This window comes from Xyrauchen texanus, chromosome 41, assembly GCF_025860055.1.
Source record: "Xyrauchen texanus isolate HMW12.3.18 chromosome 41, RBS_HiC_50CHRs, whole genome shotgun sequence".
Taxonomy (NCBI): Eukaryota; Metazoa; Chordata; class Actinopteri; order Cypriniformes; family Catostomidae; genus Xyrauchen; species Xyrauchen texanus.
The window spans coordinates 20,037,818-20,181,996 of NC_068316.1; the positions used below are offsets into that span (position 1 = coordinate 20,037,818).

At 40.5% G+C, this 144,179-nt stretch overlaps 3 protein-coding genes across 8 annotated transcripts in view; 1 reads left to right on the top strand and 2 right to left on the bottom strand.

Annotated features, from left to right (window-relative positions):
- Positions 1-21,777: 21,777 nt before the first annotated feature.
- On the bottom strand, positions 21,778-34,860 carry LOC127633994 (somatomedin-B and thrombospondin type-1 domain-containing protein-like). Of its 2 annotated transcripts, none has more exons than XM_052113374.1 (5): positions 34,251-34,860; positions 33,188-33,382; positions 31,963-32,038; positions 31,455-31,631; positions 21,778-22,795 (listed from the first exon to the last, which is right to left on the bottom strand). In XM_052113374.1, exons 1-5 carry the CDS (start codon positions 34,474-34,476, stop codon positions 22,678-22,680), a joined length of 792 nt encoding a protein of 263 aa, XP_051969334.1. In that variant the 5' UTR covers positions 34,477-34,860; the 3' UTR covers positions 21,778-22,677. The 2 variants fall into 2 exon arrangements, with proteins under 2 accessions (XP_051969334.1, XP_051969335.1); XM_052113375.1 differs by lacking the exon at positions 21,778-22,795 and adding an exon at positions 26,416-27,747.
- Positions 34,861-59,059: 24,199 nt separating this feature from the next.
- On the top strand, positions 59,060-74,563 carry LOC127633993 (retinol dehydrogenase 10-A). The gene is made up of 6 exons (XM_052113373.1): positions 59,060-59,909; positions 60,734-60,969; positions 69,722-69,820; positions 71,983-72,128; positions 72,480-72,611; positions 73,081-74,563. Exons 1-6 carry the CDS (start codon positions 59,621-59,623, stop codon positions 73,202-73,204), a joined length of 1,026 nt encoding a protein of 341 aa, XP_051969333.1. The 5' UTR covers positions 59,060-59,620; the 3' UTR covers positions 73,205-74,563.
- A 23,434-nt stretch (positions 74,564-97,997) lies between these two features.
- The window catches only part of LOC127633992 (double-stranded RNA-binding protein Staufen homolog 2), a 158,432-nt gene continuing 112,250 nt past the window's right edge, over positions 97,998-144,179 (bottom strand). For 2 of the 5 annotated variants that reach the window (XM_052113371.1, XM_052113370.1), the window contains exons 14-15: positions 109,839-109,927; positions 97,998-99,105 (exon numbers count right to left, since the gene is read on the bottom strand). In XM_052113371.1, coding sequence (XP_051969331.1) covers positions 99,012-99,105; positions 109,839-109,927 — 183 coding nt within the window. In that variant the 3' untranslated portion in view covers positions 97,998-99,011. Of the gene's footprint in view, positions 99,106-109,820; positions 109,928-144,179 lie in introns of all 5 variants that reach the window. The other 3 variants (XM_052113369.1, XM_052113368.1, XM_052113372.1) reach the window with 2 other exon arrangements.

The following is a 144,179-nucleotide window of genomic DNA, read 5'->3' on the forward strand; positions in this document are numbered from 1 at the left end:
TTTGATACCAATCTGTCCTTTGAAAATCTAATTACCAATGTTTGTAGAACAGCATTCTTTCACCTAAGAAATATTGCTATATTACGGCACATCTGTTGCTGATGCCAAAAAACTAATTAATGCGTTCATGACCTCAAGACTAGATTATTGTGATGCATTACTGGGAGGATGTCCAGCAAGATCAATAACTTCAACTGGTTCAAAATGCAGCAGCCAGAGTGCTGACGAGAACCAAGAAATATGATCATATTTGGCCCATTTTATCATTATTACATTGGCTACCTGTTAAATTTCGTATTAGTTTTAAAATTCTGTTAACTACATACAAAGCTTTGAATGGTCTAGCTCCACAGTACCATCTAGCATGCTATATTCCATCACGTTCATTACGATCGCAAAATTCTGGCCTGTTAATAGTTCCTAGAATATCAAAATCCACAAAAGAATCCTTTTCATATTTGGCTCCTAAAATATGGAATAGTCTCCCTAACACTGTTCGAGATGCAGACACACTCCCTCAGTTTTGATCTATTTAGCCAGGCATACACCTAATTTATTCTTCAAAACACAAATAGGCTGCTTTAGTTTGGTCTGCAGAAACCAGAAACCAGAAACATTGATCATGATCTTTAACTCTGCAATAAATTGAATGGCATCTATGCTTACATCATTTTATTTGTTTCCCTGTCTCTACCTTGGAACTCCTATCCTGAGGTCACCAGAACCAGCTGAATTCAGCTCCATTCCTGCTTCGTGTTGGACTCCACTGCAACGTGTCTCTGAGTGATGATGACTACATGCAGCTGGTGCCAGCCATAGATCACTTCAGTCTATTATGATGGACTTCAGAGGATGAAATGTTGCCAACTCCAACCATAAGACATGGTATACTTCATATGCCATTGTCTGAACCTTGGACGGACCACACCGAACCTCACCTAAATAACAGGTGACGTTGAACTGCGATGAACCTAACTGATCTCTGCCTGCATCACCTCGGCCTATTGATGGACTGCACTCTTGAAATGGAATACATAGATTATCAATTGCCAACAAAACCCTTCATCAGTCAATTAACAAGGACAATTGCATCTATGTGAGCTTCTGCAGTTAATATAGGATGGACTTCAAAGGCATTAATAATTCATCTTACAGTTCATACAAAATCTTTGTTGAAACACTGTCCCTTAACACTTACGTAGTTTAATCATTTTAAAACCATGACTTGCACTATACATAAATAATATTGGCATTATATTCATGATTATAGCCAGAGGGGAACTGGCCCCCACAGTTAGTCTGATTTCTCCCAAGGTTATTTTTCTCCCATTAACCAACATCTTATTGAGTTTTATGTTCCTTGCCACAGTTGCCTTCGGCTTGCTCACTGGGTTTATAAATACAATTATTATTTAATTACTTATTTTTAAACACAATTCAAAATCGTATTTTCTCTAATTACACAATGATGACTAATCGACATTATAGACATTAGAGTTTTATCTTCTGTTATGCATTATTTTCTTTAAAGCTGTTTTGAAACGATGTGTGTTTGTAAAAGGCACTATACAAATAAAATTGACTTGACTTGTGTTTGGAAGATTTAAAGGCAGAAAATGTGAAGCTTATAATTTTATAAAACATTATATATTAATTATTTTGTTAAAACTCATGTATTATTTGAGTTTTAAAGTTTTAAATTGTAATTTTACAGTCATTTTAGGGTTTGTTGACATTACATCAACATGGCAATTAATTTGTTAAATTGGCTAACTTTACACAGAAAAGGTTAGTAAGTGATTTTTTTCACTCTAAAATCATGTTAACACGCATATTGTTTGTGTCACCTGGCTGTACTTTGAAACAGTATTTTAATGTTTACAGATTGACCCCATTCAATTCCATTGTCTTCTTAACCTTTATTTAACTAGGAAAATCACATTGAGGTTGAAACCTCTTTTACAAGTGGGACCTAGTCAAGACAGGGTCAGATAGCAGGATTAAACAGATAACAAGCAACAAGGAACCAAACGCAACATCATCATTAGACAACAGCAAACACAGAAAAAACAAGTCACCACGACACAATGTTATACAACACCGCAACACAGCATAACAACACAAACATATAGGTATTTCATAATACCCTACATGGTACTGTTCGCATAAATAACTATATTTGATCATAGGTTTAGTAAGGAGTTAAGTGGTGATAGAATTAGCAAAGCAGCTGCAATTAGCAGTAACCACCTCCTTTATTCTATGTTTAAAATCATATAGAGAGATGAGGGATTGTAGTTTGAGTTTAGTCTGTACATCATTCCAAGACCAAGGGCCGTAATGGAACAAGCTTAGCTTTCCAGCCTCTGTTCTAATAGCAGGCACTTTGAACTGTAGCCAGTTCTGTGACCTGAGATTATGACAATTACGGTACCCGCAGTGGCTTGGGTCAGCGAGTTCCTCCACTGAACTGCGACCCACGAGGGCTAGGGAGGAATCGACCAGTGTCCCAAACCTGAGATCTCCTGGGAACGAAGGCGCACTGTTTCCCCTGGTTAGGGGGAAGGGCGCTAGGTGCAAGCGATTCACCCGGTCAGATCGTGGGCGTGCCACCGAGTTCTACGGGCTCGGTACCTGAGAAAATACGGGACGATACTGACTCAACTCGGAGATTGTAGAATCTCGCAAAAGTGTTAGGTGTTGCCCAGCCCGCTGCTCTACAAATGTCTGCTAGGGGGGACGCAACACTCCTGGTGGAGTGAGCTCGGACCTGCACGGCCTGGGTGTGATAAGCCAGGGAAATGGCGTCGACAACCCAGTGGGCGAGTCTCTGCTTGGAGACAGCTTTCCCTTTCTGCTGTCCCCCAAAGCAGATGAAGAGCTGCTCAGAGCGTCTGGTGCTCTGTGTGCGGTCCAGATAAATACGTAAAGCACGTACTGGACACAGCAGTGAAAGGGCTGGGTCTGCCTCCTCCCGGGCAGCGCTTGCAGGTTCACCACCTGATCCCTGAAGGGCGTGGTAGGAACCTTGGGCACATAGCCCGGTCGCGGTCTTAGGATCATGAAAGTATCTGCCGGACCGAACTCCAGGCAAGCGTCGCTAACAGAGAACGCATGCAGGTCCCCGACCCTCTTGATGGAAGCGAGCACGATCAGCAGGGGAGTCTTGAGAGAGAGGGCCCTGAGTCCTGCTAAGTCAAGCAGCTCGAAGGGGGGTCTCTGGAGTCCCGTAAGGACAACTGAGAGATCCCAGGAGGGGAACAGGTTAGGCCGGGAGGGAGTTATCCTCCGGGCACCTTTTAGGAACCTGACGATTAAGTCGTGCTTACCAAGAGACTTGCCGTCTACCATGTCGTGGTGGGCCGCGATAGCGGCGACATACACCTTGAGGGTGGAGGGGGACAGCCTCCTCTCCAGCCTCTCCTGAAGAAACACGAGCACTGACCTAACTGCGCACTTCTGCGGGTCTTCGGCTCGGGAAGAACACCAGTCCGTGAACAGATGCCAATTTAGAGCGTAGAGATGCCTGGTAGAGGGGGCTCTCGCTTAATTGATTGTATCTATGACGGTCGGTGGTAGGCCGGCTAGATCTTCCGCATCCCGTCCAGGGGCCAGACGTGGGGGTTCCAGAGGTCTGGGTGCGGGTGCCACAGCGTGCCCCGTCCCTGAGAAAGAAGGTCCTTCCTCAGGGGAATTCGCCAGGGAGGGGCTGTCGTGAGGAGCGTGAGGTCCGAAAACCAAGTCCGGGTGGGCCAGTAAGGGGCTACCAGAATGGCTTGCTCCTCGTCCTCCCTGACCTTGCATAGCACCTGTGCAAGAAGGCTCACTGGGGGAAATGCGTACTTGCGCAGCCCCGCTGGCCAGCTGTATGCCAACGCATCTGCCCCGAGGGGAGCCTCTGTCCGGGCATACCAGAGCGGGCAGTGGAAGGTTTCTTGGGAGGCAAACAGGTCTACCTGAGCCTTGCCGAACCGGTCCCAAATCAGCTGGACTGACTGGGGGTGGAGCCTCCACTCTCCGCCAGGCAAGCTTTGTCTTGACAGCGCGTCTGCTATCACATTGAGGTTGCCGGTGATGTGAGTGGCGCGCAGTGACTCCAGTCGCTGCTGACTCCAAAGGAGGAGACGACGGGCGAGCTGTGACATGTGGAGGGAGCGTACTCCGCCTTGGCGGTTTATGTAGGCTACGACCGTGGTGCTGTCTGTCCTGACTAGGACGTGTTTGTACCGAATTAATGGAATAAACTTCTGCAGGGCCAGAAAAACAGCCAGCAGCTCTAGGCAGTTGATGTGCCAGCGCAGCGGGCCTCGGTTCCACCGGCCTGCGGCTGCGCGCCTGTTGCACACGTGTGCCCCAACCCAGTTTGGAGGCGTCGGTTGTGACCAGAACGCATCGGGACACCTGCTGCAAGGGTACTCCTGCCCTTAGAAAGCAGAGGTCTGTCCAGGGTTTGAAGGTTTGGCGGCAGGCAGAGGTAACTTTTACGTTGTGCGTGCCGCGGCGCCATGCTCGTCTCGGGACTCGAGTCCGGAGCCAGTGCTGAAGTGGTCTCATATGCATCAACCCCAGTGGCGCGGCCGCCGCAGAGGATGCCATATGCCCCAGGAGCTGTTGGAAACGTTTTAGCGGGACCACGGCGCCTGGCTTGAAGGAAGCGAGGCATTTCAGCACTGACTGAGCACGCTCGTTGGAGAGACGTGCTGTCATTGGAACTGAGTCTAACTCCAGACCGAGAAAAGAGATACTCTGGACCGGGGAGAGCTTGCTCTTTTCCCAGTTGACCTGAAGCCCCAAACGGCTGAGGTGGCTGAGCACCTGGTCTCTGTGTGCGCATAGTAACTCTCGGGAGTGGGCCTGTATCAGCCAGTCGGTGAGGTAATTGAGTATGCGTATGCTGGCTTCTCGGAGCGGGGAAAGAGCTGCCTCTGCGACTTTCGTGAAGACGCGAGGGGACAGAGACAGGCCGAAGGGGAGGACTTTGTACTGATATGCCTGGCCGTCGAACGCGAACCTTAAGAAGGGGCGATGTCGAGGGCGAATTGAGACGTGGAAGTACGCGTCCTTCAGGTCTACCGCTGTGAACCAATCTAGATGCCGGACGCCAGATAGAATTTGTTTCTGGGTGAGCATTTTGAACGGGAGTTTGGACAAGGTCCGATTGAAAACTCGCAGGTCCAAGATCGGTCGTAAGCCGCCGCCTTTCTTGGGTACAACGAAGTAAGGGCTGTAGAAACCCTTCTTCGTTTCGGTTGGAGGGACGGGCTCTATCATGTCCTTTAATAGAAGGGAGGCGATTTCTTCGCGCAGGGAGTGGGCATGTTGGCCGTGTACTGCGGAAAAATGTACGCCCACGAAGGGGGGCGGAGACCTGGCAAACTGAATTGCTTAACCGAGTCGAATGGTCCGGTGCAGCCAGCGTGACGGGTTGGGCAGTGAAAGCCATGCCTCTAAACTCCGTGCTAGGGGCACCAAGGGGGCGGGTTTTTTGGACGTACCCGGCGGGGCTTCGCAGCGGTGCGGAACAGGTAACACAGCGTCGGGAGGCAACGTGGCGTCCCGGGGCTCTGGTGCTGAGAATAAACTCAAAGCACTTACCTTGCTCCGCACACCCAGCGGGGGGCAGGTTCGTGACTGAGGAGGAGGTCTGATGTTGGCGTCCTCTGGACTCGTCTGAACCGGCCAGCCGGGGAACAGTCGTGGCGCTGAAGGCGGGGACACCGCGTCCATGGAGCCGGGACTGTTGAGGCCTGAAAGCAGAGTGCCGTGAGAACGGCATTTGCGGGCCAGGTGACCCCAGAGACAACAAGGAAATAGCTCTATAGAGTGTAAAGAATTTAACCAAAAATTCTCCTCCCGGCCCTCCACCAGGGAACGGAGTGGTCTTACCAGCTCCGGAGCTAACGTCTCGGTCTCTGGGTCTGTCATCTCAGGAGCGCCTTGGAGCCTTCTGGGTCCTCAAGGGGGTCCGTGAGACGATGGGCGTCCAACTTCTGCGGGGAGCTCAACGCTGGGGCTGAGAGCTGGGCCCACTCACTTGTTAGTTGAGGCGGAGCACCACTTTCTTTCTTTCTTGAAAGCCGCAGGAGGACGCCCTCAGCGAGCAGACAGAGCATGGCCCCTGGCGGCAGGTTTGCGGCAGGGCAGGATGCTTTTTTTTGCTTGAAAATAGCCTTGGTCTGTTTCTTCACCACTGAGGACTGCTGGGTGAAGTCGTCAATTGGTGTCGCCGAATGGACGGAGCTGGGAGACGGGGGCGTTTGAGAAAGCGTGCTTTGTCTGCCTCCTGTACTGCCTGTCCATCCTTGCGTTTCTGGACTACGGAGTGGCCATCACCTGTTTGAGTGCAGTTCCTGCAGCACGTCAAGAACAGGACCACCCAAGTGCAGATTTGAAATGCCCTGGCCCGGTGGACTTGCAGGAGGGAGCTCGAGGGACCGGACGGTAGGCTGTTAAGCGGACCGCACTAATCCCGAGCTCGGGGGAAGCAGGCAAGCGTGCCGGGGAGGCGGGAGGTTTTCGATGGGATTTACCCGGCGAAAGCGTCCCGTTATTCTCCCCAGAGCGTTCTCCATTGCCCGCGGCGCCTGCCTCAATCCCGTAGGAAGGAGGCGAGGCGCGGGGGGGCGGCTGAAATGGCTCTCTCTCACTACAGAGAAAGCAGAGATCGCAACGCTGCCGCAGTTATGTTCTCACTCTGAAAACATAACCCATTGGAGAGCATGCTCATCCCGAGCTCGGACGGAAACAAGCAAGCATGCCGGGGAGGCTGGGGGGTTCCGAGGGAGTTCACCCGGTGAAACGGAGCCTGTCACTGTCCCCAGATCGTTTTCATCGCCCGCGGCGCCTGCCTCAATCCCGTAGGAAGGAGGCGAGACGCGGGGGGCGGCTGAAGCGGCTTTTTCTCACTACAAGAAAAAGCCTACGACCGCAATGCTGTCATGGCTATGTTCTCGTACTGAAAACATAGACCATTCATAAAAACGCTGCCTGCGTGTGATCGCAACCCAGGAATGCAAGGCAGTTTTTATGGCCATCAGAGGTGGGGAGAATCAACGCATCCAGAAACTACACAGAGGCGGAAAATCGTCTTTAAAAAGACGCGTCCTGAGAAGAACGTTTAACGCCGCTGTGTTTTGCTCTTTTAGAGCGAAATTCAGTCTTTTAGAATAACTCTTTCGAGTTGTCTGCGCTGTCGAATCGCCCAGGGGCAAGAATGCACAGCCGTGCACGAATGAGAAAGCCGCTGTTGTGCGCCGTCAGATCCAACAGCATGCAGAGCATCAGAGGATTAAACAGGAACTTGGTGTGTAACTGCATACACGACCATTGGCTCCGAAGAAATTTTCTGAATGAACTCCCGTATTTGCGCCGCTTAAATACCCGTATGTCCGGGGGCGGGACATGCAAATACTGGTTGCCAACTCTCATTGGCCTTTTTTCATAGTCCAGAGGTGAATATCTGCGCTCAAGAGAGACCCCTAGTGTTGCTTCTCTGACACAACGTGGAGAGAGCGACAGAAGGGGAACTAGAGTTAGTGACATATCTGAGAGCTGAATGATAAAGGTGGTCCAGTTTGGACAAAGTGGACAGAGAGGCAAACCTATAGATTGTATCCCCATAATCTATCTGTAACAGAAATAGGCCAGCAACTAAGCGTTTTCGTGAAGCCAAGGAGAAACAGGACTTTAGCCTATACAGAAAACCAAATGTGAATTTTAATTTCTTTGCAAGAAAATCAACATGGTATTTAAAATTAAGTTTTTTGTCCATCCAAATTCCCAGATATTTATAATTATCTACAGACTGGATACAGACTCCATCCCGTGAAGTGATGGAGAGAGGTGGCAACATTAATCGCCCCGTATTAAAAACCATAACTTTAGTTTTATGTGGGTTTAACAGCAGCTTCAAATCTATTAGCGCATGTTGCAGTGTGTCAAAATCTGCTTGCACATTTGCAAATTGTAAGTGCATCACTGGAACACAGCTTTTGCTTCTTCTTTTTTTTAAGAAAAGGAGGTGCAAGTCACAGTAATTTTTGGTGGTGATCATAGTATGCCACAAATGGTGTCGGTTGAGCTAAACTTGAACCCAGAATATTATTTTAATAATATCTAATGGAGTTTCCATGGTTTTCTTGTTCAATATCTTTTTCAATCCAAATGCAAAAGAAACATGGAGGTACAATACTTGACAAACAACCTTAAACAGGCTCTATCTTTGCCAACTCTAACTCAAGGGTGTATTTCAGTTGGCATGGAGGAAAACAAACCAAGAGTAGAATTTACTGCTATCTAATCGAATTGAAGCCATAGCAAGAACCTTTTTCTTGTTTAATTACTTAACCAATACAGAGATATTCACTCTTTGTTGTAAAAGTCATATGTTGCATTGTTTAGCAAAGCATAATAAGCTTTTATCATGACTTGACCAAATGTGACATGAATCTAGAAGTGAATGCCTCAAACATAGTCTAGTTGCTTTGGTTGTTGCTCCAAACCTCCAAACCAGCAAAACTTTTAAACTAATTTCAGTTTCATCATTGTCATGTGGTAAACTAGTGCAACACCTAGTGGTGAAATACTTGCAACACAGTTTGTCACAGAGACTCTTTCAGTTGACTGTGATAAAAAAAAATTTAAAAATATATATGTGTGTGTGATTTAATTATTATTATCTAGTGGGGTGGAAGGTGGTAATGATTCTAGGGGCCCAAAGGTACAGGGGAACTAAGAGCTAATTCAAAGCTGTATTTCTTTTGTCTAATAGGTAAGGGGCCCAGAAGTCCTTGCTACGGCCCTGTGGCTCGTTATTATATACATAAAGTTAAATGGACTGAAAAAAATACCTGTATTTGATATATATTTGAAACATATTTGAAAATGATTTCTAAAAGTATAAATCTAAAAGATATACAAACTATGCAACAGTTTACTGCGTGCAATATGTTTCTATAATGTAATTTGTGCTGCTTCACTTTCATATATTTTTTCTCATATAGCCTACCCCTGACAAAAAAAAAAAAGTTTGTCTTTGAGACAGAGACACCAGTAGTGGATAAAATATAAAGTGTATGATTACTTATGGACTTATGGACTTACTTACGTGTCGCTAACATACATTTATTTGATGAGACAGAGGATGTTTTTTATCCGACAGCACTCTCAAAGTAGGAAACCCTATAAATGTTTAAAAAAAAAGGTACAGTATATGAATACCTATGAATACCTTGAGATCTGGGGAATTTGGAGGCCAAGACAACACCTTGAACTCTGTCCTCAATCCATTCCTGAACAATTTTTGCAGTATGGCAGGGTGCATTATCCTAACATCCACATGAATGCCAGGATCGAAGGTTTCCCAGCGATGGATATTCGATGGATATTCCACCCCTGATCAGCCCGAAAGTGCATCGGCCCACCGGGAAAATGCCCGGTATGCCAGATTACCAGTCCAGCCCTGTATATAGTGGATTCAGAAAGTATTCAGACCCCTTATTTTTTTCACATTTTGTTATGTTGCAGCTTTATGCTAAAATGCTTTAAAATATTATTTTCTAATCTACACTATAGATACAGTCACTACTTGTCATGTACTGGGGCGTGGTTTAGCTTGGGGGAAAGCATAGTCCCGTTACCATAGTTACTCATTTATTCCTAAATTTATTCCAGAACATTGCCCAGAGCATCACACTGCTTCTGCCGGCCTGCGGCCATCTCTTCTCCAGGTAAACGATCAGACCAGGCCACCTTCTTTCATTGCTCCATGGTGTAGTTTTGATGCTCACATGCCCATTGTAGGTGTTTTCGGCAGTGGACTAGAGTCAGCATGGCACTCTGACCGGTCTGTGGCAACACAGCAAGCTGCAATGCACTGTGTGTTCTGACACCTTTCTATCATGGCCAGCATTATATTTTTCAGCAATTTGTGCTACTGTAGCTCTTCTGTGAAATCGGACCAGATGGGATAGCCTTCGCTCCCCACACGCATCAATGTGCCTTGGGCACCCACGACCCTGTCGCCGGTTCACTGGATGTCCTTCCTTGGTTCTAACCACTGCATACCAGGAACACCCCACGAGACCTGCTGTTTTGGAGACGCTCTGACCCAGTCGTCTAACCATCACAATTTGGCCCTTGTCAAAGTCACTCAGATCCTTACGCTTGCCCATTTTTCCTGCTTCCAACACAAGAAATTCAAGAACTGACTGTTCACATGCTGCTTAATATGTCCCAGCCCTTGTCAGGTGCCACTGTAACGAGATAATAAATGTTATTCACTTCACCTGTCAGTGGTTTCAATTGTGTGTGTGTGTGTGTGTGTGTGTGTGTGTGTGTGTGTGTGTGTGTGTGTGTGTGTGTGTGTGTGTGTGTGTGTGTGTGTGTGTGAGAGCGTGTATTTATCACATTTGTACAGTATAAAAACCATTATGTCTATGGAAAGTCCCCATAAAACATGGAAACACTACGTGTGTGTGTGTGTGTGTGTGTGTGTGTGTGTGTGTGTGTGTGTGTGTGTGTGTGTGTGTGTGTGCGTGTTTTTGTGATTTACGAGGACAATTTTGTAAGTTACAAATTAGTAATTACAAGGGTATTATGCTATAAATGTGATTTATGAGGACATTTCTAGTGTCCCCATAATTCAAATTGCTTAAAAATCATACTAAACAATGTTTTATTGAAAATGTAAAAATGCAGAAGGTTTTCTGTGAGGGTTAGGTTTAGGGGTTGTGTTAGGTTTAGAGGATAGAATCTATAGTTTGAACAGTATAAAAGTCATTATGTCTATGGAAAGTACTCATAATGATAGGTAGACCAACATTTGTGTGTGTGTGTGTGTGTGTGTGTGTGTGTGTGTGTGTGTGTGTGTGTGTGTGTGTGTGTGTGTGTGTGTGTGTGTGTGTGTGTGTGTGTAAAAGTCTTAGGCACATAAAATGTTTCACAAAAGCATTTGTCTTCAGAAGTTTTTTTTTATATCTTCAGCTTCAGTATGTCAATAGGAAATATAAATGTTAGACTCCCAGACCGAAGCAATTGAGACATCCTAAATAGATAAAAGAACTGTGGCGAATTCTCCAAGAAGCTTGGAACATCCTATCTGCTAACAACTAAGAAAAACTATGTCTGGGTGTACCTAGGAGAACTGGGGCTGTTTTGGAGGCAAAGGTGGTCCCACCGAATATCTATTTAGCTTTTTTATGACTTTGTATGACAAGTGATAAATGAAAACTATTTGTCATTATTTTTGAAGACATCTTCACTATGCAACATTTTTCAGAATTGCCTAAAATGTTTGCACTGTACAGTATATATGTATATAGTCATTTTCTCGATGGATATTCCACCCCTGATCAGCCCGAAAGTGCATCGGCCCACCGGGAAAATGCCCGGTATGCCAGATTACCAGTCCAGCCCTGTATATAGTGGATTCAGAAAGTATTCAGACCCCTTATTTTTTTCACACTTTGTTATGTTGCAGCTTTATGCTAAAATGCTTTAAAATATTATTTTCTTTGTTCACATCAATCTACACTATAGATACAGTCACTACTTGTCATGTACTGGGGCGTGGTTTAGCTTGGGGGAAAGCATAGCCCCGTTACCATAGTTACTCATTTATTCCTATTAGAAAAAATGGAAGAAATAGCCAATAGATTTGGCTATTTTAACAATGAAAAACGTCTCGGGTTACATGTGTAACCCTTGTTCCCTGGAAAATGCGGAACGAGATGTTGCGCTGCTAAGCGCTATGGGGAACAGCTTTAGCTGTGAGCCGAGCTGAATAATGTGTGGAACACGTCAATGAACATTGACCGGAATTTATAGCCTCGGCTGATGTAATCATTAGATGCACCTGAGGCCAGGCTATAAATGGATACGTCACCAGGTGTCGTCAGATACTTCTTTTTGAAGAGCAGTCCTGGGACGTCCCAGTGTGGCAAAGCAGCGCAACAACTCGTTCCACTTTTTTCAGGGAACAAGGGTTACACATGTAACCCGAGATGTTCCCTTTACAAAAAGCTTCACTACGATGTTGCGCTGCTAAGCGCTACGGGGAACGCAATACCCATGCTGCCGCACTTGGGGCTGTCCGGACCCCTACGGTTGTGCAGTGTACTCACAAAAACGCGAGAGGTCTCAGACATGAGCTTCAGATGTTGACTCAAAGGCATAAGAGCCCGGAGTAGCAAAGCATCTAACCCATAAAGTTCGATGAATGTGTGCGAAGAGAACCCTATCGCTACACAAACTTGTCATAAAAACTGATGAATGTGAGCGGAGAGGACCAGCCTGCCGCATTACAAACAAAAAAGGATAAAATATAAAGTGTATGATTACTTATGGACTTATGGACTTACTTACGTGTAAGACAATTTTGTAAGTTACAAATTAGTAATTACAAGGGTATTATGCTATAAATGTGATTTATGAGGACATTTCTAGTGTCCCCATAATTCAAATCGCTTAAAAATCATACTAAACAATGTTTTATTGAAAATGTAAAAATGCAGTAGGTTTTCTGTGAGGGTTAGGTTTAGGGGTTGTGTTAGGTTTAGAGGATAGAATCTATAGTTTGTACAGTATAAAAGTCATTATGTCTATGAAAAGTACTCATAATGATAGGTAGACCAACATTTGTGTGTGTGTGTGTGTGTGTGTGTGTGTGTGTGTGTGTGTGTGTGTGTGTGTGTGTGTGTGTGTGTGTGTGTGTGTGTGTGTGTGTGTAAAAGTCTTAGGCACATAAAATGTTTCACAAAAGCATTTGTCTTCAGAAGTTTTTTTTTATATCTTCAGCTTCAGTATGTCAATAGGAAATATAAATGTTAGACTCCCAGACCGAAGCAATTGAGACATCCTAAATAGATAAAAGAACTGTGGCAAATTCTCCAAGAAGCTTGGAACATCCTATCTGCTAACAACTAAGAAAAACTATGTCTAGGTGTACCTAGGAGAACTGGGGCTGTTTTGGAGGCAAAGGTGGTCCCACCGAATATCTATTTAGCTTTTTTATGACTTTGTATGACAAGTGATAAATGAAAACTATTTGTCATTATTTTTGAAGACATCTTCACTATGCAACATTTTTCAGAAGTGCCTAAAATGTTTGTACTGTACAGTATATATGTATATAGTCATTTTCTCGATGGATATTCCACCCCTGATCGGCCCGAAAGTGCGTCGGCCCACCGGGAAAATGCCCGGTATGCCAGATTACCAGTCCAGCCCTGTATATAGTGGATTCAGAAAGTATTCAGACCCCTTATTTTTTTCACATTTTGTTATGTTGCAGCTTTATGCTAAAATGCTTTAAAATATTATTTTCTTTGTTCACATCAATCTACACTATAGATACAGTCACTACTTGTCATGTATTGGGGCGTGGTTTAGCTTGGGGGAAAGCATAGCCCCGTTACCATAGTTACTCATTTATTCCTATTAGAAAAAATGGAAGAAATAGCCAATAGATTTGGCTATTTTAACAATGAAAAGCGTCTCGGGTTACATGTGTAACCCTTGTTCCCTGAAAAAGCGGAGCGAGATGTTGCGCTGCTAAGCGCTACGGGAACAGCTTTAGCTGTGAGCCGAGCTGAATAATGTGTGGAACACGTCAATGAACATTGACCGGAATTTATAGCCTCGGCTGATGTAATCATTAGATGCACCTGAGGCCAGGCTATAAATGGATACGTCACCAGGTGTCGATCAGATACTTCTTTTGAAGAGCAGTCCTGGGGCGTCCCAGTGCGGCAAAGCAGCGCAACATCTCGTTCCACTTTTTCAGGGAACAAGGGTTACACATGTAACCCGAGACGTTCCCTTTACAAAAAGCTTCACTTCGATGTTGCGCTGCTAAGCGCTACGGGAACGCAATACCCATGCCGCCGCGCTTGGGGCTGTCCGGACCCCTACGGTTGTGCAGTGTACTCACAAAACGCGAGAGGTCTCAGACATGAGCTTGAGATGTCGACTCAAGGGCATAAGAGCCCGAGTAGCAAGCATCTAACCCATAAGTTCGATGAATGTGCTAAGAGAACCCTATCGCTACAAACTTGTCATAAAACTGATGAATGTGAGCGGAGAGGACCAGCCTGCCGCATCACAAACTTGTTCAGGCATGAGCTGAGATGTCGACTCAAGGGCATAAGAGGCCGGAGTAGCAAATCATCTAACCCATAAAGTTCGATGAATGTGTGCGAAGAGAACCCTGTCGCACCACAAACTTGTCATAAAAACTGATGAATGTGAGCGGAGAGGACCAGCCTGCCGCATCACAAACTTGTTCAGGTATGAGTTGAGATGTCGACTCAAGGGCATAAGAGCCCGGAGTGCAGAACATCCAAACTAAAAAAGTCCAATGAATGTGTGCGGCGAGGACAACCTGCCGCATCACAAACTTGTTTAGGCATGGGCTGAGATGTCGACTCAAGGGCATAAGAGCCACATAGAACCTGGCAGTGGCGAGGCAAGTGCCCGCTGACAGTTCTTTCCACCGAAAATCCAGAACTGAAGCAAACTTGCAGTTAGCTGGTTCTGTAATTGAACTTATTAGAAGGAAACGCATGCAGGCGCATTCGTGCCATGTATGTGCCACCACGATCAGCACCCCCGGGGGGGGGGACTGGGTGACTCGGGGAGAAGTAGAGGAGACATTGCGCTATCAACAGAGGCGAAGAGGTCCTCTTCTGCCCTGTAAAATCTACCCAGATCAGTTCCAAGGGAGGGAGCCCTAGCACTTGCAATGGTCTCGATAACTTCAGGAGAAAGCCCTGTGAACCTCAGTTGGTACCCTACAGGGGCCAAGCATGAAAGGTTTCACAATTCGGGCCGGGGATGAATATGTCCCCTGAGCCTGAGAAAGAAGGTCCTACCTGTTCGGAATCGCCCAAGGCGAGCCGCCGAGGAGAGATATTAACTCCGAGAACCATATCCTGTTCAGCCAGTGCAGCGCCATTAATAGGAGGCAAGACCCTTGCTGGTGAACATTGCCAAGACTCCCGGGAGCAGAGAAACCAGGGAAAGAAACGCATACAGACGCATTCTGGGTCAGGGAGAAGTAGAGGAGACATTGCGCTATTCATAGAGGCGAAGAGGTCCTCTTCTGCCCTAAGATCTCACCCAAACTTGTTCCAAGTGGAAAAAGCCCGGCATTTAAAAAGGTCTCGATAACCTCAGGAGAGAGCCCTGTGTTCCTCAGTTGGTACCCTTAGGGGCCAAACATGAAAGATTCCACAATTTGGGGCAGGGATGAAATATTGCCCTGTGCCTGAGACAGAAGATCCTTCCTGTTTGGCATCGCCAAAGGCGAGCCGTCGAGGGAAGAGATTAGCTCCGAGAACCAAGCCCTGTTCGGCCAGCGTGGTGCTATCAGTAAGAGGCAAAAACCCTTGCTGGCGAACTCTGGGCAACTACTACCTTAGGGTGGAGTTCTTAACTCCCCCGTTCGTATTTTCTGTCTGGACCGTAAATCTGCTCCCATATACGGGCATCCAGGGATATAACTGACCTGAGTGACAGGAGCTTGCCCTGGGCCCTAAGGAGAACCCAACGTGTCAGAAATACAGCTGACAAGAACGTGGGTCTCCTTGATGATTTATGTAAGAGGCTACCGCTGCATTGTCCACCCGCACCAAGACATGGCAGCCTCAGGAGGAGGTATTTCAGGGCCAGAAATACAGCCATCAACCCGAGACAGTGACTGTGACAACCGAGCTGACGACCACTTAAGGCTGCTACCCCGCCCATCAGGGAGGCGTCTGTCGTTAGCAGCCTGCGACAACAAGACGCACCTAGAGTGGGACCCAAGGCAGAAAACCGGGGTCTGAACCACATAGAAAGGGAACGAAGCCTGAGGCGCGTAACCCTATTTAGCCTAGGGGTTTTGGCCCTTGGAAGAATCCCCTGGCTTTTGGCCACAACAAAAACGGTCTCATGAGCAGAAGGTCCAGAGGGATCACTGTGGACGCATTCGCCCTGAGACCTGGAAATCATTGATACTGATAACAGTGCAACCTTGACCTAGCCTGACTTTGCTCAGGGTGATCTAAATGGACTCAATCCTAGCGGGAGACAGTTGTGCCCGCATTGAGACTGAACTCCATACGATGCCCCGATAGACAGTGTTCTGAGTGGGAGAGAGGACGCTTTTCTTGGCGTTGAGCCTCAACCCCAGAGAAACAGATGAGCTGAGACGATGTACCTGTGCTGAACTGCCAGTTCCTGGAACTGCGCTAGGATCAGCCAGTCGTCTACATAATTCAGAATGCAGATGCCCCGGAGTCGCAAGGAGCCAGCGCTACATCATGCATTGTGAATGTGTGGGTAAAAAGGGCTAGGCTGAGTGAAAGAACCTGACCCTGGAAGACTTCGCCCCCGGAAGTGAACCTCAGGAACTTTCCATGTTGTGGCAGAACTTCTAAATGAAGTATAGAAGTGCGTCATAAGATCGATGGTGACCAGCCAAACGAGTTGTAGGGCTTGAGACACGACCGTCTTGACAGGCATCATCTTGGACTTGAACACCCACGGGTAGTTCAAGCTTTAAGATCTAAGCCAGATGCCACCCCTCACCCTCCATGGGAAACGGGAAGTATTTAGTGTAATAACCTAACTCTCTCTCTGGAAGGGGAACACACACCATGGCCCCTTTAACCAGGAGAATGAGTTTTTGTTTTTACCAAAAAAAAGAAATCTGGTTTATGGTAGTGAGAACACGCCATTGAAACACGGAAAAGCGGCGAGTGAATTAAGTCCTGACGCCCTTATAAGACCCACAGAAAAGAATATATCCGGCAGGAGTTTCCACGCTGCCAGGATCTCTGAGATGGGTATTATATTTTAACACTTCCTGTTGAGGGGTTGTCGGGTGTTTCGCGTCCTGAATAAGATGCAGGAACAGCGAAAACACCCAATTTTGATGGAAGCCTCTGCAACCCGATACACCAAGAGGTGGCGGGAATGGGGGGCTTCGAGGGGATACCGGGAGGGGTGAAGTGAAACACGCACCCCGTCCCGAGGGGAGCTACCCCCTAATCTAGGTGCAAGACCGTCAGGGTTTTCTCTTGGGTCTTGCTTCGGGGCTGGCGAGGGCGGCGAGACTGTCCCCAATCCCTGGGAGGAGGAGCACGACTCGCCACGCTTTGTTTTTGAGCCTCCCTTCAGTCAGGACCGAGGCGGGTCTGCGGCTTGCTCGTCAAGCGCAGAACCCACACTCAGGTCATCCAGGGGGTCAGCCTGGTACGCCTGTAAAACAGCATAGTGTGCAGAGCAGCACCAGCCTGACCTGCTGCTTGATAAGCCCTTCCCACTAAAGTGGAGGTTGTCTTACAAGGCTTTGAGGGGAGAGAGGGCTTCTTAATTGACGATGCCGAGCCCGGCGAGAGATAGCCCGCAAGCGTCTCTTCGACCGGCGGCATCACTGAATACCGCCGTGCCTCAGCACCCACGATAGTCGAATATAATGACGTCGAGGGTATGCGAACACGGGAAGGAAATATATATATATATATAATATTTTTTTGGGGGGGGGTTTCCATGAGCGAAATAGCTCTTCATGGAGCTTATCAAAGAAGGGAAGGGACCCATGAGGCGTTCCCTTTCTTAGACTGGAAGATAAAATATATCCCCTAATTTGGAGCGTTTGGGGGTCTCTTTTTTGCGTGGCCAGTCCAATCTGGCAACCGCACGAGTAACAACATCGAGCAATTTCCTCCGTAGATTTTTTTATCGTGGACGGAAAGCTCGGAGGCGGGAAGAGAATCGCGATCCACCTCATGACCCGAAGAAGCGTGAAGTGTGTGGACCAGCTGGGTTTGGGGAGAGAGTGAGAGAAAGGGATCAACCCGTTTCTTGCTCCTCAGCCACATCCATGCAAGAGCCCCACGAACGATTTTTTTTTTTCATTATTTTTTTTTCGTGAGTGCTGACTCCCGGAAGCAAGCGAGGCGAGCACGACGCACTCTGCCTGTTAAAGCAAATCGCAGTGCTCGCACCCGCCCTGCTGCAACGCGAGAGCAGCGTGCTCTTACTCCCAAACAAACAGAGCAAAAACTGATGTGTCGTCTTCAGCTATAGAGCGGAAGAGGGGAACACGCACCGTTTGTGGCTTTCAGTCATTCTCTCTTTTCCTAAACAGAAGAGAACAACGTTCACTGCACACTGCCTAACTGATTCTAACTTCTAACAGAGGAAAGAAAGTTTTGACAGGGTTTGTGAAACACACAGAAACAGAATCGCTCTGAAAAAAGAGTTTCTGACGACACCTGGTGACGTATCCATTTATAGCCTGGCCTCAGGTGCATCTAATGATTACATCAGCCGCAGCTATAAATTCCGGTCAATGTTCATTGACGTGTTCCACACATTATTCAGCTCGGCTCACAGCTAAAGCTGTTCCCCGTAGCGCTTAGCAGCGCAACATCGTAGTGAAGCTTTTTGTAAAGGGAACATGATGAAAAGCCTTTTTTTTTTTCTTTTTTTTTACTCAAAGTAAAAACAGCTTTTTGAAAAAGCCAATAAACCCAGAACTAATTTTTTATTGCATTTCAACCAACACAAATAAAAGCTAAAAAAAGACCTTTGCGGTTGCAGTCAACCATATGCTGGATACATGGTTTTGTGTGTTTGAGAAACATCATAGCGGATTCAAGACTAAATCAATCATCATATCATCACAACAGCAGCTCTAGCAGAGAAATAATGATGAGAACAAGACAAGATACCAGAAAAAAACTTGACATGATCAGAGTTAAGTGCTGTTTATATTGGTTTTCATACTTCAGTGAATAAAACTTCTCGGGGGGATATTGTGATTACTGTTTGGTTTGGCAAGTGTTTTATTGTGTTTAATTAATGAAGTGAAGTTGCTGTAAATGTTTAGGTACACAGTACTGGGTATGAATGTATACTTATCTCAATTAGCTTTTCTCTTATCTCTTTTTAGTCTTTACTGCCAAACAAAGTACTTATTCAAAAGAAACAATAATTAAAACTCCATATATTTTCAGATGGAAATGCATTGGTGAAAAGGTGTGGTAATCCTTATGTTTTGTTTTTCAGATGTCCTTTATGATGAAAATGCTAAAATCATTGATGCGTTATCAGTTTGGGAGTCATTGCAGGATCTAGTGTCTGATGCTACTTTACATGCTAAGATCAGGACTCTACTGATTGTTCAGGTTGAGTATGCTTGCAAACGACAGTTGTTTCGCAATATAGAGTTTGCATGGATTTATGACAGCTATTCATGGTGTTTTGTGTCCCAGTGTGTCACTGTGTGCTTGAGGAATGTGAATTCACAGATGGCAAAGGACATCCTACAATGGCTATAGACAGAGACTCAATTACATGGTGCATACAAACCTAGGAATAGTTCACCCAAATATTAAAATTATGTTATCATTTACTCACCCTCATGTCGTTCAAACCCTGCATTACTTTCTTATTTCTGTAGAATAGAAAATCATACATTTAATAGAATGTCCAAGTTGCTCTTTTCCACACAATAAAAGTTGGTGATTAATGCTGCTATCAAGCTCATGTGCATCAACATTGTTCATGTTATTGACCATGTCCTGTCCAATGCATTCTCGATAAGCATTTTTCACCTAAACATGTGTCATTCCACTTTCCCTCTGAACTCACCCAAACTCACAGCTGCTTCTGCATCACGCACACACTTTGTTGAGAACGCACAAGATGAGGCTCCTGATTTTCGTCGTCAGGACTCTAGTAAGACTCAATAAGGTTATTTTAATTCATCAAGAGAAATAAAATGGTTGGATATAAAATGGCTTTGAGCCATTACCAATTGCTGATAGGTAAAGAACACTCTGCAGTTACCGCGATACTGATGTGATATTTGCAGTGAAATCATGATATTATCTTCATATTTACTACACAATTACTCATTGCCAAAAACATGGAATGCTGTACACATGGCTGCTGGCGAAGAAGGAGGTCTGATAAGCTTCTGAGTTTCTCGTCCTGCTTCACAGTTTCTTTCCACCATAAAAGCAGATCCTCATCTGTTGGTACGTCCCCTAGTGCTGCTCATGGCAGGAAAATGCACATGTCGATCACTGTTTTAATAGTCAGCTAGCCTGTGCAGAATGAGTACTCGATTAGTCTATTACTTGTGAGTAGTAGGTATTATATAAGGTGTGACAAAAATTATTTACAGCCTATGATTTACGACCTAATAGGTGTACATTTGACCTTTGCTTCCTCTCCCCCCTTATGTTGGCATACGTTTAACAAATAGGTTTATTTTACTTAAACGCAGTAATGCATTTAATTGTAGCTGGTCACTTTAAGATGAAGAATAAATGGTTAACAGAGGAGAAAATGTGTTTTTTAAACAAAATTTATCATGTTGTTTAGCACAACAAAGTCACTTTAAAAATGATAAAAAACATTAACATAAATGTGTTTAACAGTTTTATTTCAACAAACAACATTTAAATGAAATAGTATGCATTACATTTAAAAATGTATCTTTAGCACAAAGAATCTTAAATTTTTTCTGTTCAAAGTCCTTTCCATATGAGATTATATGCATTTTTTTGTCATCTCATTTTTCCATTAAACATTGTACATCATTAAATATTAATAATTGTTCTACTCTTTTAAATACACAGATGGTCTCAGCTACAGCGTAGGGATATCAGAACAGCTGACCAAACATGTCATACCACATCCTGTTCAACTGCTGGAGGGAGGGGAGTGGGGAGAGGAAGCAAAGGTCAAATTTACACCTGTTAGGTCGTAAATCATAGGCCATAAATAATTTTTGTCACACCATATATAATACCTACTACTCTTGTGCACATCCCTATGTAGAACTTTATAATATAATTCCAAAATGAACTGAACGTTGTCTGTTTTAACAGAAACTACAAGAAAAGTTAACCACCATTGTGAATAAGGAGGTTACTTATGAAATTCACTTTCAGTCAGCTACTGCAGAGCTAGTAATGTAATTGTATCTGTTTGATCAGACTGCTGCTTGACTAAACAAAACCACAGTGCTGTTGTGCAGGATTCATGTTTGGGCTGAAAATGTTCATGTGTTTGGTCATAAATTTTTTTTTTTGTTAAAATTGTTTTTGGCATGGTGGTGAATCCATACAGGAATAAAAACAATTGTATTTTAACAAAGATTAATAAATGCTGTAAAAAAATATACTGTTTATTGTTAGTCCATGTTACCTAATGAATTAACTAATGTTTTTTTTTCCTCCCATTTTCTCCCCAATTTGGAATGCCCAATTCCCAATGGGCTCTAAGTCCTCGTGGTGGCGTAGTGATTCTCCTCAATCTGGGTGGCGGAGGATGAATCTAAGTTGCCTCCACATCTGAGACTGTAAATCTGTGCATCTTATCACTTCGCTTGATGAGAGCATTACCATGAAGACCTAGCGTGTGTGGAGACTTCACGCTATTCTCTGCGGCATCCACAAAATGCCACGCGCCCAACCGAGACAAAAATTATCTAATAATTCTGAAATTAGCTGACCTCAATGTAAATGTTTTAATTTCCTCAAAGTCTCTCATATTCCTTTGATATAATTGCTTTTTACACTGAAATCAAATTAAAGCAATGTTCAGGGTTCACTTCAAATTTAGCAAATTGAGCTGAGGAAATATAACATTTGTGGAAGAAAAAGCAACCCATGCTCAGGAGAACCTCCATTTGCAGTAAATTCTCAGATGGTTGGAATTATGTATGATGTTAACAACTCAAGGAATGCTTAAAGTTTCTCATTCTAATTATGAGTCTATAAACCATTTATTTATTTTTTATGCAACACAGGGGTTTCCAGGAGGAGTATTGTCCTTTCAGTATCACAAAGTGATATTAGTGTGACAACCCGAACCAAGAGAGTGAATTACTCTGAGGCCAGATGTCATATAATCCTGCTCATAGTGTATTATATAAGCATTTGCACTTATAAACAACATCCATTATTTCCTCCTCTCAGATGTGGACTTACAAGGAAGATAAGGAGCTTAAAGCAGGTGTGAGGAAGCACGGGGAGGGGAAGTGGGCAGTGATCCTGAATGAGTTTGAGAACTGGACCAGTGTCATGCTCAAGGACAGATGGAGAGCCCTGAAGAAACTGGGAAAGGTCAGCTGAGGTGCTGTTGGCTACAGTTTTAATACTTCAGGACCTGTAGAACGTGTTGCTTTGAAATTGTCATAAACTTTGTAATTTATATTTCATACATATATGAGACACGTCACATACTTGGTGCTGTTTCAGCTTTCATTTGTCTTTATATTATTTAAAAATAAGCTTTGTCTATAGAATGATGTTGCAAATATTTGTTTATGTGTGTGTGTGTGTGTTTGTTTGTTGTTTTTCAAAATAAGCAAAAGTATTGCATAATAACTTAAAAACTGTATGCATTGAGGTTTTACAATGGATCTTTATGGGAAACATTGTCCAGTAGAGTGTGACAATGAGCTCAGGTTTGCCTTTAATTCAGCTCATGGAGATTTGAAGAAAAATAAGCCAAAATTATTTTAAATAAATGTATGCAAAGGTGTGATATACTTTTCTTCACACATGTAACAGGGAATGGCGTTCTTTTGTGGCCAATCTAAGTGGAGTTCAGTACTATAAGTTCTTTTACAATCTAAGTGGAGTTCAGTACTATAAGTCACCTTGTGTGTGTCTAAATGAAAACAAAGCTGTGCACTTGTGGGCAGGAGCAATGCTCCAATCTCTGTACTTTCCTCCATGTTCCTCTGCAGCGAAGACTTCCCACTGCCTGCCAGTGTAGTAGCTCATCCCTGCAAAGACAAGAGTCTTTACAGCATCAGCTGACAACTACAAAACATTTTACATACAAGAATTGGTTAAACTTATAGCCATTTATGAGATGATAACAGAGGTAAAATTTACTGAAAATAAAAGGTGGGTCAATAATACATAAATGTTTATGGCATAGCATCTGACATACTTTAGCCCATAGATACAGTACTTTTTTTAGAAGAATACTGCATTCAATAGTTCATGTCTAGACTTGAGCCAAATAACACGGTTTTATACATTGGCAATTATCCAATTTGTAGCATAAAAAATAACTTTTCTCATATGTATTTCTCCCTTTCCAAATATACGCATACAAAAAATATATAGCTGTAAGCAGCATGGGGCCAACCAGGGCAACAGCATGTAAGGGAAGTATGATTGGACATCACTGAAAAGCGTGTGTACATTGCAATACAATTATTTTGACCAATAGATGGCACTGTCACCAAATGTATCTGGTAAGGTCAAGGTGTGGTGACAATAACACAATGTTTCTAGTAAATACAACAGTGTTGTCAAAGTACAGCCTCAGATGCTTTTTGGGGGGCTTTTTAATATATATTTTATTTATAACAGTTTTTATACAAACATAAAAATGTCTCACAAAATGTATACAAAATATGCTATACATAAAATAAACACACAAAGGAAAAAATACAAAAAATAAATATAATCTCCCCCAACACGCACCAAATACAGTGAAAAATATATACCTTAAATAAAGCCTTTCTTAATCAAACTTAAAACATTAGAAATGGAGTGAAGGAATAAAATAGTGAAGTTATCGATAATACATAAATGCACAAGCAAATTTCAAATCTTAAAAAGAAACCTAAGGAAGGGGCCCCAGGTTTTATAACATTTTTTGGAAGTATTGACCTTAGAATAATGAATCCTATCGAGCTTGAGGGCAGCAACCATTTCAGCCTGCCATTTATGAAAACTGGGTGGTATTTTGGACTTCCACTCCATCAAGATCACCCTTTTAGCCACCACCATACCAAACATAAGAGACAATTGCTGAGAATGTGTCAATGCTAATATAGGGACAGAACATCCAAGCAACGCTAATGTTTTACGTCACTAAGGGGAACACTAACCGGGGAAACATCAGGGGAACAGACATCGACACAACACTGGAAAAATGCTGCTTCAACTTTCTTTTCACCAAATCTGCCTCTTGTTTCATCTTGGCAAAATAATAAACCCATTTTACTCTCCATTCTTGTCAGAGAGCATTCACTCTTTCTTAGCGGTGCATAGTAAACAGACACGCAGATCAAAAATTCAGCATGGCTTATGAAACATTGTATTTGAAAATAAATAAATAAATAAAGGCATCATTGGAGGTTATGCAGGTACATATTAATGGAGGTTTACATGGAGACAAGAAAGACTGCATCACCACGATTTTGGTAAAGAAAGAAGCATAGTTTATTACCGTCTCTTCAATACAACAACAAACAGCAAAAAGTTAATGATTTACTTACTCTTTTCCTATAATTGCTAATGTTAGAAAATTCTCTGACTTTGGCACATAATTCTGCTCTACAACCTGTGGTTGTTTGATAGTTTATAAGCCCAGATCACTAACTCTGGTATTATGAACTTCTAGTTATTTGCCCTGCATCAATGCCAGCGAAACTTTCTCATATTCGCAAGAAATGCAGCCGCTGCTTACTTCCGCATTACAAAATAAGGTGAATACAGCCTCCGAAGGCAGAATTTTCCTGGGGCAAATTCCAAACAGAATTTCTGCGAAGAAGTGGGATCTCTGAAGATCCCACTTCAAATGTTCCAAATGGCCATACATGAGATGCAAGTGCCCTACTCCCTTTAGAGATCCCACTTCAAGGGCTCAGCCCTTCGCCTTGTGTTCTGAAATTAATCAGTCTGTTGTGCCTTAATTCTTAAGTTGTTCGTTTAAAGCAGTTTAAAGCCTTTTTCTAGCTTTAGTCATGTAGTAGTAATACAAGCGATCACGAAGAGATGTTGTGTGTAAACAATGACTGATGCGGATTCACGTCACATAACTGGCTCATATTACACACAAAAATGATCTTTTGCCACCACCTGCTGGCTAACGTATGTAATGTAAAGAAAATAATTTACTCACCCTCAAGTCATCCTAGGTATATATAACTTTTTTCTTTCAGCCAAACACAGAGTTATATTAAACATATCCTGGCTCTTCCAAGCTTTATAATGGGATTGAATGGTACCTTAGATTTTGAAGCCCAAAAAAGCGCATCCATCCATCAAAAAAATGATCCATATGGCTCCAGGGGGTTAATAAAGGCCTTCTGAAGCAAAGCGATGCACTTTTGTAAGAAAAGTGTCCATATTCATAACTTTATAAACTATAATCACTGACTTCGGTAACAGCTGTCCACACATTCATGAGAGAGTCGAGTTCCGGTGTGTGACGTAGGCGTAGTGTAAGCCCCGGTGAGAAGAGGCTGGGTAAATTATGGGATAATTTTCATTTTTGGGGGAATTATCCCTTTTACACATAAGCACAGCTCTTACAATTTTGTTTAGAATGGCACGAACACAAGTGGAGTGATACACACACAGTGAAGCATCCGAGTGCTGATGGTGTCAGACCATCAGTGCTCATGGAACGTCTCTCGTCCATTCAGATTTTAGGACCAGAACTAACTGTTGTATATTAATAAATAAATACGAATAAATCGTAGGGTTTAGACTAGCCTACATGAAAAAAATTGACTCTGTATTTTGAGTATCTTTCTGCTTATGGTTGTCTACTATATTATGTATGAGGACGAATTTAAACTGCAGAGGAAGATAAGTATCTGTTATAAAAGGGCTATAGCACTTGCCCGAGCATTTGAACATGTAATATGTTCTGACCAACAACCTTGTTTTAAAATATATCCCTAGGACATGCCACCCAGGATCACGTGATCATAAACGGTTAAATTACTTCCTCGAAGTGACCATCGCATGTACCCTTCGCTAACAGCCTTGTGGAAGGACCCATTGTGGAGGGCTTCAGTTGCACACTTTCATTTGGAAACCCCTTTGTGTGGTGTCCCCTTCCCGCAGTGCCCTTTGAGGGTGCAAAAACACTGTGTGGAATTCGCCCCTGGTTTTGGACACAGCATCGGTTTTGTGGTCATGCCTAAAAAATCTATTGCCCTCTTGTGGAGAATTACTTTCTGTCCATGAAAGCTTTTGTCGAGCATTTGCTATTGGATAACTTACAACTCCCCACTGACAGGAATGGATGGAGAAGGTTATAAATGGTTTCTCTCTCTCTCTCTCTCTCTCTCTCTCTCTCTCTCTCTCTCTCTCTCTCTCTCTCAAAAGGTTAGTAGGACTTTTGCCATCTACAATCATTTGTGGATTTTGAAAAGCCTATTTGAGCTTAATAATAGTAATTGGTAGTGTAGCAGAACTGTGGTATGATTCTGAAAATATAAGTTAAGTTTATGTGCCTTTAAGAAGGGCCCTCGTATGGGAAGAGTCTTCCCCTCATTTGTTTTGTCTTTTTTTTTTTTTACACACTCACAGAGTTACTTTGAAGTCTTCAAAGTTTTGGATAATAATTACGCAAGGTTTTACGTGTTCCAGTTATTGTATATGTTTATTTGGCTACTGTTCAATGCAGCCAAGAGCTGACAAGTGGTAATAGATAGGTACTACAAGATGAGATTAACCTATTACACACGTGATGGAGGTAAAACATCTGAGTGTATTGAGCGGTCTATTTCAACATAAATGGTATACTTAATACCCAAAAGAGATCTAAAATAATCACAAAACTAAAGAAAGAAAAGACACACATAGCCCTCCTTCAGAAAACACATCTTAATGAAAAAGAACATCTAAAACTCCAACAAGGAAGACATAAATAGTTATTTTTCTCCTCTTACAAATCTGGCCATATAAGAGGGGTTGCTACTCTTTTTCGAGGCATATTAATTCTGAACATTTAACTTGAAAGAAAGATAAAGGTAGATTTGTTTTGATTAAAGGGAGGATAAATGGAACATTGGTAAGAATATTTAATATTTACACACCCCCAGGAAGTGAATGGTCATTCTACACATGGTCAGACACATTTTTGACATGATATCTACAGAATCTGAAGGAATTCTTATATGTGGAGGAGACATTAATTTTCATTTATCTAAAATTGATTAATTTCTGTTTTACCAGAATCGTATAAGTAGGAAAGTTAATGCCACAATAAAAGAAGTGGCAAAAGTAAAAGAAATTGTAATCCTTGATGTTTGGAGGGATTTATTTCCATCTGGAAGTGACTACACCCATTTTTCTGCTCCTTACTCAACATATGCAAGAATCAATTATTTCTTGATATTTTTGAGAGATAGACATCGAGTCCAATCATGTGAAATCAGATCACTCACCTATAAAAATGGATATAATAATTAAAAGCAATCCAAGATCAACCCTTTGGAAGTTAAACTCAAGTGTACTGAATAAAAAAAAACAATTCTTGATATTTGCTGAATAAAAAAATGTAAACTGAAATTGAGACCTATTATAAAGAGAACGACAATGGGGAGGCTTCTAAAGTGGTACTGAGGGGGGAAATCATTGCCTACACATCAGTATTAAAGACCATTAAACAAGAGAAACTTAATAACTTGCTATTACAATTGAGAGAATTACAAAGGACCCACAAGAACACAAGTAAAGCCAGTTATCAGGGTACAAACTAAATTCTGGGTTCAATCCTGGATGATAGGATTCAATCCTATCAAGTTTATATAAAGATAAAGTTTCAATCCTAAAACTTCAATCCTGGATGATAGGCTTAAGAAAGGTAGTAGATTCCATCTTGATATGTCAGTCTTGATTTTAGAGCATAGTTGTTACGATGAACAGGAAGGCAGACGAGGGGCGAGGATCTAAATGCAGGGTAGGCTTTATTGGACAACTAAAGAGACAAAACAAAAACAAAGGAAACACCCGCAATGGGGAAACACAACAAAAACACGAAAAACATACAAAGGTTAAACTGGCAGGATGAACATTGATGAACATTAAAGAACACAGAAACAAGCATCCATATACATCAACGATCGACAAGGGAATGGAGAACAAACAGGGTTTATATACACTGGAGACATGATGAAGACAAACTACAATCAGGTGAGCACAATGACACAGGGCTGGCAGTGATGAGGGCCGAGGATCATGGGAAGTGTAGTTTCTGACAAAGACAAGTGAGACCCAGGGCAGACAACAAGGGAATCGTGACAATAGTGGGATATAGTTAATGTTGTGTAGTTGAGTAATATCTTTGGATAGATAGACTCCCAAGTATTTAATTGTTTCATTTCCCATTTCATAAATAAAAATCCATTGATAACATTGTCTTTAAGTATTTGGCAGGAAGTGGTTAAAATATATATGATCTACAGGAAGCTGAGACAATATTAAGATAGTGTGCATACGATACTAACTTTATTCCAAATAGTATAGACAACAGATTTAAACATTTAATTACTCAAGGTGTCACTGCTTATTGCACTATTATGCACCAAGGAGTGTTGAAAGATGTAGATTACAAATGGAAGAATCAATACTTTTATAGATACAGTACTTAAAAATAAGGCACAGGATTAATTATATTATGAGGGGCAGTTCTAGGTGGACGTTAGATTAAATACTTTAGGTCTTCATCTCTGCATATAAAATGGAAAATAAGTATAGAGTAATTGCTAGATTATACAAAATATTTTAAACAAAATAGGAAAGGGAGGGACATCTGGTGACTTCAAATGAAGACCGGAAGAATATTTAAAAATCGCAGTGGAAAACAACATTTTCCTCATGATGGCGGGAATTTGGTTGGAAAAACATTGTTAGGTTTTTCATCACACCTACACAGAAAAGATACAAAAGTAATAGTTCTAGATGATGGAGAATATGTGGAGCTAACCATTATCATATATTTTGGGGATCCCCTAAGATCTCGTTGTACTGACAAGAAATCCATCAATGTTTTGAGACCATATTCAAAGTCTCTATGCCCTTTAATATATTAACATTATACTTTGGCATTACTGTTCCTAATCTGCAAAGATATAAATACTGATACATTTGATTGATTGCAGGGGGAAAACAGTGATCAGAAAGTGGCTCCAGCCAGAACCACTTATACTAGAAGAACGGTTCAAAGCCATACATGAAATTTATGTGATGGAGAGACTAACAATGGCCCTCAAATGAAAAAAGACACAATTTCTCAACTTTGTCAAAATGGATAGAGTATATTACTCCCTCTAGAGTGGACTTGGTGTAAAATGTAACCTAACAGAAGGGGTGAGGGGGTCTAAATGACATAAGAGATGTAATAGAATAGGGTGACTAGGAGAAAGAGGCAGATATCCAGGGATCTTAAAAAGGAAAATTGCGATGTAAAAGAGATCAAAATAAAAGTCTGTGTGGCATTAAAATAATCAGGAAAGATATTGTAATTCAAGTAGGTATTTAAATTAGACCCAAAGCAAAAATAAATAAATAAAAACTAAGGTATAAGTTAAGTGTATTTATTTATGTATTTATTTATTTATTCTATGTGTATATGTATATTTCTTATATTCTCTTCAAAATATATACTCTACTAATGGAAACTAAACCCGTCCATGCTGTCATTTTGATAATATACCTTCCCTTGTCAAATTTTTTGTTATCTTTCCTAATAAAGATAGAATTAAAAAAAAATGACGTTTTAGAATATCTCTTAAAAAAAGGACAATAGGTTTCTTTTTGGTTATTTTTAAAACAAAATTTTGACTTGCAAGTGTAAAGTCACATTGCAAAATGCAAGTGGACTCCACACCTCAGCAGGAAAAGACACTATATTGCGATTTACACAATTCATTAAGTAGCACAACCATTTGAACTGTGCTAACAAAAATAAATGTTACTTTAATGCTAAGTTAACACATTCAATTATTTTTAAGGATTATGTGACACGTTATTTTCTTAGTAGACTGGAGTAATGACAGATGAAAATGGGGCTTTGCCATCATGAGTAAAAGTTGAATTTTATTATAAATAAAAACATAAAACACTAATTTCAAACATTAATAATAAATTGCAACATTCTATCAATTTAATGCATCCGAGGTTGTTGTTGTTGTTGTTTTAAGCTAGCATTGTTTGAACTGAAACAGTAGGGGGCATCAGAGCGCTGGCGCGCTTCGCAGCGCCTCTCGTGTGAATTGAAAATGCCTGTACACGTGATAGGCAGCAAGAACGCAAGCAAACTGCCGCCCACCGCATATCCAACTGCCTTTCGTTTTCTAAAACCTTTGAATGATGGTGTGTAATATAGAGGTATAGATTATATCTCCGTATTCTTGGTCGAAACTGAAGAACTTTTTTTTAAATAGCCAAATCTAAGAGAAGGGTATAGTTACAGCAGGCATTGCTCAAAAAAAGGGCGTGAGTTCCAAATCGTGACCAGAGGCGTAGTAAAACAAGGATAAATATTGGAGATGCTTTTGGAAGATGGAGACAGCTTAAAGCCAAGAAGTCCTTTAAAACAGAAGATGAGTTGGCAAGTTTGCGTGTTAATATTCTGGCAACCCGCATGAGCTTCGAGTCTGGGGCGGGGTTAGACAACTCTACAATATTTAGAATTTGGACTGCAATACCCATTTCAAATGCTTGTTGTCAATACATATAGCACCTTTAAGGCAAGACTTTACTAGTAGGTCGTAAGCTCTCCGTAAAGTAATGCATAGTCGTTACCTAAATTGATTTAATTAGCAGCCTTCAAATTTGTACACAGAAGTATTAAAAACCATCAATTTCAGTTTTATCTTGTTACGGTCGATGTTCAAACCTTGTTTGCGCACATAACTGTCAGCTGTAATAACTTATATCCCCATTAAAATACGATACGTAATAAAACAGTATTTCATTACTGGTATATTTAGCCTATGTAAATAACAATATTCAATTACTGTATCTAAAACAAATAAGGAACAATAAATAAATAATTATTTATACAACAGGCTGGAAAAATAGACATTTACTCCTTTTTATGTCTTATATATATTGTATATGTTGAAACTTGACACCGTACACAGGAAAGTGCACCATTAGATCGGTTTCATTATGAAGAAGTACGTTTTTTACATAACGTTTTCTCAAGGTAAATATGAACAAGTATGCCAACCTCATCAGATACATGTCGAAAGAATTGGAGCTTTTCATACAAAACATGAGCTCATTGATGTCATAAAATATCTGCTGATTTTTTATTCCATCCATTATTCCTGGTCGGAGTCTATTTAGTAGGCTAGTGTGTAAGTTGTGACTTAGTGCCCATTTACGCCACAACTAGGCTAAGTTGTAACGTATGTATAGCTGGTGCAACTGGCCCCTGGTCACTCATGATGGTCAACATTGTGCAACTACAGATGCAAAAGATCCCACGCATTTATTTTTTTAATCGGCATAGATTTCATAGGCTACTGATGAAAGATAGAATCTCTTAATTCCCCTGACAAATGTATCCAGTTCGTGCGGGAACACCGTTCCCCCATGAAATTCTCCGGACACTCCAGAGAACACTTTTCTTGTATTTTAGAAATAAACAACACTGTTGCCCTATGGGTACATTACCTCTTAGATAGGTTACCATCTCCTTGGCAACTCCGGCTGTGATTGCTCATGGCAGGAGGTTGACAGGCCACGCAGACAGTATAGCCTTCCCTCAAGTACTGCATCCAGCGAGTATAGGGTTGATTCTCCACCATGCACTGTGGTGTCAGAGACTCCATCTTGAACTCAATACAGAATCTGTGGAGAAAGAAATATGGATTGTTGCATTTTGTTTGCTTAATCAGCATGTTGAATTCAATTAAATACAGCTGTTTTTATGTTTAATGAGCATACCATGTTCAGGTGCCATTAGGGATGTATAAAGAATTGTTTAACAGGGTTTGCCAAATAACAAAGTTGGCCATGAAAAAGTTAATCCAGAAAAATTATATTTAATAAAAAGACTAAGAATGTGGTCACAGACAGTTGAGTGTAGAACTGTTTGTTGAACAGAATAAACAGGCTTCTCATCACAAATTCTCATCATGGTAAGTGTCTTTGTGTTTGTTTAATCTACGGTAGTACTTACCCAGCATCCAACGGGGCACCATACAAATCATGTACTCTGCCTTTGCTGTACTCCATTGTGGTTATAAATGCTGCTCCTGGAAGTAATCCAACACATTCCCTATTTAGCCTCCACATGTAAACAGCTAAATGGTCAACTTTAGACCTAGGTTGAACAGTCAATGGATATCTGATTGAAATACTGGTTTCTTCAACCAGGTATGTTACAAAGCCCTGCCAAATGTGAACAAGACGACAGGAACTTTGAAAAGCAATGCTGGCAGTTTCCCAAGAACTATGCAAGCTTGGAGAAAAACCACGGAAATCCATTGACATCCAAAACAGTGAAGTTTAAGTGTTCTTTCACTAATTCATTAACTTATCAATTACTTGCCCTCATGCTGTTCCAATCCCTTATAATTGTCTTTTTTTTAATGCAGGGAAGGCTGTCAATACCTAACATTCTCTTAACAGTGCATATCCACAGAAGAATGTAAGTCATATGGGTTTGCAACAACATGAGTGTTTTCATTTTTCACTAACTATCTCTTTCAATGCCATGTCATCTACACTAACTCAGCACTTATAGGAACACCTGTACGCCTACATATTCATGTGATTGTCTAATCAGCCAATCATATGACAGCAGTGTAATGCATAAAATCATTCAGATACTGGTCAGGAGCTTCAGTAAATGTTCACATCAATCATCAGAATGGGGGAAATTTGTGACCTTATGTGATTTTTGACTATGGCATGATTGTTGGTGCCAGACGGGCTGGTTTGAGTATTTCTATAACTGCTGCTCTTCTGGGATTTTTACACACGTCTCTTGAATTTACTCAGAATGGTGCCAAAAACAAAAAACATCCAGGGAGAGGCAGTTTTGAGGATGTATTGGAAATGCCTTGTTGATTAGAGAGGTCAACGGAGAATGGCCAGACTGGTTCATGCTGACAGAAAGTCTACTGTAACTCATATAACCACACTGTACAACTATAGAAAGCAGAATAGCCTCTCAGAATGCACAAAACGTCAAACCTTGAGGTGGATGGGCTACAACAGCAGAAGACCATGTCGGCACTTTATTAGCACCATATCATTTAAGAGCTCAGTGAGTGTCTACTTTTATTAAAAAGGTATTATTTAAAAACTAAACATTTTCAATAAAGCTCTATTTTCTGTGTAGACCCACAACTAGAGTCCAAGACATGTCAATTCAGATGAGAGTTTTATTCCATGTATACCTTGCGTTTGAGCACAAAACTGCCCGTGGTGGTTCTGATATTCCATACAGCCTGCCTGTTCCTCCAGCTTTGGACAGGCCTGGCCGCTGTTTCTGGGCTCTCTTTTAATGCTCCGTCTCCGGACAAGGAATGAGGGCTGGCAGGGCTGGGCACACCCGCTCCAGCCACTCCACTCACTCACTAAACATGGCTGGGCTAAAAACACACATAACACATTTGTTATGTTTCAAATGATAAAACAATATGGAAAAAGTATTTGGACACTTTCTGGACAAGTTAAATATAATTGTAATAAATGGCTTGAAAAGTGAATTTACTCCTTTTTATTTTGTATCTGGTGAAATGAGATACATCTTAGATCAGACTTCAGGAGTGACTTAAGTTTCCAAAGGGTTTACTCTGTCCTAAAATATGAATCACTCCACAAGTCCTGGAAAATCCATTCTGAAAGCTGTATGTATGTAATATATTACACTTTACGACATGCATGTTATACTCTCTGTGTAATTCAACTATCAAAACACACATGAAATTTCTCATTTAATATGCAAGACATTACAATATATACTAAAATTACATAACATATGTTAATACTCCATAGCCATAAATTATAGTAAAAATAAATTAATAAATAACGTTTAGCAGTATCTTGGTTTTGTTTTCCAGTAAAATATCTAATATTTTTTTAAGTTTATTTTTTTTTTATAACATTAACAAAAGTTTAAAGAACAATGAAAAAATACATAAACAATAAAAAAGGCCCCAAAAAATAATAACTTATGCAACACATACATCTTTAAATGTTTTACCACATCTCAACATCATCATCTTAAAAAACATGTTATCTGAGAAACTACATTTCCATAAAGAATTTCAGATCATTTTCTGAGAGTTTTCAGAGAATGCATCTTAAAAATGGAAGTGAATTTGGTTTTGTTCCACAGTCAGATTTTTAGGCAAAAACCTCACTGCATTTATTCTTCATTTTTTAAAAGCAATTTTTTGCGGTGTGTTCAGTCGCATTTCCCTTGAGTAATATGATGTCGCAAATATCACCACTTACCTGGGCACTCTGTCGGGTAGTCAAAGCAACAGTCTTTTGTCTTGACACACCTCTCATCACAATAACATGTCCCATAAACTCTGTCCATCCTCCAGTCTGTGGTAAAACAAGTGAGATCTGTCCCTTGACAGCATCTTCCTGAACATCCTCCTTCAGAATAGTGATATATCCCAAAAAGAGCAGTCACAAACAGCAAGACATTCTGCTCCACTGACAACAACCCCATGATGCCCCAAAAATCAGCAGGGGAGAAGCAGTGACCTCAAACTGTGTTATCCCACTAATCTAAAATGAAAAAGACCCCATTGCCGTGTTTGGTTCCTCTTATACCCAGTGTCATGGGTTTCATTCCTATAGGAAATTAAAGAGTCTGAGAGTCACAGGTAGTTCACAAGCGAGGTGATCCCTGCTGGTGGAATCCTTGTGACCTGGAATTCCTACAGCCACACAGCTCCTCTCTTTGCACAGACAAGTGTACAGAGCGCTCGGGCAGAATAAAAGAGCTATTCTGTGGCAGTCGCAGTAGTGGAATTGAATGTCCTACCTGGCTCTGTCTGTAAAACTTACCAGTACACAAGGCTCAAAGTGAGCAAAGGAGAGAGAAAGAGAGGTTGGGAATGCTGTTTGAGTGAGGGTGTTTGTGTGAGTTTCTCTCTCACACTCTCTCTCTCTCTATTGCTGTTTTGGCCACTCGGCTCTGCCATGCCAAATCAAAATGATCTCGGATCAGTGCCCAGGCTGTTGCCACTGGACAGCAGAAGCATGTACAGCAGGGAAACAGTGGGAGGAATGTGAACATTTGGCCTTGCTCCAGTTTAAAGAGCCTAGGGGCCATGCACCCTGTTAGCTGTCATATCATCATGCTCCTAACCGAGCCTACAAGCAGAAAGTATATAAGTTCTTAATATAGTTAATATTAATATATAATGCTCTTAATGCATTGCTTTATCAAATACTTGCAAGTGTGCAGTTGTTTGTTGCTGATGTGTGCAGCTCTGTTTGTTAATTAAATGTGGTGTGGTATGTCTGCAACGTTTCCTCTTCAGAGTGATGTAAATCCGATTAGCTGATAGAATGAAGTTACTGAATTAGTTCTTATCTAGTCAGTACACTGCATAGGGGTAACAACAGAATCGGAGACAGGATCCATGTGAAGGGTTTATTTACAACACAACAGCACACCACAAAGTTCAAACGGTCCAGTTCCAGCCCAAGTCCACATAGAATAGATCCAGGTAACCAGAGCAAGAGATAAACCAGTTTGCAGAGTCAAACTGCAACACAAATAGAACAAGGCTCAGAAATGCAGTAGAGATACATGGAATACTTATCAAATACATTCAAACGATATATGCCATTTCATTTGACTAATTAAATAAATCATCATGGACATTGTCAAGCAATGCTTGAGAGGGAGGTACCTCAGAGGGAAGTAACCCAAAATAAGCCCAAATTATATTTTCTGAAGAAAATATCAGTGGCAATTGCCCATGCAAAAAATTTGGTTGAGGGTGGTTGCCAGTGTTCAAAGTAATTAGTTACTGCAATCTAATTATTTTTAGTCACCAAAAAGTAGTGTAATGCATTACATATTAAATTCTTGTAATCAGATTACAGTTACTGACTTTAATGAATTTAATTACCTTTAAGTACATTAAGTGGTTATGCTTATTTCTAATATATTATTTATGTAGAATACATCATTCTAGTCATTGTGAAGTGACAATGTGAAATGTGAGGTGCTGAGTGACTTATATAGACATTATAGACATTATTTTGAATTTGTTGAGCAGAAATGTTTTAGAATGTAAAGTAAATAGTAATTTGATAAGTTTTCCAATGAAGTAATTAGTGAAGTAATCTGATTGCAATTTTAGAAAAATAATTTGTAATTTGTAATATATTACTATTTTTAAGTAACTTACCCAACACTGGTGGTTGCCTGGTGTAATGGGATTGCTAAAGTGTTTCTGAGCTGGGTTGCCAACTATTCCGTATTCGAAATAGTCACACATTAGCCCATATTTTGGCCTAAATGAAAACGTCCTGAAAACCTATCCTGTGTGCTTTTTAACATGTTGTAGTGCATTTGCTAAGGTGTTCTGTGTTCATTTTTTAAAAGTAATAATTTTGGTTTTCTAAGGGTTAATCTGACCACAAAAATTGTTTGTCATGTAACCTAAAAATGTTCTCACTGTAGCAACATCTAAGGCCACATACTAATACTAATTCATATTGTTTGAAGGTTTTCCATTTTGAAAGTATGCTGTAATGGAGAATGTTTTAAAAAGTCAATGTTTTAACTGTTCTAGTGTGGATGAGAGGTGAAAACATAGCAACATCTGTTTTTCAAATAAATTAAGTTACAAATAAGACACTGTAAATGAAGTAATGTATACACTGTGGACTGATGGTCATCATACAAGGGATGAAAATATGAATGTTAATTTGCTTCATGGTTTTTTCTACACTTGCCTAAAGCTGTTGTGCACTCCATGGGGAACTCAGACTAATCATGGGAGGAATGAGGGTCTGCTCATGCACAGGAAGCAAGATCAAGGGCATTATGGGATATTAGTGAAAATTAATCTCTAGGAGATCTGTTTTGGGTCATCTCATGGGTCATCTTCAACCAAAAAGGCAGTGTTGGTAGAGTTTAGCAAGCATGGTGTGGGAAGCTGATGGAATGTAATATGTGTAACATGAATGCAAAATGTATTAACATTATTTTCGTATTCAATGTATTCCATATAACAGGAGAACAGGTCAATACAGGCCTTCAAACAAGAGATACAAATTATATTAGCTTAGCTATATTGATGAAACTTGTCACTTGGCAAATCCATATAAAAATTCCAATAATAAACCATAAATAATGTTTCTCCATACATCTTATGACTGCCACTGGCTGGTTAATTTTTAGACTGTATATCGGCAACCATTTATATCTAGGCCACTTTTAGTGTGATGCCACAGTGAATGAGCCTTTCAGCACCATGTTTCCTCGTCACTCAGTTAAGTACATTCTGTTTAGTCTCTGTTATAAAGAGATTTCTGATGCTTTGTTGGTTGAGTGACTCATCTATTGGTAAGGCTACTTAGAGAATATCCACTCAGACACAAATTTCCATCTGTCCAAGGTGCAGGTGTGCTCTCATTGTATGGTCTGTTAACAATGGAGAGATCAAAGTGTCTGTGTCTGCATGCTGTTTGTCTAGGACATCTGGACCAGATTGCATATATAGAGCATAATAATAAAATGCAAGGTTTAATCTCTAAACATAACGTATTGAGGGGAATTTAAAGAGTTATCACTGGATTAGTGACCCATGCTGTCTTCCATCAGTTAGTAGTGAAAACATGAACACATTCCTTAAACAGGTCATCATAGTGGTGTGTTTCAGGTCATCATAGTGGTGTGTTTCCTGAGAATTTGCGAGTTCCATTAAGGTTGTAAGAGCTAAAGTTGTATGGTTGTACAGGATGTTCTTTGACTCTTACCAAAAGTAGATAGTGAAAATACCATCCTTCAAAGTTCTATTCTCTAAGTCAAGGTGAACGTGTCTAAACTACAACTGTTATTTCAAAATGATCCCGCAGGAAATCTGCATGTCAGTTCCAAATTATTTTCCACCCAAATTCGGACCCAATATGCTGAATTTCGAATGTGTCATCATTTGGGAATGCATATACCCTGAAATTGCCCATGCCGTACCTTTGGCTTCATATCTACGCAGTTTTGGTCTCAGTACTGTTAGGTTAAGGGTTACGTTTAGGAGTATATTTTTGTATTTCCTACTAAAATGTTTCCAAAAATTGGACAAACACAAACAAAAGTTAATTTGACATCTTTACCTTTGATGGAAGGTTTTGTGCTTGTGCAGTGCATCATATGAAGATGATCTTGTGTACAACTGTACAACTTTTCCAGCTTCAACCACTGGGTGATGTTTACAAAATCGGAAAACATAGATTGATTTTAGCACACACAAAAAAAATCGACATTATTTTGGTGATTTCTAGTAAGATCCATTAATTCAGACTTTTGTCTCAAGTTTGGCTGCTGAGGTTTCAGCAAGATGTATAAATGTATGATTAGTCAAGAGGGTAGTCTTTGATCTAGAACAAATAAATGTTTATGATACTCAAATTCAGGCTTTTAATGGCTTTGCCACTTTTTTTTATTTGGTTTTAAGAAGAGGCACAGACACCTGTGCATTCACATTTATGGTCTTCATTTAATGCTTTTTTTCTTGAATGTAGTGGTAAAAAATCAAGGCAGATGCTATATGCACTAAGTGTAAATAGCAATAAAATTAGTGTAAGATGCTATATACACCCCGGTGCAAATGGTGGCAGATACTATATGTACCCCTAATTAAATTGTAACATACAGTATAGTGGCATCATTGCAGCAGGTTTATTGTGTTCATTTATAATCCCACAGACCCCATACAGCTAACCCCTAACCCTAACCCTAACCTTCACTTTTCGAAAATGAATCATGATTTTACTACAGTAACTCTAGTATCACCATGGTATTTTGTAGTAAAATCATAGTCTCACGTAGCCAGATCTTTGACTAAAACAGCAAAGAGCACTGTGGGCGGCCTGTTGACATGCCGTTTGTGGCTGAGCCTAGTAAAATCATAGTAACCACAAAATGAAACACGGTGACTATACTTTCAGGGCTGCAGTTAGAAATTCTTGGGCCTGATACAAAACATATTCAGCGGGATGAGTTATACCTTCAATGTGTGCAACCCTGAAGGCTTTCGCTGTTGAGCAACGTCTCCATGTTTAATATCCACGTCAACCGCTGAATGTGTTTGGAACAACCAAAATATGGAACAGCATTTCTGTGCAAGTAGTTTAAAACAGAAAAAGGTTATAGGAGCAGTATTAATCTGACATGTTATTTCTCACCAAACTACCTTAGAACAGATACAAAAACAACTCTAAAAGGCTTCTTGTGTTTTACAGTATATCAGACTTGATGATGTCACCCAATATCAAAGTAATTCTTTGAAATGCAGCCTAACTGTTCTATTGAGCTAACTCCCAAAACTCTTACCAAAATCTGGGCCTTCTGTTTTGTGGATTTGGCTGTGTTTAGGTTTGGCTTGGGCACAGTCTCCATTCTCAGATTCATAAAAATATAGGAGGACACTGTCTACTCTCTGTGAGAGCCTACTGAAGTATATCATTAGCATTAACTTGACTGGGTTGCATTCCTTTCCAGTGCATAATAATCTTGTGTTTATTGTCATTTTATACAACTTTATATATTTGTATAAGCCAAATAATTTGTATGATACCCTAAAAGTGCATATGATTACTAATACTAGTCAATTATAATGTACTATGCATCCACATTTCATAAAAAAGATTATGCCTATTTTAACTATAAGCATTAATCTCTGCTGAGTTTTTAAACTTTATTAGTAATTCTCTAAGACGAAAGACTCTTAGAGCTCTGCACTATAGGCGTGTAGCACTATATGTGAGTCAGACTGTTTTGGGGTGAGTTAGAAGGAACTGCACTGAAATTATAAACCGCTTGTGGGCAGATCTATGGCACCCTTTATTAAAGGACTCTTTGTTTACTGTTTGTTCCAGGTCATTTTAATTAACTAAAGTTGAAAGCCTAGGCACTAGCAGAAAAAAAACAAGCCATATATATATAATTACCATTGAAAGTTGAGTGGCCCTTAAAATTATTTGGAGATTTATGCCACACTGTAACCCGCACAAGAAGAGACAGTCACAATGTATAGTCAAACTGCGTTTATTGCAGGCAAAGCAAAAGTACTAATAGGGCAAATCCAGAAGAGAGTGGTCGAGGGGAGCGTAAGGTCGAAGCCGGGGAATCAGGATATGGCAACGGGGCAAAACTACAAAAGAGTGGTCGAGGAAAGCGTAAGGTCAAAGCCGGGAAGTCAGAATAGCAGAACGGGTAAACAAGCGAGTTGAATAGACAGGGAGCTAGGGGAACACTAGAGCTGGCAAAGCGAAGGGGTAAACTAAACAATAACCAACAAGAGTGAAACGAAAGGGTTGTGATATATATAGGGGAGAAAATGAGCGGTGCAGGTGAAACGAATAACCAGGTGATTGGGGCGAGTACAGGTGAAACTAATACTCTGGTGATTGGGAGCGTGCATGAGAGCCAGAGGGGGTGATTGGGAGTGAGCGTGTGAGCTCGGGAGCGAGCCTGTGAGCTTGATGAAGCGGGGAGAACTAGAGGAGCGGGGTTCGTTACAGTACTCCCCCTCTGCTACGGACGGCTCGGACGGCCGCTTCGGTTGCGAGGAGCGCGACCTCTGGGAAGCGGTCGCGGGACGATCGGGATGTTGGCGATGGTAGTCTAGCTTGAGAGCCTGGTCCAGGACATCTCTCGATCGTACCCACGACTGTTCCTCAGGTCCGTTGCCCTCCCAGTCGACCAGATACTGCAACTCGCCACCCCAACGTCGGGAGTCTAGCAAGGCCCGGACCGTATAGGCGGGTTGACCACCGACATCGAGTGGTGGAGGGGTGTTTGGGCTGCCGTGGGCGGAACATGGGGCTATAGAACACGGGCTTCAAAAGGGAAACATGAAACACAGGACAAATTTTGTAGCGGGGTGGCAAAAGTAATTGGTAAGTGACTGGGTTAATACGTTTAATAATTTTAAAAGGGCCGACATACTTGGGGCTTAGCGTCTTACACGGAGACGGAGGCGGATGTCTCGGTCGAGAGCCAAACCCTTTGGCCCGGATGGAACAGGGGTGCAGGACGGCGTCGGCGGTCTGCCTTAGCCTTCTGGGTCTGGGTGGAGCGTTGAATCCGGTCATGGGTGGCTCTCCAGACCTGGGCACATCTTCGGGCCCAGGCATCCACCGCCGGAACGTCACTGGGATCCGCTTCCCACGGGAAAAGGGGTGGTTGGTAGCCCAGGACGCACTGGAAAGGGGTAAGACCAGTAGAAGAGCTGACCAGGCTGTTCTGGGCGTATTCGGCCCAGGGGAGATAGGTGTGCCAGCTGCCTTGGGTCTGGGCGCAGTAGGCTCGCAGGTACCTGCCAATCTCCTGGTTGAGACGCTCGGTCTGGCCATTGGTCTGGGGGTGGTATCTGAAGTTTCGGAAGATGTGGGTGATCATGTGGTCGGCCAGTTGTGTCGCATAGGGTAACCCGGGTAGGGGAATCAGGCGGCACATTTTGGAGAAACGGTCTATTACCACAAGGATCTCGGTCCGGCCGTCGGAGGGGGGCAAGTCGGTAATAAAGTCCATGGCGATGTGGGACCATGGTTGGTCAGGGATAGGTAAGGGTTGGAGGAGTCCTGCGGGAAGGTGACGAGGTGTTTTGGACTGGGCACAGACCGGACACGAGAGGACGTAGTCGTGGATGTCGTCCTTGAGCGAGGGCCACCAAAATCTCCTAGCAAGGAGCTCGGTAGTACGGGTAATCCCCGGGTGGCCAGAACAGAGGGAAGTGTGAACCCATTGCATGAGCTGGGGGCGAATAATGGTGGGTACATACATCCTGTTGGGGGGCATTTGAGGAGGCGCGGGCTCGTCGCCTTGAGCCTGCAGGATGGCCTCCGTCAGTTCCCACCTAACGGGTGCGACGACGCACGACGTGGGGAGGATTGTCTCCGACCCCGGGGGTTCTGAGCCATGGTCGAAGAGACGAGAGAGGGCATCAGCCTTGATGTTCTGGGAGCCCGGGCGAAAAGTGACAGAAAAGTTAAAGCGGGTAAAGAACATCGCCCACCTGGCCTGTCGAGGGTTCAACCTCTTGGCTGAGCGGAGGTACTCCAGGTTCTTATGGTCGGTGAAAACGACGAAAGGGAACCTAGAGCCCTCCAACCAGTGATGCCACTCCTCCAGGGCTAGCTTGATGGCCAGCAGCTCTCTATTCCCAATGTCGTAGTTCTGTTTGGGGGAGGACAGTTTATGGGAATAGAAAGCGCAAGGGTATAGCTTGGCGGGAGTCCCGTGTGGTTGGGAGAGTACAGCTCCCACCCCCACCTCTGAGGCATCCACCTCTACCATGAACGGCAGAGTGGGGTCGGGTTGTTGGAGAACTGGGGAGGTTGTAAAGGCCTCCTTTAGGGCCTGGAAGGCCTGCTGGGCGGGTGTGTTCCAAGTGAGGAACTTCGGGTTGCCTCGGGTCAGGGACGTGAGGGGTGCGGCGATCTTGCCGAAGTTTCTAATAAAATGCCGGTAGTAGTTGGCGAAACCCAGGAATCGTTGGAGTTCTTTGAGCGTGCTGGGCACGGGCCAGGACAGGACAGCGGCAACCTTGTCGGTCTCAATCTCCTTAGTTCCAGCAGATAAGACGTAGCCCAAGAAGGAGATGGAGGGGCGGTGAAAGGCACACTTCTCTGCCTTCAGGAACAGGTCGTGTTCTCGCAGTCTCTGTAACACTCTCGAGACGTGAACGGTGTGTTCAGAGAGTGTGGAGGAGTAAATTAAAAGGTCGTCGATGTAGACGACGAGGAAGAGGTCTAGCATGTCCTGGAAGATGTCGTTCATGAATGACTGGAACACCGAGGGGGAGTTGGCGAGGCCGTACGGCATCACCAAGTACTCGTAGTGCCCCCTGGTGGTGATGAACGCAGTCCTCCACTCGTCTCCCTTGCGGATGCGTACAAGGTTGTACGCGCTCCTGAGGTCAAGCTTAGTAAAGATCTTAGCCTTACTGACCTGCTCGAGGGACGGTTGGATGAGAGGCAGGGGGTAGGCGAACTTCACCATAGCCTTATTTAGGGCCTGGTAATCAATGCAGGGGTGAAGCCCGCCGTCCTTCTTGCCCACGAAAAAGAAGCCGGACGCCACCGGGGAGGTGGACGGCCGAATGATGCCTAGACTGAGCGCCTCGTCGATGTAGTCCTCCATGGCTTTGGTTTCGGGTAGCGTTAAGGGGTACACTCGGCTCTTAGGGAGTGGGGACCCTGGAAGGAGATCGATGGCGCAGTCCACACTGCGATGTGGGGGGAGACTAACCTGGGTATTCTCGAACATATCAGCGTAGGAGGAGTACTCAGGAGGGATGGAGACAGGAGACTTCACTTCGGGGCTCTCTACGGAGGTGGAGGACACCGGAAGGGAAATACAATGTGACAAACAGTGGTCGGTCCAGCGCAACAGCTCCCCCGTGCGCCAGGAAATGTGGGGGTCATGAAGCGCTAACCAGGGGTGGCCTAAAACCACAGGGTCTCTAGGTGAGTGCACTATAAAAAACTGGATGAGCTCCGTGTGAAACAAGCCCACCTGGAGGGACAATGGCATGGTCCGGAAGGAAATGAGACCCGAACCGAGGGGTGCCCCATCTAGAGAGTTAACTCTGAGAGGTGGCACGACCGGACTGAGTGGGATGGATAGTTTCTGGACCAAGCCATCATCTAAAAAATTTCCCGCTGCCCCGGAATCCACTAGGGCTGGGGTAGAAAAAGAGACATTGTTAAAACTCAACATTACCAGGAGGCAGACTTGTTTCTGGGTAACGTTGAGAAAGACAGACGTTCTCACCTGGCTTTTGGAGAGGGAACACCGGGGACTGGCTGGCCATGAGTCAATTCGGTGACCCGGGGTGCCACAGTATAGGCAGAGGCTCTGTGTCAACCGTCTAGCTCGTTCTGCCTGGGTTAGTGGAGCGCGACCAAGTTGCATGGGTTCGGATTTGGAAGAGCACTCGGGAGAAACAAGTTTAGGCGAGTTGAGACCCGTAGCAGGCTCTTGGACGACAGAGGGGCTCCGACAAGCACGGTCGCGAAGCAGGTTATCCACTGTGATGGAGAGCTGAATATAGTTCTCCAGCGACAGCAATTCTCCTCGACATGCCAATTCCATTTGGAGCTGGTCATTCAAACCCAGGCGGTACACAGTCAACAAAGCGGGGTCGCTCCACCCGCTACCCGCGGCAAGGGTGCGGAAATCAAGTGCGTAGGCAGTGGCTGTGCGTGACGCCTGTTTCAAAAACACGAGGCGGCTGCCTACATCCCTACCAGCTGCCGGGTGATTGAAAACCACAGCAATCTGGTGACAAAACTGATCATATGACGTCAAAAGGGGGCTCTCGGCAGTCCACAATGCAGTGGCCCATTGCCGTGCCTTACCCGAGAGCAGTGAGATTAAAAAATGTACTCTCTCACTGTCAGTGCTTAAAAGGGGGTGATACGTCATATAAACAGTACATTGCATTAAAAAACCCTGACAAGCTTCCGACGAACCATCAAACCGCTCGGGGGGTTGAAAGCTCGCGGCGCTGGGAAATGCGGTGGGAACATCAACGGGTACAGGGACAGACACAGGTGGAACAGGTTGAAACTGATCGGAAATGGTACATACCGTTTGCAGTATTTCCTGTATTTGCTGTCCCTGAGCCGTGAGCGCTTGGTCGTGTTTCCCAACCGTAGATCCTTGGGCAGAAAGCGCCATGCAAATCCGCTCTAGCGAGCTGCGGAGATCCTCAATGGATTCTATTGTGACTGTCTTCTGTATGGTTGGTTATTCTGTAACCCGCACAAGAAGAGATAGTCACAATGTATAGTCAAACTGCGTTTATTGCAGGCAAAGCAAAAGTACTAATAGGGCAAATCCAGAAGAGAGTGGTCGAGGGGAGTGTAAGGTCGAAGCCGGGGAATCAGGATATGGCAACGGGGCAAAACTACAAAAGAGTGGTCGAGGAAAGCGTAAGGTCGAAGCCGGGGAAGTCAGAATAGCAGAACGGGTAAACAAGCGAGTTGAATAGACAGGGGAGCTAGGGGAACACTAGAGCTGGCAAAGCGAAGGGGTAAACTAAACAATAACCAACAAGAGTGAAACGAAAGGGTTGTGATATATATAGGGGAGAAAACGAGCGGTGCAGGTGAAACGAATAACCAGGTGATTGGGACGAGTACAGGTGAAACTAATACTCTGGTGATTGGGAGCGTGCATGAGAGCCAGAGGGGGGTGATTGGGAGTGAGCGTGTGAGATCGGGGAGCGAGCCTGTGAGCTCGATGAAGCGGGGAGAACTAGAGGAGCGGGGTTCGTTACACACACTTAAAAAGACTTACAAACAAACAAAATATCAAATCAAGTAGCAATTTCTAAAGAACGATACCACAAGGACACTTTTCAAGCAAACATTTAATCTAAATATGTTTCTTGAGTTTCAAATTTAAGACAAAGGTATTCAGACACATTCTGGTTTAATAGACCAAGTCACAGTTAATGTGATGAACTACACCTGTGGTTACTCTGCTAGGACTCCTGTGTGAACATAAAGGGGAACCGACTTGTCCATTATAATGTGCTTTAAAAATGACATTCAGACAAGTTGATTAAAAGTCATTTAAAAATGGCTAAGAAAAGTGACATTAGTTTTAATGGTTGAGCACCATTTGTTTGTAGATGACACTTTTTTGGTTTGATATTTTGTTTCTAATGCAATGAAAGTCAGGCATTTTTATGTGCGACTTATGTGTCCAAAAGTGTCCAATACTTTTTGGGTCCACTGCATTAGGTAGGATTAGCTGTTAAAATTCAGCAATATAATACTGTTCACAAGAATAAGTGTGCTTCATGTAAAATACGGTATTCTCAGTGCAGGTGGTTTCTGTAATGAATTCTTAAAGTCAGAGTCATTATCTGCCTCCTCTCTGCCCAGAATGTGCCAACTGAATCAATCTGGCCCTTTTCCTTTGAAAAAATATACCTTGGCGTAAAATGGAGCTATCTCATGCTCTATAAGACAACCTGCACAAAGATGCTGCCTACCACCTGAATCCAACTATTGTTGTATCTCTGGTGAACTGTACGTTATCAGCCAAAAGATACAGCAATACATTTATTACAATTGCTTTTGGTTGGTATGTTCTGTAATCACTTTTTAAACTTATGAGACTCTCAAAATTATTAATCAAAATGTCCATATCCATTTGTTCTCTATTTCACCATTTCCATAATTTTGTATAATATAATATAACAAATCACAGACACCATATAGTTTGTGCTATACTTCAATTTTCACTGTAATGGGTCATATTAAAAATACTCAATATTAAGGTAGTTATTCTTGGTGAATGTGCATACAATTTTAAGGTAAAATTGAATTGAAATTCTGGTAGTCATACAACAGAAATGTAATGGGTTGTAACTACAGTCATAATTGTTTTAATGTTAAAGTATGAGGCTGAACATTTTGCTACAACACTTTGTACCTCCCAGGATTTCCCCTTTACTTATACAGACTTGGCACTGTTGTGAATTCAGGTGCAGTGTGCTTCCTCTTTGGCTAATGAACTCTGATTAAGAGTCCTGCCTATTGATCTTTTTAAGTTTCTTAATTTTCTCCTGTCGGACCGTGTCCGCCTCCAGAGAAGAGATATCTGTGAGCCTCTGAATAAAAGCCCCCGAGGCGCCCTGGAGTGGATCAGGGAAGGACTGGCCTGAAAAAAAACAATTACCGGCCCACAGGCAATTAGACAAGAGCACAGTTTGCTTATTCAGGTTTACAAAGGTAACAGATAAAAGACTCAGGATTTCTATAACTGTCAACATTCTGGTGTGTTCATGTGGTGGGGAGGAGGGGTGTGGTTAAAAGGTGTTAAGTAATGTTTGTGAACCCTAGGTGAAAAACGCATGTACATGTGAAATTCATCAACTCTTCGTTAATGCATTCGGTATCATGGACTGACGATTTTATAGCATATATTAACCTTATATTTATATACTGTTCAAGTTAGTTCATAACACATTAAAGGAATATTCTGGGTTCAGTACAAGTTAAGTACAAACAACAGCATTTGAGGCATAATGTTGATTACCATAATCTTTAGACACATCCCTCCTTTTCTTTAAAAAAGCAAAGTCGAGGTTTCAGCGAGGCACTTACAATGGAAGTGAAGGGCACCAGATTTTGGAGGGTTTAAAGGCAGAAATGTGAAACTTATAATTGTATAAAAGCACATATATTGATTCTTCTGTTAAAACTCATGAATTATTTGAGATGTAAAGTTGTTTAATTTGTCGTTTTAACAGTTGTTTAAGGTTTATGGCGTTGAGTTGTCATGGCAACAAAGTTGTAAAATTGGATATTACTTTGCAAATTATTTTATCACAATTAAATCATGTTAACACACATTGTTTACATCTCGTGGCTTTACTTATGAAACCGTTTACTTCCATTGTAAGTGCCTCACTGTTTGATTTTTGCTTTTTTAATTAAAAAAGGGACAAGTCTAAATAAATTTTGTGGTAATCAACATTATGCCACAAATGCTGTTGATTGAGCTTAACTTGTATTGAACCCGGAATTATCTTTTAACTAGATAAAGTTTTAATGTAAAAAATCTATTTAGAAATTAACCAAGATTAATAAATGCTGTAAAAGAATTGTTCATTGTTAGTTCATGTTAACTAATGTTGTTAACTAATGTTAACGTAAACTACCTTTTGTAAAGTGTTAATAACAATACTTATAAGGTTAAATGACAATAAATTAGTTAATCACTGATAATAATGAAACACTCACGTTTCTTGTTAGCACTAACATTGAAGAGATTGCATTCTCTGTTTATCATTCTTGATCTGAAAGAAAAGAAAGAGAAAGTAAAAGTATTGTAACGCTTTACAAAAGGATTGCATTTTGTTAACATTAGTTAATGCATTAAGTATCATGAACTAACAATGAATAAAATATTTTTATACAGCATTTATTAATATTTGTTAATGTTAGTTAATAAAAATACAATTGTTTATTGTTAGTTGATAGTAACTAATGTACATTTTGATTTAAAAAATTTATTACTATATATTTAAATTAACATTAACCAAGATTTATAGATGCTGTAAAAGTATTGTTCATTGTTAGGTCATGTTAACTAATGTTAACAAATATTAACAAATGAATCCATATTGTAAAGTGTTAACAAAATAATTGTGCAAAATACATGATACATATAAACTAAATACACATATAAGAATGTTTCTTCCCAACTAAGGCAGTTTTGAAGAATAAAATTGTTTTTGTTACTTGTTTTTATGGTTAAGAAATAAACAGTGTCTTCCATTGATAAATGGAGTAGTGGCTGATAACGTCTCGGGTTACTTAACTGTAAACCCTGCTCCCTGAAAAAGCGGAACGAGATGCTGCGCTGATTATGCGCTTTGGGAACATCATTAGGAGTGACCAGCTGTGAATATGTGTGCAACGCGTCAATGAAATTGACAGGAATTTATAGCCTCTGCTGATGCATCATCAGGATGTGCCAGTACCAGGGGCTATAAATAGATGCGCCACAGGTGCATCGTCAGGTATTTTTGTCTGAAGAGCATTCCTGGGGCAACTTCAGTGCATCAGTGCAGTATCTCGTTCCGCTTTTTCTGGGAACAGGGGTTACAGTTAAGTAACCCGAGATGTTCCCTATCAAAAAGCTACACTTTGATGCTGTACTGATTCAGTGCTTTGGGAACAAGAATACCCACGCCGCCACACTGCGGATATCCGGACCCCTAAAGGTTGTGTAGTTGTGCTCACAAGAGTGCAAGAGGTCTCAGACATGAGCTTGTGATATTGACTCAGGACATAAGAGCCCGGAGTGGCATAAACATCTAAACTATAGAATCTTATGAATGTGTGCGGAGAGGACCAGCCTGCCACATTACAAAAATGCTGCAGAGGGACACTTCTAGCCAAGGCTTTGGAGGAGGTGACCCCTCTGGTAGAGTGAGCCCTGATCCCTACTGGTGAAGCTTGACTGCGCGCCTCGTATGCCAGGGCAATAACATCCCTCACCACTGCTTGGTGGCAGCCGTTCCATTGTTACGAGAAGTAATTGCCATAAGAAAAACCATCTTGAGAGTCAGAAGTTTATCAGACGCTAACCCTAGAGGTTCAAAGGGGGTCTCAATCAGACCCTCAATGACTATTGATAAGTCCCATGAAGGGATCTTGGTCCTAGCAGGAGGTCTTAATCACGTGGCCCAATGAACGAAGCGAGCGAGCAGAGGATGTTTCCCCAATGGCATTCTGTCAATCAAGGCGTGGCAAACTGATAGAGCAGCCATATAAACCCTGAGAGTGGCGAGGCATGTGCCTGCTGATAGTTTTTCCTGCAGAAAGTCCAGAACTGAAGCAATCTGAAGCAGTTAACTGGATCTGCATTATGTGCAATGCATCATCTTTCAAAGACACCCACTTTACTGGCATAACTTCTTCTAGTAGCGCTCAGAATGGTCTCGATGTCTTCAGGTGAAAGCCCAGTGTCCCTCAGTTGGTACCCTTCAGGTGCCAAACATGAAGGTTCCATAGCTTGGGCCGGGGATGAAGTATTGTCCCCTGCGCCTGAGACAGAAGGTCCCTCCTGTCCAGAATCGCCCAAGGCGAGCCGTCGAGGAGAGACATTTTCTCCAAGAACATACCCTGTTCGGCCAACGTGGCGCTATTAGTAAGAGGCAGCACCCTTACTGGAGCTCTTGCCAGGACACCCGGGAGCAGAGAAAACCAGAGGAAACGCATACAGATTTGCTTCACTACCTCGATTTGGTAGTGAAACCAGATTTGTTTCACTACCTCGGGGTGGAGTTTCCACTCCCCCATCAGTATTTTCTGTCTGGACAGTAAATCTGCTCCCCATTCAGGCATCCAGGGATATAAGCTGCTCTGATTAACAGGAGCTTGCCCTGGCCACAAAGGAGAATCTGCCATGCCAGTCTGTTCAGTCGGCGTGAACGTAGACCTCCTAGATGGTTTATGTAAGAGACTACTGCTGTGTTGTCCACCCGCACCAGGACATGGCAGCCTCTCAGATACTGGAGGAAGTCTTTCAGGGCTAGAAATACAGCCATCAACTCGAGGCAGTTGATGTACCAATCGAGCTGATGACCCTCCCATTCCCCTTGAGCTGGACGACCACATAAGACTGCTCCCCAGTCCATCAGGGAGGCGTCTGTCATTAGCAGCTTGCGACTGCAAGACGCACCTAGAGTGGGACCCAAGGTGAGGAACCAGGTCTGAACCATATAGAAAGGGTACGAAGCACGTGAAATCCCCTTGCTTTGAGCCACAACTGAAACAATCTCATGTGCAAAAGGCCCAAAGGAATCATCAAGGATGCAGATGCCATGAGACCTAGTATTCGTTGATACTGACGAACAGTGCGACCGTGGCCTAGCCTGACTTCGCTCAGCGTGTTGTGAATGGTCTCAATTCGAGCGGGAGAAAATTGTGCCCGCATCATGATTGAATTCCATACGATCCCCACATAGGTAGTTTCCTGAGTGGGAGAGAGAACACCTTTCCTGACGTTGAGTCTCAATCCCAGAGAAACCAGATGAGCTAAGATATCCCTGTGCTGTAATGCCAGTTCTTGTGACTGTGCTAGTATCAGTCAGTCATCATCTATATAGTTCACAAAAAGGAACCAGTGCTGCATCCGGGGTGATAAGGCTTGGCCGAATGGAAGAACCGATATTGGAAAGCTTCGCCCCCGAAACTAACCTCAGGAACTTCCTGTGTTGTGCAGACTTTCTATATGAAAGTATGCGTCCATGAGATCAATCGTGACCAACCAATCGTGATGTTGGATTTGAGACACGACCGCCTTGACGGTTAGCATCTTGAACGCCTTAACTAAGCGATTCAAGCCTCGAAGGTCTAAAATCGGACCCAACCCCCCATCCTGTAGTAAATTGACTCTCTCTCTTTGAAAGGGGAACATGTTCTATGGCCCCTTTGACCAAGAGATTTTGCAGTTCTTTCCATAGTAGACATGCTTGTTCCAGTTTCACGGTAGTGGGAACCAAGCTGCTGAAACGCAGAGGACGGCGAACTAATTGAATTCTGAAGCCTTTTCCTACTATTCTTAGAACCCACATAGAAACACCCGGCAGTAGCTTCCACGTTGCCAGGTTCCCTGAGATGGGTATAAATTTTGACACTTCCTGTTGAGGGGATATCGAGTGTTCCGTGTCATGGACTACAGCAGGAAGCAACGAAACACCCAACATTTCGCTGTATACCGCTAACTCCTGAAACACCAGAGGTGGTGGGAATTGAGAGGTTTCGTGGGGGTATCAGCAAGGTGCAGGTGAATGTCTCCCGCAACCCATCCCAAGGGGGGCTACCCCCATAAGGCTGGGCGCAAGACCATCAGGGTTTTCTCTTCTTGGTGATAACGGTCCTGAGGTCTTGCTTTGGGGGCTGCTGAGGGTGACAAGCCGGTCTCCAGTTTCTACGAGGGGGAGCGTGATTCGCCACGCTCTGTTTTTGAGCTTCCATTCTAGAAGGACCGGGGCGGGGCTGGGTGGCCGGAGGCCCCTCCCCCTGAGCGCAGCAAGGAAGGAATTGCCCGAAGGCTTCCTCGTGATTTTGCCTCCTGGAACCTGGTGATGACTGTGTTCATAGAGTCACCGAACAAGCCAGAAGGTGAAATCGGGGCATCAAGAAGGAACACTTTGTCCTTGTCTCTGATGCCCGAAAGGTTCAGCCTAAGTGTCTCTCCATGCTATTGGCCATAGACCGGCCAATAGCACGAGCCGTCTGGTCGCCCGGAGAGACAGATCCGTGGCTCGACGAAGCTCTGAGAAAGCTTTTTCGTCAACAGTACTGCCCGCACGAAGGTCCATCAACAGGTCAGCCTGGTACACCTTCAACACTGCCATAGTGTGCAGGGCAGCACCAGCCTGACCTGCTGCCTGATAAGATTTCCCCACAAGTGTAGAGGTGGTCCTGCGTGGCTTTGTGGGGAGAGTAGGTCTCTTTAGAGACAATGCCGAGCCAGGCGAGAGATAATCCGCAAGTGTCCCTTCTACCTGCGGCACCATGGAATATCCCCGTGCCTCAGCACCCACGATAGTCGAATATGTCGACGTCGAAGGCACGAAAACACGGGATGTATAAGGTTTCTGTCATGAACGAGAAAGCGGAATGATTTTGCGTTCCCTGCCACCATACAGGAATCTGTCCTCTAGTTTATAGAGCGTTTGCGGGTCTCTTGTTCATGCGGTCAGTTTATCTGTAGTCTGGCCACCGCACGAGTAACTACCTCGAGCAATTCCTCAACCGCTTTATTATTACGTGAGGAATGCTCAGAAATAGGCAACTCAGAATCCGCGGTCCCATGAGACTCATCGTCCCTCTCATGAACTGAAGAGGTGCCGAGGAGCGCTTCGAGATCATGCGAGGGACCAGTTGGATCTGGAGAGAGAGCGAGTGATAGGGACGAACCAGTATCTCATTCCTCAGCCAGATCCATATGTGACCCCCACAACAAAATGGTGGGGGCTGGCTCTTGGAAATAAGCGAGACGAGTATGCAGCATCTTCACTGTGCTCACACCCGACTCGCTCTAACGCAAGAGCAGCATGCTCTTCCCCCAAACAAACAAAACAAAACTGGTGTAAACAGGGAAACACACACCATTTGTTTTGTTTATCACTAATTTTCTCTTTGTCTTTCACACTTAAGTGATAGAAGAAAGAATAAAAAGAAGAAAATATTTCTGCACATTGCCTAACAAATCTAACTACTATCAGAGGAAAGTAGAAAATTTGACAGGCTTGTGAAGCACAACACACACAGAATGGTATGAAGACAAAAGACCTGACGACGCACCTGTGGCACATCAATTTATAGCCCCTGGTACCGGTGCATCCTGATGATGTCACCAGCAGAGGCTATAAATTCCTGTCAATTTCATTGACGTATTGCACACATATTCACAGCTGGTCACTCCTAAAGACGTTCATCAAAGTGTAGCTTTTTATAGGGAACAGAACTGATGGAAATGGGGTAAGATAATCAGACCTGGAATTGATATGGAGAATATTAATAATTAGAAACAAAACATAATCGTATTGCAGTACTTAAACATTCTTGAGAAACCAACCCAAAAATAAGAGGTTTAGGGATGCACAGGGAAAGTTCCTTGTGATGTGCAAATCTGGTTAAATTGTGAGACCGATACACTTGAAACTCCTGAGAGGGCAGAGGCATTGTGGAGTTTTGTTTAATCAGAGCATCACCTGTTTGGAAAAATAAGAAACATTTTATTGGAGTATCCAACATGGCTGTTGTAAGATACATTGTTTGAGCATAATTAAGTAACAGCAACATACTGGCAGACTATTGACATAGACTATTTAATGCTATTAAAATATATTTACTTATCTGCAGAATGTTCATCATAACACTGCAATTGCCAATATGCTGCAATACTATTCATGAGAATGTTGTGAGCCCCATCTACTGGTGACCCCAATGAAATAACCAAATTACACATTTGTTCCATCTCATTAGAAAATGACGTGACCCCTGGCATTAAAATGCTTTCTTTATTCTGCTCTTTTTCCTATTTGTATACTATTCATGATTTAGCACACAATATAGACAAATAGTATAGAAACTGTCCCAGAAATGGGCTAGTAAAGAGGGATAAATACCTTCATTGGTAATATGCATATCATTGGTGATATGCATCCATCCATTTCTCCACCTTCTATCAAATAAAAAATGACGACCAGAAATATCACTTTCAGGCACATTGTTGGCTGAGGTACATTTGGTTATTGCTGACTGGTCTTTGGCTAAAAGTGGAAGTAGAGTTCTGTGTGGTTGGAAAAAATTCAACAGTTCTTCAGTGAGCTTCATAGATTTCATCGTAATATTAACATTTAATGTACGACTCTTAAAACACAAAAATGCATGTATTTATAATGCATGTAAGAATGAAACTAATGAAGTATGAGACCACTGATGAAAATAGTGTAAGAATAAAATACAAGCATTAATTTGTTACTGATAAAGATATGGTTACCCTTACAAAAAAAGTACTTTGACAGTATCGGATGGTAGTACTTTGATGAGTGCTATCCTAATGAATGATGACCATATTCAGGTATTTAAAAGGTACACCAACTTTTTTCCACAAATACTCTGATATTACTATGGTACATGCTCAAATACACAGCATTATGCTATGATGAAACAAAGTAATATTTTTTGTTAGATTCTCACCCCTCAATAATAGAGCTGGTATTGTGTGGCTTTACATCATTGGAATCTAAAATGTTAAAGTAGATGCACATGTTAATAAAGTATCAGATAAAGATATGGTTGAATTTCATTATTAAATATCTAAGGTTTCAGAAGGAAAGATGAAGAAGAGATACTGTAATGTAAAGCAACATAAATATCACTCACAGCTCGAGCAGCATGGGTATTTCTGTCTTGCTGAGTATACATTGAGCCTGGAATCTCCAGCCCTGTTAGATCCAGACACTGGAAAACCTGAGATTTTGTTTGAAGGATAACTGGGTCGCCTGTCTTCTATGATTAGAGAAGCTTCAGCTGGCAGTGACGTCAGTTTAGCTCTAACGACGCTGGCGAAAGACTTCATCTTTAATTTTAGATGTCAGACAAAAATGTAATCTAATTTTAGTCCATTTAAAAAAGGTTAACATTAGTAATTATTTCCATTATGTCAATGTAAACGACCAGGTGAATGAAAGTGAAATAAATGGCAAATGAACAAAAACAGAAGGTGCTGGTCCATTGCGTTGTCGTTGCCGTAGTTACTGCCACCATGACCACGTGACACAACAGTTTAATTACCTAAATATAACGCAAGATTTATTTGTTTTACTGTTACTAACGTAAAACTGACTATGCCCTTTGGTTTGCCTCAGTCTACTCCGAAATATTATTGAACATATTATTGAAAACTCGATTTAATCAGCACTTTAACTTGCTATCGTCCAGCAAACTAACTGAGACTATATAGCCCAAGACGGAGCACTTATATTCAAATGAATGGGAGTGGCGTATGGAAGCCCATTTACACCAAATAATAAATAAATAATAAAAAATCGTACTTTGATATGTCAAAATAATGAGAGATATTTGAGAATTTGAGATAAAAAAAAGTAATAATTATTAGATACTACGTCATAACTCTGAGATGTTAAATCATAATAATGAGATGGCTTTTTATCTCATAATTCAAAATTATTCTCTCTTAATTAAGATTTTTTTTTTTATCTAATAATTTAGACTTTTTAATCTCACACTTATGACTTGGCATCTCACAATTATAACTTAGAATCTGATTAATTTGAATTTTATCTCATATGACTTTTTTCATTATAAATCTCATAAAATTGACTTAGTAGGGGAGAGTGGGGCACAAATTAACACATTTCTTTTTAATTTTTTTTTTTTAAGTTTATTTATATGTAGCCAACTTGGGGTTCGATGTATTTTTGTTTTTTAACATTAATTTCACACGTGTCTATTAAACATATGTGGTCTTATTTCATGAATACAGCATATACTTTTTCCACAATCTACACTCAAAAAAATATTTTAGCCTATTTTTAAGATTTTACCATTTCAATTGAATAACAAATTTCCATCTAATTGAATTGAATAGTCTTGAAGAAAATGTAATTAATAAAACTTGCATTTTGTAAGATTTAGAAATTTTATTTAGTTAAAGATTAGGCAATTCAATTAGTTGGAAATTTTGTATTCAATTGAAATGGATAAACCTTAAAAATAGGCTAAAATATTTTTTGAGTGTACCTCGAACAAAAGAAAGTGAAGTGACAGGTGAGGGGCACACTGTAACAAGACCATATAACAGCTTAAAATCCCCTTCTAACAACTGTATCTGATCTAATTAAAAAGCCTAGAAGATAGACTACCTACATTTTCATGTCAATAAAAAACATTTATTAACTTTTTCATATAATACAGCAATAATTTTGACACTTGACAATAAATACACAACAAAGCCACAACATTGAAAGAAATAATGCATGGATTGATAACAAAACACACGGGCATGCATGCACATTGAGGGAATTATGTAAATTACATATCTGACTGCATGGAATTGCATATATCTCATAATATTGACTCGGCATCTCATAATTATTACTTTTTAATCTCAGCATAATTACGTTTTCCCTAATAATTATGAATTTTTAATATCACAATTATGACTTATATCCACTGATCTGGCGGATGTAAAAAATTAAATTAGGCCTACATTTAAAAAAAAATAAGAAAGTGAAGTCCCGCCTTACAGGTAAATGAGCCAATCATCTTTTAGATACATACATCGCCTGTCAGTCAACTTGAGAATGTACACACTAGCTCAGACATGGGCAATTTACAGCCCGTGGGATGGATCAGTCCCTCCACATGGTTTAATGTGGCCTGCGGCTCATTTATCGTAAAAGCGTTTAAATTAAAAGGGAAGTCAAAGGGAAGTAGATATGGTAAAATAATGTATAATCTCCGACTTTATTCAGTTTTTTTAATGGCTGATAGAAAAGTAGCCTATCTATCTTTGTAGAGCAATATAATACTTTAGGCAATTGCAGAATAGTCTCACTAGTCACAGATACACTTCAGAAAATTGAGTACACAACTATTTCGGGACTTAAAAGTTACAAAAAACTAGGCCTAATCAATGCAGAAGTCCGATGTGGCCCCTTTACCAAAATAGTTGCCCACCCCTGCACTAGCTGAACCAGACATTTATTTATTTATTTATTTTGCGCGTTCTGAGCTAAAGAAGCATAATTTATAATGCAATTGTTGTTAGATTTAACTGCAATTTTGAAACATGTTTTCTGATCGCAATCTTTAACAACCGTTTTGGAGATTTCGGTCTTTCGCAATTTAAGTAGCAAGAAGCTGTTTTCTGCCGCTTGTATCCATAAAAAAAACGAGGAGCTCTAAAATACCGGAAAATTGCTGCTTAGAAACGTTTCAAAGATGACCGTATAGTGGAGTAACTTGCCTTGAGACACACTTTGATACAAACAAAACCTGAACGCCAACTAAAATAAATGTGCAATTACAATTGTAGGCCACAAGATGGCGAGATTGTAAAGCTACTTTATAATAGCATTTCAATTATTCTAGGAGCACAGATTTCCTCTAGGTCCAGGTTCATTCATTAAGAAGTCATTCATATTATACTGTATATGGTTTAATAGATCCATAATAACGAGCTACAGGTAACTTCAAAATGAGGAAAACTCTGAATCCCATTCATTTGAAATTAGAGCCTGTTATATGAGTGGTCTATGCTTATTTGTAATAATTTGAGAATTATAGATTGCTGCTAGTTGGGCTAATTTATAACAGTTATCATTGTGCGAGTTACATCTGAAAATATAATAGAGTGGTGCATACTGGACTACAATTAACACATCCATTAACACCAGACAGATACAGAGGCTTCCATTTACTGCAGTTTCTTAAAATCCCTCATAAAAATAAGACTACCGTTGAGACAAAGCTGCTTAAAGACCTCACTCTTATTTTATCCACTGGTTTTTATGGAATAATATGTTCATGATGGAGCACATGGGCTAAATCCTGTCTATAATGTGAACTGGTCGGCTGGGAGTTTCTATGTTCACAAGCAATCTGTTGAAAGAACAGGATAAATCATGCCACAGATTATAAATCCCTGCAATGATTTGTTTATGTAAAATGTCACCGGAGCCTTCGCATGGTTTTACCTTATATAAAACCTACTAGTAACACTGTTCAATGTAGCAGGCTGTCTCTGCCTGTGCTGAGCTTAAAGGGACAGTTCACCAATGAAAATGAAAATTAATTATTTATTCACCCTCATGCCATCCCAGATGTGTATGACTTTCTTCTTCAGAACACAAATTAAGATTTTTAGAAGAATATTTCAGCTCTGTAGGACCACACAATGCAAAATGGTGATCAGACATTTGTAGCTCCACAAAGGAAACATAAAAGTAATCCATATGACTCCAGTATCTTCAGAAGAGATATAATAGATGTGGGTGAGAAACAGATCAAAACTCAAGTCCTTTTCCCCCCTAAAGCTCCACTTTCACTTTCATATGTAAACAGGCAGGCACATGTGGCTTTCATATATAAAGATTTAGAGATTTAGGGTAAATAAATCTCATTCTGTTTCTTACACACAATTAGCATATCTCTTCTAAATATCAATTATCATATCTCTTCTGAATATATGGATTTATCCACTGGAGTTTATGGATTACTTTTATATTTCCTTTATGTGATTTTTGGAGCTACAAAGGTCTGATCACCATTTACTTGCATTGTGAGGACCTACAGAGCTGAGATATTCTTCTAATAATCTTTGTTTGTGTTCAGCAGAAGAAAGTCAAACATTTGGGATGGCAAAAGGGTGAGTAAATTATGAGAACATTTAAATTTTTTATCTTTAATTTTAATCAGTTTGCTCAAAAATGAAAATTCTGTCATCATTTACTCACACTCATGTTGCTACAAACCCATATTACTTATTTGTTGACTGTACTAAAAGAGTATCGTATAACAGCCGTAGTGTGCATGCGTCAAACGCATTCCTATTTGATCACGGGAAAGGCAATTCTGTTAACCAGGCGCAATCCGATCCAGAAGGCAGAAAAATTCAAATTATATTCAGTCACCATTCACTTTCATACAGTCTGGAAACAGTGTGCACTGAATAAAAGTGAATGGTGACTGAGGCTGTCACTGCCTAACATTCTGACATATGGTGTTGGAACCACAACATTTGGGGGACAACATTATAACATAATTTATTTCCTTTCAACACATAAACCCGTTATTACTCAGAGCAACATCCATTTATTTGGTGATTGAACGTTGAAAATGTTATTTATTAGTTGGGCAATGCCATGATACATCACATTCTGTTTTCCAAAACCTCCTGAGTAGATGTAAATTTCATTCAGGCAGTTGAGCCAATCTCCCTGTGGGGTCCTGTGGAGAGGGGCTGGTTTAAATAGAGCGCCAGCAGCAGCACCGTTCTTATGAGATCAGTCAGGAATCTGTCTGTCACTCCTCTTCTCTTCATAGAGCGGCAACGCACTGGCAGCTATCGCGCGCATCCGTGCCGGGAAAGACTGCGTTGATACGAGCTTTCGCTCTTTATATTTATCGCATTTAGAGACGTGTGCATTTTATCTAGTAATTCTCGTTGTTGTCATTTAAGTATATTTGTCGCGTTAAATAATAAAAAAAAAATTGCTAAAGTGCAAACCACACCTGTTTATATCGGTCTTCAAGGTGTGCTTTTATTTGTGATGCTCATATTCTGATAGTTTAATGCGCTATTTGGTCAACTGGTGTATAGTGTTTATATGTATATTAATAGTCCTATGAAAGTTGGGGTTAATTGGAGGCTCACCTCATAACTTTCTCATATAGGCGGGTAGTTTAAGAATAATTAAAATTTTAATGTCAGTAGCAGAATAGGAAAAACTCAGGTTTTTTAGTCATTCAGGTGTAACTTGACCTTTTAATAAATTGGTTTTAATTTAAAGACAACTTTTACATTTGCGACGTAAAGACACTCATTAGACATGGTGATTAACATTGTCGTGGAGTTTTTCTTGGTCATGTTGAAAGTTTTCTGGGCCATCGTGATGGCCGGACTCAAGTGGCTCATACGGCCGAAAGAGAAGAGCGTAGTGGGACAGGTGTGCGTGATCACCGGGGCGGGCGGCGGACTCGGGCGGCTCTTTGCGAAGGAGTTCGCCCGGCGCCGGGCTACACTGGTGCTGTGGGACATCAACAGCCAGAGCAACGAGGAGACAGCGGAGATGGTGCGACAGATCTACAGAGAGGAAGACACACCGATGTCAAAAGAGGGTAAATGAGATGATTTGACAGTTATTATTTGTGTATGTGAATCGACATGTTAATACAGTTAATTTTTATATTAGCCTAGGCCTATATTGTAAAATAGATTCTTATAGAATGGATACAGTTCTAAATATTCTCATAGATGTCATGCTATCTAAATGAGCAGGATAATTCTTGGAGATTTTATATTCTATAGGGATATAGATCCCCATCTAAAATATAGGTAGCCTTTGCATATTTCATCGGTTTGTCTTGTTTTGTGTCTGATCCCATATTTAGTTGCCTACATTAGACATGTTAAAGTATATGTTGATGATTTTAAATATAAAATAATAAATAATATAGAAATAAATATAATATAATAATAATAAAATATAAATAGACAGCATTTAAGGCATAATTCATTTGATTACCATAAAAAATCATTTCGACTCGTCCTTTTATTTTTTAAAGTCAAAAAAAGTTTTCTTTTTTTTTTTGGTTTAAAGGCAGAAATGTGAAGCTTATACTTTTGTAAAAGCACTTGCATTAATTATGTAAAACAATTATGTAATATTTGAGCTGTAAAGTTATTGAAATCATTGTTTTTGCAGCAATTTCCTTCATTTTCCTTCTTATAAATTCACAGTAATTTAAAACTCATAAATTTAAATAATTCAATCTCACCAAAAAGTCTCCTTGTAGTCTACTTGTTGATAATGGCTGTTTTTACTTAAATACATAAGCTTTAAAGCAAAATCTTAACACTGAATAGAAATCATATGATCAAATGAAGAACAGTAAAGCTTTTAATACTCAAATGTTGATTAACTCCGTTTTATTTTCCATAGGAACTGTTAGCGGAGTGGAAGAGGTCCCTCCTTTTCAGCCACAGGTGTACACATATGTGCTTGATGTAGGCAAGAGGGAGAGTGTGTACTCCACAGCGGAGAAAGTGCGAAGGGAAGTCGGTGAAGTGAACTTGTTGATCAACAATGCTGGTGTTGTGTCCGGCCACCATCTGCTTGAGTGCCCTGATGAGCTGATCGAGCGAACGATGGTGGTGAACTGCCATGCACACTTCTGGGTGAGTTTTTATTTAACTTCACCCACTTTTGTCACTTCTTATCTACATATGGTTCTAATTGTGTAACTAGTCATTGTGCATGATTTGGGAAGGCTACAGCTGTTTTAAGTTTGAAACGGAATCTCCTCTTTTAAGTGATTATGCTGTATCACATGATGCCACTGTCAGGGCACCCATTGATTCAGCAAGTAGTCATTTCTCTAATCTGGTATTTGCACTTGAGCCAGACTAGGAAGAAAAGCTCTTTTTTTTTGCTCCATGAATGTTAGTGATCCAAATTGAAAGTTAGGTTAGCTTGAAGTTAATAATAAGTTTAATGGGAAATGAAATAATTTGCACACTACATGGCTTCGTCCACATGAAAACAAGCAAGAAATCCTGTTTATTCTTTTGTAATCAATTAGATAACACACTTTGAAGCCCCATTGGCCATTCAGACTGGTGTTTTAAAGTGCAAACAAATGTGTTGTGTCTCCCATTCAAGATGGGCCATTTCACTTGGAACATTCCTTATTGATTAAGTGTTGCATATTCATTAAAGCACCATTAGCACTCCTGTCTGTCTCTCTCTCTGTCTGCATTACCCATTTGTTTTCAATAGATTGTTTGTGGTAGCCAAAATAATATTTATGGCCAAGTCTGGATGTTCTACTGATGTAGATAGACATCCACAAGCAATGAGATTATGAGAAATACCCATTTTGAGACAGAATATCAATGCACTTAACTGATCTAGGTTCAGCAACCCCACTGACTTTATCAGTTTCAGTCCCTGTGAGTTATGACATCAAAACTGATCTTAAAACAGTACTTCCACTTCGAGAAACTTTTTAAACATGGCCCCTGCTGTTTCAACATGGCCCTCTCCAAAGCTCCCTGATCTCTGGATATAAACAAGCTCTGAGCGAGACAAGTCCAGCAGGGGGTTTTGGTAAAATCAACAGGAACAATCTGCTCTGCCCTGGTTTGTTAATTTAAAGCCCATTGAAGAGCACATCCTGCTTGGGGAAGTACCATTTGGACGAGTCCATTCTCACTTGGCCTAACTAATTAACCTCTTGCCAGTAAATGCATAAAATCCCTGAATGTCTGTAGTTTGCATTGTCTTACTGAGACCACCTTGTGGGGTGGGTAGAGTGGGGCAGTTTGTTTTGAATCATGCATCCTATTTTTTTAGGATTAAAAGAAAATAATTATGTATGTGTCTCTAGGGGCATCTTAATTATTTGTTTATTAGCAAGACAGAATGGTTCATGATTTGGAGAAAGGATAGTTGACATGGCACACAGCCTGGGAAGTAAAAGAGTTGATCTCACTTGCAGTTAATCAGGAGAGTATTGATGGGCCTTTTAGTTTCACTAAATGCTTTTTTTGATGGCTTTGGGGTGTTAAGATATCACTTTGTGGTGAAAGACTGGGACACGATCCCACACTTTCTTTTAAAAAGGAAGGCATTTTTTCCATTGGCAAACATGCGAATGAGCACATCCTAATACTGGATGTCCTTTTAATGAAGCATGAAAATGCTTGGACACAAACGGAGCAGAAGTGTAACATAATGTTCTTTTGCTATCTATTTATTTATTTAATAATTTTTTTGTACTTGGAAGTTATTCAATTTAAGCTGTGATGCTTGACGTAGCTTGTTAGTGGTGGAGTTGGGATTCTCATTAAGGTTTTTCTTGTGTTTTCTTAAGCTTTATGCAGCACATGCTTTCTTGTGGGGGTTTAAGATGAAAGCAAGGCTTAATGATTAAGGACAGGCAGGGAATAGCGAGTCAAGGATGTGGTCATTAAATCCACAAGCCAGCTGAATAGAAATGCACCAACATTGCTTTTCCTCTTTTTCTCTTAGTCAAACATGTTATCTTAATTGGTCACTGCTGCTTGCAAGTGGTGTGAAACACTGCACAACTTATTTTGGGGATTTTTTTCTTTTCTCTTCAGTACCTTTTTTTGAGTTGCCGTTCTTTTGTACATAAGGATGTTATAAGCACTGTATGCATTCTTAATATGGTGCTCATTCATGTTTTGATAAATTAAACTAAAGCTGTTTTTGGAGCCTGGTTGGTCACCTTACTTTAAGAAGTTAAAGTGATTGTTCACCCAAAAATGAAGATTCGGTCATCATTTATGACCATGTTCAGGACTAACAACCTCAGTCACCATGCATTGTATGGAAAAGATGCATGGACGGTTAAGGGTGACTAAGGCTAACATACTACCCAATAGGTCTGCAAGATAAATTGCATTTATCGAAATATTACGATATGCATATCGCAAAGGCTTGCGATAACGGAATGATTTTAATACTTTAAAAAGTCACTTTTATGGTGACACAGATTGCAGAGAATAGACTGGGCGTGCAGATGTCGCTTAATGTGTGTGCGTGATAAGACGCCGATCCTGTGAGTGCTCAGGGCTCGAGCACCCATGGAAAAGCACAAGGTTTTCCCCATTTTCAGATTGGGTGATTACAAGGGAGATGACACACATTTCACTTAGATGTACTGTACTTTTTTTACATACCCTCTGATGTTCTTTCATGCTTTTTTCATGCTATATGTCGGAGAGTGAGAGTTTTGTGCCCTGCTCCATTTAAATAAACAGCTAACGCGAGCTGTTGCACACAGCATTAAAGAGCATCAAAACAACATTTATTTTTTAATTTTGTGATTACAAATTGAGAATTTGAAAGCTGAGACTAAAATAGTGTTTCAATTTCAAATATACAAATTGCTTGCTTATAGTTGTCTCTGCATATTATGCTGGGTTAGGAGAAAGTAGTTTTAAAATTAAAAGATTGCACACTTCAACTTTAAGCCGTCCAATGTGAGCTGTATTTCATTTCCCATGCTGGACAAAAAAGATGAAAAAAAAAACCTAAGAGCTGTTTCATGTTTTCTGGGCTGTTGCTTTAATGCATTTCAGATATTTGTTTTACCCATTAGCTGTATGGGCATGTATCCAATTTTTGAGGCCACTGCCTTTCAGACCCCCTTTTTTATGTAAAAAAAAAAAATTTCTGGCCATGTTGAAGTTTTTTAAGCCTGGCTTTATAACTGCTCCATGTCATCCTCTTAAATGGTCTCAAACATGACCTGGCAACCAGTTCAGCGCCTTCATTTCAACGGTCTGCAGTGTTTCAAAACTCTGGAGGCGGGAAGGGCAAAGTCCAGATGGACATCATCTTTATTTTGTTGGATTGCATGGTGGGAATGTAACAAAGCTGGAGGAGCCGACAGGAAGTAAGGCCATTATCTCAGAGTGGTTCTCTTCCTGGCTGTCTGTGCTCAGCTGAAACCCTCTGCTTTTTGTTTGCTAACAGCTGGGTTTGAGTCTCGGTACCAGTGGGATCTCTGCTGCTCCCATTCATCCTGCTGGTCAGGCCGGGAGACAGTGGCCCTGCATCCTAAAGGCTGGGAGACCAACTAAAACCATCTTAAACCAGCTAAGACCAGAAAGCTTAGGCTGGTTTATGTTTATTTCAGCAGGGCAGACTAACTTAAGAATAGTTGGTAAACGTGGCATTGAGGAAAACTGGTTGGTACTTGGCAAACCAAATGTTTTAAGTGATCAAATGAACAATATTAGCACGTAGTCAGATTTGAAGATCTCTCTCTCTTGATGTTGACCCCAAAATAGGTGATATGCAAGCAGTGCATTCCAGAACTCTGTGCAGTGGTCTCAGTGAAAGCCTCCTAGTTGCTAAGTAATAGTGGCTGAAGCGAAGGACTCTGGGCTGTCCCTAGAGAAAAGCATCAAGGGAAAGGGAGTCTTGTACACAAGCTTGCTGGTAATGGGGAGCTGCTGCCTGACCCACTTATGCGACAATTGCTTTCTTGTCTGGGGATCAGCTTGACAAGATGCCAAGTGACAGGAGCCAAGTTCTCCAGCCTGCATTCCTGCTTGACCAGGAGAAAGGGAGCAGCCAAGCAGAAGGGTCTTACTTGAGTAGTTTTAGATGGTCTTACTCCAGGCCAATGCACCTGTACCAGATATTTGATTTGGAGCTGGTTCTATTTGCAGTGTTCCGGGCTAGTGAGATACACTGATGGTTTTTTGTTTTTGGCTAATTTGAATATGGCCATTAAGCAGAATCAGTGTCAATTTGGTTGTGGTTTTTAATTATGTTTAACAAGGATTTTGACACAAAACTACCCTTAATCCCTATTGAAAAGACCCGCATTGCTGGTCACTGTGGGATGCTTGGGTGCTGGTGTCCCAATCAGGTTTCTTGACAAGCTTAACATGCAAGTCTCCCTTAGACAACCAGCCTTAGCATGGTCGTTTTTTTTTTTTTTTTTTGCAGGTGAATCCCATAGCTCGACCAGCACCAAACCAGCATCAGATGTATGAAGTGTATGTAATGTTGAGGACATACCCATATACCTAGCATGCAAACACTATCCTTCTTCCCACTTTAATGAGACATTGGCAACATTGGAACAGCATATCAATTAGACCCTCAATTAGCACTCACTTCAGTTTTCTTTGTTGGGCTTCAAAGTCCGAGGGCTGTTCTTCAATCTGGCCAATGTCTCTGCTACATTTCTCAGAGCCAGTCCATGTTCTTCTAATTACTGGCCATCTGGGCTTTTCTGTACAACAATATTTGTGCATATCCCTATTGGTCAGACATGAGCACTAATCCAGGCTGACACTGCAGCTGTGAAGAGCTTTGTGAGGAGCAATGCACTTGAGTTTGTATCAATTAGAGAGCACAACAGGCATAGAACCACTGCAAGGGCCAAGTAAGCTCTCTGCTGTTGGAAGTTAATTTAGCGTAAACTCAGGCGCTGAGAAGCAATTACGGAAGCTATGAATTAAGAGATGAACTTCTGTTCGGTTTCACACATTTTGTGTCTGAGAGGTCAGTAAGGCCATGCCTACATCAGAGGTGGCCCCCTGTCATAGCCTCATTCCATAGTGGATTGGGATTTTTACAAATACTCATAGCCATTTCTCCTCATTTGTGTAAGTTCAGAGGTCAGGAGGTGATGGTAGCTTAATTATCAAGCCTAATTTTCTTGGGCTGGTAACATTGGATTAATCTCCTTGACCATTTAAACCTAATGAGACCATTTAAACCTAATGAGGTTGTAATGTGTCCAGTTTGAGAGGTAGGGTCAATGCATAAACTAGAGAGTACAGATAGACCAAATATCAGTTTGACCAATATTTTGTATTGATATTTACACTTTTCTTCTTGATTAGTTATTGGTTCTTTAATATCAGGTCTACCAATATATTGCACCATATGGTGTGTCTCTAAAGAATAGTACCCAAGAATGCCATTACACCACTGTGCATTCAACAGGAATCAACGGTGTTCACTGGAAAGGTAACTTTTTTATTTGAATGTATTGTCTACTTCCTCCAATGAGTTGTTGTTCCACTCTGGATAAAAATCGTATGCTAATATAGATTGAAAGGACTTAATTACTCGTAATTAAATGTATTCCCATGTTTATGTATACTGTACATCTATCTTTCTCTACATTTGAGGCCAAAAACTTCACGGAAGTATACAAAAGCAGACCCAATTGCTTGGCCAGCACACGGTCCGGTTAAACATGCTTAACATGCATTCATGCATTACTTTGGATGTAACAAACCTCAGTATTCAATGCGGCCATAGAGTTCCCTTCAAAAGTTTTGCCATTAAACTGGATGTGTTATTCTGGTTAATTGCTATAAATATATTCAATAATGTACTTGCTCAGCAGTATTCTCTTTAAACTGTTGCACCACCATTACAGTAGACAGTTCACAATAATGTACTCTATAGCACCCTAGGAACTATAGGAATTGTGCTCAAACACATTTTGGAATGAAACAAATCGAGCTTGTGTAGCTAGAAGCATATGCTTTCATGTACTTCAGTTACAGTTGGCCACTTGAATGGCTTCAAGTTCTGTGGTGTTACACGAGTGGCTTAAAAACTATTTTCCCACAGGATGCAAGAGCAGACCTTTGATTGCCTGAATCGTGACTTTCTGACTTATTTGTACTCTAATGTTCTATTATGGCCAAGAGGAACGCAATAGTCTAAGCAGTTTCATTGGCAACAACTCGTAGTCTAAACTCCCCAAATCAAATTTCAGCACTGTAGATTGCAGTGTTTGGAAGATGTTGGCATATGTGCACTACGGGACAGATCTACACTAATGCTTCATTCGCACGCATACTTACTACCAGTTTGGCATGCAAGGCACGAGTCCAGATTTAAACAAGCCCAAGTCTGCTCCCCAGAAAGAGCCCCCCCAAAGATGAATATTAAGAGCAATTTTATGCTCAGTGCACTGGAAAAACACAGTTTACTCTTAACATCAGGGATTAAAAAAGCACATATGGATATTAACTCTACCATGTTGGCCGCAACTCACTCAATCACATGACCTGGTTCATAGAGGTGAAGTCAGCAGAAATAAATTTGAGAGATTCCAGTGCCACAGCCAGATTTGCAGATATTCCAAAAAACATGTCAAGGTGTTAAGAGGTGTGAACATGCATTTCTGCTTATTGCTGGTACCATTCTCAACCATAGTCAAGGTCAGTTTCCATTTGACTTGTTTATAAATGGTGATATCATTGAAGGCCTCTGGAATTCATTCTGTTGTTCTTGGCTCTTAAAAGTGTTGTACTCCTTTTCATTGCATGTTTCATGTTCCATTGAGAATTGACTATAAAGCCACAGGCAGTTCTGCAGGCTTGTACGGCAGGTCTTCTGTAAGAAAGCTGTAAATGGATGACGCCGGTCATGTTTTTCATCATTGTGTCCTTCCCCTGGGTCTGAAGAGAATGTAAGATGAGGCATGCTTGGTTTAAAAGAAAAAAAATGTATTCACTCTCTGTCTTTTGTCCAGCGGGATCAGGGGAAAGTGGAAGATGAGCCTTATTCATGGCATGAAAGCAACGGTCAATCATGGCCAGGCAGGATGTCAAAAAACTGTCTAAGGAATCGTTTAACCAAAAATTAACATTCAGACATTTAAAAGGATAGTTCTACCAAAAATGAAAATTCTCTGATAATTTACTCATCCTCATGCCATCTGACATGTGAAAGACTTTCTTTCTTCTGCAAAACACTTTTGAAGATTTTTAGAATAAGATCCAGGCTCAATAATGATAGTGGATGGTGATTAGATATTTGTAGGTTCAAAAAGCACAGATAGTCAGCATAAGAGTAATCCACTCTATCTCCAACGGTGACATTAATGTCTTCTAAATCGAATTGGTCACTTTGTGTGTGAAAAAGAACGATATTTAAGCACTTTTTTAACTATTAAAGATCGAATCGATCACTTTGTGTGCGAAAAAAAGTGTGCGATCTTATTAAAGATCACTTCCTGTCAGGAGTTGGAGAATGGCTGAATTTACCCAAGTGCTTCCGTGACGTATGTGCGATGGCATGTAAATTGACATGTCAGACATGACAGACATGCAACCAATGAGTCAAAGGAACGTGCCAACATGCTTAAGTCACAGGAGCACTTCATACGTAAACGCCAGACTGGAAGTGAACTTTTATAATTAAAAAGTGCTTAAATATCGTTCTTTTTCACACACAAAGTGATCGATTCACTTTAGAAGACATTAATGTCTGTGCTTTTTGGACCTATACATATCTAATCACCATCCTCTCCCATTCTAAGGACCTACTGATCCAGGATCTTTTTCTACAAATCCTCAAAAGTGATTTGCAGAAGAAAGAAAGTCATACACATCTCAGATGGCATGAGGGTGAGTATCAGAGAATTATCCTTTTTGGGTTAACTATCCCTTTAATCATGTCCAAACCCATATGATTTTCTTTCAGAATATATAAATTAACTTTCATGGAAAAGAGCAGCTTGGACATTGAGATGCATATCTTTTGTGTTCCTCACTAGAGAGAAGGTCATATGGATTTGGAACAAAATGAGGGTGAGAAAATGATGACAGAATGGTTTATTTTTGGGTGAACAATCCCTTCATTATCAAAGTTAGTGAGGTGTCCAGTCATACACTGGAAACCTTCTGCACTACAATCCAAGCTCCTCTAGTTTTCTATTAGTTTTCAATACACTCAATAGTTCCAATGCTAATGCTTGATCCTGGTTCAAAAGGTGGTGTTTGTTTCCACGTCTTTGTTGACCTACAGCGGTGTTACAGAAGCTCAGAGTGTTGTTTTGGTCTTTGAGTTGTTTTGTGGTGACAGTGGTGAGTGAGTACGTTGCTCTGGCTTTGTGTTGCTGATACTGAGATGCCACTCTTGGGACCAACTCGTTGTGGGAAAAGAGGAAACCACAGACAAACCGCTTGTTTTGAACTGGCATTTTTCCGTCTAAAAGCTGTCTTTTCACCTTGTTATAAGCCATTTCAGGCTAATACAAAACCGCCACACAGACATAACAAAACCAGTGCAATACTTCATGCTTCCATTGAGTAGTTTCTGTTTTCCGTCCAAGTTAGATTTCTATGTCAGAAATAAAAACTTTCTAGAAACTAGTACTAACTAAACAAATTGAACTGTACATAAATTAATCTTTTAAGTACATGTGAAAGACTAGCTCCCAGTAAACGGCTTTAAAGACAGTAATGGAATTGTGTTTCTTAACTCCCACAGCAGGATGAGGGAGATGAGTGTTTAGACTTGGTGAATTATTAGTCGAGAGAAAGAAAAAAACGGGATCAAAGGGCTTTGGCACAGATGAACAGCATCAGCAAAATAACTGTCTGTCTTTCTTTTTTCCTCATCTCCTTTCAGACCACCAAGGCATTTCTTCCCAAGATGCTAGAGATGAACCATGGCCACATTGTGACAGTTGCCAGTTCGCTGGGCTTATTCAGCACAGCTGGTGTGGAGGTTAGTACATTTGCATCCATCACATAAATCTATTGGTAGACTGAAATAAAAAGACAGTGTGTTTGGAGACGCTCAGCATGTTGGCTCGGCGTGGCATGGAAATTCGCTGCAGCACGCCTAGATCTCCACGCCAATTAAGGAGCACACTAACACTTGAGAGACGCTGTCTTGGTTTTTCTTGGTGTTTACCTACTGAAAAGACATGTTTCCCATGGAGCACTTATGTTTATTCACAAATACAAAGACTAAACCTCTCCAACATACAGATGTAGATTTCTCAGTACACACTTCAATGCCATTTCAACTAATGGTAAACCAAAATGTCATTTTTTTTTAATGACCAATGCCAATATCTAGAGGGTGGCTAATTTTTTTATTTTATTGTTGTCTCTAGGAATCAAATCCATGACTTTGGAATCGCTAGCACAATTTTCTACAAGTTGAGCTACAGTTTTGCACAATATTTACTCCACTCAGTAAATAAAATGTTTTTTATCCATTGAAAAGTCTGTCAGAAGAGTTTGGAACTGTAGGGCCCTATGATTTCCATGTTGCAGAAAACACAGACGGAATCACGGAATCCAGTCATAAAAACTGAATTGACTATAAAATGCGTAATGTCTTGTAATTTGATATATTTGGTATAAAATTATTGTAAAAATGCACAATGAATCAAATTAAAATCATGATATGTCCTAGTGTTATGATTAAACCACAAAAGGCTTAGATTTACGTTAACAAAGACAATACATTCTGTATGAGCTGCGTGCTTCATCAGTAAGTGAATGTGAGAAGCTGCTTCTTATACACTAACTGCATCATTAATATCATGAGTGCTCTGTTTGTGGATTAATGACAAAGAATAGATTACTTTATTCACTGTGAAGCGCATATCATATCCAGGCTATATATTTATATAATTAAATCACATCATATCCATTTGCGGTTTAATAAGCACATTAGCCCATATAGCAAACTATTTGTTTGTAACTAATTGAAGGTTTTCCACAAAAAAAGCCAAAATAAAAGCTTAATTTAACGCATGAAACTGAAAAAATGTGACAGAGATATGTATTACTTTTATATAGTAAAATGTATTATTCAATGTAGTAGTAGTAGCAATAATGATAATAATATATCAATAATAATTACATTATATTTAAGCAATATCTCAAGCAAGAGTTTCATCACTGCTTTCATTAATAATGTGATGCTCTACTGTGCAGCACTGTATTTGATCAAATAATAATAATAATTTAATAAATAAAAAAATGTAAATGATTGGTATAGATGCTCTTCATTTAATAAACAAATTGCAATGGTATGTTGAAAATTAATTCAGTTTTCATTTGATTAAAATTATATGAATTTATTTTAATGATAATTAATCTAACCTGGAAATAAATGTTTTCTGAAAATAAAACGGAAAACACGAAATTGGTCAATGCTGATAACCTCAAATTGGCTAAAAAGATTTCAGATTTCTCATGCTGGCCATCAATAATTTCAACTCTATTAACACTTCTTAATTGATAAACTGGTCCCTTTTTTTCCACATAAAATCCCTGTTTTGTGCTTTTATAAAGAAAGGAACGACTTTTTAATTTGCTAAACCAGCCTGTGTATACAAGGCATCTAATTGTGTTGGGAGTGTAGTGCATGTACAATCCTTTCTTTTACTGCTGTCCAAACTGGTGTAATTTTCCCTTCAGTCTTTTGGGAAAACGTTACCTTTTTTTGTTTTGTTAGCTGTACGTACACTTCTATTTTACAAGCCCTCATCTGTAACTCGGTCTCACTTCAAAGGGTCCCAGAAGCAGTGTCTGACCTATTATGTTTCCTTGCAAGACTCTGAATGTGACTTTTTATTGCTTTGCATTAATGGAGTGACTCAAGCTGCTGTGAGCGCAGTCAAATCCCTTTTATTCCAGAGTGTTTATCTACATTCATCTGTGTTTGCCCACTCTAGTTCTGAAGATTATGTCTACAGTGAACCACATCAAAACCCTCCTACCTATACTCCATACACGGCAGAAGAATTCTAATGAAATTGTAGAGCTGCCGTACCATTACAGAAAGGAAAACTGCCTCGGGAAGCTTCATAATGTTCACCTGTTTTTGCAATTCAAAGCACACATGACTTTGTTACTTTGTGGTTTTAGGATTACTGCGCTAGCAAGTTCGGTGCCATTGGCTTCCACGAGTCGCTTAGTCACGAAATAAAGGCTTCGGAGAAGGATGGTATCCAGATGACACTGGTGTGTCCTTACCTGGTGGACACGGGCATGTTCAGAGGTTGTAGAATAAGGTAAGAAATGAACCGTCCAAATGTCACGATTGGGTTTCAAATGGCTACTAAAAGAGCAAAAGAGACAATGGGTATCTAGTTCAAGTAGACATTGCTTAACAACAGTCAGTGTAGCTTTGCTTGTGGCCTCACATGTCACTGTCAGGTTGGTTTCTCAAGCACACAATAGGGCTTCCACTTGAATAGAAGCTTTCCTTTCTATCAGGTGCATGCAGGATCTGTTTCCACTCAGTTATTACTTGCTCTGACTGGCTAAGCACTTGGGCTTAGAGAAGAAAACATAAATTATTTGAGTTGTCTTTGTTTAATGAAAGTCTCTTTATTTACCCCCCCCCTGTCTTTGGTGGGCAGGAAAGAGATCGAGCCCTTTCTACCTCCATTGAAGCCAGAGTTCTGTGTGAAACAGGCTATGAGGGCCATCCTGACGGACCAGCCCATGATCTGCACACCTCGCATTGTATACATGGTCAACTTTATGAAAAGGTGGGTGCTAATCCTAATTCTGGAAAAGAATGTAAAAGTCTACACCAGTGTTTCTCAGATTTTCTGACAGGGTAGGGCAAACAGCAGGTTGAGAAGATGCTAGCTAAATAAATATGCTTATCAACTTTTAAAAACACTTCCCATATATTTTATTTTATATGTCAAAGGCTGTGCGTCCAATCAAACTCTGGTATTTTGGCCCATCTTGGTAGAAAATTGGCAGGTTAAAGAAAATAGAACACAAACTAAACCTGGTTTGTGCCGATGACAAGGAGTTTTGTGCAGTGAATTATTAGATGAGTACATGAAACCACCGGAATTTGGTTTTGTATGGCAAACAATTTTGGTACTGTTGGGTCTCCACTTGTCCAAAGTAAAACCTGTGTCCTGAAGCAAAACCAGTTGAGAACAACTGGTCTACAGCTTGTTGCACCAATCTGAACTAATATTTGTTTTTCTTCTTTTACAGCATTTTGCCCTTCGAAGCGATTGTGTGCATGTACCGGTTCCTGGGGGCAGATAAGTGCATGTACCCCTTCCTGGCTCAGAGGAAGGAGGCAATGAACAACAACGAGGCCAAGGATGGGATCTAGAGGGTGCTGTTTCCAATTTCCACATGGGGCATATTTCTAACCCACAAGAGGATAAGACCACTGAGAGGGAAGACGGAAGAGAAAAAGACTGAGTTTAGACTGGTGCACTTGCATTCGGCAGATGCAAAGGTTTACCATATTGTTCCTCTGGAACAAAGAAAGCTGTGTACTACACTAAGATTTTTTATTTTTTTTAATGGTTTGTTTAAAGAAACCATCCATCTATATACTGTATCAATAGTTTTTAAATCATACATGAGATATTCAGTAATTAACTATTTACGTAATGTAGTCACCAGCATTATCTAGTGTCTTTGTGAAACTATACAGTATGTTACTGTACGAACAGTAAAATCTTGTCACTTTTTTGTTTTGTGTGTAGACATGCACTGTATTTACTTTACACTGCCAATATTATCAAAACCGTTCAATGTGGTGCTGCGCCAATCCAATCTCCAATCCAGTTGAAGGCAGCAATAGCAGATTATATATCTGAAAGGACCCATTGATAAACCATTATATGATGTTAATTTGAAGTCTAGCCATTCAAAAAGCTTCAAAATATGCCAAATTCAGCTGACACAAACAGTTGTTCACATTGTTTTTCTCTTTGTTTACTGAGTGTAAAACACTTTTTTTTTTGGTGGGGCATTTTGAAAAAGGAAAACCAAACCATCTAAATCAACCTTGTCCTGTTCAGCAATATCTACAGACAGATTTGTGGTATTCGTGTATATGAAAGCACAAAAGACTGTGAATCTTTGTCTGTATGGATTTCTTGAGTACTATGGTTAATAATATTTGACTAAACACTACATTTAGTTAAAGTTATCCATTTTGATTTATTCATTAACAACAACTTTTAGTTGTAAAACTGACAAATTACCCACATTTCTTTCTTAATTTGTTTTTTGAAGGGAATTCATCATGCAACATCTGAAAATGGTTTAGAAATGGGAACAACTCATGTAAATCACTAGTGAAACATCCATCACAATTGGAAAATTATGTATTTTTGATAGTGTCAGATGTGCTCTCAATGTACTCTCTCTTTGTCCTGTTAAAATGTTTATCCATTTTGTTGTTTGCAAACCTGGACCATTGAAATAGCTTTTCACAGAAAGATATTTGGATATTTTGAATGTTTAGGGGGGGGGAAGGACAAAACACAAGTTTAAAGTACATTCCAATTCACTCCCTGACTGTGATGAGCCTAAGATCTCTACCTCTTCATGTTTGCCATTTGTTAACAGTATGACATAAATACTCTTTTTGTAACTTTCCTGAAGATTGCTCTATAGAGGAACAATGTTGTTCCAATATCTAGTGTCTCTACCTAACTTAAATTAATAAAATTATTTAGATTATTGTGGTTTTCTTTGTTGGAGTTTATTGTCTTTATTTTAAGATAAAATAGGGCCATAATTCATACATGCAAAGCGCTAATGGGCTGGGTACACTTCTACCAGTTGATTTTGAAAAATTAAATACATTTATTGAAACATGAAAAAATAATATAATAATAAATATTTCTAAATTCAAATTGCACTTCAAACAAAATGAAAATATAATAATAAGTTGTTCAAAAATCATACCAAATCCAAATATTTTACTCTCTCCAACTTCTTCCAGTGACTTCAAAATCACGCTACATCAACAGGTGGGAAAATACCAATACAAATTCGATCATAAATACAGTTGTAAATATTACCTAATAAAAAAATAAACCATGACCTAAAGATAGTTTAACACAAACCCCATAAATATTAGTTTAATAAAACGGCTACAACAGTGATAGGCAGGGACATAATTTGAAGTTTCACTATATTTTCATTGTTTGGACATGAACTTTATTACACCTGCTGGTGGAATCTGCAAATGTAGGAACTGAGGAACTTTAGACTTTGAGCTGAAAACAGAAATGCTTTCGAAATGTCTTAGCGCAATGACCCATTTCTCAGGAAATTAACAAATAGTGATTTGTGGCACATCATTTACGTACAATACACCCACAGTTTGCATGCATGCACCCACTTGCGCTGGGACAGAATTGCGCTTAGAATTAGCATTCTAATGAAAACTGGATAAGACGTAGTGCACGGATGTAGCATGTAAAGCTGCACTTTGTGGACTCACGATAATAGAGCCCAAAACTAATGTAAGCAATCTCCAAAAACATCAACAACCATCACTGCAACCAGCCATGAAATATGAAATCTTTTCAGAATCCTGACTGTTTGCAGCAAGCAAAATGTCAGAAATCCCATGAAACTGAGCACAGGAAGCCTAAAGATTGAACGCTTCAGTGTGTCTTAAGACTTGCTACTTTAGTCTTTGCCAACTTCTCTAATGAGAAGAATCCTGAACTTATCCTTACAATGACTTCCACAGGAGTGAGTGAGGCACAACTTTAACTGTATTGGTGGACAGCAGTTTTTAATACCACATACAGCATTTTGAATTCTGGGGAAGTAAACAATGTAGAACAGTTTGAATCATATGTTCTATTTTAGCCAAAATTAGTGAATTTCACTCATGGGGAAATGCATCACAGGAAGAGAGAGGAGGTTTTTCTTCAGTTTCAAAGGTTGAGTCAGTGAGCATGCCCTAACATTACACTACAATTACAGCTAGAATATGTCATAATAAATGAATCTACTCAATGTGACGTGTTCAGTGTAAGAATTCTGAAATGGAATGGAATTTGTTTTAAAATGAGTGAATTGCATATACATGTTATTTTTATTAAATGACTGACCAACTGCATGTTAAGTGGAATTGGTGAGTCAAAATAGTGTGCTTTATAGTAAAAGCATAGGCTGTTCTGACTTCTGAGTGATCAAAACCCCCATGATACAATTTCCTGATAATAAATTAATAAAGCATTAGTCTTTTCTAAATGCCTGGTGAAATTCTAAATGTAATTAATCCATTATAAAATACCCAATAATTTAGTGTCTGAATGTCACTTGAATAATTCCATTTTCATCAATTCTGCAAAAGCATGACATTTTCCTTTAAGACCAATCAAGCTTATTAAAGTAGTTCACAGACACAGCTATTCACTTATCCATAGCATCTGGCATTGGAGACATCCAGTTCTCTGGGCTGCCAATGCACTCCTATACATCAATACGTCTGCCTGGAGTAGTAGAAGTATTGATGCTGGAAGAATGTGGCTAATTGGGTTGTCTGTTGGTCCATGGTGGGACATTAGTGTTAATACAAAGAGAGAAATACTGACACATCAAAACCTCCTACAGCTAACTGTCATATATGATCAGTTGACTGAAGCAGCTACTTGCTCAGGAAATAATTAAGCCTCGTATTGCCAGAAATTCATTGCTTTGATATAACTTGAAACACAAGAATATAAAAAATGTCTTCTAGTGCTATGTGGACTTGATTTCTATTTCCTGTCAATCTACAAAGAGTGAGTTTAACAAAGCACTAATTTAATGGTTTTAAATGGTCGATAGCACTTAATTCTGTTGTAAAAATCTATAAAATGTGTTTCTCCATGGAAGAAAGCCAGAGGTAACAGCTTTACATGATGAAAAGGCTTTAATGATTTTGAGTCATGCAGGACAGAGCAATCCTAAAATGGGAAATGTATTCACAAGAAAGAGCATTTTAAGATGTCTTTTACAGTAGTTTAAAGGAATTGTTTCTCCAAAAATGCCATGACAATAACATCAAACCTCATGAGATGTGCAAGAACCAATGAGTAGGGTGGCCAGATTCCAGGACAGCCCCCTCCCAGCAAAAATGAAATTGACGTATCCATACCTAGGCACTGATCAATGCGAAGTAGAGGGTGCATCTGCATCTGTAACTGTTGTCACCTTGTACTTTTCAATGGCAGCAATTTTTCTCAGCGTGCGCTTGTCTTTCAAGAGTTTATCGTAAAATGCGGAGCAATTCAGTCCAAAATTACGATGTACGAAAAGCATTGCCTTCATGACTGTTACACTGAGTCGAGATGAATCCAGTGTCCATTCTGCATTCATTAATAAGAACACACACTCCACAGATGCAGACGTCCCAGTCAGGCATAAAAAAAATTCCACGACCTTGGCAAAGACTCCGAAGTTTATGGTCTTGCTCTCCAGCTCACGAAAAACATATGTCTATCTTTCAGCTGTCACAGCTGTATTGTTCATGTTCCACTCAGTGATGCGACAAGTGACAATCTTTTTTTAATGTCAGATTTTCATTAATCAAACTGAGAGCATGGATTCTGAAGTAGAAGTGCGAGGCTGCTCTGAATGTCTTTCCACTCTGGGATGTCTCTCAGTAGGGCCCTCTCAAGTTTTTCTGCGTTCTACAATGAGCGGCTCCAATAAAAGTTCCTTACTGCACAAAAGATATCATCCCCTCACATGTTACCGGCTTCAGCTAGGGCATCCAACTGCTTTTTAATGTCAGAGTGTATGAATAATTCCTCCGGCCTGGCCTCCAAGACTTGGCCTTCATAGCCTTTATGGCCTTCTCATGTTATGAATGTGCAAAGCTGTGGTCGTGCACAGCAGAATGATAAGCAAAAAGTCCTTCACTCGCATGTACCCTGTCAGTTTTGGAACTTTGATTCACAAAACAAATCGCTAAAACTTGGTGTGGCACACTTACTTTTAGCAGCATCCATATGCTTTTTTGTCTAAACATGTACGATGTCGGTGTGGCCTCCATGGGCGATGGAAAAGCGAGCTCCACAAATCTCATACATCACTTTACTAGGCTCTGTCTGTGACTCCTTTTTTAGAAATGTAAACTCTTTTTGAAGATCCTCATTAAATGTACACTACTGGTCAAAACTTTTGAAACAGTTGACTGAAATGTTTCTCATGATCTCAAAAATCTTTTGATCCGAAGGCATATGCTTACATTTTTTAAATTGGTTTTGTAGACAAAAATATAATTGTGCCACCATATTAATTTCCTTCATTATAAAAATAAATGTTATTTAAGTTTTTGAAATTGCTGACTTGGGACCAAATAATAAAGAAAAGAAGCCAATAAGTGCCCAACATAGATGGGAACTCCTTCAATACAGTTTAAAAAGCATCCCAGTGTGATACCTCAAGAAGTTAGTTGAGAAATGTCAACAGTACATGTCTGCAAATTCTAGGCAAAGGGTGACTACTTTGAAGGTGCTAAAATATAACACAGTTTTGATTCATTTTGGATTTTGTTTAGTCACAACATAATTTCCATATTTCCATTTATGTTATTCCATAGTTTTTATGACTTTACTATTATTCTTAAATGTGAAAAAAAATTATTATAATAAAGAATGAGTAAGTGTTTCAAAACTTTTGACCGGTAGTGTACATGCTTCCTTGACATTTTTCCAGCCACAATTTCATCTGTGTGCTCTTTCAAATTGACTCTTCAATCAGTTCACTAAATTGATGTCTACTGGAAGGGGATTGTGATTGGATAGTTTAATCCAATTATGTACTTCAAATAACATGGTGCGATTTTATTGGTTTTACAAGCCGTATCCTTGGCTACCTTTGCTTTGAATACTGAGAAAGCCACAAAGGCGATAGAGAAATTTTAGAATGGGGAAATACTGGTCAAAACTAATTTTTTTCAGAATAAGTCAGGACACTAGAAAAGTTACTGGAGTCACTATCAACTGCTATTGTAACCTTTTGTGTTCCGCAGAAGCAAAACAGTCATAAAGGTTTGCAACAGTATTAGTGTGAGTAAATAATGGATAAACATTTTTTGGTGAATTATTCCTTTTCAACTTGATCATCACTGTGTAGTTGCTAAAAGATCATTTATCTTCCATCTTACTGGAAGTTTATTCTTTAAAAGCAGTGTTCTTTAACAGGGGGTCTGCTAATTATTGCTTGATGTCAAATTATTATTTTTTAAAAACACATGGTCACAGATCAAGGCATAGAGAGTTTTCTCATGTCAGTCTACAGCTGCACCCACTGGTTTGTTGTTGAGGAGTTTGCATAGTTATGTATCAGTTTCGCAAACAGGCGTTCCAGAGAAAATCTGAAAGGCTGTTATGAGCCATAACAGCTCCGACTGACCACAACAAAAGGAACAAAAACAGAACAGAGAAAATAATCTCTTCCCTAAATAATTTAGGTGAGCTACAACTCAAACAAACATATCACATGCCACAGTTATGTGATGGGAGCAAAATGAAGAAACAACAATAATATGTGAGAAATAAAGAAAATTTAAATAAAGGTTCTTCAATGGTTCTTTGCACTTTCAATGCAATAAAAGATATTAGTGACACCAATTTTGCTTCCTCAGATGCCACACTGGAGGAACACTCTGAAGATTCGCCAGACACCATTTCAGTTCCATGGTAGCTCTTTTCCACAGGAATTGCGATGGTTCTTGTGCCGAGCCTGTGCTCCACTTGTTCACAGCTGGGGCAATCTGGAGCCTATCGTAAACCAGCCGCACTTTTCCACTGACATGAGAGCCAAACGGTGACGTAACGGGTTACTGTCTATGTGGTGGTTTCACATGACTACCTCAAACATAAACAAACATGGCGCATCACAGTGTGCTTGTGTACAGCTTTTACTCTTGTTTTTGAAACAGAATCAGCTTTATTGCCAAGTATGCTTACACACACACAAGGAATTTGTCATGGTGAAAGAAACTTCCAGTGCAATAACAGATGAAAAAAAGATAAATATTCAAAAGAGCAATAATGTTAGAATATTTTATTTACAGATATACAGTTATGTTCAGGTGATGTATTGTATTGAAGTAGAGGTAGGATATGTTAAAGAATATAATGAAATATGGATATAAGTAGGAAAGGATGGTTTGAATATTGCACATGGTTGTACTGACATATGGAATGTATTTGGGGGCAGTTTTAAATGTTCATGGGGTGGATGGCCTGACGGAAAAAACTGTTCTTGAGCCTAGCTGTTCTGGTGCCCAGTGCACTGTAGTGCTGGCCAGAGGGCAACAGTTTGAAATGGAAGTGAGCTGGGTGAATGGGTCCTTTTTTTCGTCACTCTGGATGTGTATATTTTTAGAAGGGTGGGTAGGGGAGTGCCAATAATCATCTCAGCAGTCCAAACTATCTTCTGAAATCTTCTGATGTCTGACTTGGTTGCTGAGACAAACCAGACAGTTATAGAAGTGCAAAGGACAGACTCAATGACTACTGAGTAGAACTGTATCAGCAGCGCCTATGGCAGGTTGAATGTCCTTAGCTGGCGAAGGAAGAACAAACTCTGCTGGGCCTTTTTCAAAATTGAGTCTATGTGGGTCTCCCACTTCAGGTCCTGTGATATGGTGGTGCTCTGGATCCTGAATGACAACATTGCTGCCACAGTGCTGTTCAGAATGATGAGCAGGGGTAATGTTGGGTTGTTCCTTCTAAAGTCCACTGTCATCTCTACTGTTTTAAGCATGTTCAGCTCTAGGTTGTTTTGACTGCACCAGACAGACTTCCCTTCTGTATGCAGACTCATTGTCATCCTTGATGAGGCCGGTGACAGTAGAGTTGTCTGCAAACTTCAGGAGCTTAACAGAGGGGTTCTTGCCAGTGCAGTCAATTGTGTACAGGGAGAAGAGTACACATCCCTGAGGGGCACCAGTGCTGACTGATTGGTGAATTTATCCATTCTCAATAGCTGCTGCCTATCTGTCAGAAAGCTGGTGATCCACTGACAGATAGAGGCAAGAACAGATAGCTGGGTTAATTAAGTCCATAGGAGAGTGGGGTTGATGGTGTTAAAAGCCGAACTGAATTCAACAAATATTATCCTTGCATAAGTCCCTGGTCTATCTAGATATTGAAGTACAGTATGTAATGCAGTCCCATATTGGCTGCATCATCCACAGACCTGTCTGCTTGATAGGCAAACTTCAGGGGATCCAGATGATGATTGTGTAGCATTTGAAGCAGCAGGGAACTTTACACTGCTCCAGTGATTTGTTGAAGATCTGTGTGAAGATGGGGCCAGCTGGTCAGCACAGGATTTTAGACAAGTGGGTGAAATGACATCTGGGCCCTGTGCTTTTCTTGTCTTCTGTTTCCAGAAGACCCGGCACACATCCTCTTTACAGATCTTAAGTGCAGGTTGAAAAGCAGGAGGGGGGAGGAGGGGGGTTGCAGGAGGTGTTGGTGTGAAATAGAGGTCAGAGCGGGTGTGGGGTGTGAGAAAGGGCTTTTCAAGTCTACAGTAAAAAACATTTAGGTTGTCAGCCAATTGTTAATTCCCTACAATATTCGGGGATGGTGTCTTGTAGTTGGCAAAGTCTTTCAGGCCACTCTACACTGATGCAGGGTCATTAGCTGAAAACTAGTTTTTCAGTTTTTCCAAATAGCTTCTTTTAGCCATGCTGATCTCCTTTGTCAGTCTGTTTTTGGCCTGATTATACAAGATTTTTCCCCCACTTCTGTAAGCATCCTCTTTGGCCTGATAAATTTGCCTGAGTTTACAGCAGTAAACCATAGTTTGTCATTGTTGTATGTTAAATAAGTCTTAGTAGGAATGCACATATCCTCACAGAAACTGATATATGATGTCACAGTATCTGTGAGCTCGTCCAGGTCTGTGGCTGCAGCCTCAAAAACAATCCAATCAGTGCAGTCAAAGCAGCCAAAGTTCCATCTCTGCTTCATTGGTCTTTTCTCTTTATAGTTATACACAAGAATACACAAGGAAAACTCCTGTGGCAAGTAGAAAGGTTTGCAGTTTATAAAGAGTGCCTATAAATTAGGACAGTTCGTTTTCCCCATTTACTCCGTGGTGCGATCCGCTCTGAACAGCTTGAAGCCCAGTAGATGTCTGGAATGGCTTTACTCAACCAGGTTTCCGTGAAGCAAAATACAGCAGAATTTGCAAAGTCCTTATTTTTGCAGGTGAGGAGTAGTAATTTGACCGTTTTGTTAAGAAGAGAGCAGAGATTCTCTAGATGAATGCTTGGCAGCGTGGTTCAAAAGCCGAGCTTTCGGAGCTTGACTAGCGCACCAGGTCGATTCCCATGCTTGCTTCTTTTTACATGCTTGTACAGCACCACTGCTCTTCCGACTAAAATGTCCAGCAAAACGTCTAAATAATCTTAAACCGGTAAAAGATTGTCTGTAAAACTGATTAATAATTACTGAACACAGGACAAACAAACAAAAACAGCAAAAGATCTGGAGAGCTTCATACCGAGGTGTTTTGAAGACATATTTAAACATACGGATTAATGCAATCCATTGTTATTACATTTCTCCCTCGAAAGCTGTCACCCTCCCCATCTCCGTGCACCACTCTTGAAAAGAGGGCGCCCCAGCCGACTTCCAACCCTTAAAATCTGTCTGCTGATCATAATAGTGGTTAGGACCCAATTTCTTATGTGTTTATCCCCTATATTGATGACCGCCCCATCGCTTAAAATATAAAATCTGGAGTTAAATGAAATTTGAGTGCACAATACGTCAAAAAAATAAAACTCTGAACCTTCAACCAAACTTCTTGGATCTTAACACACCACCAAAAAACATGGGTTGTGTCTCTATCTTCTGACTGGCATCACCAGTAGGTGGTGTGTCTTTAAGACCAAGCCTTTGCAATCAAGAGGGTGTCCAATAGATTCGATATAAAATCTTGAATTGCATAAGAAACACCCTTGAGTATTTTTAGAATCCTAGCCCACACTCCCTCCTCCAATACCAAGTTTAAATCTTTCTCCCATAATCTCTTGATAGAAGATAAAGCTCTGTCTCCCAGACTCGGAATTGGCAGGGAGTTATACACTGGTTCCTCATGACCTTTTCCAAAAGCAGTGATCTCCACTCCCAGAGTATCTGCCGCTTTAGGGGGGTGTATGCTACTCCCAAAAAAGGGCAGGTGGCGCAGAAGTTAATACCTAAAGAACTGAGATCTGGGAATCCCAAATTGCTGAACCAAATTTTCAAAGGACATCAAAACTCCACTCTCATATAGGTCACAGAGTGTATTAACCTCCCTCACAATCCACTCTGACCAGCAGAATGGAGACTTTTTAATACATAATTTTGGGTTCAGTCATATGCTCGAGGCAACATTTAAATAAATGTCCAAATTAAACACTCTGGGCACTTTTGTCCATACAGAGTGCAAATGCGAGATAACGGGGTATTAACTTAACTTCTCCGATTCGTTTAATAGACAGGCTTTGCAATGATGAAACAGGGGCAAGAACTTTCTGTTAAATACAAAACCAGGAAGGGGCTCTCTCAGGTGGAAGCAACCAATTAGCCAAACGTCTGAGACCAAATGCATAATTTATATCTTGGGTAGGCCTAACCCATCTTTGTCAATCGGCATATGCAAGTTCTTTAAATGTAATCTGGGACGTTTACCATTCCAAATGAAGGGCTTTGCTACGCTATCAAATTACTTGAAATAAAAGAGGGGGGCATCTACAGGGAGAGACTGTGGCAGGTAGTTGAATTTTGGAATACAATTCATTTTAATAACATTCACCTTCCTAATCATAGATAAATGTAATGAAGCCCACTTGGCCACATCGCTCGAAAACCTTTTTATTAAAGGGTCAAAATTAAAAATAAGCTGGGAATAAAATACACAAATACTTAATGCCTTGTTTGGGCCACTGGAAGGCACCTGGCTGAAAAGCCGTTACCGGGCAGTATGCTATCAGAGCCAAAGCTGCGGAATTAATAATTATTTGGAGGCAAGGCATAGCTCTAGTAGGGTCGGAGACAAATAATCAAATATCATCTGCGTAAAGAAAAAAATTTGCCACTGACCACGTGATATTGATTAAACGACTATAATTATCAGATGAGATACAGCCCGGAATAAACCCCACCAGATCTGTATGTATAAGAGATGTATAACTTAATCGGTTAGCCAAACTTTTTGACAATATTTTAACATCTAGCTGGATCAGGGAAATTGGATGGTAACTTTTACACTCACTTGGGTCTTTGTCCTTTTTAAGAATCAGTCTGATCTGGGGTTGTGTCATGGTTGGCGGAAGCTTTCCATTCTTTAATAATTCCATATAAACTTCTAACAAAAGTGGAGCCAGCTCTGTAGCATAACATTTAAAAAATTTAGTGGAAAAGCCATCTGGCACCGGAGCCTTGTCTGTAGGCAAAGCCTTAATTACTTTGCCAAGCTCCTCCAAGTTTATCTCAGAATCAAGAGAATTTGCTCAGTCATCAATGTAGGGAGTTCTCATGGTTCCACAAAGTTTCTAATATCTTCATCAGTAGATGAAGACGTGGAGCTATAAAGATCAAGATAGAATTCTTTAAAGGCATTATTAATATCAATGGCTGAGGTAAATATTTCACCACCAGCAGATTTCACTGAGGTAATGGTAGAAAAAGACTCTTTCTGTTTTATATACCTAGTCATAAGTTTTCCTACCTTGTCCCATAGTTTTATATAATACATTTTATGGACTGATGAAAAAAAAATTATAATACCTACCAGATGGGTTCAAAAGTCTACAAATATCTGTAAGACCAAGATTTTACACATCATGTGATGCATCCATGTTGCTCTAGGGGACTTTTTTGCTTCACTATGATCAAGGACTGAGTCCATCAAAATATTAAAGTGTCCACCCAGGTGTGCCAGCGGCTTGCAACATCCCTTCAAGATCTATAAAAAAGCCCTGATCATCAACATCAGGTGTGTAAATATTAGCCAAAATAAGACTTTGCCCCTGAATTTATATTCAAAACAATAATAATCTTCCTAATGTATCTTTTATCTGTTTGAGACATTTCAATTGTATATGCTTACTTATCAGTGTAAAGACTCCCCTGCTCTTTCTTGAGCCAGCACTAAAGAAACATGTCCACCGCACATCATCCCAAAATTTTCAGCTTCCTGCGGAGAAAGATGTGTTTCTTGAAGAAACACTATTTCAAAATTCTTACGCATAAGAAGAGAAATAACCTTCCTTCTTTTTATGGAGTGTCCCAACCCATTCATATTCCATGTGGAGAGAGACAATACACTCATATTAACATTTGACATTTTGATAAATGTGGAAAAAAAATTATTGTGTGTCAAAAACTAAATTATAAAGACCACATTCCAACATTATTGCAACAATCAAACCCCGAACTCCCCCCAGAACCAAACAAACAGAAAATCTCCATGTACGCCTATGAGTGCACCCACGACAACTTTGCCATTGGATTGCTCAAGTCTGGTGTTTCTATGGAAATATTGAGAGACCAGAAAAGAAAATCTATAAAACAAACTCCAGCCAGTAGGTGGATAAAACACAAAGAACGTGTAAATTCATCCACAAAACTGTCCCGAAAGTGTGTTACTCTACAAAACAAACTCCAGCTGTTAGGCGGAACAAGCACAAAAAGAAAAAAAAAGGGGGCACTCAGTTTCCTCGAACAGTCAAGTGAATGTTCAGTGAGTCGGTCCACTTGGCTGCAAGGTGAGTACCACAAAATAACTTACTCACTCCATTGACTTTATGAAGGACATCGCTTGCTGGGGCATGTGAATGTTTTACAGGCATCCTTAGCATCTATTTGCACATCAGTGCAAAAGTGTTCTTCCATTGATGAAAGAGTTTCTTGCATTCCTTGAATTGATCATGTTTCCCTCTTGATGAATTCGCAAAATCTGGGAACAAGAAAATGCTGTGGCTCTTCCAAAAAAAGCCTTTCTTTACTCCTTGCCTCGCCTCGCGTAATGCAAGATCTTTATCAGATGATCTCAGAAATTTGATCGGGGCCTGTCTCCCTCAGCAGATCGCCGAGCTGGAACCCTGTGAGCTCGCTCGATTTCCAGCTTATGGCCTGTTATGTCAAGCAGATTCAGAAAGAGCCCATCCAGGAATTTCACCAAATCTTGACCCTTTTCGTCCTCATGAATTCGGAAGATTCGGACGTTATTCCGCCGGCTACGGTCCTCCATGTCCTCCGACTTCTCCCAGACACAGTCCAAATCCACCTTGATCGCTAGCAGATTAGCAGATAATTCCCTCTCTGATGACTTCACATAATCTATACTTTTCTCAATATCCCCCAGTCTTGTAACCACTTAAGAGAAATGAGTCTCTATAGCAGTGATCGACATATTACAGCAAGATCCTCCAAGCCAACAATGAACTTCGTCAGCACTGCCTGTTCAACATCCCTTGCCCAATTTCTGTCATTTCTCTGACAAAATCGACTCCCTGGCTCTTCTCGGGGGTGTCAGCTTGAGCACATAAGTGTCTTTTAATGTCTACAGAGCCAGAGGATTTTTAATTCTTTGACACAATGTCCTGATAGAACAGTTATGGAAAAGAGTGTATCGAATCTCACCGGATTATGTCATTAAGAGTGTTACAACTAGCAAAGTGCGCAGAGTTCGCCATTCACACGTCCGAATCTCACATGGCATCATGTAACTCCATGAATAAAGTATTTAATTAATTACAATAATGACAACTGCGCATGTGCACAAAACTCAAAGAATACTGTAAAAAAAATCCACCATTTGGACTCTGCGTGGGTTTAGCTTGGAAAAGTGTGGGGGACATAAATCACCTTTTTAAAGAGAATGGGGGAGTTTTTAGAATTATAAGCTGATTTCCTATTATTACTAAAGGCAATGGGGATAGAGAAGACGCAATCAACGCGACCAACTGTGATTGTGAAAGTTTTCACAAATCAGGCTCTACCTAAAAAAAGTAAATTTGCATGAACCCAGACTGCGTGTTTGCTGAAAATGTGAAAGTGAAGAGTGCTTATTTATCACATCCTGACTCAATGACTTAAACAGGAAAACAAACTGCTTTGAATAAATTCACAAACCATACTGGTCAAGATGAGAGTTGTTTCAGTCTTCTATTGGCACTTTTCCACTGCACGTTACAGTTGGACTAGACTCGACTCTACTCACTTTAAGATGATGTCACGTGCCACCTCTACTGCCGTGACATCATCTTAAACACGACACAAAACAATAAACAATAACACGACCGCTAGCTGTTAGCTACTAGCTCATTTTGTTGCATAAAGCTGTTGTTGCATGGTGATTTTACACAAGTTTAACAGATAAATTGGCCTGGTTGCATTAGAAGCAAGCTTTCCAGTAACTGGTCAACTAAATAAAGTGAAGCTTTCAAGCAGAGTATAGAGTTAACGTACCATCCTGCATCGTGGACTTCAGCTATGGAGTACAGGGCACTCTCCCTCCCATTGCTCGCCGATCTAGAGCGCCCATTTGGTTGAACCACTTCCATTTTTCCTTGATGGTTCTTTGTGGCAGCGGGGGCGTGGTCAAGCGCCCGTCCGGGAGAGAAAAGCGGTAAGGGCGCTTACACCTGAGCTAAATTATGTCTAAACACCTGTCTCTAATTTCAGTGAGTACGAGGAGAGCAGCATAAAAAGGCAGCGAGAGGGCCCCAGAGGGGAGAGAGATGACATGCGAACCCAGTGTTTGGCATTGTGTTGTATTGTGTTTGTAAAATAAGATTGTACGGAACAAAAAGGGAATTAAAACCTTACCTTGTGGTGAAGACCTGTTTCCTGTCCTCCTTCCTTGGGAAGTGTTACACTGGTGCCGAAACCCAGGACATTAAAGGAAACATGGAAAGTGGTCGCCCCATAGAGTCCTCCCAGCTGGCAGAAGTCCTCCAGTCCCTCGCGACGCTGCATCAAGGCCACCAACAATCCCTGCTTGAGCTCCGGCAAGACCAAGATCGTCGGTTTTTCGAAATCATGCGGGCTCAGGCAGAGGACCGGCACGCCATCCGGAGCCTCCTCAGCCATGGGGACGTGTCAGCCACAACCGCGACCCCGGACACCCGCGCTACGCTGCCCCCCCAATGCTACAGAAGATGGGGGCAGCAGATGATCCTGAGGCCTTCCTCGATTTGTTTGAGCGCTCAGCAGAAATCTGGGGCTGGCCCCGCGAACAGTGGGCAGCCCGCCTGATTCCCCTCCTGTCCAGGGAAGCTCAACTTGCGGCACAGCAGCTGCCGGCGACGAACCTCCTGGCATACCCCGATCTGAAGAGGTCTATTCTGCAGCGGGTCGGTCGGAGCCCGGAAGAGAATCGCCAGCTCTTCCGGGGCATGAAGCTAGGAACGTCCGATCGCCCCTTCGCGTTCGTTCAACGGCTCCGGGACGCCTGTCGGAGGTGGCTGCTCGCGGGGGACCGCGACGTCGAGGGAGTAATCGACCAGGTGGTACTGGAACAGTTCGTTCAATGGCTGCCTCGGAAGACGGCGGGGTGGGTCCAGTGCCATCGCCCGGCGTCGCTGGAGGAAGCTGTTCGGTTGGCGGAGGACCACTTGGCGGCGATCCCGAGGGCGGACGAGCCCTCTTCTTCGCTCTCTCTCTCTCCCTTCCCTTGTATCTGCCCAGGCCCTCGCCCCTCCCCTGTGTTTTCTCCTTCTGTTCTCTCCCCAGGGCCCGTTACTGCCCCGCGCAGGCATGGAGGGTTCCAGAGACCTGCTCCCGGCCGTGGGAGAATGCGCCCTCCCATTCCCCGTCTTTCAGCCGCTCTCCTCCTCAGGTGGGGGCCCGCCAGCACAAGTGCGGCCGCAACGCCTGGGCCGGCCTGTTGGAGGTGCGGAGACCGGGCCACTTCCGGGATCAGTGTCCGCTGATGGAGGTGGGGACGGTGGTGCGGGTCTCCGACGTCCCGCAGGCTGCCCCCTATCGGGCTGGAGCACACCGGATTCGGTAAGGATCAGGGGGTATTTACCAAGCTTTGCTGGATACCGGCTGCAATCAGACCACCATCCACCAACGCTTGGTTCAACCCGGGCTTTGGGTTCATCTAAACTGGTGAGGGTGAGGTGTGTGCATGGGGATGTTCACAAATACCCCATGGTGACGTTGGCGATGATATTTAGGGAAAAAAACATAGTGTGGAGGCAGCGGTTAGTTCCGCCTCACCCATCCGCTAATCTTGGGTACTGATTGGCCGAATTTTAAAGATATATTAGAGGGTATTTGTGCGGATGGGTCCTGCATAAAGAGGTGTGCGGTGTGCGATGCTTTGGCAGGGAGGCGGAGCCGGGACCGTCCTCGGCTGCTCGGAATGACGAGGAAAGGGCGAGGTGGCCGCCCCTCCTCTCAGGGAATTCCCTGAAGGGGACTTTCCTCTAGAGCAGTCGCGGGATCGAAACTCTTAAACATGCTCTTGACCAAGTGAGAGTGATTGATGGTCAACAGCTCCGGCCGGCGTCGCCATTGCATACCCATACTTTGCTATGATTAAAGATCGGTTATATAGAGTGACGCAGGACGCTCAAACAAAGGAGGAAGTGACACAATTATTGGTTCCACGAAGCCGCCGGAAATGGTTTTCCAGGCGGCTCACTACAATCCTATGGCCGGTCACCTAGGGGAATGGAAAACACTTCTCCGTCTAATAGCCCGTTTCTATTGGCGGGCATTGGCGGTGGCGTCCGCAGGTGGTGTCGCGGCGTGCCGTGAATGTCAGCTGGTAAACCCACCGCCACCCCAAAAGCGCCATTGCGCCCTCTACCATTAATCGAGGTCCCCTTCGAGAGAATTGGGATGGACCTCGTCGGGCCATTAGAACGGTCAGCACGCGGACATCGCTCGTGTTAGTCCTAGTGGATTACGCGACGCGATATCCGGAAGCAGTGCCTCTGAGCAACATCTCCGCACGTAGTGTTGCAGGGGCACTCTTCAAGATAATCTCCGGTGGGGATTCGAAAGAAATCCTCACCCGATCAAGGCACGACTTTTATGTCACGAACACTTCGCGAACTTTACGAGCTCTTGGGCATCAAATCGATTCAGCACTAGCGTTTACCACCCGCAGACAGATGGCCTAGTGGAACGATTTAATAAAACGCTCAAGAACATGATTCAGTAAATTGCATACACGAGGACGCTAGAAATTGGGATAAGTGGCTAGACCCCTGTTATTTGCAGTACGAGAGGTCCCACAAGCCTCCACCGGGTTCTCCCGTTTGAGCTGCTGTACGGGCGACGCCCGCGGGTCCTTGACGTCATCCGCGGCGTGGGAGGAGGGACCTTCTAATAGTAAAAATGAAATTCGGTTCGTTCTCGATCTTAGAGCAAAACTCCACACACTGGGGCGATTAACACAGGAGAATTTGCTCCAAGCTCAAGAACGCCAACGCCGGCTGTATGACAGGGGTGCTCGGCTACGGAATTTGCACCAGGAGATAAGGTACTCGTATTACTCCCAACATCGAGCTCTAAATTACTCGCCAAGTGGCAAGGACCCTTTGAGGTCACACGACGAGTTGGGGATCTCGATTATGAAGTTAAACGTACCGATAGAGGGGGCACACGTCAAATTTATCACCTCAACCTCCTGAAATTATGGAGGGAGGAGGCAGCCTCTGTGACGTTGGCCACTGTAGTTCCGGAGAGGGCGGAGCTCGGGCCGGAGGTAAACAAAAACTACAATCTTAACACTCCGGTTACTTGTGGAGACCAACTCTCACCGCGGCAACTCACAGAGGTTTCTGAATTACAAAAGGAATTTGTGGATGTGTTTTCCCCTCTACCGGGCCGTACAAATATCATACAGCACCACATCGAGACCGAACCGGGCGCGGTGGTGCGTTGCCGCCCCTATCGCTTACCCGAACATAAAAAGAAAATAGTACGGGAAGAATTAGATGCAATGCTTGATATGGGCGTAATAGAGGAATCCCACAGTGATTGGTCCAGCCCGGTTGTTCTTGTTCCCAAGAGTGATGGGTCTGTTCGATTCTGTGTGGATTACAGGAAAGTCAACGCGGTGTCTAAATTTGACACATACCCAATGCCCCGGGTTGATGAACTGCTCGATCGGTTAGGTACTGCTCGATTTTATTCGACCTTGGATTTAACAAAGGGTTATTGGCAGATCCCTTGACACCAATGTCCCGTGGAGAAAACAGCCTTCACTACGCCGTTTGGGTTACACCAATTTGTGACGCTTCCTTTCGGTTTGTTTGGGGCACCAGCCACGTTTCAGCGACTCATGGATCGGATCCTCAGACCGCGACACCGCGTACGCCGCTGCCTATTTAGATGATATTATCATTTATAGCAATGATTGGCAGCGGCATATGCAACATCTGAGGGCCGTCCTGAGATCGCTGCGGCGGGCGGGCTCACGGCAAACCCTAAGAAGTGCTGCGATTAGCGTGTGGAGGTACGGTATCTGGGGTTCCACTTGGGTCATGGCCAGGTGCGCCCCAAATTGATAAGACCACGGCGATTGCGACTTGCCCTAGACCTAAGACCAAAAAGGGGTGAGGCAGTTTCTGGGGCTGGCTGGCTATTATAGAAGGTTTGTGCCTAATTATTCGGACGTCACCAGCCCGCTGACTGACCTCACTAAAAAGGGGGCTCCAGATCCGGTCCAGTGGTCGGAGCAGTGCCAACAGGCGTTTATGCAGGTTAAAGCCGCACTTTGTGGGGGGCCGCTTCTTCATGCACCTGACTTCTCTCTCCCCTTTTTATTACAGACGGACGCTTCAGACAGAGGGCTGGGGGCCGTACTCTCGCAGGTGGTGGAGGGAGAGGAGCGCCCGGTGCTGTACATTAGCCGTAAGCTCTCCTTAAGGGAGACTAACTAAGGGCGGTCCTCACCCTCCGTTACTACCTGCTGGGGCGGGCCTTCACCCTCTGTTCGGATCACGCCCCACTGCAGTGGCTCCATCGCATGAAGGATACTAACGCCCGGATCACCCGTTGGTATCTAGCTCTCCAGCCCGTTAAATTCAAGGTGGTCCACAGACTGGGGGTGCAGATGGCTGTCGCCGACTTCCTCTCCAGAAATGGGGGGTGGTAGGCAGGCCGGATGACGCCCGGCCTGAGTCGGGCGGTGGGGGTATGTGGCAGCGGGGGCGTGGTCAAGCGCCCGTCCGGGAGAGAAAAGCGGTAAGGGCGCTTACACCTGAGCTAAATTATGTCTAAACACCTGTCTCTAATTTCAGTGAGTACGAGGAGAGCGGCATAAAAAGGCAGCGAGAGGGCCCCAGAGGGGAGAGAGATGACATGCGAACCCAGTGTTTGGCATTGTGTTGTATTGTGTTTGTAAAATAAGATTGTACGGAACAAAAAGGGAATTAAAACCTTACCTTGTGGTGAAGACCTGTTTCCTGTCCTCCTTCCTTGGGAAGTGTTACACTCTGTAGTCACTTTTAAGTTTTTATTATTTTCTCTACACTGTGTGCGGCCAACAGCTGAGACACTTCCTGAAATACTTTTTCATTTCGTTCATCGCTAACGAGAGGAACGTCTGCACCTCGTTTATTGACCACTGCTATCACTGTAGGTAACTTTAAAACTACCGGGTTGATGTCCCGTGTCACAAATCCAGTGAATAGAATAGAATCCTTTATTTTGGTCACACATTATACACACAGTTTTTTTGCATATATACAGTGAAATTTATTAGTTTTCACATATCCCAGCTAAGCTGGGGTCAGAGTGCAGGGTCAGCCATGATACGGCGCCCCTGGAGCAGATAGGGTTAAGGGCCTTGCTCAAGGGCCCAACAGTGGCATCTTGGTGGTGCTGGGGCTTGAACCCCCAACCTTCTGGTCAGTAACTCTGAGCCTCAACCACTGAGCCACCACAGTGACGATTCTCTCTGACCAATCAGTGATCTGCAGGATTTTGACGTCACATTTAATATCTGCTCGGCTCGCTTGGAACCTTGACACAGATGGTACTAAAAAAGTACCAGGTACTATCCACAGTGGAAACCCCCCCAAAAGTGAGCAGAGGCCAGTCGAGTGGAGTTGTACCATGCAGTGGAAAAGCCCCATATGTGTTCAACTTTTGGAGCTATTTGCATTAGAAAATGAAGAGTCGTAAAATGTAAAAGACCGATTGCAGAGCTAAGTATGATGACATCTCAATTCACAAATCATGAAGAATAACATGCAATATTATTTACATGTCTACAACAGCGTAGCCAATCAAATTCTGAATTTCAATCCGCAAACTATATTTACAGGGGTCATCCGCAGAGGTAAATTGGACCTGGCAGATCACATTCACACAGCTACATATGGCACGCTGCACTTTTTCATGATACAAGCATTTAATTGTTATACGTGTAATTCTGCTTATTATTTAGGTTTCAACTTGTTAATAATGTGTGTTAAAATGTGTAGTTGACATTTTCTAACAGTGACAGCTTGTATTATTACACATGCAAATTCATAACATTAAATTACAATGGTACTTCTTAAAGAAATTTCACCATAAATTTTTTTGTCTTAAATGTGACTAAAATAGTTGTATATAAATACAAATAAAACATACCGTTTCACATGTATTTGTATGAATAAATATTGTCACCCTTCCCCCATTAATGCTCAAAAAAATCTACTCACCTTAATAACACGATGGGTTATTATGGCACGAAAATATGGCAAGCTAGAGGTGTGTACAGAGATATTTTTGACTGTTGTCTCTTGGGAGTTTCATGAGCACAGAGGAACATCAGTAGGCCTACGTCCACAGCTTGAAGATAGGATCTAGTGGATTTCTGAATTAAGTAGCCTACTCTTGTTTTAAAATCTCCCCACTCTGCTTCCAGTAGTTGGTATCCACATTAAAATATTCGTTTTTTTGACAACTCTATATCCTTTAAATACACTTCGCTATCTAATTACACTTTGACATCAGTACTATAGACATTTATATAGCGGCTGCTAGAACAGAAGTTCTGAGACATAATTTCAAGATGGCAGTGCGCTAGTTTCTCTGGCACATAAGGTAATAACGGGAGAGAAGAAACACGCGGAGATCAGGAATAATAAGCTCTAGGGTATAATCATGTAGCGCTGGTCATGCTTTATTCCCGCTCCGCGTGTATACTTACACAAGCACTTAGCCAGGTGTCAGATAACTAGCACAAAGAAAGATCTCTGTCCAGACTGAATTGTCCTTTAGTCCGGATCCAGACCTAAGTCCACCTATTGAGCACCCCTGATATATGGATCAGCAAATTAATTTTTTATCAAGAAACATTTACCTTTTACTCCAAAATAATAATATAATCATACAGTCTCTCTTGTTCCCAAAACTGTGTAATTTAAGAGAGTTATAGCCTACGTATGTCCAAGATGTTTGAGTGTTTTAAAGGTGTTCTTGGTGGTTGCTAATTTATTGCTACGCAGTTGTTAGGGTTTTCTGGGAGGTTTCTTGCTGGTCCTAGTCAAAAGAGCCCATCTCTAGTAATGGCTGCATGACTTTTTTTTTGTTGTTGCATGTTTTAGCTTGTTAGTATGTTTTAACATGTTCAAATGTTTTTAGGGTGTTCTAGGTGGTTGCTAAGGCATTTGTATAAGGTTGCTATGGTGTTCTGTGTGGTCTCTTACTTTTCCAAGTCAAAGGAGCCCATAGGCTACCTAATTCTTTTGACATGGCTTGGATAGTTTTTGGCATGTTTCAACATGTTAGCGTGTTCAAATGTTTTATGGTGTTCTAGGTGGTTGCTAAAGCATTGCTATATGGTTGCTAGGGTGTTCTGAGTGGTCACTTACTTGTCCATGTCAAAAGAGCCCATCCACCAATTTATTTTAGTTTTTAGCATGTTCAAATGTTTTAGTGTTCTAAATGGTTGCTAAGGCATTGCTATGTGGTTGCAAGGGTGTTCTGGATGGTCTCTTACTGGTCCTAATCAAAAGAGCCCATCCCCAATTCTCTAGATATGGCTTGGGTGGTTTTTAGCATGTTTTAACAAGTTAGCATGTTTAAAGTATTTTAAATGTTTTTAGGGTGTTCTAGGTGGTTGCTTAGGCATTGCTAAATGGTTGCTAGGGTGTTCTGGGTGGTTTCTTACTGGTCCAAGTCAAAAGAGCCCATCCATAGTTCTCTAGACATGGCTTGAATGGTTTTTATCATGTTAGCATATTTTTATCATGTTAATTTTTATAGGTTGTTCTAGGTGGTAGGCTAGGGTGTTTTTACTGGTGCAAGTCAAAAGTGCCCATCCCCAATTCTCTAGATATGGCTTGGATAGTTTTAGCATGTTTTTAACATGTTCAAACATTTTTTAGGGTTTTCTTGATGGTTGCTAAGGCCTTGCTATATGGTTTCTAGGGTTCTCTTAGTGGTCTCTCACAGGTCCAAGTCAAAAGAGCCTATTCCCCAATTCTCTAGATATGGCTTGGATAGTTTTTAGCATATTCAAATGTTTTTAGGGTTTTCTTGATTGTTTCTAAGGCATTGAGATATGATTTTTAGGGTGTTCTGTGTGGTATCTTGGTGGTACTAGTCATAATAACCCATCTCCTAGTCTCTAGATATGGCTTGGGTGGTTTTTAACATGTTATAGCAAGTTAGCATGTTTTTGTGTGTATTCTATGTGGTTGCTAAAGCATTGCTATATGGTTGTTAGTGTGTTCTGGGTGGTTTCTTATTGGTCCAAGTCAAAAGAGCCCATCCTTAATTCTCTTGACATGGCTTGGGTGATTTTTAGCATGTTAACATGTTTTTAGCATGCTCAAATGTTTTTAGGGTGTTCTAGATGGTTGCCAAGGCATTGTTATGGTGTTCTGGGTGGTGTCTTGCTGTACTAGTCATAATAACCCATCTCCTAGTCCCTAGCTATGGCTTGAGTGGTTTTTAACATGTTATAGCAAGTTAGCATGTTTAAAGCATTTTAAATGTTTTTTTTAGGGTGTTCTAGATAGTTGCTAAGGCATTGCTATATGGTTGTTAATGTTACAATCCCTTCTTTAGATTGTAGCTTTCTGTTTTTGTTGTTTTCTCTGCAGATTGGTAGTGGCAGATTTAAGAAGTTGATGAGCCCCCATTGATTAGTTCTGACAGGATTCTCCTGTGCTGAGGGTTCCATTGGCTTTAAAACCGACTCTCTCCCAGTCTTCAAGGGCCTCTGTTATTACTTTTTTCTCCCCTTCTCGCCCAATTCCCAATGCACTCTAAGTCCTCGTGGTGGTGTAGTGACTCGCCTCAATCCGGGCGGCGGAAGACAAATCTCATTTGCCTCTGAGACAGTCAATCCACACATCTTATCACGTGGCTTGTTGAGCGAGTTACCGCAGAGACCTAGTGCATGTGTCGCCAATGCACTCTAAGTCCTCGTGGTGGTGTAGTGACTCGCCTCAATCCGGGTGGCGGAAGACAAATCTCATTTGCCTCTGAGACAGTCAATCCACACATCTTATCACGTGGCTTGTTGAGCGAGTTACCGCAGAGACCTAGTGCATGTGGAGGCTCACGGTATTCTCCACGGCATCCACGCACAACTCACCACGCACCCCACCAAGAACCACATTATAGTGACCATGAGGAGGTTAACCCAACGTGACTCTACCATCCCTAACAACCGAGCCAATTGATTGCTTAGGAAGCCTGTCTGGAGTCACTCAGCACGCCCTAAATTCGAACTTGCGACTCCAGGTGTGGTAGTCAGTGTCTTTACTTGCTGAGCTACGCAGGCCCCTACTTTTTTCTTTTTAATAATTTATACTTTGAGCAAGATATCCAACGTGTAGTCTCCATTATTGTTGTGGCTTACAAGCTGGCCGTGACACTAGGGTGATCTGGGTGGTTTCTTGGCCTAAGTCAAAATATCCCATTTCTAATTCTCAAAACAAGGCTTGGGTGGTTTTTAACATGTACGAGTGGAAACAAATTACCCCAAAATGATTCCTCTATTAAGGCATACTTATACATATTAACGTATGAAATAGAAGTTGATATTGATTTAATTTATGAATAAGAGGTAATCATTTCTCAATCTAGTTATTCATAACGAAAATGTATATTAATTATTTGTATTGAAGTATTTGATAAAATGATTACACTTAATTTTATTTAGTTATAAAACCAGAGTGCAAATATTGCCCCTTAATGTAACAGACCCGCCCACAGTCTCTAGAGATGGCAAGGGTCCCTCAAGTCTTTTTTTTTTTCCAATCAATAATAGAAAAATTATTGCACACATCTCAACAAGCCACATGAGGTATCATTCATGCCCACAGCACAAATTATTCTTAAAGTTTGGAGTGATGCACCAAAGTTTAATATTTAGGTTTTAGGATTTGAACAAACCTCTAACATCCAGATATGAACAATAGTAATAGTGATGGTTGCCTTGGCATACAGCACTAATAACAAATTAGTTATTAGTTGTTGTAAATTCTGTTACATCGGAATCGTTATTCCACCTATTGAAGAATATAATAAGCTTGAACTTACAGTATATGGTGGTGATGTAAAGAAGAAATCTTCCTCTTACAGTGAATAAAGGACAGTTTACATGAAGATATTAGATAATCTTATAGGAGATCTATTTTAAGACTGCTGTCGCAACGACTGAGAGACTCATGGTTGATGGTTCACATGTTCCTGAGCCTTGAAGTCCCTTTAGCTATGACACAGCACTACGCCATATGCTTGAGCAAATCGCCTGCGGTTTTTAATTCACACCTATATGCTGCCAGCAAAATACGAAACCTGTTGTGCAGCTAAGAACGCATAATTCCGAACTGAGGAGGATGCAAACGTTCCCTATTTTATTTAAATAAAAACCTTACAGGGGTCCAAAAACCTAAGACCACATTGAATGTCTAGATTTGTTTTTCTCTTCATTTTTACCTGGAAAATTTTGGAAAGTTTTATGATTTTGAAATTATATATAAAAGGAGGATATCCCAAAATACATAGAATTTCTGAAATGTATGTTACGTTCAATTTTTCATTCATTTTGAAATGCTGGTAATAAAATGTTCAATTAAAAAAAAAATGTATATATAAAATGAGAAAAATGCAAACTCACTGCATATAAATTCACTCATCGGAAGAAAAGACAACACACACCACTGGTTTCAACATGAACTGATGTGATTTTACTGCATTTTAAGAACAGACATGTCTGTTGTTACATTGTAGATCTTCAGGGAGAGAAAAATGCTCTTCCAGAGAGTTACATTTGGCATGTCAAGAATTGTTCTTTCTATGACTCAATCGTTTTGAAAAGAGAGCCTGTCAATTCATTACAGCCTCTATTTCCAAGGAATGCAGTCCATAAAAGCACTCAGTTGATGTATCAAGTCAATACAACACACAACATGGGTGTAGATGTGCTGGACATAATTGAGGGGAGAAGAAAACAATCATCAGAGTGAAATTTGCTATTCTTAAGGAACGTTATGATGTTTGATGTTTACCCCTAGCATCAGTTTTATCTATTTACACTCTTAGTATGTTTTACTTTTCCTCTGCGTATGATAAGCTACAAGTCATATACATCCACGTAGATAGATGAATGCTTTATGTCAGCGTATACAGTAAGCTGGGTGACTATATATGAAGACAACAACTACGACTTCACAGCACTGGCATTGGTTAATCCTTAAATACTCAAGCATTGTTATTCATAGATTAAAGAGGAAAATAATATAACCCCCCAAATAAGATACACAACTTTGTTTGCCCCCAATAATGCTTTTTTCTATTAATGGCATCATATAAGCCTTTTTTAAACCATATCACTTGGAGACAAGGTGAAAATAATATTCAAACATCTATCAAATGGGGAAATTCTACATAGTCACTGAAGTTCCCTTGTTTTTCAAACAGTACCATGCACTACATTTTTATTATATATATTTTTTTAAATATTAGCTTGCTTGCTTGCTCTTTTTAAGTAACTCTAGAGTAAATAAATGTTGTGTTTAAATAGTGTTGTCTTCACATAGACTCAAAAGAATGCTTTTTTTTTTTGTCATTTATATTTCATGGGACACATCCACCATATTGCATGTTGACACATGTAGAAGGATGCAACGGCGGTCGTAGGGGCTCTCAGGGGGAGGGTCTTAAGGGTGGGGTCAGTTCCTAGACGACGGCCTTTGTATCCTTGCAGTCCTGAGCAGTGGTGCCTGAGTTAGTCGGTTTACTGTCGGTCCTCTCGCCCAGACGTTTCGCTTGTCTATAAGACAAACAGGTGGAAGTAAAGGTTAAGCAAGATCAGTCTTCAGCATTGCTTAAAAAAGTAATATTGTTGAAACTGACCTATCATATAAAATCAGACAAAATATATAATAATAAAATCAACTGATCTCAGATTTTATCTCCTGTTTTAAAGGTGCACTAAGTGGGCTTCATTCACTAACCATGTACATGCACATATTAAGGTGTGAAACTTGCGCACAAACGTTTACACACAGAATAAGTTTGCACTTCAATTTACTCTAAATTAAAGATCAAACTGTAAATAGCACTACTTTATTTAGAATACTCTGGATTCCTGACATTAGAACAGAGGAAAAAAAGTAATTTCTGTGCGTATGCATCTGTTGTGAATTTCGCTGACATTTTGTGCAGTGAATTTTTGTGTGCAAATAAATATGCAAATTTTACAAATTTATTAGTGAATGAGCCAGTTATTTTTTGGTTATGTTTTTGTCTGATATGGTCATCTTGGACTTGGGAACCAAGAACAATTTGCATTCATGGAAATGTAACCATTTCTGTTCCATACAACCTGTTTATGTTTATGATAGCTTCATCCGTCAGCAGTGAGGGATTGACATGTGATAAATGTGACAAATTATTCAGGCTGATGGAGAAGATAAAAGTGTTCGTATCCGAATGCTAATAGAGATCAGGGAAAAAGGGATGCCTGTAGATATTGTTTTGGTAAGTACAGCGAACAACTCCTGACCCCAGCCACCATAGACCTCACAGAAAAAGGATATAAGTTAAATTCTTTTGAACTGATGCTTAATGTGATGTCGTCAGATGTACATAAAAAAAATCTATCGTCTTTTGTTCTTGATACAGTATATAGACCACCAGGGCCATATTCTGATTTCCTTCAAGAATTTGCTGATTTTCTATCAGTTCTAGTAGCTACTGTGGATAGAGCTTTAATCGTTGGTCAATTCAAGATCACAAAAATTATACACTGGGATTAGCATTTATCAATATTCTCAACTCTGTTGGGGTCAGACAAAATGTGACAGGATAACTCTTCAGCATAATCATACAGTGATTTAATTCTGTCATCTGGAATTGAGATTGACAATATAGCAATTCTGCCGCAGAGTGATGGCATCTCAAATCATTACCTTATCTTTTGTATGCTGCGTTTAGCAAATGTCACTCAATCTACACAGCATTATCGATCGGATAGAACTATTCTTTCAACCACTAAAGACTGCTTCACTAATAGCCTTTCAAATCCGTCTCAAATACTCAGTAACTCAAAAATTTAGAAGAACGATGTAATCACAGAAAATATAGATAGTCTTCTCTAGCACTCTTGATAGTGTCGCCCCCTTCTATTAAAGAAAATGAAAGAGAAATGCCCCGCACCATGGTACAATGATCACACTCAAGTTCGCAAGAGAGCAGCTCAAAAAATGGGGCACAAGTGGAAGAGTACAAAATTAGAGGTCTTTCGTGGTGCATGTTAGTGTCTCTAGCTACAGAAAGGCTCTAAAAGCTGCCAGGTGTGCATATTTTAGCAAACTCATAAAAAAACCCTAATAACCCTAGGTGTTTATTCAGTACTGTGGATAAATTAGCAAGGAATAAAGCTTTAACTGAACCAGATATTCCATCGCAGCACACATGTAATGATTTTATGAATTTCTTTACTGATAATATTGAAATCATCAGAAACAAAATTGGAATTCAGTATAAGAATCAGAACCAGATAAGCTTTATTGTCAAGTATGCTTACATAAACAAGGAATTTGTCTTGGTTACAGAAGCTTCCAGTGCACAAACAATACAACAAGACAGAGATAATAAAACAATTTAATAAAAATAAATAGCAAATAGAAAGAAATAAGTCTATATAGAAATACACAATAAGACAAAAATATGTACATATACACGCATGTACAAATACAAATCTGTTATATACAGATACAAGGGAATGTATGGAAGAAGAGGCAGGATAAATATAGAATAAGCTGTGTATTGCACATAATTATTTCTCAATGGGATAGTTTTAACTGTTCATGAGGTGGATGGACTGAGGGAAAAACGACTGTTCTGGTACTCAGTGCACTGTAGCGCCGGCCAGAAGGCAACAGTTCAAAAAGTTAGTGGGCTGGGTGTGTGGAGTCACAGTGACATTTCCAGCCCTTTTCCTCACTCTGGAAGTGTACAGTTCTTGAAGAGAGGGCAGGGGGCAACAAATAATCTGCTCAGCAGTCTGAACTGTCCTTTGTAGTTTTCTGATATCCGATTTCATAGATGAACCAAACCAGACAGTTATTGAAGTGCAAAGGACAGACTCAATGACTGCTGAGTAGAACTGTATCAGCAGTGCCTGTGGCAGGTTGAAATTCCTCAACTGGCAAAGAAAGTACAACCTCTGCTGGGCCTTTTTCATAATAGAGTCAATGTGGGTCTCCCACTTCAGGTCCTGTGTTTTGATAGTGCCCAGGAACCTGAATGACTCAATTGTTGGGGTGTTCCACCTAAAGTCCACTATCATCTCCACTGTTTTGAGCGTGTTCAGCTCCAGGTTGTTTTGACTGCGCCAGTGAGCCAGCTGTTCAGCCTCTCTTCTGTATGTAGACTCATCATCATCTTGAACGAGGCAGATGACAGTAGTGTAGTCTGCAAATTTCAGGAGCTTGACAGAGGGGTCCTTGGCGGTGCAGTTGTTGGCATACAGGGTAGTAGAGTAGTAGGGAGAGGACACATCTTTGGGAGGGACCAGTGCTGATCATACAGGAGCTGGAAGTGAATTCCCCCAGTCTCACTATCTGCTGCCTGTCCGTCAGAAAGCTGGTGATCTACTGAGAGACAGATGTGGGAGCAGAGAGTTGGTGTAATTTAGTCTGGAGAATAGCTGGGATGATGGCGTTGAAAGCCGAACTGAAGTCCACAACAAGGATCCTTGCATATGTCCCTGGTCTGTTCAGATGTTGCAGGATATGATGCAATCCCATGTAGACTGCATCATCTACAGACCTGTTTGCTCGATAAGCAAATTGAAGGGGATCTAGAGAGGGTCCAGTGATGTCCTTCAGGTGTGCCAACACCAGTCTCTTAAATGACATCATGACCACAGACTTCAGAGCGACCGGTATGTAGTCATTAAGACCTGTTATTTTGGGTTTCTTTGGGACTAAGGATTTTAGACAAATCTACAGTAAAAAACATTCAAATCGTCAGCCAGGTTTTGATTTTCAGTCCTCTCCTCTCTGATGCAGGGTCGTTAGCTGAAAACTCGTTTTTCAGCTTTCAGAATAGCTTCTTTTAGCTTGTCTAATCCCCTTTTGTCAGTGTCTTCCTGGCCTGATTGTACAAGATTTTTCCCCCACTTCTGTAAGCATCCTCTTTGGCCTGTGTTTTGCTATAAACCATGGTTTGACATTGTTCTGTGTTAAATAAATCCTAGTAGGAATGCACATATCCTCACAGAAACATATGATGTCATAGTATCTGTGAGCTCATCCAGATTGGTGTCTGCAGCTTCAAAAACACTCCAATCAGTGCAGTCAAAGCAGGCTTGAAGTTCCAGCTCTGCTTCATTTGTCTTTTCTCATCTTTACTATGGGTTTAGCTGATTTAAGTTTCTGCCTGTAGGTTGTATAAGATCAACCAAACAGTGATCAGAGAGTCCCAAAACAGCTCTAGAGACAGAGCGATATGCATCCTTTAATGTTGTGTAGCAGTGGTACGATATATTTCTGTCTCTGGTGGGGCATGTAATGTGATGTCTTGTATTGTATTTTGATGGTTCACAGCTGAGGTTGGCTTTGTTAAAATCGCTGAGAATAATAATGAGTCCAGGTGTTGTTGCTCCATGTCTGTGATCTGATCAGCCAGCTGTTGCAGCACTACATTCACACACGCATGTGGAGGAATATAAACACGCACCAGAATAAATGAGGAAAATTCTTGCAGTGAATATAACGGCTTACTTTTGATAAAGATGCTTCCTAATTAGGACAGCACATCTTATTTAATGTTGTTACATCTGTACACCAACTTTCATTAATATAAAAGCATGTTCCACTGCCAGAGACTGTTGAGGACAGTAGGCTCTAAATACAGAAAGAATTGCATTTCTTATTTCCAAAAATCTACCTGAAAAGTACTAAAAGAAACATGCATGGAATCATTAAGGAACCGGAAACCTTAAAGGAATCAGAATTAGAACCGGAATCGTTGAATTCATTACGATTCCAATCCCTACATTGACACCTGGAAGAGTGGATGCTACATCATTCAAATGGAATAGTTTTTGGTTACTAAAGCCATTGTAGAAAAGCACAATTTAGTCAGCCATGATTAATTTATACAGTAAGTGAAATGGTCAGATAATACAGGGATTATAGAGATACAAAATTTGGTCATGAGATCTTAGCATAGCAGCCCCAATGGGGCAGCACAGCTCTATTGAAAACAACTGTTATCAGAAAACTGATATGACTGTATTCTCATGTAATCTCATGCATTTATTTCTTTAAAAGTAAAAAGGTATTTAGTGAGGTAAAAACAACTGAGTGCACCTTTAAGGGTTAAAGTAATTTTGTGTTCCAATCATTATCTATAATACCATATTTTAAATGCAGAAAAGACCAATGTAGAGAGGTACAGAGTATATAATCTTAATATTTCCCTCCCTTCAGCCCCATACACTGTGACCTAGATGGGCTGTTGAAATGGGCAGCTTTTCCTCTTTGTTCTGTGCTAGCTCATGACTGCACTGAAGAACCAAAGCCACTGTAAATAAACATTTCTTTAACCTTTTCCTATGCCACACCTACTATGAAAATATTCTTGAATGGTTTAGTGTGATTTCCGTTCTGGTGTGTCTATCATTACCATTCTCGATTTCACTCTTCATCGCCCTGTTCATCACACATATGACAGCGATTCTCTTTTCCCACAGCAACCCCTCTGATAACAGCTGGATAAAGATCATGCAAAGCGCTCTGTTGTAGCAACAAATGTAGTGGAGTGGTATATGGAAATGACAAATAAAAGTTGGTTTCCACTGGGGAGGACATATTGGAGAAATGGCCAATACCACTGAAGGAAAATTCACAACACACCTATAGTGTGAAAGTGATAAGCTCGGCCAGTGTACGGTACACGTGCGTATGAGTATAATCCTGTTCAGCATTACGTGAAACGAGTGGGCAGGTTTCAGACGTTGACATTTAAAGGACAAATGCTGTCTGTCTCCAGCTCAAAATCTATCTGATATCCATCTGCCACTGATGTTTACTACATTGAGTGGATGTAATAATTAAATACTAAATTAAATGGATTGACAAACCTGTTTTTTTCCCCCAGTGTTGACGTGTTTCATATGGAAACAGAATCGAAGGGCTTGTCCCTTTTTTAAATAGTCAAAAGCCTTTTGTTTGCATCTTACTGTTGCATTTGGTATTTTTTGTATTAGGGGGAAGGGATATTCTAATTCTAGAATGCATTTCATTGGACAAAAATTTGGCTACCCCACTGAACGCAAGAGTCATCATCAACATTTTTTGGTTTCTCACACGGCAAAATTAAAATGTCTATGTTTGTTTTTTATTTTGGTAATATTGTTTAAGCACAAAGGTGCTGTGTTTTAACCATCCTGGAATTTTCAACAGACTTAGCTGTTATTAGTCACGCACACTCTCTACAAAACATTTCACTCCAAAGACACACGCACACGGCTACCACCGGACCTACCAACAGTGTAGGGGAAAAGTAAAAAAACTTAAAAGTGACTACAGAACCATCAAGGAAAAGTGGAAGTGGTTCGACCAAATGGACGCTATCTAGACTGGCGAGCAATGGGAGGGAGAGTGCCTTGGATGATGGTATGTTTACTCTATACTCTGCTTGAAAGCTTCACTTTTTTTAGTTGACCAACTAGTGGAAAGCTTGCTTCTAAAACATCCAGGCCAATTTAACTGTTACACTTGTGTAAAATCACCATGTAACAACTGCTTTATGCAGCAAAATGAGCTAGTAGCTAACAGCTAGCGGTCTAGTTATTGTTTTGGCCAGTTTGTGTCGTATTTAAGATGATGTCACAGCAGTAGAGGTGGCGCAACTATGACGATCAGCCTATAATCCCACCCACGTGGTGGAACTAAACTGCAGTGGAAATGCAAGCTCAGAAAAATAAAGCGAGTAGAGTTGAGCCGAGTCAAACCGTAACGTGCAGTGGAAAATTGCCATTAGATGAGCATGTATGGGCTGCCGCCCTGAGAATGTGCACATTGATTGACAGGCAGAACGTCTTCTGATTGGCTAAACCAGGGGTTCCCAACCTTTTTTGTGCCAGGGACCAGCATATTCATAAAAAAAATTCCAAGGCCCAGTTGTCAATTTTAATGCCTCAATTTTAAGATGGATCGTTTGGATAAGTGAACATTTCACTGTGTAAAAGAGTAACAGCCTATAATTTATTTGCATATAATGAACTAGGTGGCAACAAAGGCTACTTGTATACCAATCTTTTTAAACTTTCAGACCGGTTCACAAAATGTTTCCCTTTTCTCCCATACAATTAGGTCTACTTCAAAAGCAACTCACACAGCACTCACTCACTAGCAGGTGGCAGTAATGGCAAATTGTATGAAAATACCAGTCCATTTCACCTGTCAAATCTCTCCAGAACCACTAAAGACAATCACTTCAACAGCAAATTAGTGTTTTCACTCACCAACAGGTGACAACAAAGGCTAATTGTAGCTTTGATGTGGTTGATGACACGTATAGCATTATTAAGGACCGTGTGGAGCTCTGGAGACATCTTCTTGCTTGCCAGCATCTCTCGGTGAATCATGCAGTGAGTTGCCTCGCATTCTGGCGCAACTTCTTTCACCCTGGCAGTGAACCCCGACAACCGGGCCGGTCATCGCGGCAGCACCGTCAGTGCAGGCACAAACACAAAACTTCCATTCCAGTCTGCCTGCAACGTATTCGTTCAATACTTTGAATATTTTGGAGCCGGTGGTTGTGCTTGGAAGTGAAAGACAACAGAGTAAATCTTCCTGCACCTCATCTTGATGCACGTACCGCACATAAAGCCTTTCCTTTTATCAGAACTGTTCGCAATGAAATTAGCCATTGAAGTTTGCTGAGGCCCGCTCATCTCTCCACATACTTCTCTGTCACTTCAGGTGCACCGCGCTTTTTTTGCAGTCCGTTAAGATATGACGCGTTGCTAAGCAATCGCAAGGCCCTCAAAGAAACACATTTTAATCTATTTATTTATTTTAAACTATTTATTGTTTATGTTTTGGATTAAATAACATGACATGTTAAAAAGCATTTAAAAAAGACAATTATTATTATTATAAAAAAAAAAAATTATTATTCTGGGAATATTTCAAGGCCCGGTACTAACGGGTCCACGGACCGGCACCGGTCCGGGGACCGGGGGTTGGGAATCACTGGGCTAAACAAAGGAGCTGATCGTGGCCCATTGACACCTTTTTGTTGCGGTTTACAAAGCCTAGGGCTGGTACAGATACAGGTGTGATCATGGGATGGGATGTTTTCTGCATGTTGTTTAAAGGGGTCATGACATGGGTTTTTTTTATTGTATTATTATGTTCCCTTAGGTGCAATTATAGTATTAATATATTTTTTTTTTAAGAAAAACTTTTAAAATCTAGTGATTTATGACCTTTTCCCACCCTGTTTCTCATCCTCTGATTCAAACAGTCTGTTTTGGGGGCGTTTTCCATTTAAGACTTCAGTGTTAACGCCCACTGTTATGATTGGCTAACGTCAGTGCCTATGTATCAATTATTGACGCCCCAGCCAGAACAATATGCAAGTAAACTAAGTAAAAACACTGTGATTATTCATAATGAATGAAATTGCGCTTTAAAAAGTAGTTTAAAGTTTAAAATAGATTACTTACAGTTTGCGTCGTCGTTGTTCCCAGAATAGTCGGCACGGACTTATCTTTGAGCAACAGTTTTCTGGCAAAGCCAGCATCATATTGAGATTTGTTCTCAAAACAGTCATCCTTAAAATGTACAGAACAAACGCTTAAGTTAACACTGCCGTGACTGGGACGTCCGCAAAAAATAAACTGCATCCATTTTTCCCTGACGTCTGGATCTTTCGGCAGCTTATTCAGAGGTTTTGTTTGACCACAGCCAGGAACAGCACATCTGTGTGGCATCGTAATTTTCCTGTGCACAAGTAGTCTCTGTCAGAGCTCGCTGTCCATCGACTGAACACTTGTGAGGCGCACGGCGATACGAAATGAGCGTAGTTGTCTTGCGCTTAAAGCGTAGTTATCTTGTGCTGGAGGCGGTCATATGCAAATGCTGGTACGTCACTTCTAACCGTCACGTCACTTCTAACCATGAATCCAGAACGAGCTGTATTTTGAGCTTGATTAAATAAATGATTCGTTTAGAATGGGGAGGACGTCTTAAAATATTAAACTTGCAGGACGTTTTAATGATACAAAGACCTCTTATATACCAAAAGATCAAGGCAAATTTGGTTTCTCATGTCATGACCCCTTTAATACAATATCACTTACAGCATTTTTAAGTGTGACCAGGGGCAAAGCAGCCAATATAACTAACAAATTATTTTTGATTACCAGTGATGTCAGTCGATTAAAATTTTAAACGCAATTAATTGCATAATATTTCATAGTTATTTGCAATACAAATTTTGCAGATTTGACTGATATTTCTGTATATTACATTTTTTGTATGATCTTTGTCTCTATTTGTTCTACTTTTCCTGTCACATTCATTTACTTCCATCATTGAAAAGAAAAGAAAACACTTTGTAACAATAATGTTATATTAACATTATCCAAACACAGCATTACACAGTATAAAGATAGAAATGCATTAAAACAGCACCAATTCAAGTAACATTAAACATTTCCCAAAGTCTAAGTGGGAGGTTGACTAACTGAAAGCACTAGTCCCCATTGGTTGTGAATGAACTGCAATTCACATTAAATATCAAACTCTCATCCTCCACATTATTAATGGGGTGGTAGAGAGTGGCTTTCCACTTTTCTATAGCAATCGTGGAGTCGCACACATGATTTGCATCAGGGCATCAACTCCATCATCCGGTGCCGTTTGAACTCACTACAGACGTCTTGTTCTGCTTTTAGCACTGGCAATGCTCACTTAATGACACTTGACTGAATTGGTGTTTTGGGGATAGGTAAGAATTGAAGTTTTTGTACTAATTAAATTGTGCCCTACAGAGGCTGCAAAGTACTTAATTTCAGTCACAAGTCCCATCTGGGTTTGTTTTGTACAACAAATTAAAAGGTCCATTTCTTGTCACTTGATCACTGATACAGAACTTTTTGTTTGCATCGGTGTAGTGTCCCGGACACATCGCAAAGGTTCCACCATTTACCAAGCAGTAAGGGGTGGGAAGAAAATCTAACATAAATTATTTTGTTGATTTTAAAATTGCCTTCCTGATGAAAAATAAATGCATTAATAAAATGTAATTTAAAAAATTCAACATTTACTTTAATGCTAATACAATAATTTATAGATATAGTAAAGCTATATTTGGTGCCAGACGGGCTGTTTTGAGTATTTCTGTAACTGTTGATCTTCTGGGATTTTCACGCACAACAGTCTCTAGAATTTACTCAGAATGGTGCCAAAAACAAAAACCATCCAGTGAGTGGCATATCTGCGGATAGAAACACCTTGTTGATAAGAGAGGTCAACAGAGAATGGCCAGACTGGTTCGAACTGACAAAGTCTATGGTAACTCGTCTAACCGCTCAGTACAATTGTTGTGAGAAGAATAGCATCTCAGAATGGAGGACGTCAGGAGTCATTCTGCAGATTGTGTCCAACACTGCTTTAATAAATAGTTTATGAGTAAACAGGCTCAAACTATTGGATGCCGTGAACTACAGTACATGTTGCATGCCTGCACTATTTATCATCTTTTATTTATAACAGCTGTGCACTTCTGAAGGTGCACCCTGTGACTTCAAGTGCACTGGTTACATTGAAGTATCAATCTGTGTCCAGGATGTGCATATAAATATTGTTGTAATTTTGAATAGGGTGGTCTGTGGCTACCTTCAGTCCTACCAACCACAGTTTAGCACTCACATAGAGTTGAATAAAATGTCAGCATCTAATGTCAAATTGGTAGATGCGTTAATCGCATTAAAGAAAATGAATCGCATGCGTTAACGTGTTAATTTTGACAGATCTAATAATACCACAATCTATAACAATGATCTCAAGGACCAATTATTCAAACAGTGTTTGGGATTTATTTTTTCTCCTAAATAAACTTCTATGTTCTTATGTAAATGACTGTTCTTGAACTGTTGTATTCATAACATATTTGATGATGTTATAATTAAACCTGTTCAGTTACAATGCACAAATTGGTCCAATATTGGCTTAAAATATGATACCTCTGTAAGGAACAACACATGGCAAGCATTTCAAGGGCCCTAACATGATTATCTGTAAATATTTAAATGGAAAAAGTATCAATCATGTCCACTTGGTAAAACCATCTTGAGGCTCTCATAACAGTTTATATAAAAGGCAATGGCTACCCAGACTGCCTCAAAGCACTTCTGTCATTTATACAACACATCATCAAAACATCTTTTATGGTCGGTGAGTCATTTACATATGTGATCCTCTCTAAAATAAAGGTGTTAGGTGTGGGTGTACTTACAGTTCTGTGTGCACATACATGTCACATGATCCATTTTCTACCTTGATTGGTCCATCCACCGGGTCCAGTCCTTGTTCTGACAGCTGTTTCAAGGCACTCAGAGCTGCCTGTGTGAGGTAATGAAACAGATGGCTTTGAGTGAGGAAACATAACCCACATCAGCTGCTTTTTAAATAACACTTACTATCAGAAACCCGAAACTGACAGGACACTTTTTTGCTGCCTTTGTTTTGGTTGGCTCCTTCCAGCTCTCTGTTTATCTAATATTTATCTATTGATATTAGGTCAACATTTGCAGCCTTGTATTTTCTCAAGCCGATTGGCAGGATTTTGCTTTGCCACGTCATGGGCTGATATGCAAAAAATTTGCAATAATTCAACTGTGCAGAAACAGTGAGCTAAAACATTAATGTACGATAACTCAGGTGTAACTGAATATCCTTTTTACTTTGAAAAATAATTGAATCCATGGGTACTAGAACTAGTCAGTGAATTGTGTTTGGAACAAAGAATTTGAGGTTGCTCGTTTTTAGGATGATGTGCCAATTTTTACATAATTTGAAACTTAAAACACGCTTCAAGATCTCTGCATTCGGAATTGCACTCCATTCTGCTGTATGAGCACAAGAAGGCATTCTCATCTTGTTCTGTTGCTAATGTCAAGCTAGTCTCAGCCTCATTCCAGATTTCCATATCCTCCATAAGCGAGGCGTGATGTTAACGTTTTCGTTTCGGTGCCCATGTTAACGTTTTCGTTTTGGTGCCCATGTTAACAGATTAGACCATTCACATTGCAAGCGTGAGGTGACGCATCCCAGACACGGCAGTGAGCAAATTGTTTCGGCGCCGAGCCCATTTATGCCACACGGCTCACGCTGAATGCCTCTGGGTGTAGCAGTAAACTAAAATAATCAGGAGATTATAGAAAAGACGCAAAAGCAAATAAACAATATTTAAACCGAAACTACTATACACTACAATGTATAGGTCTGCATACAAACAAACACAAAATAACTAAATAAAGGAAAGAATAAATAAATAATCTGCAGGACTCCCACCTTACAGGTAAAAGAGCCAATCATCTTTTAGATAATGACATGGCCTATCAATCAATTCAAGAAAGCACATGTGCATTAGCTGATCCAGCCTGAAAAAAAAAAAAGTATTTCAGGGTTCCCACTCTTTTCAAGACACAATTTTCCAGGACATTTTATGAACCCAACAAGTGTAATATTTAAGCAAAAACACATGCGTCCATTTAAATCAACCTTTTATTGTATGAATGCATGTGATGAGGGGTTTTCAGTGTATGAGTGGTCGTCTATACACATTCATTTTGAAGTGAGCATCACTTGCAGATTATTTATGTATTCAATTAAATCAGAGACTTTAGTTTAATTATCACACTAAGACATATTACAATTTTATTTTGATTAATTGTACATTCAAACATGAATTTTCGCCCAAATATTTCATATTCCATGACATTCTGCATTTTATTGCTAATGCCATTTTTATGACTAGATTTTGTGTTTTCCACATACTACATGTGATAACTGCAGTTTATTTTATTATTATTATTATTATTACAGTTTGTTTATGAATGAGAAGTTTCACGAGTGCTGCTTCTCACTGTGCACGCAATTGGCTGTAGTTGTAACTAATCAAGCAATCTGTCTTGGTTGGACTGCGATTGCAAAGCACACGATTGGACGATGCTGAAATAAATCATGAGGGTGTAAGCGCCCTTAACTGTTGACGTTGTTTCACAATGCACAGCCACCGACAGTGACAAAACTATACAAATTTGTGCATTTGACTCCGAGTCCGAATGTTTTTGTACATGTAACGAAAACCTTTCTAGCAACACAGTCAATCTGTTTTATTATACTAAAATATTTTCCAGGACATTAAAGTATTTTTCACATTTTCCATGACTGGAAATCATCTTGGTTACGTACGTAACCTCAGTTCCCTGAGATGAAGGGAACAAGACTTTGCATTTATTAACGCATATGGGGAGTGCCTTCTTAAACGACCTAGTTGAAACCTCTCTACAATAATGCCAATATTCTTATATTGGCTATGGTGTTTGTGCCCCACCTGTTTGTGCGAAGCTGTCTGCTATAAAAACAGGTACAAACACCATTTCCTCAGAATTTCTGACTGAGAACAAGGAGCGCATCGCTCGTACCTCAAGAACTCTAAGTCTTGTAGTGTGGCTAGCGATCGCAATGTCTCATTCCCTTCGTCTCACGGAACCGAGGTTACATATATATCCGAGACATTCCCTTATGACTCAGTACACTTGTGAGGAACATGTGTCTCCCATCAAGCCGCACTATGCGACATAACCTCCCAGGAAGGGAGTATTAACCCTTTCACGAATCCAGTTGGAAAGGGAGTTTATTTATAATGTAAGTGCTTGTGACTTATGGTAAATTACAATGGCCTGAATACAGGCGGTTGTGTAAAAAAATGGGGAGCTCGTCCTTAAAGGCAGTTGCATAATTATAAATATTTGGCCAATGAAATAGCAAGCGCTCTAAACAGAGAGGACTTGTGAAGAGAGAGACGTTACGTCGAGGTTGTAAAACCTTGCAAATGTATTTTGAGAAGACGATACTGCTGCAAAACATATGTCTTGTAAGGATACACTATTTGTCCATGCCTCTAGTTGAGTGTGCCTTAACACCAATTGGGCAAGTCTTACACTGCGACTTATAAGCCAGGGCAATTGTATCGGCAATCCAGTGAGAAAATGGCTCATAACACTGGCGCATCTTCGGATGAAAATGTGGAAGGGTGTTACAGTTGAAACAGGGTGGTTGGCATGCAAACTGGATTGCATAAACATGTTCAATTGTTTTTTGCACCTATTCTGAAATACCCATTAGGCTCGCCAAATGTCCACATAACAGGACAGAGGGCAATTTGGTTTGCTCAACATATGATATGCGTTGCTCACCATAAGGACGCGGTTGCACATAATGTGTGGGCTTTGAAGAGGAAAAGGGCTCTTTATTGAAAATTTATGAGCATCTCGTGCATTTGCAACGAGTGCTGTATTGTTTTTTGCATTTATTGAATTTTTTTAATGCATTTATTTGAGTGCAAGACACAGAAACAACATTTTTAACATTATTGTGTACAACGATATTCCTTTCCTGACAAACAGCAGTGGGGAGATGTGGAACAGTGTTTTGTGTCTCCAATCGAGTCTTCTTTGGCGCAGACCCGGAGGGAACCGTGCACTCTGCTTTCCGCTTCAAAGGGCTGTGCCTGTCAGGAGCACTTTTGCTGCATATGGGGGTTTGTTCCACCAGCGTGAGGTGGGCACTGACTCGGCTGCTTCCATTAGGGACACGGCTTGCATGGCCTCACAGGTGGCTTGGTGGCAGCAAGTGCCGGCACTGAGGTAGCAGGTATGGGGCTTTTAGTCAGGCGCTGGCATGAAACAGAGCGAGGGCAAACAGGCTGTGCTATACTTTGTTTTGGCCTAAATTGTTTAATAGCTTGTGATTGCAGCTGAGTCACGACGGAACACTCAGCAAACTTATTCACAGAGCCAACAAAGAGGCCGGCTGGAGACATTGGAGCATCCAACAGAGTGGCATTTTCCCTATCACCAATTTCTGTGAGGGTCAGCCATACATGCCAATTCAGAACTACCAGGTTTGTCCATGGACTTGCCCATGGCCTGCACAGTGAATTTCATGGCACGCAGCACTCAGTCTGTAGCAGCGTGGAGCTCTTGTCTCTGGATTGAAGCCTTGCTCATCCATTTGCTTGGGGAGCTTGGCTTGAAATACCTTAATTTATGATACTATTGTTGTCAGATTTTACTGCTGACTTTAAATACGGTCTTTGATCGAAAACATGACCAACCGTTTTGGAAATGTCAGTCTTTCCCCATTCAGGAATATAGGAGCTGTACTTTTGTGCCACTTGTTAACAAAGAAAAAGCTGGCCAGCCTGCCCGAGAGCATTCCAAAAATGGCCGCAGAGAGGACTGACTTGCCCTGAAAGGCGCTTTCATATATTAACCAATCACAACCAAGTACGCTGATAAACAAGTGCAAGTCACTGCCCGCCATTACCGTAGGAACCTAGAAAAGAGACGCGGGCAATGTAAAATCCCAAACGTGATGCATTGCTCACGCCCATGGAGTATGTGTGAATCCGCCGTCAGACCGCCCAAAGCCTGTGCACTAATCGTTTGATGCAAATAGCACACAAAAACACACCTGGAAACAGGATTGTGTTCCCAAGGTTACGGGTAAAATAATCAGCAGATTCGTCCAAATTTGCCAGATTAGTGACATAAAATCTTTTAAAGACATTTAGAGTTTCTTTTGAGGCACATTGCAGAAAGTAAAGCAGATCTCCATAAGCAGAGCTGCATATTCTACTTTGTTTAGCATAATCAAATACTAAGGTTTTCTGTGTTTTACTTAGACTCTGAAAATATTTTCTGCAATTTTCTCCAACTGTGATTAATCGTTTTGCATGTCAGTTAGAGGGCTTTTCCTGTCTTACTGGGTGGTCCTTGGCCAATTAAAGATGCTATAGATCTCAGACCTTTGCTGTTTTATTCAAAGGTCTGCCTACGCGAGACTAGTGTCAAGCAAGTCCACATGTAATTTGTTCTTTGTACAGCTGCGTGTTGCCAGTGCAGCTACAGTTTCGTTTACTGCCCCATGCTGCAAACATTTAGTACTAGTGGTACAAGGAATTGAACCAGCCACAAAGAAAAAAATTGGGATGTGCAAAACTACCAATTTTCATATTCAACTAGTCAGTCGGTTGTTTGAACGACTAGTCAACTAGTTGTTGTTAAAGATAATAATGTATAATATAGGATCCATTATGACTACGTGACCCCCGATTAAAATTATTTTAGCATATATATGGATGCTTAGCTCAGATTTTCATTTTGGCAACTAACACTTATGTAACAAATAAATAGGCAAAATAACTATAACATCTTACTGCACAAAACTATCATCGAAAAAAAAACAAGGAAAAAAAACCAAGACTAATACAGAGCCACACAAAACTGCTTATGCGCATCCTGAATGCAGAATGACGTGCTTCAGTTCAGAGAGCTAGGGAGTCTCAAGAAGATCCTCGTTGCGCACTCAAAAGCACAGAGCTGCAAGATAACGTGGGCATACATCTAGTTGACAACATGAAGCAGTATAAACAGATTTTACTACAACTATTTATATCAAGGAGTTTCAAACAGACATGTATTTTTGATGCAGTGCTTTACTGTAACAACAGCACATAAAAAGACTAAACTTAAAATATTAAAGAGATTAAACTTGCAGAAGGTTTTACAGTCCTGACTATTTATCACTTTTAAACACAGCAAAATATCATCATGCAAAAACGCTCTCTAAATAGTTGTGCCTCTCAATTAATATGAGAATTGCATCTCCCATTAAAACCACCACAACTAAAATATGAATGTTAGTAGTTGACCCAACTAATCGACTAGGCAATTTTTGGAGGACTATATGATTAGTCGACCACCGTGGCACATCCCTAAGATGCACACATTGTGAGTTTGCAGCCTAGCAGTCAGAGCTCATGTGCAGATGTAGTTTGCCTCATGCAGATATATAGAAGTCAGACAGAACACGATAGTAGTCATGTCCACTCCTGCTGTCTGTCACACAGTCTCTAAAGCCCTTTCAGCAGGCTCAAATCAAATTACTATGATTGAAAGTCATGGCTCAACAGGGAGTTAGAGCACAGGATGGAGAGAGAGAGAGAAAACAAGAATATAGAGAATGAGAGAGTTTGGTGGGGAGGGGGTGCAGGGGAGACCCTCACAGTGACAGACACGGGTTGAGAATTGGCAGATCCACCTGGTTGTCCACCAGCATCCTGCCAATGAGCACCAGATGTGCTGTATGGGCTGCAGAAACCATGACATATTTCTCAGAGCTGACAGCCTATTCCCTCTGAACTCCACCCCCCAACCACAAAAAAAAAAAAAAAACCACTCACGGGTGGACTGGACTGGACAGATGTGTGTGCATTCCTCGCCCTGATTAATACATTTTAGGCAGGATCAAATAACTGCAGCTAGTTGTGTTTTATAAACAATATGTGCATATGTGCATCTAAGAAAGAAAAAGGTAATAGTTCTTGGACTTACAAGTGTTATCTATCTCATTTCACACATGATCTCAGATACAGTACATCATTGTCTTATTCCATAAAATTATGGACACTTAAGCCACACTTAAAAGTAAATTAATTTCTTTGCATTTTTTACAGTATATAATATCAAACCAACTGGCATTTGCACAAGAAATGATCCTCAACCTTTTTTTCAAAACTTAACTTTACTCTGTGTAATTTTTGCAATTACTTGTGATTACTTTGGTCTCGTGGTCATTTTAGTGGATATATGAAGTCAGTTCCCCTCAAGATTACACAGGTGACATAGCAGAGTAACAACAGGTGTAGTTATTCACATTAACTATGGACATGTTTTTACAAAGTTTGACAATCAAAATGTGCCCAGATACATTGTCTTCATTTTGAACATATCTATTTTATGATCTAAAACTTTACAAACAACTTCTTGTGAAATATGTAGCTTGAAAAGTGCACTTGTGCCACTTGGTTTGATATTTTGTTATCTAATGGAAAGACATTAATGCATTTTCAAGAGTGTCTTAAGTGTCCAGATAATTTCAGGTCAACTGTATATAGAGGGAGCAGACTCAAATCTAACTGAATAATCTTAAAGAACCTTAACGAAAACCTGCACCTATCTGACCTAACACCCTTAAGAATGGTCCATTAAGTGCTAAATGTAAAGATAACTGGAGATGAGCAGGCCAAAGCACAGGAAATTAGTGCAGTACATGTCTCCCATCTGTTCTCATATCTTATTTCCTCAAATAATTGTAAAGTCTGGAGGAATTATGGTCAAAACCCTGCAAATGGTGAAAAGTGAAGTCATGCTGTTGCGGTCAATGCTATACACATTTAACAGAAGCAGAGAAATGCTGCACCACAAATATTAGTCCATTTAAGGAGCACTCTGGGGTATTTGAGTGTGGAATGTCTTATCAAGTTGTGAAATCTTTGGGAAAAAAAATGAGCTCTTATCTATCATGGAACATACTGTTTGGTTACAGTCTGCTAGCCAGCGCATGCATGTAAATTCCCAGGGATGCTTGAGCTGGTTATAAATCAGGTTTAAATTAAATTTGTTTTGGTGATTGATGACAAGCGTGCGTAAGGCTCAATAAGGAGGACATTTTTCAGCCAAGAAATTGTTCAATATTCCAGACAAATTAGAGGCATTTCTAGATTTTCCTGGTAATGCACAGTTCTCAGGACTGCAATGAAAGAGCGTGCACCACAATGACTTCCTGAATGCCATATAAATCATCTGTAGGCAAACTTTATACTCTGCTTTTCAACTTCAACATGCATTTAATGTACTTCAGGGAGCACAGGCATGTTATAGAAAGGAATAATGGAAGGAGAATGAAAACAACACCAGTCCCACACATAAACTCAACGTCCCTTATAAATTATATAAACAAACCGCACCTTAAAAAATATAAATTGCTCTATTATATTTCACATCTCTGAATTCAATTAAAAACCTTCTTTGAGTCTAACTTTATTTTGACATTCATGGTGTGCTAAAACAGACTTGTGTAGTAAGATATCCATGCATGCTGGGTAAAATAAAGCAATAAGCCACTACAGGCTTTTCTTAAATTGGAGCAACAACAATATGACAAAAGACAAAAAGTTAATAAAACTGCAACATTTATTATAAATATTACAGCATAATCAATTTGTATTTCCTCAATTAGTATAATCAATTTGTATACATACATACATACAATTAGATAGATAGATAGATTTTGTTTTAGTTGATCAACATTTCTTCATACTGCGTTAATGTAATGAAATGAGTGTGAATCCCATCAACAGCATCAAAACACTGGGTAGCATCCTAAGACCATCCATGCGTGGGGTTGCTTTTCATCCAAGGGAGAGGGCTCTCTCACAATTCTGCCCAAAAACAGATCCATGAATAAAGAATGGTATCAAAACGCCCTGGCAAGAGCAACTTCTCCCAACGATCCAGGAGCCATTTGGTGATGATCCTTGCATTTCCAGCATTATGGAGCACCATGTCACAAGGCAAGAGTGAAAATGAAGTGGCTCGGAGATCATTACATTGAAATTTTGGATACATGGCCAGGCAACTCCCCGGATCTTAATCCCATAGAGAACCTGTGGTCAATCCTCAAAAGGCGAGTGGACAAACAGAAGCCAACAAATTGTGAAGTCCGAGCACTAATAAGATAATGGATCGCCATCAGTCAGGATTTGGCCCAGAAGCTGATATCCAGCATGCCAGAGCAAATTGCAGAGGTTATGAAAAACAAGGGTCAACACTGTAAATCTTGACTCTTTGATTTTTTGCCAAAAAAAGCCTTTCAAACTTATGAAATGCTTATCATTGTATTCCAGTATACCATAGAAACGTGAAAAAATTATCTACATATACTGAAGCAGCAAACATTGCAAAATACAAAATTTATGTCACTGCCAATACTTTTGGCCACGGCTGTAGTAGGATAGATTATTCTGCTGATGGATGGCAGAAATTCGCAATTCATCCATGCTTCACAGTTTTATTTTGATGTGGCCAGGGAGCACAGTGTTAACAAAACCATTATCTCCGGTGTTATTAGGTTGATTCAGTTTGTGGGAGAGGTAACTGCATCTTTAACTAATTTAACAATAATAAAAACACCCTTGTGATTCAAACAATACCATTTTAAAGGTCAATGTCAACATTTATAATATTACAATATTATATTATTAAAATACATACTCAATTGTGATTCAGGAGATGCCTTTTTAAATGGTCAATGTCATATTAATATTCTTACATATTGTTTTTAATGTGGATTGACAACAGCAGCCATGCTTTGGATCGTTTGAGTAACTCTTAGGGAGTTGGGTTTAGGAGCTACTTTTAGAATTAAAATGCTTCATGAATTAATCTTAGATTAAAATGTTATTAAATTTAGGAGTGATACGCCACTAATTTTCGAGTGTTGTTCCTAAATTTTTGCATTAAGTGCTTCTTTTAGCCTTAAGATTGTTTGTGAATACGGGCCCAGGATTTTTGTCAACATTCAGGAGAGTACTAGCACATAGATAACACACATGGACTAAAATCCACAAAACTCTATATTTGATTTGATTTCGTGGGGTTTTTAATATATTATGTTTGGTCACTGTAGCGGTGTATTGATAAAGATTTTCCCGATTCAATTTCGATTCACAAGCTCTCGATTCGATTCCAGTACATTTGGGTATATGTCCATTTTACTTACAGATGAAATAAATTCTCTTTCAGCTAATGCTGTTTATACAGGGAACCTTCTGCTAGTTACATTGTGTAACTATACCATTTTTTTAACAATTAGTTTTTCATAATTTTGGTCATTTTAGCTTTTTAAAAAATTACAAAACCATGTACTCCATCAATAAGTGTATTGAAATTGTATATTTTATATTGCATATATAATATATATATATTTTCTACATGTTTTAATGTAACTTTGTACCATTTACAAGTGTTTACATTGATTGGTAGAACAAGTGCTAAAATGGTACAGTTTCTTTAAAAATAGCAGCAGTTCAGTAAGAGTATCACAAAAGTGTTTTAGTTGAGCGCACAACACGAGAGTGGAGCCGAATGGCTTCATTTCCGCATCTGTGCTGTGTCATTATAATTACATGTTTCTATTTTTTGCTGTTTTTGGTCAACAACTGACTGTAAAGAACAGAAAAGATATTAAAAGAGAAATTTTTCAATGACAAATGGGTTGCGTAGGTCTCGTCTTTGGACACACATTACACCGAACGAATCCAACCTAACATTTACTCTCAACACGCAGTGAATGAATCTCAATGCTGAATTTCTTCACCAAAATACAACTCAATCACTAGTGAAACCTGAAAATTAACCAGCCAATGGCTAATCACAGATAATTTTAGTCGCATAGCCCAAAAGGTGGTCACATATGCAAGTGATTTACTTGCATTGTAGAGGGTTGCCGCATAGAGTAGAATATATATATATTTTTTTTTCAGATTTAAGAATCGATATCGTTCAAATGCAGATTGTAGAAAATCTATATTTTTTTACCCAACCCTAGTGGTCACAATTGTGTGTTTTTTGTCACTTTATAACATCTTTGAATGTGGCTCATCCAATCAGAATTAAGATTCTGGACTATCTGTTTTAAAAATTAGGTTTGAGACTTGAGCGTGCAGCTTGGACAATTGATGGATTCTAAAGCAGATGCCTTTATGTTACAAGGCTTAGAATTCAGCCTCTCTTGTCACCAATAAATTGCAATCACAACGTGATTACCGGTGTTGTGTGTGTGTGCCATTAAAGTCTGAGTAAATAAGCAGCATCTGCTTTTGTTCTGCCAGACAAAGACAATGAATCAAGCAAGGAAGACAGGCTTGTGATAAAAGCCTGGCGGCACATCACCAAACAGCAGGCTCAAAGATAAATACCCAACTATCTATTGTAACAACAGTCAATTACATCATTATTTTTATAATGAGATAGAGTGAGCCTGCCGAAGCAGGGATGGGCTGATATCAACAGGAGTGAAATATGTTTAGTCTAGCCCCCCAACCTGGAAGTGGTCAATCTCTGTCGTTGAGAGTATCGGATCAGAAGAAGTGCTGCCCCGGGACTCTCGATGACACCCCCTCTCTCCCCTACTTTAGATAACAGGCCACCACTCAGCAAAGGCATTAGTACGCAAAATTGATAAATCACAACAAGCGCTACTTAGCGCGCTGCATTTATCAACTCGCTGTTGGATTCAAACGAAACAGAAAAAACTAATGTGGAATGTGTCAAGGCTAAATATCTCGGTGCAGACTAAAAGGCAGGAGAGGAAGACGAACTGAGAACTTTGTCAAAGGACAGTGAGGAGTCATTTTTCTATGCTGCTTTAATGGTTTCCCTGATTGCATTTTCATTTCCTTCAGTGCCTTGGCTAAACAGTGGCACTTTCCCCCAGAGACGAGCTTCATGCCTCAGAGGCCAATTTGCAGACAGGAGGGGGGTGATGGATCGACAGGCCAAGCACCTCTATCGACCTGCCTCTAACAGGGGGAGGGCATCCAACAAGGATAACACGGAAGCCTTCAAGCCGAAGTGGAGAGAAACTGACAGCCAATCACTCATTGAGATGGAGTGTAAAAAGAAAGCACTAACTAAGCCGCTCATGCTCTCCTTGCAGTAGGTCGGTGTAGCAAAGACATTAATCGGAGAATTCACTAAGAATCAATTGTGCTTGCAAAACAACCTGTTTATGTTGTTTTAGCACTTTATTCACTAAAAGGAATTATGAAAATCAGGTAATTGCGCTATCACAACCACAAAATTTGGGCTGATCGCAATTTGTCAGGACATTCCACAGCTTGCAGGCCGGTTTAAAGTATTAGGTAATGGAAGGTGCAGCAGACAACCGTAATCTGACATACTTTGCTGGGACAGTGCAGCATCGCTCCACCACTATGATCCAAACATCTGAATCTGCTCTTATAATACTCTTCTCCATAATTTCATTATCATTTGATGTATTACTGCTGTGATGATCACACTTAAAATACCACATTTAAAATACCTTTAAAAAAAAAAAAAAATCTGTTTACCACCAGCTTTCAGTAATAGGGCAACTTTAAGTGCACCAGGCCAATAGTATTGTCGTTCGCAAATTCGTCACATTTAAAAAAAAATAAAGAGTCTCATATTCATAGAAATTAGCCATTTTTGCCCAGAAAATAATTAAAATTACTTAATTTAAAAGTTAGACTAAAGGTGGTTTGCAAATTAATTTGCATTGAAATACCATTTGATTAAGTAATGCAACAGTTTTGTGATTTTGTACAGATTAAGATTTGTTCTAAATAATTGATAGCAGATTACAAACAGGACTCAAACTCATTGCCCAATTAAGATCCATGGTTCAATGCCTGTGTGCTAACCGCTAGGCCACAGCATGAATGACAGTGAGAGTTAAACAGCATAAGTGAATATTTTTTCCCCACTTGTCAATAGTAGATTGCATACAGGAACTGAACATTCAAACTCACATTACCCACATGAGCACCATGGCTCACTGATGTGCAATAACTTCTAGGCCATGGCACCAATGGCAGTGAGAGTTAAACAGCGCCAATATTTTTCTCCTTTTATTGATAAAAAATTGTGAACAGGATTCGAACTCACATTACCCACAATAGCACCACGGCTCAATGATGTGCATGAACCAAGAGACCACGGCACCCATGGCAGTGAGAGTTAAATGGTAGGGGTATTTGTTTCTACATTTATTGATATTATAGATTGCGAACAGTACTCAAACTCACATTGTCCATGTGAGCACCACAGCTCAATTCATGAGCACAAACCGCTAGCCGACAGCACTGATGACATCAAACAGCATGAGATTCTGAGTTTTGATTCTGAGATCTTCCAGTTCTACCCTTTAATTCGTTGTACTGACAAGAGGGAATATTTGTGAGATGGGCGTAGCAGTCTATGCTAATAAACCTGGTCATCTCCTGTTTGTACTGGGCACAGATGAAGCTCTGGACTTAAGTTCTCATCTGGTCGACAAGTAATTTTTTTTTCCCATGGTCCGGCACAGCTTCCCACCAAAGCTCATCCATGGTCTAATCCAAGAGCATCAGTCCCTACCCCCTGCTGGCCTTTGATCGCCATTTCATCATTTGTTTTTTCTGCCACCTCATCTCTATGAGACATGCTGCTGAAGACACAGCCCATTTAGTCCTCCATTAAGCACTGATGATGAGGAACCACTCACAGCATCTTTGGCAGCACTATAAACAGACCCACAATCTGAAACGCAATCAAACACTCTGCAGGTGTACACACAGACACAATGTCTTTCTCTCTGGCTCACCCAGTATCTCCCCTCTAATGCACACACAAACGCTCTGTGCATGGCAAAACCAGAGGGCTTTTTCTCAACTGTCCAACAGATGGGTTTCTGAGCCATCCAAACTTGTGTGAGTGAATGGAAACACAAATCCTTCTCTTTGTTTTATTTATTACACAATGTTATAGGCTGTTGACATCAAAAGAAACAGAGGGGCTTTCTCATCAGTTCACTAATGCAAAAGGATCAGAGCTAAAAGGAAGGATTAAAATATATGGACATCTTGAGGCAGTGAGGTTGCGACATATCTCATCCTAGACTAAACAATTATTACAGCTTGCAAGGATGGGAAGATGGAGAAAAAACTATGCTGCGGTTGAAAGGAATAATTCACAGAAAAATAATATTTTTATCGTTTGCTCACCCTCGTGTCATTTCAACTCGGTATAAAATTCCTACTTTAGAGCAACACAAACTGAGAAAATTCAGAGGAATGCACTGATCCCTCTTTTCCATGCAATTACAATAAATATGAACTGGAGCTTTAAAAGTAAAGCATTATAAAAGTAGCCCATAAGACTTTATAGTTATATTTGAAGACTTCTGAAGCAATATGATTGATTTGTGTGAGGGAGAGAGAGAATTTAAGTCTTTATTAACTGAAAATGAACAGAATTGTACTTTTGAGTCAGATCGGACATCTCTACTTCTCTTATTAATACTTTTGTGATGCTTTTGTAACCAGTCCCAATTCATAGTAATTGCTTGGAAAAGATTGACCAATTCATTGTTCAAACTTTCTCCTTTATTTTTTCACTGAAGAAAGGAAGTCTTACAGGTTTGGAATGAAATTAGGTTGTAAATGATGAGAGAATTTTCTTTAAATTGTATTCCTTTCATGTGTAAAATCACTTTATGAGAGAATTGGGATTTTGTACAGTGGGGTAAAAAAAAGATGTTCCCATTTTTAAAAAGGCATATAAATCCATGCAGCCACTGCCCCTCCAGAGCACGACGGTAACGTGAGAGGCCGGAAAAAGAGTATCCTACAGAAAGCCCACCGTTCTCCTAACATCAAAGTTCTGGAGAACTCACAGAAACATTCCTGCCTCTCGTTTGGAAAGTTGCCGAACTGCGCCCAAAGCGCCCAGAGAGGAGAGGCTCCCCGTCCTACACCATCTATATTTCACATCCATAAAGTCTCAAACAGGCCGGATATCAGACGTGGAGCAGTTGAGCGCCATTTCAAATGAGCCTCTCTGGAAGCAGGACATACCAGAGGCCTCGGCTCAATGAGCTGTGAAATCACACATAAAGAAGAAACCAATAGGAGGGAGATGTGGAATTTCAGCTGCTTATCAAATCCAGCTTCTCTTTTCTTGACACTTCTGTAGGCCCATCAGAGAGATTAGTACACATCCTTTTCTCCAGACCAAAAAAAATATAAAAGAGACCCTCTCTGTGAATTAATGAAGTGATAATGGTCTATGGTGAAAATGGCAAATGATAAACGCTCCACACATATGCACGTAATTTATTGCCGCTCATCAACACCTTCTAAACTCGCATCTGTTGGGCTCCTTGCTAATTGTAAAAACGTCAGGCGCATGCCTCAAAGGGTGGAAGCGTTACATTTTTTCATTGCTTGGAGAGCTGAAACCTGCTCCATGTTATGTGAATGGGTAACAAGGTTCAAATAAATAAAGCCCCTCCAAACAAACAAAAAAAGTTAAATAAGTAAAACTATTCCCCTACATCTCTGTGTTTCACACAAACACAAGCTATCAACCCCAATTGTTGATTTTGGATTATCTAATTATGCAGGTGAGGAAAAGAAAAAAGGTGCGAGCAATCATTAGGAATAAAGTTCATTATGATGATGATGGATTAGTGCTTTGGGTGGCAATGAATGCAAACCACATTATAGCAAGGCCCTAGGGGTGATGTCTGTTTTTTGTGTGTTTAAAGTCAACATGAAGCAAGTTAAGTTTTGATGAAAGATTACATGGTCAAAAAAAAATTCTTTAGAGTACTGTTCACAAATGAACAACATGAGCATGAAACTTGTATTATGAAAATAAATAGGGTAAATAGGGTCAATTGATAAATTGATCTGATATGCTGTCAGCTTCCTGTTCCTGACATCATTTCATGTTCCTGTTGCTGACGGTACGCTGCACAAGCATTTATAGTTTGCTAGCCTGCTTAGCAATGCTTGTTCTTATACATTCATAATTTTATCCTTTGCCATTTTACTGCATTTCATCTGTGTATTTTACCGCACACACCTGTTTCTCTAGTTTTCTTTCCTTTCTTTTTTCTGCTTGTCTACATCTCATATTTCGACTGCGTGCATTCATTTTCCACACTGTGTTTTAAACGGATTATTGCATCAATCTTAAACATCAGCTGATTAGGAACCACATTGATCTCAAACCCTCGCGCTCAAAAACAACCACAACAACAACTGCAATAACAAACAATTCCGGTAAGTCATGGCATCTGCTCATTTTATTGTTTCCTGCATTACATGCCACATGTTTACTATAGCTTACATTTGATAAATGTAAGAAATTAGTCAAGCTGAAGGACAAAGTTAATGAGTTAGAGACACACATCCAAACACTAGTGGAGGTCAGTGAGAAAGAGAAGCCATTAGATACTGTATCAGATGTGGGTAGAACAGCAAGGAACACACACGCTTTGGTTCTGATTGAAGAGCCCTCGCAGCAGGGCGATTGGGTGACGTCTTGGCGGCATACTCGCTCAGCAAAGAGACCACTTTCCCGTTCCTGTTAGGGTTTCCAAACAAATCTCCCCACTCAGTGATGTACTCACTGAGAATCATATTGAAAGAGCCCTAAAAATTGGCGATTCTATTGTAAGGAACGTGGAAATAGAGACTCCAGCCACTATTGTTAAATGCAATTCGGGTACCAGAGCGTCTGACATCAGATCAAATTTACAAGTGCTGGCTAATGCCAAATGTAGATTTTCTAAAATTGTTATTCATGTCGGCACTAATGATGTCCGGCTTCGCAAGTTGGAGATCACTAGAGACAGGGCTCCAGACTAAAAAAAGGCTTGGGAGCTATTGGCTCTGTGACGAGGAGGAGGGTGGGGCCGGGCCATTAGGACACACGCCGGCCATGAATCAGGCTTATTAGCCGGGAGGGGGATAAAGACGAGCTGGAGGAACCGTTCGAGAGAGTGAAACAGTGTGTCTGTTCATTTATGTTTATGTTGTTTTAAGTAAATTTATATCATTAAACTTTTTGTTGACTGTTCAGCCAGTTCCTGCCGCCTCCTTGCCCTTCCTTATACTGTTACAGTGGTGCCGAAACCCGGGAGGGAAGAGGGATGCGCTGTCGCAGAGTCATTGCCACTGCCATCTGCCAGGGGAGCAGCCATGGCCATCTGCCTGGGGACAGAGGTCTCGCTGTCAGCCGACAAGAGCCGGAGGAACCGCTGCCGTCCGCCAATGAGCATCTGCCTCGCTCTTCCCTCCCCTCGTCTCTCCCAGGGCTCCAGAAAGGTGGGGAAGGGCAATGCCCCCCCTCCACGAAGAGAATCAATGAATGTTTGCACCATGTGTAATAGTTGTGTAAAAGTCCCTAAATTGTAAGTTTCAAAATCTTGATTTTATACATCGATCAGTCACAACATTAAAACCACCTGCCTGGGTAGCTCAGCGAGTATTGATGCTGACTACCACCCTTGGAGTCAGGAGTTTGAATCTAGGGCGTGCTGAGTGACTCCAGCTAGGTCTCCTAAGCAACAAAATTGTCCCAGCTGCTAGGGAGGGTAGAGTCACTTGGAGTAACCACCTCGTTGTCGCTATAATGTGTTGTTCTCATTCTTGGGGGGGGTGTGGTGAGTTGTGCGTGGATGCCGTGGAGAATAGCGTGGGCCTCCACATGCGCTACGTCTCCATGGTAACATGCTCAACATGCCACGTGATAAGATGCATGGACTGATGGTATGAGATTTGTCCTCCGCTACCCGGACTGAGTTGAGAATTGGGCATTCCAAATTGGGGGGAAAAAAACACCTGCCAAATACTGTGTAGGTCCCCCTCGTGCCGCGAAAACAGTGCTAATCCGCATCTCAGAATAGCATTCTGAGATGCTATTATTCTCACCAAAATTGTACAGAACTGTTATCTGAGTTACCACAGACTTTGTCAGTTCAAACAATAAATAAAATAACCTCTAGAGACTGTTGTGTGTGAAAATCCAAGGAGATAAACAGTTACAGATATACTCAAACCAGCCCATCTGGCACCAACAATAATGCCATGGTCCAAATCACTGAGATCACATATTTTCCCCATTCTGATGGTTGATGTGAACATTAACTGAAGCTCCTGACCCGTATCTGCTTGATTTTATGCACTACTGCCACACAATTGGCAGGTTAGTTAATCGCATAGATGATTGTTGGAGAAGATAGGCTGGTTTGAGTTTTTCTGTAACTGCTGATCTCCTGGGATTTTCACACACAGTCTAGAATTTACTCAGAAAGGTGCCAAAAAAACACCCAGTGAGGGGCAGTTCTGCAGATGGAACTGCCTTGTTGATGAGAGAGGTCAACAGAGAATGGCCAGACTGGTTCGGACTGACAAAGTCTACTGTAACTCAGATAACCACTCCGTACAATTGTGGTGAGCGGAATAGCATCTCAGAATGTTTTGGCAGCACGAGGGGGACCTACACAATATTGGGCAGGTGGTTTTAATGTTGTGGATGATCGGTGTATGTGTATACATATACATTACTGGTCAAAAATTTTGAAACACTTACTCATTCTTTATTATAATTTCTTTTCATCTTCACATTTTAGAATAATAGTAAAGTCATCAAAACTATGGAATAACATAGTGGAAATTATGTTGTGACTAAACAAAATCCAAAATAAATCGGAACTGTGTTATATTTTAGCATCTTCAAATTAGTCACCATTTGCCTAGAATTTGCAGAGAATGCTCTTGACATATTCTCATCCACCTTCTTGAGGTAACACCCTGGGATGTTTTTTAAACAATATTGAAAGAGTTCCCATCTATGTTGGGCCCTTATTGGCTGCTTTTATTTATTATTTGGTCCAAGTCATCAATTGCATTTATTTTAGTCTACAAAATTAATTTCAAACATTTAAGCATATGCCTTCAGATTAAAAGATTTTTAAGATCATGAGAAACATTTCCATCAACTGTTTCAAAAGTTTTGACTGGTAGTATATATATTAAAAAAGGTAAATATTGCCTTACACTTTCTTTACTGTTACAGGATGGCCCAGACAAAGAGTCAACAAGAGTGCAAATTGAATGAAATCCCAGATACAGTTTATTGTGCTACTCCAATCCCAATCCACAAAAAAAGTGGTACACAATACGGGGCTTTTAATTATAAAGAAGCCCGAAATACTCATGGGACTCTTATTTTGAAATGCATGACCTCCCTGTTGTGAGCTCACTAACGGCTGATTCGTTGAGAAAGTGAATCTTATTTAAACGGCTAACCTGAGCTCCTGAGTTCACACCCTCGGTTCTTTTCGGGTGATTCATGAAACAGGCCTTGTTCAAATTAATCATTAGTTCACAAATCTCTCACGCTGGTTTTGTTGATCCGTGCAGTGCAGCGAGCTCATCAGAAATAGAACAGACGATAAGCGGCGTGAGACACACTGGTGCGCACTCTAAAAAAATATTCAATAACTCACAAGATATCTGACGAAACTGCAAAAGAACGCACACAATCTGACTGTTGCCAAAGGTGACTAGATTTTAAATTATTGTCACAATCAATTATTTTTGGTCACATTTGCGACCATTTTAGTAGCAGTCTGGAGCCCTGAGAGATAATGTTAAAGAGGTGTGTGAATTTGCAAAAACAATGTCAGACTCTGTAAAATGCTCCTGCTCATTGTGGTGACGAGGTTTATAGTAGAATAGTGTCACTGAATGGCTGGATGTCTAAGTGGAGTCTGGAGAATAGCATAGGATTTAGAGACAATTGGAAGAGTTTTTGGGGTAGACTTGACCTGCTAAAGAGAGATGGACTCCATCCCTCCAGGGAAGGTGCCACTCTCCTCTCGAGTAAGGCTCATAGTCTTAATGATAGTATTTGACTAACTGGGCCCAGGTCAGGAAGCAGACAAACTGGTTAATCCGAATGTCTGCTATCTGCCTAGAGACGTTACACAGGTCACATAAACTACAACACATATAGACTGTATCACCTAGACATCACATAGAGACTGTGTCTATTCCTCAAACTGCCAAACACAAAACAATAAATTCTCAAATAATTTGATTACGGTCAAACTAGTAAAAAACAAACAAAAAAAAACAAAACAATTGAAGATAAACATCATATACGGCAGGGCTACAAAACATTAGATGTCTTTCTACCAAAGCACTAATTGTAAGAGAAATTATTCCAGGTCATAGTTTGGATGCGCTCTTTTTGACAAACCTGGGTTAAACCAGATGAATATATTCGTTTAACTGAATCTACTGCCACAGGTTATTGTTATAAACATGAGCCTCGTCTGAAGGGTCGAGGAGGTGGTGTTGGTACAAATTTACAGTAAAGTTTTTGGTGTTACTCAGAGGACAGGACATAAGTTTAAGTCTTTTGAACTAATTATGCTTAATCAGATATAGTCAGATATACATACAAAATCTCTGTTATCTTTTGCCCTTGCTACATTATATAGATCACCCTGGCCTCACTCTGGTTTCCATGGTGAATTTGCTAATTTTCTATCAGATTGCATGCCTCAGCTAAGGCTGGGAGCATGCTGACACAGAGCTTGCTAAGATTGATTGTGAGGCATGAAAACTTGAAATGCTTCACTTTCTTTTTCAAATAGAATAAACAACTAAACTCCGCTGCATCCATAGTAACACAGCTCACTCATCTGCCATCACCTTGATATGTGTCCTCTATACCATGGTGGTTTGTTAGAGCGCATGCTCATTAGCGAACACAAGAACACATATAAAAGTGCCAACACAGGAACGTAATGCATTTTAAAATGCATTCTAATTAATATTGTCGTTTTAGTAAAAAATGTGTAATCCAAGTAATTTAATTTGATTAATGTCTGTAACTGTAATCAGATTACTTAATTTTTGTTAAGTACCATGTTACATTACTGTGTTACTGCAAAACTCTGCTCATGTAGAGCTAACAAAACTTAACAAAAAAAAAAATTCAACAGCCACAACATGTATGTTAGATCCAATACAAACTAAGATCTTAAAAGAGGTATTCCCAGTAATTTCAGAACCTCTTCTTAATATTATTAACTCCTCGCTATCCTTAGGACAAACTTTAAAATGGCAGTTATCAAACTGCTTATTAAGAAGCCACAGCTTGATCCTAGAGATATGGCTCATTCCAGACTGATTTCCACTTTGTATGTGTAAACAAGGAATTGTCAAATCAAACAAAAGTTAAATATGGAGTGCCACAGGGATACATTTTAGGGCCTCTGCTTTTCTCCTTATACATACTTCCCCTGGGAGATATTATCAGGAATCATGGAATAAGTTTCCACAGTTATGCCAACAATACCCAACTTTATGTTTCTTCTAAATCCAACAAAAATTCACAATTATCTAAATTAGCAGAGTGTATCAATGATGATTGGATGGCAAGACATTTCCTTCTACTCAATTCTGACAAAACAGAGGTACTAATGATTTGACCAAAAACGTTTTGTAAAATAAAAATGTACTCTCGATGGATGTACTGTTACGACGTCTTTTGCAGTATAGGAATTGTGTGTTATATTTGATACCAATCTGTTCTTTCAAAAAATAAATGTCTAATGTTTGTAGAACAGCATTCTTCCACCTGAGAAATATTGCTAAATTAAGACACATGCTCTCTGTTGCTGATGCTGAAAAACAAATTCATGCATTCGTGACCTCAAGACTAGATTATTGCAATGCATTACTGGGAGGATGTCCAGCAAGTTCAATATATAAACTTCAATTTGTTCAAAATGCAGCTGCCAGAGGGCTGACACGCTATATTCAGTCACTTTCATTATGATCACAAAATTCTGGCTTGTTAATAATTCCAAGAATATCAAAATCCACAAAAGGAAGTAGATCCTTTCCATACATGCTCCTAAACTATGAAATAGTTCAGTTTAAGTCTAGACTAAAGACTAACCTATTTAGCCAGGCTTACACCTAATTTATCCTTCAACTCGCAATTAGGCTGCTTTAGTTAGTTCTGCCGGAACCAGAAACATCCATCATGATCTACAACTCTGCATAAACTTTAATAACTTCTATGCTAATTTTAATTTTGTTTTTGTTTCCATGTCTCAACCTTGGGATTCCGCCAGATCTAGCTCCGTTCCTGCTTGGTGTCAGACTCCACTTCTACGTGACGCCGAAAGATGATGACATCAAATTTTTTTTTAATCGTATATCTAATCCTTTAAAACACTCCTGCCTGTTATTCAAGGTAGTAAACTGCTAAAAACAAGTTTGAGACATCTGCATTCTAAAGCTCTGGAGTAATCAAAATTCCAGATTCTGCCTTCTCATGGAATGTGTCCAGAATGCAGGTAATAATTGCCTGAACCTCCCTGGAGAGAAGGACTCTACTGACATAGGAAGCCATAAATTAGGAGCCAAAATGCAGCAGCATGTCATGCGTCATTAGGGCCAGAGAGGGCTGCTTTATCTGTTCGTCATTCAGACAGCGTGGATGGCACCTCCCATGACAAAATACAAACCACATGGGAGAGGTGCAGGGTACCGCATACCTCAACATCTGAACGAGCCAGCGTGGAACAGGCACTCCCTGTATATCAGGCATAGATTCATGCTATTAATCAGAGAGAACAGTTATATGATCAAATATGGGCTCACCTGCCATAAAGTGTTACAACATTTTGCAGTAACACAGTAATGTAACATGGTACTTAACAAAATTAAGTAATCCGATTACAGTTACAGACATGAATAAAATAAAATTACTTGGATTACACATTTATTGCTAAAACAATAATATTAAGTAGAATGCATTTTAAAATGCATTACGTTCCTGTGTTGGTTCTCTAATCTCTATGATTTAGAGAATAACAAACTGTAAATTTGGAAAACACATTAAATTACACATTCCTGTGCTAATCGTACCCATGCTTGTATTATCATATCAAGGTTAGGTTTACTGGATAGGTAAATATTTTAACTAAATGAAATATAACAAATTAAAACATTTTGAAACTACAATCAAAAAATTCTTCCAGTTCAATTTCGGTAAGCAAAACATCAAAAACCACCGAAACGCTGCTATTCTGCACTCTCTGACTGACTACAGCTTCTAAGAGTTTTTGTGAGGCTGCATCAGCCTCTTCCACCTCTCTCCGTTTGATTTCCGATTACTCCGGTTCAAACGAATTAAGCTAGGCATCTCCTATTTGGCTGTGTTGTGTTCTGTTGTTACAATCACTGTGGTGGACCATTGTTTTTAAAAACAAATTGGCCTGAATGGCCCATCTTGTGAGCCAGGGCAGGGTAACTGCTGCTCTTGTGCACTCTCAGGAACGTGCACAGGAGAGCAACAGTTGGAGAAGATAAATAATACATTCGATTTCAGTTGGTTTCTCACCAAGCCTTATCGTATGCCTTCAAAACAAGGCATGAGTTGCCTTCAATCATTTATTAGACTTCTGAATTATACTTTTGCTTCCTTTTTAAAGCTTGAAGAGGTAGTCACCATAAACTGCCATTGTATGACATCACTGAGCACAAAAAATTTTTTTTCCATTTATGTTAAGGAAAAGAAAGTCATATGGGGTTATAACAACAAAAGGGTGCATAAACAAAGACTGAATTTTCATTTTTGGGTGAACTATCCCTTTAAATCTTAGAAAAGGTCTTACATTTTTGTTTGCAGATGCCACTTGGTTTGATATTTTGATATTGAATGTATTCATATTCAAACATTTTTAACTGTCAAATACTTTTTTCGGGAACTGTATTTATTTATTTATTTTTTTCTTTCATGAAGCTCTAAGGACGTAAATTCTTCACAGAATGATTCACAATAGCGTTAAGGTAGTTTTAATATGGAATCATGAGACAAGTCTTCCACCGACATCATTCACAGTTCAACTTTCTATGATAGAGGGATACCACCATAGAAAAAGGATTCCCTTCCTCTCTACCGGGTCCTCTTGCCTTAAGCATAATGCAAAACTGTGGGTGGACACCAGGACACTGCATATGGTGGGCTTTCCCTCACAGTGCTTTACTTTCCACACCATCTACAGATTTAATCATAGTGAATAGTAAGCCTGGAAAACAATGAGTATAGAGGAAGATGGGTCAGCTGAGAAGATAGCAAATGCAAATATCATGTAAAATCATATCAAGTGGAAAAGACATTTACTCATGAGCTTAACAGTGAGGAAAGCATGGTTGAGAAAAGCATGGTTTTGTGTGGGCATGTAATAACTTCCATGTAATTTGCATAAATAATAAACTGAACAGAGATATTGCCGTTTTGGGTGAGTCTTTTGAAATGGGAAAACACTAAAGCCAGCTGAAACAGGGTCCAAACTGTTTTGAGATTAGTCCATTTCAAACACATCAGACATGGGCTCATAATGTCACAGCAGCGGAGCTGCTAATAAAACAAGTTTACACATTGCTGTTTTTTACATGCGGATTTAAAAGGGAAATCCATCTGATAATTTTTTTTTTTTAATGCATGTACATTCACAAGAACTTCATGAAATTCTTCAGTGTGTCTGATATCAACAAATAGGGACACATAAAATGAGAAACACAAGCTCAGTTACTACACGTATTCCACAAAAATAAATAAAGAATTAAGTTCTAATCCTCATGTTTGCAATGCAAGAATGAATGAATTAATTAATTATAATGAAGTATAATTGCAAGTATAATTAGAGAAACTGTGAACCGGTTTTTAGCATTTAGTAATGCACAGACATACTGATTGATCTATGTCCTCAATAAATCAAGATTCTCCCATCGCAATCATTACATAAGTGGTCAAATGAGATGACCAGGTGTAATGGTGATGTGTCTCACTTGTATTCTTGTGATCAGATAAACCAAACCACATCTTATTACCAGTTGTACAGAGGGCCTAAGTGGGGCACGAATGGTCATATAGTTGTTGATAAACCCAGTCTGCAATCAGTTATGTAGAATGTGTACCAGTACAATGGAAAACAAGGTGTAGGGCGCCAATTGCAAATCATGTAGTGCGCTTGGCTTAAGTTATAAAATAACTATTTTCAGCCATAATCCTTTACCTGTTTCACAATCTTTTTCTAAAAGTAACAGACAGTTTAGAGAGAATACAAGGTGTGTGTGTGTGTGTGTGTGTGTGTGTGTGTGTGTGTGTGTATTTAAGTCACAGTAACTGAATCCTGTAACTAGAGAGTGTTTGCTGTCAGACAGCGTTTTACACCGTTCTGTCCCAATACACCCCCCACCCCCCATAGCTGCCTCAGAGGAAGCTTTAACCAGTCCATATAGAAATGGGACGCACCAATAAAATGCTCAAATGCATAGTGTAATGAGCAGGGCCCATACCTGATGGGGTGCATGATTCCCCATTCCTCAAACATACTTGGTCCATACCCCCGGATGGACGCCCCCAACTTCATCTGCCTTCCCATCAAATATACCGCTCCAAGCTCATTACAAAAATGACTGCAGTTTACTCTATCAATATGTTGGCCAGTTTGTTGGTTAAAAAAATTACTGTTGCCAGGGAGATGTGAGGCACAATCAAGGGATGTTTCATCATTGAGATATGTTTACAAAAAAACAATACATTTTGAATTTCTTGTATCAAAGGGGCTGGACACTCAAGGGATGTGGCATAGTTCAAATCCTGGCACTTTTGGATTCGTGTGTCTTGGACTTGACGAATGTATAACATGTGCCTGATTGGACTATTAGTTTAAGTGAGGCATATGTATTGCAGAGCATTCGCACTGTGCACAGTGTCGAGGAGGAGAACAGTATATTCGTAATCCAATCTTCGTCAGTAACGTCAGAGACTGATTGCATAAGGGAAGGCATACTGATTAAAATAATGTTAAAGGGATCCTTTCACCAAAAATGTAATCATTTTGTCATAATTTACTCACACTCATATAGTTCCAAATCCCTTTGACTGAGGCCAAGTCCACACTAATGTTTTACATTTCTTAAAGTCATCATTATCCAAAGCATGAGATATTAGCGAGCATTCCAATGTGGACGAGAGATGTAAACGTAGCAAAATTAAAGCGTTTTTATCTGAATATGTACGTTTTCTTTCTTTTGTGGAAACACAAAACCATTTACTGTAGCAGATTTATGTCCAAGCTGCTATTTTCCATACAATGAAAGTGAATGGTGTCCACAGCTGTCAAGCTAAATTTTTAAGGCAAGATTATTAGTGAAAATATTACTTATATTTTGGTCTGATCGTCACACAAAAGCTATTGTATGTCTTTAACTACAGCAAACTGAGTGAATTCAAGAAATACCCATTTCCATGGAATGAGTATATGTGTGACTGGTAGACTTCAACAGGACGTTTTTTATCTAACAGTGACAGGTCACTAATCAGATCCTTGTTCTTGGATCTAGATTCATGGTGAACTCTTTATGAAAGTGCTTAGATGCACTGACTTCAGCTGGCACTGAGATAATGCTATGGCATCCGTCCTCAGCACATGGTCAAAAATATTCACAAATACTCCCTTAGTAGAAATCTCAATCCCAGAATGCACCAAGCAGGACAAGTTGCATTTCTTCATGCAGCCTTGTGACTCCCATACCAGAAACTCTTTAAAAAGGAGTCAAATTAATTGTAATCTGAGTTTACGGGCACCCTCACACATTTTTACTGCACAGCTAACAGACAGTAAACACCAGGTAATGCAATTTAACACATGATTAGGATGGAGCTAATTAGATCGTAGATAGTAAAACTAATAGGGTAGTTGTAAAAGAGTGTGGAGCAGGATAGACGGAGTGCCTGAAACAAAAGAGGAAAGCCTAAAAGCCCCATTCCTGCAGCTGAGCCCTCCAAACCAGAAGAACAGATTTCAGAGCAAAAGACATTCTTATCCAAACCTCTTCCTTTTTTTCTTCTTTGCTCCCTCTATCAGAGGTCAGGAGACTAATGGAGGGCCTTGTGGCCTTCTTCAGCCTCTAAAAACTTTTCTTTTCACCAAATTGTCTTTTCACCATAAAGCCTCTACCTTGATGTCCAGAGCGCATCTCATTTCAAAGTCTCATTCTGTTAATGCAAGGTAACACAAATGGGCTCCAAGGTTGAGGAGGCAGCATGTAAATAAGGGAAAGGCAAAGTAGACAGAGACTGATCTTAGACAAAGAATATGTTTACAAAGTTTCTACTTTGAATAGAAGGCTTGATGTTAAGCAGAACTATTTAATTCAAGGACTACATCCTGTTCCAGACACCAAAGACTTGGCATTATGGAGATTGCTGGTACAATGTGCGGCTTGTGCAGTGCATTTTTTATGCACCAAGAAATCACATTAATACATACTTCAATACGTTTTCTTTGGAGCACATGCATAATGAATGTGAAACACTTCACAGATACACAGATAAAATTATTAGCACTGTCAAAATCAATGCTATTAATTAAAAAAATGTAACACCTAAATGTGATGCGATGTGTCCGCCTGGAGTAGTTACACTGATGGACACACCACAAACACACAGCAGCTTGCGGTGTCAGTGATTAAGTGCTGGGACCTCTTTACGCAGTGACAAAAATCTAGTTTTTTTTTTTTTTGTCTAAGTAAGACACATTTTAATTACAACAGAAGCATGCCAAGTCTTAACAATAAACAAAGCACAGAATGAGAAGTTTTTGTCTACAAGCGTTTTTCATGTGGAGTTCAAAGCGGCTCTTGACACTGGCGTTCACGCCCTGATGCAAATCATGAACACGGCTTTACGATTGCTGTAACAAAGCGGATATCTACAGACAGCGGTCTGATTAATATTGTGGAGAAAAAGAGTTTAAGAGATTTAATGCCCATTGCATTGAAAAGGCAACCTATGTGGAGACTACCTCTTTCAATTAGTCAAACTCCCACTTAGACTTTGGCAAACATTAATGTTACTTGAATTGGTGCATCTTTATACAGTGGAAGATTTATGTGGAAACTGTTAATAAAGAAACATTGTGTTATATATAATGTTGTTTTCTTTCCAAAAGAAATAAATGCATTGTGACAGAAAAACAAGAATATATAGATTATTTATATATATTTAGAGTCAAATTTCAGCACTTTCAAAATCTGTGATTAATCTGTGAAAATATGCGATTAAAAATGTAAATATCCTTTCTTTTATACATTACATTCTGTAATTATATACAGAGGTCTGAGAGCACAAGTGAAAGTGCCTTTATTTTGCATATTTATAATTTATTCTAGATTTATTATATGAAGTTATATTATAAACATTACAATTCAGAAAAATAAATCAGAATTTTTTTATGACAGTAAGCACAAATTTCCCACATTTTCTTACATCGTGACATGATTAGTAACTTTTCTTTTTTAAATAATTTAAAATCTAAAACTTGGTTTACTAAACACATCACAAAATTTAAATGAGGTCTCAGACACTTTATATTACTATAGAGTCAAATCACACTCTGTGTATAAATATTTACAGTGAATATGTAGATAATTGAAAATGTTGATATGTTGAAATTCGATACATACCAAATGTCCAGATAATGTTGATTGCATGTGACAACATTTACATTTTCAATAGATGACAACAGCATCATCAAATTTGCTGTATAATTTGGCTGATAGCTCTTTCCTGTCTAATCTAATCTATGCACATAGATTGAGGAAGTTGAGGAAGATGTGATAGGACCACGCATAACAAATTTCCTTTTCCAATCAGAAAAAGCAAAGGCTAAAATAATCTGACATATAAAACCTGTCATGCATCTCTGAATGCTTCCTGAGGCGCTTCAATCTCCGGTAAATACCAGCAACAAAAGGCTGCCCACATCTGAAATAATAATCTCCCTATATAAGACATACTGAAATACTGAAATAAAAGTGTTTGGTAAAAAGAGCAATCATGTCTTTATTCACTGATACATACTACAAAAATATAATTGTTGTTTGCAGATACCTCTTGGTTCGATGTTTTGTAGCTAATACAATGCCATTTATAATGGCAACTTAAGTGTCCAAAAACTTTTTGGAGCCACTGTACATGGATCCTGACAACATTAGGCCAACTCATCAAGCTCCTTGCCTTAAGACATACCAGACACACACACACACACACACACACACACACACACACACACACACACACACACACACACACACAAAAAAGCCTGTTGTTTGCTTTAGCAGCAGGAGTGTGTGACACCTCGATCGTAATCTGCGTTAACCCCTGGTGCACTCGTTGTTCACAGGCGTTTCATGATGTCTGGTCCATGACGTGTGAGAATGTGTTAACTGAAAGATGAGAGGGGGTCCCAGACAGACAGAAAAACACTCTCAAATTGCTCCTCTCATTTCCATAAGACAGGTTTAAATAAGGTGCTTATAAATGACTGGTCAACTAATGAACCCCTGCTAAGAAATCCACATTGGCTGGGATGCAAAACTAATCTATTTACATTAACGCGCTCACAAAGAAAACGCACTTATGCATCCTCTCACATGTCCGCCTGTGTTGTGTTAAAAGCAAATGTATACTCTTGCACACAAAGTTCTTTGAACAAGCCGTGACTCTGTGGCTGTCACAGAAGACATTGAGTGTAACTAATAGTCTATCATTTTAGTAAGGACATCTCGCAATTACAGGTTTAAAAAAATATATTTTTAAATCAATAAATCTTCGGATAGTGTTTCACAGTTGTGGAAAGCAGCTACCCCAGTTAATTATTAAACAACAATGGGTGTCGTTGTCCGGCTGACAATTTGTTCTTGAAGAAGTGCTTTGTGATGATTAATGTAGAACAGCTCTTAACCACAAGACGTGCGTCACATATCAAGTTAAGTGAGGATCTTAATCTCTGGTTTTCAAACTAAAGCATAAATAATAAAGCAGACAACGAATAGAGTTTGTTTTGAGGGCGGAACCTACAAATATCAGTGGTTAGTTCCCGACTGAATCTATCGATGCAGATCAAGAAAACTGAAATCAAGAGACTATTTTCAGGCCTGTAGACTGGGTTGTGTGTGAAAGCCAGTCTTCCCAGGGACTTGTAAATGTAGTTTAATGAAGCTCTCCTTCCTCTCACCAACAAAATAAAGCAGAACGTTGACTTCTGAGAAAGCATAATGAGAAAGAGAAAAATACTGTTTTCCATGTAGGGCAGCTGGCCCCCATTACTGGTCCTATATACAGCACATAAATTAAAAGAAATCAGTACTATTTCTGTAAAATTGTATATTTATTTTTAATACCATTAATAAAATGTTGTTTACACAAATAAAATGTATATTAAATTACCAGTAACACTTTAAAATAAGGTTTTATTTGTTACCATCAGTTAATGCATGAGGTGCCATGAACTAACAATGAACAAAAATCTTTACAGCATTTATTAATCAATGTTAATTCATGAAAATTACAATTGTTCATTGTTAGTTTGTTAATAATGCATTAAATAATGTTAATGTATATGACTTTTAATTGTAAAAATGTATCAGAATTAGTACTGTCATAGTTAAAAAAAAAAATCTTAATCGCGATTAACGCATTTATGTTAATAAAGCATAAACCAGCATAAACACTGGTCGGAAAAGGGCAAAACCTTTGCAAAGTGTTCTCAATGAGTCGTTACACACTGACGCACACACCACAAAATACACACAAACAGCCGTGTGTAAAGCAGTCAATGGAAAGCAGGAGGCGAGAACCGGCTTTTCAATATAAATAATATTTTTAATGATAAACTTAAACAGACACAAACACACACACATGAGCGTAAACTATCTCATCTCGGGAGGGTAATTCCTGTAACAGTGTAGTACCCCCCCAAAAAAACTGTAAAATTTAGATGAGAGGGAAAAGTCCAACGCGGAGCGGCAGTAAGAGAGAGGAGGGAGAGATTAAAAAAAAAAAAACACTTACTTGCCAGTTCTCCGATACGCCGTAGCTTGTTCCTCGGCCAATCCACCACCCTCTAACGGACGACAGCCGCGCCTCTCCGGGCAGATCGGAGGCAGACCTCCAGCCCCTGGTGGACGGAATGCCCTGCCACGTTCTTGGGGAACAGAAGGGGTTCTCCCCCGCCCCTGGCAGCGGTTCTCCTGCTCCAGGCGGTCGGCGGTCTCAGACCCCGCCGCGTTTCAGCGGCAACTCCTCCCCTGGCATGGGCCCTGAACGCTCCAGGCAGTCGGTTAGGAGCCCCTTCTCCCCTCGCAGTCGGCGGCCGTCGTCCTCTTCCAGGCGGCCGGGCTCCTCGTCCCCCGGCAGATGGCCACGGCTGCTCTGTTGGGGTGGACGGTAGTGGCAAGAACTCTACTACAGTGCATCCCTCCTCCTACCCTTTCGGCACCAGTGTAATGCAGTCAATGGAAAGGAGGCGGCGAGAACCGGCTTTTCAACATAAATAATAGTTTAATTAGAAACTCAAAAGACAAGAAACACACACATGACGGACATGTCCGTAAACTCTCTCTCTCTCCCACACAATCCTCCGCAGTCGACCTTTATCCCTCTCGGAGGCTTGATTAGCCTGATAAGGGACTGGGTGTGTATGATCACGACCCGGCCCAGCCCTACGCCCTGCCACACCGTGTCAATGATCAAAGCTATTTTTTGTACATAACAAGCCCAGCTGGGACTTGTGACAGATATCAAATATTTTGCAGCCTGTCTATGGCACAATTTAATTACTACAGAAGCACTTAACTATCACGAAAATGAAGAACAAGACATTTTTAGCACTTTTCATGTGGAGTTCAAAGCTGGATTAGACATTGGCATTGACGCCCTGACACAAATCATGAATATGGCTTTACGATTGCTGTAGCAAAGCAGATAGCCACAGCCTGAGCAGGATGAGAGATTAAGAGATTTAATATGCATCGCAATGAACATGCAACTTCTTCCAATTAGTCAACCTCCCACTTAGACTTTGTGAAAGGTTTAATGTTACTTGAATTGGTGCTATTTTAGTGCATTTTATCTTAATACTGTGGAAAGCTTTGTTTGGTAAATGTTAATAAATCATAATTTTTCTACGCAGGGCGTAGGGTGGGGCCGGGTCATGATCATACACACCCAGTCCCTTATCAGGCTAATCAAGCCTCCGAGAGGGATAAAGGTCGACTGCGGAGGATTGTGTGGGAGAGAGAGAGAGTTTACGGACATGTCCGTCATGTGTGTGTTTGTTGTTTTTTGAGTTTCTAATTAAACTATTATTTATGTTGAACAATTTTTAACTGTGATTAATTGCATAATTTTTCAAAGTTAATCGCGATTAGTTGGAGATTTTGGAACTGCTTAAATTTTACTATGTATATACATTTTTCCTATTAAAATGCACATATTTTCTTCTTATGAAAGAATAAGAAAAACAATATGTAACAATATAATACCTAATTAACATTTTCCAAACAAAGCCTTCCACAGTATAAAGATAGAAATGCACTAATTCAACAAACATTAAAAGTTTGGCAAAGTCAGTAACACGTTGACAAAAGAAAGAACTATGCAACCTTAATCTGCATAATCATTGCAATGTGCAACTTTTAAGTGTCAAGCACCACTTTGAACTCCACATTAAACACACTTGCAAACTATTCTTGTTCTGCGTTTTGGGGAGAGTTAAGACGACGTGTTTCTGTGTTAATTAAATTGTACCTTACAGAGACTGCCAAGTACATGATTTCTGTCACAAGTTACATTTGGGCTTGTTTTTTTTACATCAAATAGCATTAAGAGTTCCTTTCCCCATCATTTTATCACTGACACGGCTGTTGTGTGTGTATGTGTGTGTGTGGTGTGTGCATGTGTGTAATGCCTCCGGGCGGACACGTCAGCACATAGCAAAGGTTCCACCCTGCTCCAAACTAGAGGTCGACTGATAGTGGATTTCGCAGATGCCGATAACTGATTAATTGGCCGCTATATTTTAAATTTGATTCATAGAATGTTACAACATTTTCTTTGTCAACACAAACATAGAGTCCAAAATTTATTGCATCCCAGATGTAGTTAATTTTTCAACCAAAATCCCAATAATAATCAGAAAAAAAGAAGACTGGGTTCATAACATGGGAATTTTTATTTTAAAATGAATACTAAATAAGCCTGAAACACAGCTGGGACTCTTATTTTGAAATATCAGAGACTTGGCTTTATATTTAATATTTACAAAATCAAGCTTTTATAGCCTATATATTATTATTATTATAATTCATAATATATGAAGTTGGACAAAGGATTTTCCATATAGTCACATTTTTCTTTGCATGGCCTTGCTTCAATTTAAAAAAAAATATTATCAGAAGAACACGGAGGAATAAAAATCTATGGGCAACTATCAGATTACATTTTTGCAGATAACCGATAGTTCTAAAAAGCAACTATCGGCACTGATTAATTGGTAAAATCAATATATATCGCAGTCACTATTAATAGAGCCCAAACCAGCATAAGCTGTGTTCGGAGTAGAGGTAGATCTACTCCAAACACTGCTTATGGTGGTTTTGGCTTTATTAATATTGACTGCAATAATCGCGATTACGAAAAAAATTAATTACATTTAATTAAATCGCAAGCGTTAATGCGTTAACTTTGACAGCTCTAGCTAAAATGAACATTAACCATTAACCTTTTTAATTTTCTTTGTAAAAGAAGTTCACTGTTCAATGTAATGTTTGTTCATATAAACTAATACAGTTAACTAATGTTAATGATTACAACCCTATTGAACAGTGTTGCCAAATAAACAATTACAAATATATTTATTGACAACAAAACTCATTTGTGGATGTCTATATTTAACTTCATGTTTTCATAAACATCCAGTCAGTGTGGTAACCACTTTGAAAGATTCAGCAAGTAATTCTACAATCTGATTCAAACAAAACAAAAACGTCTCTAAAAAACAGCTCATAAGAATCATTTGTTTGTGAATTATACCGGTCAAAATATATGTTTGTTTTTGAAGCTTGTGAAGACAATGTTAATAGAAAGACATGTTGTCTTTTTAACTTGCTGGGTAAAATATAACTTCTTTTGTTGTAGCGCATTTATAGTTATGCAGGAAACTGCCATAGACTGACCTGTGTGGTATTGATACCATAAAACCGCTTAAGTGCACTTGAAACAACAATGCATTTTTTTATAAACAGAAGCTCTTTAGCAGCTAATAATTAGATGTTTCAGAAAGAAACATTTAACAAACTATGACCATAGTGGCTAAAATTTGCCAAACATAACTTGATCTTGATTTTGACTTGACTTGATTAACTGATAATGACTGCTCACTCTACAATTTGGGCAAACAGTAAATTTACACACCTCTCTCATTAACACTAATCAATGGCCATTGGCAAAACACTGAGCTCTGTTGGCACCAAGGTGCTAATGAATGTAACACTTAACACATAAGGCCAAGGGTGTAAAAACACTGCAGTTTTGTGTCAGAACTCAACAGGGTGATGTGTTGTGGGCTAAAATAATCATTTCACAACTAACACCGACATATGCAATGATCTTGCAAATAAGGCAAACATACCCCGATCAGCCACAACATTAAAATCACCTGCCTAATATTGTGTAGGTCCCCCTCGTGCCACCAAAACAGCGCCAACCCACATATCCCGGGCCACACGACTCCACATGCCGAAGTGTCCTTGGGCAAGACACCGAACCTAGCGCCTTGCATGGCAGCTCTGCTGTCATTGGTGTGTGAATGTGTGTGTGTGAATGGGTGAATGAGACGCAGTGTAAAGTGCTTTGAATAACCATTAATCATTTAACCATTTAGGAGACAGAATTTACCAGTAGTTACAGAAAAACTCAAACCAGCCTATATGACACAAACAATCATCCATGCGATTACCTAATCAGCCAATCGTGTGGCAGCAGTGCAGTGCATAAATCATGCAGATACAGGTCAGGGGCTTCATTTAATGTTCAAATCAACCATCAAAATGGGGTAAAAATGTGATCTCAATGATTTGGACCATGGCATGATTGTTGGTTCTGTAACTGCTGATCTCCAGGGATTTTCACGCACAACAGTCTCTAGAACTTTCTCAGAATGGAGCCAAAAACAAAAACACCCTGTGTGCAGCAGTTCTGTGGAT

What these genes read in the sequence shown, in the direction of transcription:
- LOC127633994 (XM_052113374.1), bottom strand. Translation starts at nt 34,476, where the DNA reads ATGGGGTTGTTGTCAGTGGAGCAGAATGTCTTGCTGTTTGTGACTGCT. An exon ending in CTACCCGACAGAGTGCCCAG is followed by an intron (nt 33,383 to 34,250) that starts GTAAGTGGTGAT and finishes GTGTGTTTTTAG; the next exon opens with CCCAGCCATGTTTAGTGAGT. An exon ending in GGTGCCCCGTTGGATGCTGG is followed by an intron (nt 31,632 to 31,962) that starts GTAAGTACTACC and finishes CTTTCTCCACAG; the next exon opens with ATTCTGTATTGAGTTCAAGA.
- LOC127633993 (XM_052113373.1), top strand. Translation starts at nt 59,621, where the DNA reads ATGGTGATTAACATTGTCGTGGAGTTTTTCTTGGTCATGTTGAAAGTT. An exon ending in CACACCGATGTCAAAAGAGG is followed by an intron (nt 59,910 to 60,733) that starts GTAAATGAGATG and finishes TATTTTCCATAG; the next exon opens with GAACTGTTAGCGGAGTGGAA. An exon ending in TCAGCACAGCTGGTGTGGAG is followed by an intron (nt 69,821 to 71,982) that starts GTTAGTACATTT and finishes TTGTGGTTTTAG; the next exon opens with GATTACTGCGCTAGCAAGTT.